At 42.5% G+C, this 144,179-nt stretch overlaps 1 protein-coding gene across 1 annotated transcript; it reads right to left on the bottom strand.

Annotated features, from left to right (window-relative positions):
• Nucleotides 1-63,790: 63,790 nt before the first annotated feature.
• LOC115170247 (macrophage mannose receptor 1-like) lies at nucleotides 63,791-134,351 on the bottom strand. Its single transcript, XM_029726643.1, has 29 exons — nucleotides 134,049-134,351; nucleotides 130,517-130,852; nucleotides 115,373-115,546; nucleotides 114,467-114,622; nucleotides 113,915-114,028; nucleotides 98,929-99,066; nucleotides 98,298-98,474; nucleotides 98,069-98,211; nucleotides 95,760-95,873; nucleotides 93,826-93,941; nucleotides 92,745-92,893; nucleotides 90,927-91,126; nucleotides 89,442-89,563; nucleotides 88,617-88,701; nucleotides 87,106-87,256; nucleotides 82,303-82,341; nucleotides 81,671-81,834; nucleotides 80,921-80,985; nucleotides 77,038-77,138; nucleotides 76,685-76,827; nucleotides 76,361-76,469; nucleotides 75,853-75,980; nucleotides 72,368-72,406; nucleotides 69,081-69,116; nucleotides 68,801-68,894; nucleotides 68,420-68,652; nucleotides 65,448-65,618; nucleotides 64,753-64,869; nucleotides 63,791-63,914 (listed from the first exon to the last, which is right to left on the bottom strand). Exons 1-28 carry the CDS (start codon nucleotides 134,113-134,115, stop codon nucleotides 64,855-64,857), a joined length of 3,579 nt encoding a protein of 1,192 aa, XP_029582503.1. The 5' UTR covers nucleotides 134,116-134,351; the 3' UTR covers nucleotides 63,791-63,914; nucleotides 64,753-64,854.
• Nucleotides 134,352-144,179: the final 9,828 nt, after the last annotated feature.

The raw sequence follows: 144,179 nt of genomic DNA, 5'->3' as shown, positions 1-144,179 counted from the left end.
CAAAGTGTGCTTTCCCCGTGAAGCTTTTTTGAAATCTGTCACAGCGGTTGCATTAACTTCTCTAGGGCCGGCGGGACGAAATCGTCCCACCTACGTAACAGCCAGTGGAATCCTGTGGCGCGTTATTCAAATACCTTAGAAATGCTATTACTTCAATTTCTCAAACATATGACTATTTTACACCATTTTAAAGACAAAACTCTCGTTAATCTAACCACACTGTCCAATTTCAAAAAGGCTTTACAACGAAAGCAAACATTAGATTATGTCAGCAGAGTACCCAGCCAGAAATAATCAGACACCCATTTTTCAAGCAAGCATATAATGTCACATAAACCCAAACCACAGCTAAATGCAGCACTAACCTTTGATGATCTTCATCAGATGACACACCTAGGACATTATGTTATACAATACATGCATGTTTTGTTCAATCAAGTTCATATTTATATCAAAAACCAGCTTTTTACATTAGCATGTGACGTTCAGAACTAGCATACCCCCCGCAAACTTCCGGTGAATTTACTAAATTACTCACGATAAACGTTCACAAAAAGCATAACAATTATTTTAAGAATTATAGATACAGAACTCCTCTATGCACTCGATATGTCCGATTTTAAAATAGCTTTTCGGTGAAAGCACATTTCGCAATATTCTAAGTAGATAGCCCGGCATCACAGGGCTAGCTATTTAGACACCCACCAAGTTTAGCACTCACCAAAGTCAGATTTACTATAAGAAAAATGTTATTACCTTTGTTCTTTGTCAGAATGCACTCCCAGGACTTCTACTTCAATAACAAATGTTGGTTTGGTCCCAAATAATCCATTGTTATATCCAAATAGTGGCGTTTTGTTCGTGCGTTCAAGACACTATCCGAAAGGGTAAAGAAGGGTGACGAGCATGGCGCTTTTTGTGACCAAAAAATTCTAAATATTCCCATTACCGTACTTCGAAGCATGCCAACCGCTGGTTAAAATCCATTTTTATGCCATTTTTCTCGTAAAAAAGCGAAAATATTCCGACCGGGAATCTGCATTTAGGTAAACAGACGAAAGAAAATAAAGCATGGGGTCGACTCGGGCACGCGCCTAAGCCCAATGTCCTCTGATCGGCCACTTGCCAAACGCCCTAATGTGTTTCAGCCTGGCGCTGCCTCGATATCATTCAGCTTTTTCCCGGGCTCTGAGAGCCTATGGGAGCCGTAGGAAGTGTCACGTTACAGCAAAGATCCTCAGTCTTCAATAAAAAGAGCCAAGATGAACAACAACTTGTCAGACAGGCCACTTCCTGTTCAGAATCCTCTCAGGTTTTTGCCTGCCATAGGAGTTATGTTATACTCACAGACACCATTCAAACAGTTTTAGAAACTTTAGGGTGTTTTCTATCCAAAGCCAATAATTATATGCATATTCTAGTTACTGGGCAGGAGTAGTAACCAGATTAAATCGGGTACGTTTTTTTCCGGCCGTGTCAATACTGCCCCCTACCTCCAACAGGTTAAGGAGATGTTTATCTATAATTCTTTGAATAACAGTTTAATATTTTATCAACGTTTATGATGAGTATTTCTATAAATTGATGTGCTCATTCACCGGACGTTTTCAGAGGAAAAGCATTTCTGAACATTACGGGCCAATGTAAAATGGGGTTTTTGGAAACAAATATGAACTTTATCGAGCAAAACATACATGTATTGTGTAACATGAAGTCCTATGAGTGCCATCTGATGAAGATCATCAAAGGATAGTGCTTAATTTTAGCTGTATTTCTGGTTTTTGTGACGTCTGTCCTTGCTTGGAAAATGGCTGTGTGGCTTTTATTTTTTAGGCACTGTCCTAACATAATCTAATGTTTTGCTTTCGCTGTAAAGCCTTTTTGAAATCGGACAATGTGGTTCGATTAAGGAGAAGTGTATCTTTAAAATGGTGTAAAATAGTAGTATGTTTGAGAAATTTTAATTATGAGATTTTTGCTGTTTTGAATTTGCCGCCCTGCTATTTCACTGGCTGTGTCCCACAGGTGGGACGGTAGCGTCCCACATAGCCCAGAGAGGCTACGTGAGGTTGTTTGAAGAACTTACACATGATGCATAGACTGGAGGTCCGTAGAGCTGTGTATGCTGAGTAGGTCTCCTCCAATCACCCTGCAGAAGTCCCGAGCCTCAAACCAGGTCTTCTCATCTGCGCGAGGCACTGTAAAGAACTGGACCAGACAGACAACCTATTCAGTACACTACTTTAGACCAGAGCCATATGGGGTAGTGCACTACTTTAGAACAGAGCCCTATGGGTAGTGCACTACTTTAGACCAGAGCCCTATGGGGTAGTGCACTACTTTAGACCAGAGCCCTATGGGTAGTGCACTACTTTAGACCAGAGCCCTATGGGTAGTGCACTACTTTAGACCAGAGCCCTATGGGGTAGTGCACTACTTTAGACCAGAGCCCCATGGGCACAACACAGGGAAAAGACTGTCATTTAGGACACATCCTGTCTCTGGATCCTGATCTGTTACTGTGAGGAAGAGATCCTTATACTACAGATGGCTCTGGATCCTGATCTGTTACAGTTAGGAAGAGATCCTTATACTACAGACCTGTCTCTGGATCCTGATCTGTTACAGTTAGGAAGTGATCCTTATACTACAGACTGTCTCTGATCATGATCTGTTACAGTGAGGAAGAGATCCTTATTCTACAGGACTGTCTCTGGATCCTGATCTGTTACAGTGAGGAAGAGATCCCTTATCTACAGACTGTCTCTGGATCCTGATCTGTTACAGTTAGGAAGAGATCCTTAAGTGACGACAAACCAGGTCCATTATCCTAATGACTTAGTACCTAGTCTGTAGATCAGTTGGTAGGACATGGTGCTTGCAAGATCAGGATAGTGGGTTTGATTCCCGAGACCAGCCCATACTGTAAAATGTACGCATGCATGACTGTGGTATAAAAGCGTCTCCTGAATGGCAGATATTATTATTATGTTGTTATATTGTAGAACCTGGCTGTATAGATGTCAAATGAGGAGAACAACATTAAAATGTCTTCGGGATCGGTGTACCTTCCACGGGACAGTTGAGCTAACGTAGGCTAATGCGATTAGCATGAGGTTTGAGTAACAAGAACATTTCCCAGGATATAGACATATCTGATATTGGCAGAAAGCTTAAACTTCTTGTTAATCTAACTGTACTGTCCAATTTACATTAGCTATTACAGTGAAAGAATACCATGCTATTGTTGAGGAGAGTGCACAATTTTGAACATGAAAAGTTATTAATAAACAAATTAGGCACATTGGGCAGTCTTGAATTTTGAACAGAAATGCTATGGTTCTTTGGATCAGTCTAAAACTTTACAATACACTGATGCCATCTAGTGTACAAAATCTAAATTGCACCTGGGCTGGAATAATAAATTATGGCCTTTCTCTTGCATTTCAAAGATGATGGTACAAAAAAAATACAAAAGAACTGGTTAGGTTTTTCTTTGTATTATCTTTTACCAGATTTAATGTGTTATCATTCTCCTTCATTAATTTCACATTTCCATAAACTTCAAAGTGTTTCCTTTGAAATGGTACCAATAATATGCATATCCTTGCTTCAGGGCCTGAGCTACAGGCTGTTAGCCTTGGGTATGTCATTGTAGGAGAAAATAAAATAAGGGTCTAATCTTTAAGAGGTTTAACTCCTCCAGAGTTTGTTACTACAGTCATAATACATATTAGGTTCATTCTAAGTTATGTCCTACTCTTAAAGCAGAAGCTCCCGAGACCCCCACAGGATACCAGCCCTCATGGCACCTGGGAGGGACAGGTGTGATTGGTTCTGGTGTTGGCCCCGCTCCTTCTGCCAGGTGTTTACAGATATACTTCTCCTGATTGGTGCAGCTCAGCACATCCCATAATCCAGCTAGAGTCCCTGTTGTCATGGCCCACACAACCCTGTCTACTGCCTGAGGGTCAAAGGTGATGCAAAGAGAGAACACAAATACAGAGCAACATTCAGGTTCACAGCTAAGAGCACCGATATAATATTATATAATATTCAGTATATAGAACAGTAGTATGAGACTCCTACTATAGAACTGTAGTGAGACTCCTACTATAGAACTGTAGTCAGACCTCCTACTATAGAACTGTAGTGAGACTCCTACTATAGAACTGTAGTGAGACTCCTACTATAGAACTGTAGTCAGACTCCTACTAGAAACTGTAGTGAGACTCCTACTATAGAACTGTAGTGCAGGCTCCTACTATAGAACTGTAGTCAGACTCCTACTATAGAACTGTAGTGAGACTTCCTACTATAGAACTGTAGTCAGGCTCCTACTATAGAACTGTAGTGAGACTCCTACTATAGAACAGTAGTAGGAGACTCCTACTATAGAACTGTAGTCCAGACTCCTACTATAGAACTGTAGTCAGACCTCCTACTATAGAACTGTAGTGAGACTCCTACTATAGAACTGTAGTCAGGCTCCTACTATAGCAACTGTAGTGAGACTCCTACTATAGAACAGTAGTATGAGACTCCTACTATAGAACTGTAGTGAGACTTCTACTATAGAACTGTAGTGAGACTCCTACTATAGAAACTGTAGTCAGACTCCTACTATAGAACTGTATATTGAGACTTCTACTATAGAACTGTAGTGAGACTCCTACTATAGAACAGTAGTATGAGACTTCTACTATAGAACTGTAGTGAGACTCCTACTATAGAACTGTAGTCAGGCTCCTACTAATAGAACAGTAGTATGAGACTCCTACTATAGAACTGTAGTCAGGCTCCTACTATAGAACTGTAGTCAGACTCCTACTATAGAACTGAAGTCAGACTCCTACTATAGAACTGTAGTGAGACTCCTACTATAGAACTGTAGTGAGACTCCTACTATAGAACTGTAGTGAGACTCCTACTATAGAACTGTAGATGCAGACTCCTACTATAGAACTGTAGTCAGGCTCCTACTATAGAACTGTAGTGAGACTCCTACTATAGAACTGTAGTCAGACTCCTACTATAGAACTGTAGTCAGACTCCTACTATAGAATGTAGTGAGACTTCCTACTATAGACTGTAGTGAGACTCCTACTATAGAACTGTAGTGAGACTCCTACTGTAGAACTGTAGTCAGACCTCCTACTATAGAACTGTAGTCAGACTCCTTACTATAGAACTGTAGTCAGGCTCCTACTATAGAACTGTAGTCAGACTCCTACTATAGAACAGTAGTATGGACTCCTACTATAGAACTGTAGTGACACTCCTACTATAGAACTGTAGTCAGACTCCTACTATAGAACGTAGTCAGGACTCCTACTATGAACGTAGTCAGGCTCCTACTATAGAACTGTAGTGAGACTCCTACTATAGAACTGTAGTCAGACTCCACTATAGAACTGTAGTCAGACCTCCTACTATAGAACGGGTAGTCAGACTCCTACTATAGAACTGTAGTGAGACTCCTACTATAGACCTGTAGTAGGACTCGACTATAGAACTGTAGTGAGACTCCTCTATAGAACTGGTAGTCAGACTCCTACTATAGAACTGTAGTCAGACTCCTACTATAGAACTGTAGTCAGACTCCAACTATAGAACTGTAGTCAGGCTCCTACTCCTTCATAGACAGTCTTGTGTCTAAACATCACCATTCACCTTCTCCCCAAAGAATTACAAAGGTTTGATATTATATAAATATGCTATATTATCGTTATAATATTGTAATGAAACAGACAGGGAGAGTGAGCTTATCCGCAGTGGTCGGTGAACCCTCAACTCTCTGGCCCTGCACTCCATCGACTCCCCCAAGAAAGCATGAGGAGTTGATGAACATGCTTCTAAACACATGGTCACTACAATATATAGTATTTTATATATCTCTATAGTTGTCCTTTACCTGGCATCTGTGTGTTCCAGTGGGTGAATCTGACCCTGTTGCTGTTCGTCCAGGTGAAGTCGTCGATGTGGTTCTGGTTGGAGAGTCCGATCCAGAAGTGTTGCTCTGGCCTGGACCCAACCAGGCTGATCAGGAAAGCATTATCCACCCTGGACACATTATTATTAAAACATTATCATTATAACATTATCCACCCTGGACACGTTATTATTAAAACATTATCATTATAACATTATCCACCCTGGACACAGTCACATTATCATGTAACATAGTGGATTATTATCATGGCACATTATCATGGATCATTATCCACCCTGGACACGTTATTATTAAAACATTATCATTATAACATTATCCACCCTGGACAAGTTATTATTAAAACATTATCATTTTAACATTATCCACCCTAGACACGTTATTATTAAAACATTATCATTATAACATTATCCACCTTGGGCACATTATTAAGAGACATTATCATTATAACATTATCCACCCTGGACACGTTATCGTGGAACATTATCATGTCACGTGATCATGGATCATTATCATGGATCATTATAATGGATCATTATCATGGATCATTATCGTGGATCATTATCATGGATCATTATCATGTCATGTGATCATTGATCATTATTATGGATCATTATCAGGGATCATTATCCACCCTGGACACATTATCATTATGACATTATGAAACATTATGGTTAAAGGTATATTTTACTCAAAAACTATGTTTTAGCAGTTTGTCCTTTAGTCCACTGTGCCCCAAAATGGTGTCAGCAGCCGAGGGTTCAAGATGGAGGACTTTCAGTATAGAGCAAAAACTGTGATTACATAACAGTGGACCCAATAAGAAAAAACTATGCATTTGTTTTTGGGTAGAAAATTATTTTAAACATTATAATGGATCTTTGTCCACCCGGAACTCATGATCATTAGACAATGTATTATCTAGACAAATTAATCTAGTCCACATTACTGATAGAGAAGTACATCTCTCTCTCTTACCTGCTAGAAACATCTGCCAGATATGACTGTGAGCTCTTGCATGTCTCTTTGGCCTCATCAAAGGTCTTGATTTCTGGGCCCACAAAGTAGCAGTAGGAGCCGTGCCTGGTCCAATGCTTCAGAGAGACAACAGGGTCAGAAACAGCTGTTAGACTGTTGAGCTGGTCTAGGTGTAAGGCTGGTTATGTATCACATCAACACCATTATCCCAGAAATCCTAGACCCACTCCAATTTGCATACCGACCCAACAGATCCACAGATGACGCAATCTCTATTGCACTCTACACTGCCCTTTCCCACCTGGACAAAAGGAACACCTATGTGAGAATGTTATTAATTGACTACAGCTCAGCGTTCAACACCATAGTGCCCTCAAAGCTCATCACTAAGCTAAGGACCCTGGGACTAAACACCTCCCTCTGCAACTGGATCCTGGACTTCCTGACGGGCCGCCCGCAGGTGGTAAGGGTAGGTAACAACACATCTGCCACGCTGATCCTCAACACGGGGGCCCCTCAGGGGTGCATGCTCAATCCCCTCCTGTCCTCCCTGTTCACTCATGACTGCAAGGGCAAGTACGACTCCAACATCCTCATTAAGTTTGCCGACGACACAACAGTGGTAGGCCTGATCACCGACAACGATGAAACAGCCTATAGGGAGGAGGTCAGATACCTGGCAGTGTGGTGCCAGGACAACAACCTCTCCTTCAATGTGATCAAGACAAAGGAGATGATCGTGGACTACAGGAAAAGGAGCGAGCACCACGCCCCCATTATCATCGACGGGGCTGTAGTGGAGCACGTTGAGAGCTTCAAGTTCCTTGGTGTCCATATTACCAACAAACTATCACGGTCCAAGCACACCAAGACAGTCGTGAAGAGGGAATGACAATGCCTATTCCCCCTCAGGAGACTGAGAAAATTTGGCATGGATCCTCAGATCCTCAAAAAGTCCTACAGATGCACCATCGAGAGCATTCTGACTGGTTGCGTCACCGCCTGGTACGGCATCTGCTCGGCCTCTGACCGCAAGGCACTACAGAGGGTAGTGTGTACGGCCCAGTACATCACTGGGGCCAAGCTTCCTGCCATCCATGACCTCTATACCAGGCGGTGTCAGAGGAAGGCCCTAAAAATTGCCAAAGACTCCATCCACCCTAGTCATAGACTGTTTTCTCTGATAACCCAAATGCTACCTAGACTATTTGCATTGACCCTACCCCCCACCGCCCCTGTGTTTTCCCCCATTTTTTACCTGCTGCCTTCTCTCTGTTTATTATCTATTGTATAGTCCCTTTACTCTACCTACTGTACATGTACATATTCCCTCAATTACCTCGACTAACTGTACCCCCACACATTTACTCTGTACCAGTACCCCCTGTTATAGTCTCATTACTGTATATAGTCGCAGTATTTTCACGGCCGGATAAAAAACGTATCCAATTTAAACTGGTTACTACTCTTGCCAGAAACGAGGATATGCATATTATTAGAGATTTGGATAGAAAAACACTCTAAAGTTTCTAAAACGGTTTGAATGGGTGTCTGTGGTATAACAGAACTCATATGGCAGGCAAAAACCCTGAGAAGATTCCATGCAGGAAGTGGCCTGTCTGACAATTTGTAGTCCTTCTGTTGCATCTCTATCGAAATTACAGCATCTGTGCTGTTACGTGACACTTTCTAAGGCTTCCATTGGCTCTCTAAAGCATTCAAAAAGCGGAATGACGCGTCTCCTGTCTCTGGGCAAAGTACAGCAGCAGAGTTTGTAAGTGGTCTGCCTGGGGACAGTGAGACTGGAGCATGCGCATTCACAAGACCTCACAATTTTTTTCTTCACTCTTTGAATGAATACAACATGTCCGGTTGGAATATTATCGCTATTTACGAGAAAAATAGCATAAAAATAGATTTTAAACAGCGTTTGACATGCTTCTAAGTATGGTAAAGGAATATTTATGAAATTGTTGGTAACGAAATGTGCTCGCGCGTTACCCTTCGGATAGTGACCCTGAACGCACGAACAAAACTGAGGTATTTGGACATAACTATGGATTATTTGGAACCAAAACAACATTTGTTGTTGAAAGTAGAAGTCCTGGGAGTGCATTCTGACCGAAGAACAGCAAAGGTAAAGCCAATTTTTCTAATAGTAATTCTGAGTTTAGGTTGCCCCAAACTTGGTGGGTGTCAAAGTAGCTAGCCGTGATGGCCGGGCTATCTACTCAGAATATTGCAAAATGTGCTTTCGCCGAAAGGCTTTTTTAAAATCTGACACAGCGTTTGCATAAAGGAATTCTGTATCTATAATTCTTAAAATAATTGTTATGTATTTTGTGAACGTTTATCATGAGTAATTTAGTAAATTCACCGGAAGTTTTCGGTGGGTATGCTAGTTCTGAAATCATATGCTAATGTAAAAAAACTAGTTTTTGATATAAATATGAACTTGATTGAACAAAGCATGCATGTATTGTATAACATAATGTCCTAGGAGTGTCATCTGATGAAGATCATCAAAGGTTAGTGCTGCATTTAGCTGTGGTTTGGGTTTTTGTGACATATATGCTTGCTTTGAAAATGGCTGTGTGATTATTTGTGTCTATGTACTCTCCCACCTAGCCCAGAGAGGTTAACTGGTGCCTCCGCACCTTGACTCTGTACCAGTACCCCCTGTATATAGCCTCATTAACTTTATTTTATTGTTGCTCATAAATTATTATTATTATTTTTCATTTTCGTTTAAAAAATGTATTTGTATTTATTTATTTATTTTTATATTGTTTACTTCAGTTTATTTAGTAAATACTTATTTTTTCTTAACAACTGCATTGTTGGTTAATCATTTCATTGTCTACACCTGTTGTATTCGGTGCACGTGACAAATAACATTTGATTTGATTAGATTTTGATGTAAATGTTGATTATCTATCTACCTGCCCAGGGGACTACAGTTGACAACTAGCTAGCTGACTAAATCTGGCACATTTACAGAATGTTTTTTTCTACTTTATTCAGACACTTGGAAACAGAGGTGGAGAAGTGGGAGTGACATCAGGAAGGCTTGAATCGAGGCTTGAACCTCAGTCTCCGGTGCGGGGAGCCATGTATGTGGCTATTCCGGAGAACATCAGCGCTATAGAGCATGACCTCTGCTCCCCCTGGCTGAACTCTGCTCCCCCTGGCTGAACTCTGCTCCCCCTGGCTGAACTCTGCTCCCCTGGCTGTCCACTCACCGGTTTTGCAGCCTGGGTAAGTGTCCACCTGGTCCCCCTGAGGGTTTTGGAGGTAGATTTCTTCATAACAGATGAAACCATGCTGGTTCTCACACACCTGGGTAGCCCACCTGCCCCTGCTGCAAGACAGACACATTCACACAGGACACCGTCAAGGAGGGAGAGGTTGGTGTGGTTGTGAAGGGGTGGTTTGGGTTAGGGTTAGGGGGTGTTAGGGCCAGGGTTAGGGAGTGTTAGGGCCAGGGTTAGGGGGGTGTTAGGGGTAGGGAGTGTTAGGGCCAGTGTTAGGGAGAGTTAGGGCCAGGGATAGGGGGTGTTAGGGTTAGGGGGGTGTTAGGGTTAGGGGGTGTTAGGGTTAGGGGGTGTTAGGGTTAGGGGGTGTTAGGGTTAGGGGGTGTTAGGGCCAGGGTTAGGGGGTGTTAGGGTTAGGGGTGTTAGGGCCAGGGGTAGGGAGTGTTAGGGCCAGGGTTAGGGGGTGTTAGGGTTTAGGGGGTGTTAGGGTAGGGAGTGTTAGGGCCAGGATTAGGGAGTGTTAGGGCCAGAGTTAGGGGGGTGTTAGGGTTAGGGGGTGTTATGGTTTAGGGGGTGTTAGGGCCAGGGTTAGGAGGGTTAGGGTTAGGGGGTGTTATGGTTAGGGGGGTGTTAGGGCCAGGTTAGGGGGTGTTAGGGACCAGGGGATGGCAGGGTTAGTGAGTAGTGTTAGGGTTAGGGAGTGTTAGGGTTAGGGAAGTGTTAGGGTTAGGGGTGTTCGGGTTAAGGGGTGTTAGGGTTAGGGGGGTAGGGGTGTAGGGTTAGGGTCAGGATTAGGGGGTGGCAGGTAGCTTTGTGGTTAGAGCGTTGGGCCAGTAGGTTAGGTTGCTACATTTGACATTTTAGTCATTTAGTCTGTCTGGGCTAGGGGGCAGTATTTTCACGGGCCGGATAAAAACGTACCTGATTTAAACTGGTTACTACTCTTGCCCAGAAACGAGAATATGCATATTATAGTAGAATGGGATAGAAAACACTCCAAGTTTCTAAAACTGTTTGAATGGTGTCTGTGAGTATAACAGAACTCATATGGCAGGCAAAACCTGAGAAAATTCCAAGTAGGAAAGTGGCCTGTCTGAGAATTGTAGTTCTTCTTTTGATTCTCTATCGAAACTACAGTATCTGTGGGGTTACGTAGCACTTTCCTAAGGCTTCCATTGGCTCTCTAAAAACTACAGAAAGCGGATTGAGGCGTCTCCTGTCTCTGGGCAGAGTATAGTAGCTCAGTTTCTCAGTGGTCTGCCTGGTGACAAAGAGATAGGATATGCGCATTCACCAGACCACGCTGTTTTTATTTTCCTCTTTGAATGAATACACTATTGTCCGGTTGGAATATTATCGCTATTTTACTGAGGAAAATACCATAAAAATTGATTTTAACAGAGTTGACATGCTTCTAAGTAAGGTAATGGAACATTTTGAATTTTTTTGTCTCGAAATGCGCTCGACCGCGCGTTACCCTTTGGATAGTGACCTGAACGCACGAACAAAACGGAGGGTATTTGGACATAACTATGGATTATTTGGAACAAAAACAACATTTCTTGTGGAAGTAGCAGTCCTGGGAGTGCATTCTGACAAAGATCAGGAAAGATAATACATTTTTTGAATACTAATTCTGAGTTTAGTGTGCCTCCGAACTTGGCGGGTGTCTGAATAGCTCACCATGATGGCTGAGCTATGTACTCAGAATATTGCAAAATGTGCTTTCGCCAAAAAGCTATTTTATAATCTGACATAGCGATTGCAATAAAGGAGTTCTGTATCTATAATTCTTAAAATAATCTTTATGTATTTTGTCAACGTTTATGATGAGTAATTTAGTAAATTCACCGGAAGTTTTCGGTGGGAAAACATTTTCTGAACATCACACGCCAATTTAAAAGCTGTTTTTTGATATAATATGAACTTGATGGAACAAAGCATGCATGTATTGTATAACATAATGTCCTAGGAGTGTCATCTGATGAAGATCATCAAAGGTTAGTGATGCATTTAGCTGTGTTTTGGGTTTTTGTGACATATATACTTGCTTAGGAAAATGGCTGTGATTATTTTTGGCTATGTACTCTCCTACATAATCTAAGTTTTGCTTCACTGTAAAGTATTTTGAATCGGACAATGTGGTTAGATTAACGAGAGTCTTATCTTTAAAATTGTGTAAAATAGTCGTATGTTTGAAAAATTTTAATTATTGCATTTTTGAGGTTTGTATTTCGCGCCACGCTGTTCCCACTGGCTGTCTATGGGCTAGGTGGGACGGACACGTCCCACCTAGCCCATAGAGGTTAGCAGACGCTCTTATCCAGAGCGACTTACAGCAGTGAATGCGTACATTTCATTTAAAAAAGTTTTTACGTACTGGCTCCCCGTGGGAATCTAACCCACAACCCTGGCGTTGCAAACACCGTGCTCTACCAACTGAGCCACACGGGACCTGCTAGGTTGAATCCCCGAGCTGACAAGGTAAAAATCTTTCGTTCTGCCCCTGGTAGGCCGTCATTGTAAATAAGAATTTGTTCTTAACTGACTTGCCTAGTTAAATAAAGGTTAAACAAAATAAAAATAGGTGTTGTTAGGGTTAGGGGCAAGGTTAGGGGGTGTAAGGGTTAGGGTTAGGGGCAAGGTTAGGGGGTGTAAGGGTTAGGGGCAAGGTTAGGGGGTGTCAGGGTTAGGGGCAAGGTTAGGGGTGTAAGGGTAGGGCAAGGTTTAGTGGGGTGTTAGGGTTAGGGGCCAAGGTTAGGGGGGTGTAAGGGTTAGGTTAGAAGCTAGCTAGCTAACGAAGAATAACAAAGAATATCTAGTTTAAACAGAAGAAAAGAAGAGAAAAATCAGGACAGAAGAAAAGGATATCAAAGTGAAACAGTTCTCTAAAGACACAAGAGACAATAATACAAGAAACAACACTTCAGTAGCTTGTCAACTATGTGTCTGTCTATCCTGTTCTCTCCCCTCTGCACAGGCCATACAAACGCTTCACACCGCGTGGCCGCTGCCACTCTAACCTGGGGTCCCAGCCGCGCACGACCCACGTGGAGTTCCAGGTCTCCGCAGCCTCTGGAACTGCCGGTCTGCGGCCAACAAGGCTGAGTTCATCTCAGCCTATGCTACCCTCCAGTCCCTAGACTTCCTGGCGCTGACGGAAACATGGATTACCACAGATAACACTGCTACTCCTACTGCTCTCTCCTCGTCTGCCCACGTATTCTCGCATACCCCTAGAGCATCGAGCCAGCGGGGTGGTGGCACTGGAATCCTCATCTCTCCCAAGTGGACATTCTCTCTTTCTCCCCTGACCCATCTGTCTATCTCCTCATTTGAATTCCATGCTGTCACAGTTACCAGCCCTTTCAAGCTTAACATTCCTTATCATTTATCGCCCTCCAGGTTCCCTTGGAGAGTTCATCAATGAGCTTGACGCCTTGACAAGTTCCTTTCCTGAGGATGGCTCACCTCTCACAGTTCTGGGTGACTTTAACCTCCCCACGTCTACCTATTGACTCATTCCTCTCTGCCTCCTTCTTTCCACTCCTCTCCTCTTTTGACCTCACCCTCTCACCTTCCCCCCTACTCACAAGGCAGGCAATACGCTTGACCTCATCTTTACTAGATGCTGTTCTTCCACTAATCTCATTGCAACTCCCCTCCAAATCTCCGACCACTACCTTGTATCCTTTTCCCCTCTCGCTCTCATCCAACACTTCTCACTCTGCCCCCTACTCGGATGGTATTTGCGCCGTCCCAACCTTCGCTCTCTCTCTCCCGCTACTCTCTCCTCTTCCATCCTATCATCTCTTCCCTCTGCTCAAACCTTCTCCAACCTATCTCATGATTCTGCCTCTCACCCTCCTCTCCTCCCTTTCTGCATCCTTTGATTTTTCTCTGTCCCCTATCCCTCCAGGCCGGCTCGGTCCTCCCCTCCTGCTCCGTGGCTCGACGATCTCACTGCGAGCTCACAGAACAGGGCTCGGGCAGCCGAGCGGAAATGGAGGAAACTCGCCTCCCTGCGGACCTGGCATCCTTTCACTCCCTCCTCTCTACATTCTCCTCTTCTGTCTCTGCTGCTAAAGCCACTTTCTACCACTCTAAATTCCAAGCATCTGCTCTAACCCTAGGAAGCTCTTTGCTACCTTCTCCTCCCTCCTGAATCCTCCCCTCCCCCCCTCTATCCCCTCTCTGCGATGACTCGTCAACCATTTTGAAAAGAAGTTGACGATATCCGATCCTCGTTTGCTAAGTCAAACGACACCGCTGGTCCTGCTCACACTGCCTACCCTGTGCTTTGACCTCTTTCTCCCCTCTCTCTCCAGATGAAATTTCGCGTCTTGTGACGGCCGGCCGCAAAACAACCTGCCCACCTGACCCTATCCCCTCCTCTCTCTCCAGACCATTTCCGGAGACCTTCTCCCCTACCTCCACCTCGCTCATCAACTCATCCTTGACCGCTGGCTACGTCCCTTCCGTCTTCAAGAGAGCGAAGAGTTGCACCACCCTTCTGAAAAACCTACACTCGATCCCTTCCCATGTCAACAACTACAGACCAGTATCCCTTCTTTCTTTTCTCTCCAAACTCTTGAACGTGCCGTCCTTGGCCAGCTCTCCTGCTATCTCTCTCAGAATGACCTTCTTGATCCTAATCAGTCAGGTTTCAAGACTGGGGCATTCAACTGAGACTGCTCTTCTCTGTGTCACGGAGGCTCTCCGCAACTGCTAAAGCTAACTCTCTCTCCTCTGCTCTCATCCTTCTAGACCTATCTGCTGCCTATGATAACTGTGAACCATCAGATCCTCCTCTCCACCCTCTCCGAGTTGGGCATTCTCCGGCGCGGCCCACGCTTGGATTGCGTCATACCTGACAGGTCGCTCCTACCAGGTGGCCGTGGCGAGAATCTGTCTCCGCACCACGCTATCACCACTGGGTTCCCCCAGGGCTCTGTTCTAGGCCCTCTCCTATTCTCGCTATACACCAAGTCACTGGCTCTGTCATATCCTCACATGGTCTCTCCTATCATTGCTATGCAGACGACACACAATTAATCTTCTCCTTTCCCCCTTCTGATAACCAGGCGGCGAATCGCATCTCTGCATGTCTGGCAGACATATCAGTGTGGATGACGGATCACCACCTCAAGCTGAACCTCGGCAAGACGGAGCTGCTCTTCCTCCCGGGGAAGGACTGCCCGTTCCATGATCTCGCCATCACGGTTGACAACTCCCTTGTGTCCTCCTCCCAGAGTGCTAAGAACCTTGGCGTGATCCTGGACAACACCCTGTCGTTCTCCACTAACATCAAGGCGGTGACCTGTAGGTTCATGCTCTACAACATTCGCAGAGTACGACCCTGCCTCACACAGGAAGCGACGCAGGTCCTAATCCAGGCACTTGTCATCTCCCGTCTGGATTACTGCAACTCGCTGTTGGCTGGGCTCCCTGCCTGTGCCATTAAACCCCTACAACTCATCCAGAACGCCGCAGCCCGTATGGTGTTCAACCTTCCCAAGTTCTCTCACGTCACCCCTCTCCTCCGCTCTCTCCACTGGCTTCCAGTTGAAGCTACGCATCCGCTACAAGACCATGGTGCTTGCCTACGGAGCTGTGAGGGGAACGGCACCTCCATACCTTCAGGCTCTGATCAGGCCCTACACCCAAACAAGGGCACTGCATTCATCCACCTCTGGCCTGCTGGCCCCCCTACCTCTGAGGAAGCACGGTTCCCGCTCAGCCCAGTCCAAACTGTTCGCTGCTCTGGCACCCCAATGGTAGAACAAGCTCCCTCACGACGCCAGGACAGCGGAATCAATCACCACCTTCCGGAGACACCTGAAACCCCACCTCTTTAAGGAATACCTGGGATAGGATAAAGTAATCCTTCTAACCCCCCCCCTTAAAAGATTTAGATGCACTATTGTAAAGTGGTTGTTCCACTGGATATCATAAGGTGAATGCACCAATTTGTAAGTCGCTCTGGATAAGAGTGTCTGCTAAATGACTTAAATGTAATGTAATGTAAATGGTTAGGGTTAGGGGCAAGGTTAGGGGTGTAAGGGTTAGGGGCAAGGTTAGGGGGTGTTAGGGTTAGGGGCAGTGTGGAGGGGGGATGATGGTACCATACCTCTCCCCTGACCAGGACACATTTGCCCCCCATTGGCATGGCTTCCTCCCACCTGGTGAAGGTGACAGCGGATTGGTCGCTCCAGTCAAACAGTAGTGACGTCTTGACATCGTTCATCCCGATCCACAGCTCGTCAGCGGCCGCTGGGACAGAGGAAGAGAGGTGGGAGAGATGGAGTTAGCCTTTTCACTGACTGTCTAACGTGTGAGCGTATCTGTGTTTCACTGACCATATCCCAGCTGTGACATCACAAAGCTGTGCTGCTCAATGTTGTGGATGCTGGCCAGGTCGCCTCCGTCCTTCCGACATTCCGTCTGAGCCTCTGTCCAGGTCTTCTTAGTACGCTGGAGGAGGAAGCACCTGGCAGCGTAGGGAATCCACGGACTGGAGCAGAAACCTGTCTCTTCTGTTGATCACCAACACAGGGAAACACATTGTAGAAATACAAGAAATACACCGCCCATAATAAACAAAATAATACAAAAATGAACTGGACTAAAAAAGGACTGAAAGTTATTAAAACAAACTGTACAAGATTGAAATGGACTAGACTGGATTAAAATGGACTAAATATTATTAAAACAAACTGTACAAGATTGAAATGGACTAGACTAGACTGGAATAAAATGGACTGAACATAATTAAAACAAACTGTACAAGATTGAAATGGACGAGACTGGATTAAAATGAGCAGAGTAGAACGAACCGTTGGATCTGGGTGAACAGGGGTTATAGGGACATCTTTCTGACAGACCTACCTGGGTGGACAGGGGTAATAGGGAGGTCTTTCTGACAGACCTACCTGGGTGAAGGGGGCTTTTAGGGAGATCTTTCTGACAGACCTACCTGGGTGAACGGGGCTTTTAGGGAGATCTTTCTGACAGACCTACCTGGGTGAACAGGGGGTGAAGGTGGGTCTTTCTGACAGATGTAGCCATGTTTCTTGGAGCACAAGGAGCTCTGCCAGTAGGACTGCTGAGCTGGGTCAACCAGTCCACACATCTGACCAGGATCAGAGAGAGGGTGACCTACAGACAAACAACAACAACAGCTATGTCACTACATCTGGAGACTAACAGCTATGTCACTACATCTGGAGACTAACAGCTATGTCACTACATCTGAAGACTAACAGCTATGTCACAACATCTGAAGACTAACAGTTATGTCATTACTTCTGAAGACTAACAGCTATGTCACTACATCTGAAGACTAACAGCTATGTCACTACATCTGAAGACTAACAGCTATGTCACTACATCTGAAGACTAACAGCTATGTCACTGCATCTGAAGACTAAAAGCTATGTCACTCCATCTGAAGACAAACAGCAACAGAAATAGTAACATTAACAAATGTTTAATGTTCTCACCAGAGTCCCATCTAAAATCCCAAAGGGTTCACCTGGTCCCCTATATAGAGTAACTGACCCTGGTCCTTTTCCCCTATATAGAGTAACTGACCCTGGTCCTTATCCCCTATATAGAGTAACTGACCCTGGTCCCCTATATAGAGTAACTGACCCTGGTCCTTATCCCCTATATAGAGTAACTGACCCTGGTCCCCTATATAGAGTAACTGACCCTGGTCCCCTATATAGAGTAACTGACCCTGGTCCCCTATATAGAGTAACTGACCCTGGTCCCCTATATAGTGTAACTGACCCTGGTCCCCTATATATTGTAACTGACCCTGGTCCTTTTCCCCTATATAGAGTAACTGACCCTGGTCCCCTATATAGAGTAACTGACCCTGGTCCTTTTCCCCTATATAGAGTAACTGACCCTGGTCCCCTATATAGAGTAACTGACCCTGGTCCCCTATATAGAGTAACTGACCCTGGTCCTTTTTCCCCTATATAGAGTAACTGACCCTGGTCCCCTATATAGAGTAACTGACCCTGGTCCTTTTCCCCTCTATAGTGTAACTGACCCTGGTACTTTTCCCCTTTATAGTGTAACTGACCCTGGTCCCCTATATAGAGTAACTGACCCTGGTCCCCTATATAGTGTAACTGACCCTGGTCCCCTATATAGAGTAACTGACCCTGGTCCCCTATATAGAGTACCTGACCCTGGTCCCCTATATAGAGTAACTGACCCTGGTCCCCTATATAGAGTAACTGACCCTGGTCCCCTATATAGTGTAACTGACCCTGGTCCCCTATATAGAGTAACTGACCCAGGTCCCCTATATAGTGTAACTGACCCTGGTCCTTTTCCCCTATACAGTGTAACTGACCCTGGTCCCCTATATAGAGTAACTGACCCTGGTCCCCTATATAGAGTAACTGACCCTGGTCCCCTATATAGAGTAACTGACCCTGGTCCCCTATATAGAGTAACTGACCCGGGTCCCCTATATAGTGTAACTGACCCCGGTCCACTATATAGAGTAACTGACCCCGGTCCCCTATATAGAGTAACTGACCCTGGTCCCCTATATAGTGTAACTGACCCTGGTCCCCTATATAGAGTAACTTACCCTGGTCCCCTATATAGAGTAACTGACCCGGGTCCCCTATATAGTGTAACTGACCCTGGTCCCCTATATAGAGTAACTGACCCTGGTCCCCTATATAGAGTAACTGACCCTGGTCCCCTATATAGAGTAACTGACCCTGGTCCCCTATATAGAGTAACTGACCCTGGTCCCCTATATAGAGTAACTGACCCTGGTCCCCTATATAGAGTAACTGACCCTGGTCCCCTATATAGAGTAACTGACCCTGGTCCCCTATATAGAGTAACTGACCCTGGTCCCCTATATAGGATCTGACCCTGGTCCCCTATATAGTGTAACTGACCCTGGTCCCCTATATAGAGTAACTGACCCTGGTCCCCTATATAGTAACTGACCCTGGTCCCCTATATAGAGTAACTGACCCTGGTCCCCATATAGTGTAACTGACCCTGGTCCCCTATATAGAGTAACTGAACCTGGTACTCTATATAGAGTAACTGACCCTGGTCCCCTATATAGTGTAACTGACCCTGGTCCCCTATATAGAGTAACTGACCCTGGTCCCCTATATAGTGTAACTGACCCTGGTCCTTTTCCCCTATATAGAGTAACTGACCCTGGTCCCCTATATAGTGTAACTGACCCTGGTCCCCTATATAGTGTAACTGACCCTGGTCCCCTATATAGAGTAACTGACCCTGGTCCCCTATATGAGTAACTGACCCTGGTCCCCTATATAGTGTAACTGACCCTGGTCCCCTATATAGTGTAACTGACCCTGGTCCCCTATATAGAGTAACTGACCCTGGTCCCCTATAGAGTAACTGACCCTGGTCCCCTATATAGAGTAACTGACCTTGGTCCCCTATTAGTGTAACTGACCCTGGTCCCCTATATAGAGTAACTGACCCTGGTCCTCTCTATAGAGTAACTTACCCTGTTCCCCTATATAGTGTAACTGACCCTGGTCCCCTATATAGAGTAACTGACCCTGGTCCCCTATATAGTGTAACTGACCCTGGTCCCCTATATAGAGTAACTGACCCTGGTCCCCTATATAGAGTAACTGACCCTGGTCCCCTATATAGTGTAACTGACCCTGGTCCCCTATATAGAGTAACTGACCCTGGTCCCCTATATAGAGTAACTGACCCTGGTCCCCTATATAGAGTAACTGACCCTGGTCCCCTATATAGTGTAACTGACCCTGGTCCCCTATATGTAACTGACCCTGGTCCCCTATATAGAGTAACTGACCCTGGTCCCCTATATAGTGTAACTGACCCTGGTCCCCTATAGAGTAACTGACCCTGGTCCCCTATATAGAGTAACTGACCCTGGTCCCCTATATAGAGTAACTGACCCTGGTCCCCTATATAGAGTAACTGACCCTGGTCCCCTATATAGAGTAACTGACCCTGGTCCCCTATATAGTGTAACTGACCCTGGTCCCCTATATAGTGTAACTGACCCTGGTCCCCTATATAGAGTAACTGACCCTGGTCCCCTATATATTGTAACTGACCCTGGTCCCCTATATAGAGTAACTGACCCTGGTCCCCTATATAGAGTAACTGACCCTGGTCCCCTATATAGAGTAACTGACCCTGGTCCCCTATATAGAGTAACTGACCCTGGTCCCCTATATAGAGTAACTGACCCTGGTCCCCTATATAGAGTAACTGACCCTGGTCCCCTATATAGAGTAACTGACCCTGGTCCCCTATATAGAGTAACTGACCCTGGTCCCCTATATAGTGTAACTGACCCTGGTCCCCTATATAGCGTAACTGACCCTGGTCCCCTATATAGTGTAATTGACCCAGGTCCTCTATATAGAGTAACTGGCCCTGGTCCCCTATATAGAGTAACTGACCCTGGTCCCCTATATAGAGTAACTGACCCTGGTCCCCTATACAGAGTAACTGACCCTGGTCCCCTATATAGAGTAACTGACCCTGCTCCCCTATATAGAGTAACTGACCCTGCTCCCCTATATAGAGTAACTGACCCTGGTCCCCTATATAGTGTAACTGACCCTGGTCCCCTATATAGTGTAACTGACCCTGGTCCCCTATATAGTGTAACTGACCCTGGTCCCCTATATAGAGTAACTGACCCCTGTCCCCTATATAGAGTAACTGACCCCTGTCCCCTATATAGAGTAACTGACCCTGGTCCCCTATATAGAGTAACTGACCCTGGTCCCCTATATAGAGTAACTGACCCTGGTCCCCTATATAGAGTAAACCCTGGTCCCCTATATAGAACTCCTGGCCCTCCCCTATTACTAGACTGTCTGTAACTGACCCTGGTCCCCTATATGAGTAACTGACCCTGGTCCCCTCTATAGTAACTGACCCTGGTCCCCTATATAGAGTAACTGACCCTGGTCCCCTATATAGTGTAACTGACCCTGGTCCCCTATATAGAGTAACTGACCCTGGTCCCCTATATAGAGTAACTGACCCTGGTCCCCTATATAGAGTAACTGACCCTGGTCCCCTATATAGAGTAACTGACCCTGGTCCCTATATAGTGTAACTGACCCTGGTCCCCTATATAGTGTAACTGACCCTGGTCCCCTATATAGAGTAACTGACCCTGGTCTATATAGTAACTGACCCTGGTCCCCTATATAGTAACTGACCCTGGTCCCCTATATAGAGTAACTGACCCTGGTCCCCTATATAGTGTAACTGACCCTGGTCCCCTATATAGTAACTGACCCTGGTCCCCTATATAGTGTAACTGACCCTGGTCCCCTATATAGAGTAACTGACCCTGGTCCCCTATATAGTGTAACTGACCCTGGTCCCCTATATAGAGTAACTGACCCTGGTCCCCTATATAGAGTAACTGACCCTGGTCCCCTATATAGTGTAACTGACCCTGGTCCCCTATATGAGTAACTGACCCTGGTCCCCTATATAGTAACTGACCCTGGTCCCCTATATAGTGTAACTGACCCTGGTCCCCTATATAGTGTAACTGACCCTGGTCCCCTATATAGAGTAACTGACCCTGGTCCCCTATATAGAGTAACTGACCCTGGTCCCCTATATAGTGTAACTGACCCTGGTCCCCTATATAGAGTAACTGACCCTGGTCCCCTATATAGAGTAACTGACCCTGGTCCCCTATATAGTGTAACTGACCCTGGTCCCCTATATAGAGTAACTGACCCTGGTCCCCTATATAGAGTAACTGACCCTGGTCCCCTATAGAGTAACTGACCCTGGTCCCCTATATAGAGTAACTGACCCTGGTCCCCTATATAGTGTAACTGACCCTGGTCCCCTATATAGTAACTGACCCTGGTCCCCTATATAGTGTAACTGACCCTGGTCCCTATATAGTAACTGACCCTGGTCCCCTATATAGAGTAACTGACCCTGGTCCCCTATATAAAGTAACTGACCCTGGTCCCCTATATAGAGTAACTGACCCTGGTCCCCTATATAGTTAACTGACCCTGGTCCCCTATATAGAGTAACTGACCCTGGTCCCCTATATAGTAACTGACCCTGGTCCCCTATATAGAGTAACTGACCCTGGTCCCCTATATAGAGTAACTGACCCTGGTCCCCTATATAGAGTAACTGACCCTGGTCCCCTATATAGAGTAACTGACCCTGGTCCCCTATATAGAGTAACTGACCCTGGTCCCCTATATAGTGTAACTGACCCTGGTCCCCTATATGAGTAACTGACCCTGGTCCCCTATATATAGTAACTGACCCTGGTCCCCTATATAGAGTAACTGACCCTGGTCCCTATATAGTAACTGACCCTGGTCCCCTATATAGTGTAACTGACCCTGGTCCCCTATATAGAGTAACTGACCCTGGTCCCCTATATAGTGTAACTGACCCTGGTCCCCATATAGAGTAACTGACCCTGGTCCCCTATATAGAGTAACTGACCCTGGTCCCCTATATAGAGTAACTGACCCTGGTCCCCTATATAGAGTAACTGACCCTGGTCCCCTATATAGAGTAACTGACCCTGGTCCCCTATATAGTGTAACTGACCCTGGTCCCCTATATAGTGTAACTGACCCTGGTCCCCTATATAGAGTAACTGACCCTGGTCCCCTATATAGAGTAACTGACCCTGGTCCCCTATATAGAGTAACTGACCCTGGTCCCCTATATAGAGTAACTGACCCTGGTCCCCTATATAGAGTAACTGACCCTGGTCCCCTATATAGAGTAACTGACCCTGGTCCCCTATATAGAGTAACTGACCCTGGTCCCCTATATAGAGTAACTGACCCTGGTCCCCTATATAGTGTAACTGACCCTGGTCCCCTATATAGAGTAACTGACACCTGGTCCCCTATATAGTGTAACTGACCCTGGTCCCTATATAGAGTAACTGACCCTGGTCCCCTATATAGAGTAACTGACCCTGGTCCCCTATATAGAGTAACTGACCCTGGTCCCCTATATAGAGTAACTGACCCTGGTCCCCTAATAGTAACTGACCCTGGTCCCCTATATAGAGTAACTGACCCTGTCCCCTATATAGAGTACTGACCCTGGTCCCCTATATAGAGTAACTGACCCTGGTCCCCTATATAGTGTAACTGACCCTGGTCCCCTATATAGTGTAACTGACCCTGGTCCCCTATATAGTGTAACTGACCCTGGTCCCCTATATAGAGTAACTGACCCTGGTCCCCTATATAGAGTAACTGACCCTATCCCCTATATAGAGTAACTGACCCTGTCCCCTATATAGTAACTGACCCTGGTCCCCTATATAGAGTAACTGACCCTGGTCCCCTATATGAGTAACTGACCCTGGTCCCCTATATAGAGTAACTGACCCTGGTCCCCATATAGAGTAACTGACCCTGGTCCCCTATATAGAGTAACTGACCCTGGTCCCCTATATAGAGTAACTGACCCTGGTCCCCTATATAGTGTAACTGACCCTGGTCCCCTATATAGTGTAACTGACCCTGGTCCCCTATATAGAGTAACTGACCCTGGTCCCCTATATAGAGTAACTGACCCTGGTCCCCTATATAGAGTAACTGACCCTGGTCCCCTATATAGTAACTGACCCTGGTCCCCTATATAGTGTAACTGACCCTGGTCCCCTATATAGGTAACTGACCTGGTCCTATATAGAGTAACTGACCCTGGTCCCCTATATAGTGTAACTGACCCTGGTCCCCTATATAGAGTAACTGACCCTGGTCCCCTATATAGTGTAACTGACCCTGGTCCAATATTTAGAGTAACTGACCCTGGTCCCCTATATAGTAACTGACCCTGGTCCCCTATATAGAGTAACTGACCCTGGTCCCCTATATATGTAACTGACCCTGGTCCCCTATATAGAGTAACTGACCCTGGTCCCCTATATAGAGTAACTGACCCTGGTCCCCTATATAGTGTAACTGACCCTGGTCCCCTATATAGAGTAACTGACCCTGGTCCCCTATATAGAGTAACTGACCCTGGTCCCCATATAGTGTAACTGACCCTGGTCCCCTATATAGTGTAACTGACCCTGGTCCCCTATATAGAGTAACTGACCCTGGTCCCCTATATAGAGTAACTGACCCTGGTCCCCTATATAGTGTAACTGACCCTGGTCCCCTATATAGAGTAACTGACCCTGGTCCCCTATATAGAGTAACTGACCCTGGTCCCCTATATAGTGTAACTGACCCTGGTCCCTATATAGAGTAACTGACCCTGGTCCCCTATATAGAGTATCTGACCCTGGTCCCCTATATAGTAGTAACTGACCCTGGTCCCCTATATAGTGTAACTGACCCTGGTCCCCTATATAGTGTAACTGACCCTGGTCCCCTATATAGTGTAACTGACCCTGGTCCTATATAGGTAACTGACCCTGGTCCCCTATATAGAGTAACTGACCCTGGTCCCCTATTTAAAGTAACTGACCCTGGTCCCCTATACAGAGTAACTGACCCTGGTCCCCTATATAGTAACTGACCCTGGTCCCCTATATAGTAACTGACCCTGGTCCCCTATATAGATAACTGACCCTGGTCCCCTATATAGAGTACTGACCCTGGTCCCCTATATAGAGTAACTGACCCTGGTCCCCATATAGTGTAACTGACCCTGGTCCCCTATATAGTGTAACTGACCCTGGTCCCCTATAGTGTAACTGACCCTGGTCCCTATATAGGTAACTGACCCTGGTCCCCTATATAGAGTAACTGACCCTGGTCCCCTATTAAGTAACTGACCCTGGTCCCCTATACAGAGTAACTGACCCTGGTCCCCTATATAGATAACTGACCCTGGTCCCCTATATAGAGTAACTGACCCTGGTCCCCTATATAGTAACTGACCCTGGTCCCTATATAGTGTAACTGACCCTGGTCCCCTATATAGTGTAACTGACCCTGGTCCCCTATATAGTGTAACTGACCCTGGTCCCCTATATAGAGTAACTGACCCTGGTCCCCTATATAGAGTAACTGACCCTGGTCCCCTATATAGAGTAACTGACCCTGGTCCCCTATATAGTGTAACTGACCCTGGTCCCCTATATAGAGTAACTGACCCTGGTCCCCTATATAGAGTAACTGACCCTGGTCCCCTATATAGTAACTGACCCTGGTCCCTATATAGTGTAACTGACCCTGGTCCCCTATACAGAGTAACTGACCCTGGTCCCCTATATAGTGTAACTGACCCTGGTCCCCTATATAGAGTAACTGACCCTGGTCCCCTATATAGTGTAACTGACCCTGGTCCCCTATATAGAGTAACTGACCCTGGTCCCCTATATAGTGTAACTGACCCTGGTCCCCTATATAGAGTAACTGACCCTGGTCCCCTATATAGTGTAACTGACCCTGGTCCCCTATATAGTGTAACTGACCCTGGTCCCCTATATAGTGTAACTGACCCTGGTCCTCTATATAGAGTAACTGACCCTGGTCCCCTATATAGAGTAACTGACCTGGTCCCTATATAGAGTAACTGACCCTGGTCCCCTATATAGTGTAACTGACCCTGGTCCCTATATAGAGTAACTGACCCTGGTCCCCTATATAGTGTAACTGACCCTGGTCCCCTATATAGAGTAACTGACCCTGGTCCCCTATATAGTAACTGACCCTGGTCCCCTATATAGAGTAACTGACCCTGGTCCCCTATATAGAGTAACTGACCCTGGTCCCCTATATAGTGTAACTGACCCTGGTCCCCTATATAGAGTAACTGACCCTGGTCCCCTATATAGAGTAACTGACCCTGGTCCCCTATATAGTGTAACTGACCCTGGTCCCCTATATAGTGTAACTGACCCTGGTCCCCTATATAGAGTAACTGACCCTGGTCCCCTATATAGAGTAACTGACCCTGGTCCCCTATATAGTGTAACTGACCCTGGTCCCCTATATAGAGGAACTGACCCTGGTCCCTATATAGAGTAACTGACCCTGGTCCCCTATATAGTGTAACTGACCCTGGTCCCCTATATAGAGTAACTGACCCTGGTCCCCTTATAGAGTAACTGACCCTGGTCCCCATATAGAGTAACTGACCCTGGTCCCCTATATAGAGTAACTGACCCTGGTCCCCTATATAGTAACTGACCCTGGTCCCCTATATAGTGTAACTGACCCTGGTCCCCTATATAGTAACTGACCCTGGTCCTATATAGAGTAACTGACCCTGGTCCCCTATATAGAGTAACTGACCCTGGTCCCCTATATAGAGTAACTGACCCTGATCCCCTATATAGAGTAACTGACCCTGGTCCCCTATTTAAAGTAACTGACCCTGGTCCCCTATACAGAGAAACTGACCCTGGTCCCCTATACAGATTAACTGACCCTGGTCCCCTATATAGAGTAACTGACCCTGGTCCCCTATATAGTGTAACTGACCCTGGTCCCCTATATAGAGTAACTGACCCTGGTCCCCTATATAGTGTAACTGACCCTGGTCCCCTATATAGTGTAAATGACCCTGGTCCCCTATATAGTGTAACTGACCCTGGTCCCCTATATAGTGTAACTGACCCTGGTCCCTATAGGGTAACTGACCCTGGTCCCCTATAGAGTAACTGACCCTGGTCCCCTATATAGGTAACTGACCCTGGTCCCCTATATAGAGTAACTGACCCTGATCCCCTATATAGAGTAACTGACCCTGGTCCCCTATTAGTAACTGACCCTGGTCCCCTATACAGAGTAACTGACCCTGGTCCCCTATACAGATAACTGACCCTGGTCCCCTATATAGAGTAACTGACCCTGGTCCCCTATATAGTGTAACTGACCCTGGTCCCTATATAGTGTAACTGACCCTGGTCCCCTATATAGTGTAACTGACCCTGGTCCCCTATATAGTGTAAATGACCCTGGTCCCCTATATAGTGTAACTGACCCTGGTCCCCTATATAGTGTAACTGACCCTGGTCCTCTATATAGGGTAACTGACCCTGGTCCCCTATATAGAGTAACTGACCCTGGTCCCCTATATAAAGTAACTGACCCTGGTCCCCTATACAGAGTAACTGACCCTGGTCCCCTATATAGATTAACTGACCCTGGTCCCCTATATAGAGTAACTGACCCTGGTCCCCTATATAGTGTAACTGACCCTGGTCCCCTATATAGAGTAACTGACCCTGATCCCCTATATAGAGTAACTGACCCTGGTCCCCTATATAGAGTAACTGACCCTGGTCCCCTATATAGAGTAACTGACCCTGGTCCCCTATATAGAGTAACTGACCCTGGTCCCCTATATAGTGTAACTGACCCTGGTCCCCTATATAGAGTAACTGACCCTGGTCCCCTATATAGTAACTGACCCTGGTCCCCTATATAGAGTAACTGACCCTGGTCCCCTATATAGTGTAACTGACCCTGGTCCCCTATATAGTGTAACTGACCCTGGTCCCCTATATAGAGTAACTGACCCTGGTCCCCTATATAGTGTAACTGACCCTGGTCCCCTATATAGAGTAACTGACCCTGGTCCCCTATATAGAGTAACTGACCCTGGTCCCCTATATAGAGTAACTGACCCTGGTCCCCTATATAGAGTAACTGACCCTGGTCCCCTATATAGAGTAACTGACCCTGGTCCCCTATATAGTGTAACTGACCCTGGTCCCCTATATAGTGTAACTGACCCTGGTCCCCTATATAGAGTAACTGACCCTGGTCCCCTATATAGTGTAACTGACCCTGGTCCCCTATATAGAGTAACTGACCCTGGTCCCCTATATAGTAACTGACCCTGGTCCCCTATATAGAGTAACTGACCCTGGTCCCCTATATAGAGTAACTGACCCTGGTCCCATATAGAGTAACTGACCCTGGTCCCCTATATAGAGTAACTGACCCTGGTCCCCTATATAGTGTAACTGACCCTGGTCCCCTATATAGCGTAACTGACCCTGGTCCCCTATATAGTGTAACTGACCCTGGGTCCCTATATAGAGTAACTGCCCTGGTCCCCTATATAGAGTAACTGACCCTGGTCCCCTATATAGAGTAACTGACCCTGGTCCCCTATATAGTAACTGACCCTGGTCCCCTATAGAGTAACTGACCCTGGTCCCCTATATAGTAACTGACCCTGCTCCCCTATATAGTAACTGACCTGCTCCCCTATATAGAGTAACTGACCCTGGTCCCCTATATAGTAACTGACCCTGGTCCCCTATATAGTAACTGACCCTGGTCCCCTATATAGTGTAACTGACCCTGGTCCCCTATATAGTGTAACTGACCCTGGTCCCCTATATAGAGTAACTGACCCTGTCCCCTATATAGAGTAACTGACCCCTGTCCCCTATATAGAGTAACTGACACTGGTCCCCTATATAGAGTAACTGACCCTGGTCCCCATATAGAGTAACTGACCCTGGTCCCCTATATAGAGTAACTGACCCTGGTCCCCTATATAGAGTAACTGACCCTGGTCCCCTATATAGAGTAACTGACCCTGGTCCCCTATATAGAGTAACTGACCTGGTCCCCTATATAGTGTAACTGACCCTGGTCCCCTATATAGTGTAACTGACCCTGGTCCCCTATATAGAGTAACTGACCCTGGTCCCTATATAGAGTAACTGACCCTGGTCCCCTATATAGTGTAACTGACCCTGGTCCCCTATATAGTGTAACTGACCCTGGTCCCCTATATAGTAACTGATCTGCCTGGTCTACTATATAGAGTAACTGACCCTGGTCCCCTATATAGTGTAACTGACCCTGGTCCCCTATATAGAGTAACTGACCCTGGTCCCCTATATAGTGTAACTGACCCTGGTCCCCTATATAGAGTAACTGACCCTGGTCCCCTATATGTAACTGACCCTGGTCCCCTATATAGAGTAACTGACCCTGGTCCCCATATAGTGTAACTGACCCTGGTCCCCTATATAGAGTAACTGACCCTGGTCCCCTATATAGAGTAACTGACCCTCGTCCCCTATATAGTGTAACTGACCCTGGTCCCCTATATAGAGTAACTGACCCTGGTCCCCTATATAGAGTAACTGACTGACCCTGGTCCCCTATATAGTGTAACTGACCCTGGTCCCCTATATAGTAACTGACCCTGGTCCCCTATATAGAGTAACTGACCCTGGTCCCTATATAGAGTAACTGACCCTGGTCCCCTATATAGTGTAACTGACCCTGGTCCCCTATATAGAGTAACTGACCCTGGTCCCCTATATAGAGTAACTGACCCTGGTCCCCTATATAGTGTAACTGACCCTGGTCCCCTATATAGAGTAACTGACCCTGGTCCCCTATATAGAGTAACTGACCCTGGTCCCCTATATAGTAACTGACCCTGGTCCCCTATATAGTAACTGACCCTGGTCCCCTATATAGTGTAACTGACCCTGGTCCCCTATATAGTGTAACTGACCCTGGTCCCCTATATAGTGTAACTGACCCTGGTCCCTATATAGGTAACTGACCCTGGTCCCCTATATAGAGTAACTGACCCTGGTCCCCTATTAAAGTAACTGACCCTGGTCCCCTATAGAGTAACTGACCCTGGTCCCCTATATAGATTAACTGACCCTGGTCCCCTATATAGAGTAACTGACCCTGGTCCCCTATATAGATAACTGACCCTGGTCCCCTATATAGAGTACTGACCCTGGTCCCTATATAGAGTAACTGACCCTGGTCCCCTATATAGTGTAACTGACCCTGGTCCCCTATATAGTGTAACTGACCCTGGTCCCCTTATAGGTAACTGACCCTGGTCCCTATAGGTAACTGACCCTGGTCCCCTATATAGAGTAACTGACCCTGGTCCCCTATTTAAAGTAACTGACCCTGGTCCCCTATACAGAGTAACTGACCCTGGTCCCCTATATAGAGTAACTGACCCTGGTCCCCTATATAGAGTAACTGACCCTGGTCCCCTATATAGTGTAACTGACCCTGGTCCCCTATATAGTGTAACTGACCCTGGTCCCCTATATAGTGTAACTGACCCTGGTCCCCTATATAGTGTAACTGACCCTGGTCCCCTATATAGAGTAACTGACCCTGGTCCCCTATATAGAGTAACTGACCCTGGTCCCCTATATAGAGTAACTGACCCTGGTCCCCTATATAGTGTAACTGACCCTGGTCCCCTATATAGAGGAACTGACCCTGGTCCCCTATATAGAGTAACTGACCCTGGTCCCCTATATAGACTGACCCTGGTCCCCTATATAGTGTAACTGACCCTGGTCCCCTATATAGAGTAACTGACCCTGGTCCCCTATATAGTGTAACTGACCCTGGTCCCCTATATAGAGTAACTGACCCTGGTCCCCTATATAGTGTAACTGACCCTGGTCCCCTATATAGAGTAACTGACCCTGGTCCCCTATATAGAGTAACTGACCCTGGTCCCATATAGAGTAACTGACCCTGGTCCCCTATATAGTGTAACTGACCCTGGTCCCCTATATAGTGTAACTGACCCTGGTCCCCTATATAGTGTAACTGACCCTGGTCCCCTATATAGAGTAACTGACCCTGGTCCCCTATATAGAGTAACTGACCCTGGTCCTCTATATAGAGTAACTGACCCTGGTCCCCTATATAGTGTAACTGACCCTGGTCCCCTATATAGAGTAACTGACCCTGGTCCCCTATATAGTGTAACTGACCCTGGTCCCCTATATAGAGTAACTGACCCTGGTCCCCTATATAGTAACTGACCCTGGTCCCCTATATAGAGTAACTGACCCTGGTCCCCTATATAGAGTAACTGACCCTGGTCCCCTATATAGTGTAACTGACCCTGGTCCCCTATATAGAGTAACTGACCCTGGTCCCCTATATAGAGTAACTGACCCTGGTCCCCTATATAGTGTAACTGACCCTGGTCCCCTATATAGTGTAACTGACCCTGGTCCCCTATATAGTAACTGACCCTGGTCCCCTATATAGAGTAACTGACCCTGGTCCCCTATATAGTGTAACTGACCCTGGTCCCCTATATAGAGAACTGACCCTGGTCCCTATATAGAGTAACTGACCCTGGTCCCCTATATAGAGTAACTGACCCTGGTCCCCTATATAGAGTAACTGACCCTGGTCCCCTTATAGAGTAACTGACCCTGGTCCCCTATATAGAGCTACTGACCCTGGTCCCCTATATAGAGTAACTGACCCTGGTCCCCTATATAGTGTAACTGACCCTGGTCCCCTATATAGTGTAACTGACCCTGGTCCCCTATATAGTGTAACTGACCCTGGTCCTCTATATAGAGTAACTGACCCTGGTCCCCTATATAGAGTAACTGACCCTGGTCCCCTATATAGAGTAACTGACCCTGGTCCCCTATATAGAGTAACTGACCCTGGTCCCCTATTTAAAGTAACTGACCCTGGTCCCCTATACAGAGTAACTGACCCTGGTCCCCTATACAGATTAACTGACCCTGGTCCCCTATATAGAGTAACTGACCCTGGTCCCCTATATAGTGTAACTGACCCTGGTCCCCTATATAGTGTAACTGACCCTGGTCCCCTATATAGTGTAACTGACCCTGGTCCCCTATATAGTGTAACTGACCCTGGTCCCCTATATAGAGTAACTGACCCTGGTCCCCTATATATAGTAACTGACCCTGGTCCCCTATATAGAGTAACTGACCCTGGTCCCCTATATAGTGTAACTGACCCTGGTCCCCTATATAGTGTAACTGACCCTGGTCCCCTATATAGAGTAACAGACCCTGGTCCCCTATATAGAGTAACTGACCCTGGTCCCCTATATAGTGTAACTGACCCTGGTCCCCTATATAGAGTAACTGACCCTGGTCCCCTATATAGAGTAACTGACCCTGGTCCCCTATATAGTGTAACTGACCCTGGTCCCCTATATAGTGTAACTGACCCTGGTCCCTATATAGAGTAACTGACCCTGGTCCCCTATATAGTAACTGACCCTGGTCCCCTATATAGTGTAACTGACCCTGGTCCCCTATATAGTGTAACTGACCCTGGTCCCCTATATAGAGTAACTGACCCTGGTCCCCTATTTAAGTAACTGACCCTGGTCCCCTATATAGAGTAACTGACCCTGGTCCCCTATACAGATTAACTGACCCTGGTCCCCTATATAGAGTAACTGACCCTGGTCCCCTATATAGTGTAACTGACCCTGGTCCCCTATATAGTGTAACTGACCCTGGTCCCCTATATAGTGTAACTGACCCTGGTCCCCTATATAGAGTAACTGACCCTGGTCCCCTATATAGAGTAACTGACCCTGGTCCCCTATATAGAGTAACTGACCCTGGTCCCCTATATAGAGTAACTGACCCTGGTCCCCTATATAGAGTAACTGACCCTGGTCCCCTATATAGAGTAACTGACCCTGGTCCCCTATATAGAGTAACTGACCCTGGTCCCCTATATAGAGTAACTGACCCTGGTCCCCTATATAGAGTAACTGACCCTGGTCCCCTATATAGAGTAACTGACCCTGGTCCCCTATATAGAGTAACTGACCCTGGTCCCCTATATAGAGTAACTGACCCTGGTCCCCTATATAGTGTAACTGACCCTGGTCCCCTATATAGAGTAACTGACCCTGGTCCCCTATATAGAGTAACTGACCCTGGTCCAACGTAGTGCAGCATGAAGGGAATAGTGTGGAGGTGAGGACTCACCAGAGTCCCAGCGGAAGTAGCGTAGAGGCTTCCCACTGATCCACTGCCACCCACTGTCCTCTTCCAGAGCATTCAGCCCCGTCCACATTGGAGCACCCTGTCTACCATACAGGCCTGTGTGTGTGTGTGTGTGTGTGTGTGTTGTGTGTGTGTTGTGTGTGTGTGTGTGTGTGTATAAGACAAGGAGATAAAGTTTGCATATGACATAAATAGTCCATGTACACAAATAGTACACAAATAAAACACTGGTACATGAACAGTACACTAATAAACACACTGGTACATGAACAGTACACAAATAAACACACTGGTACATGAACAGCAAACTAATAAACACACTAGTATATGAACAGTACACAAACACACTAGTACATGAACAGTACACAAATAAACTGATAAGAGAATTATCTAATAAAGGTAAATGAATCAATAAACCATGATGAATTATTAGTCATACAGCATGGTTAATGAATAATCAATGTAATGATCAATGTAGGGATCGATTAGTCCGATTAGTCCCAGAAAATCTAGTAGAGGCTGTAGAGGGAAAGAAATGTGTGTATGTAATTAGTGTAGAGAGCAGGAGCCAGATGGTAAAGGGAGTAAAACTTCAAGGGGTTTCTAACCTTGAGGGAGAGGAACAGGCTGAGCTAGGTAGTGATAAACAGTGTGGGAAGTCAAAGGGGAGATGCAGTTTCACCAACAGTTTGTGTGTAAATGCATGTGCGTAAGTAAGCAAGAACTATATAATGACTGTTTTGTTATCCTGACCTCAGAACGTTCTCTGAATAAAGGCTACAGAAACCTTTTGCAGAAAGCTGAGTCCTTGCCTAATTATTTAACCCATTGTCTTACAAACCTTGGGCATTAGTCAAGGCGTATTGATTATTGATTATTATCATCAAGATATAAAATTATTTTAACATAACACACTGGTACATGATTAGTACACAAATAACACACTAGTACATGAACAGTACACTAATAAACACACTGCTTGAGTTTGACACGCCTGATGGGTGTGAATGTGAGCGTGGCCACTGGGTGGCGCTACCTGCTACGAAGGTCTGCTCGTGGGGTTCGGTGATTGAGGCCAAGTCTGCTCCCTGCTGTTGGCAGCTGGTCCGAGCCTGGTGCCAGGTCAGGGCAGAGGTAGAATGTACCTGGTAGAATGTACCTGTGACCGGGTTCTTATGCCAATGCTCCATAGCTGCAGAGGGATGGGGGAGAGATGTTACAGATTCAGTGAGCATAGCCTTGTTATTGAGAAAGGTTGCTGTAGGCAGGACCTGGCTTTTCAAGAGAAGACAGGCTATGTGCACACTGCCCACAAAATGAGGTGGAAACTGAGCTGCACTTCCTAACCTCCTGCCAAATGTATGACCATATTAGAGACACATAATTGCCTCAGATTACACAGACTCACAAAGAATATCTACTGGGTGTAATAGATTTGTGACCTGTTGCCACAAGGAAAAGGGCAACCAGTGAAGAACAAACACCATTATAAATATTTTCCCTTTTCTACTTTAACTATTTGCACATCGTTACGACACTATATATAGACATAATATGACATTTGAATGTCTTATTATTTTGGAACTTGTGTGTGTGTAATATTTACTGTTCACTTTTATCCATTTCACTTCCCTTGGCAAGAGAGAGAGAGAGAGAGAGAGAGAGAGAGAGAGAGAGAGAGTGAGAGAGAGAGAGAGAGATTATAACAACTGTGTAGATTAACACAGAGTAAGTAGCAGATGTAATACTCACATTTAGATGGACAGACGCCCCACAATTCATTGTCTTGGTAGTTTGTTTCAATGGCACACCAAAGCCGTCTATCAGAGGAGTCTATCGAGGTGCAGTCTCCATACCATTGGTCTTTGTACCGGAAAGGAAACTGACAGGGACGGCCAAAAGCGTTTCCTTCGAGTGGTAAAGAGCTCTGAAAAGGGGATAGTGGTTACTGTGGGTACTGTATGTAGCTCAGTGTGACGTGGGTTTAATAAGACCCCAAGGATTTTACTATATTAGTGTGTCTGCCATCTTGCCTCCCTATGTGACCTTGTTGGGGAACACAGCCTTCTATATTAACACTCTTACGGGACTCTGGCTGTGAGTGTGTCCCTGTGTTACTGAACGTTGTGGATTCTGGGGAAAATATGTCGGTTTTTTCAATAAAATGTCATGTCTGATGTAGTTATATGTAACCTGTAAAATATACTGTCTGATGTAGTTATATGTAACCTGTAAAGTATAAAAATATACTGTCTGATGTAGTTATATGTAACCTGTAAAATATACTGTCTGATGTAGTTATATGTAACCTGTAAAGTATAAAATATACTGTCTGATATAGTTATATGTAACCTGTAAAATATACTGTCTGATGTAGTTAAATGTAACCTGTAAAATATACTGTCTGATGTAGTTATATGTAACCTGTAAAATATACTGTCTGATGTAGTTATATGTAACCTGTAAAATATACTGTCTGATGTAGTTATATGTAACCTGTAAAGTATAAAATATACTGTCTGATGTAGTTATATGTAACCTGTAAAGTATAAAATATACTGTCTGATGTAGTAATATGTAACCTGTAAAGTATAAAATATACTGTCTGATGTAGTTATATGTAACCTGTAAAGTATAAAATATACTGTCTGATGTAATTATATGTAACCTGTAAAATATAAATTATATTGTCTGATGTAGTTATATGTAACCTGTAAAATAAAAATATACTGTCTGATGTAATTAAATGTAACCTGTAAAGTATAAAATATACTGTCTGATGTAGTTATATGTAACCTGTAAAATATAAAATATACTGTCTGATGTAGTTATATGTAACCTGTAAAATATAAAATATACTGTCTGATGTAGTTATATGTAACCTGTAAAATATAAAATATACTGTCTGATGTAATTAAATGTGACCTGTAAAGTATAAAATATACTGTCTGATGTGTAGTTATATGTACCTGTAAAATATAAAATATACCGTCTGATGTAGTTATATGTAACCTGTAAAATATAAAATATACTGTCTGATGTAGTTATATGTAACCTGTAAAATATACTGTCTGATGTAGTTATATGTAACCTGTAAAGTAAAATATACTGTCTGATGTAGTTATATGTAACCTGTAAAGTATAAAATATACTGTCTGATGTAGTTATATGTAACCTGTAAGTATAAAATATACTGTCTGATGTAGTAATAGTAACCTGTAAAGTATAAAATATACTGTTGATGTAGTTATATGTAACCTGTAAAGTATAAAATATACTGTCTGATGTAGTATATGTAACCTGTAAAGTATAAAATATACTGTCTGATGTAGTAATATGTAACCTGTAAGTATAAATATACTGTCTGATGTAGTTATATGTAACCCTGTAAAGTATAAAATATACTGTCTGATGTAATTATATGTAACCTGTAAAATATAAATTATATTGTCTGATTGTAGTTATATGTAACATGTAAAATATAAAATATACTGTCTGATTGTAGTTCTATGTAACCTGTAAATATAAACTATTAATTGTCTGATGTAGTTATATGTAACCTGTAAAATATAAAAGATACTGTCTGATGTAGTTATATGTAACCTGTAAAATATAAAATATACTGTCTTATGTAATTAAATGTGACCTGTAAAGTATTAAAATATACTGTCTGATGTAGTTATATGTAACCTGTAAAATATAAAATATACCGTCTGATGTAGTTATATGTAACCTGTAAAATATAAAATATACTGTCTGATGTAGTTATATGTAACCTGTAAGTATAAAATATACTGTCTGATGTAGTTATATGTAACCTGTACAGTATAAAATATACTGTCTGATGTAATTATATGTAACCTGTAAAATATAAATTATATTGTCTGATGTAGTTATATGTAACCTGTAAAATATAAAATATACTGTCTGATGTAGTTATATGTAACCTGTAAAATATAAAATATACTGTCTGATGTAATTAAATGTAACCTGTAAAGTATAAATATACTGTCTGATTGTAGTTATATGTAACCTGTAAAATATAAATATACTGTCTGATTGTAGATTATATGTGAACCTGTAAAATATAAAATATACTGTCTGATGTAGTTATATGTAACCTGTAAAATATAAAATATACTGTCTGATGTAATTAAATGTGACCTGTAAAGTATAAAATATACTGTCTGATGTAGTTATATGTAACCTGTTAAAATATAAAATATACCGTCTGATGTAGTTATATGTAACCTGTAAAATATAAAATATACTGTCTGATGTAGTTATATGTAACCTGTAAAGTATAAAAATATACTGTATGATGTAGTTATATGTAACCTGTAAAGTATAAAATATACTGTCTGATGTAATATAATAAACCTGTAAAAAAATATTTATATTGTCTGATGTAGTTATATGTAACCTGTAAAATATAACATATACTGTCTGATGTAGTTATATGTAACCTGTAAAATATAAAATATACTGTCTGATGTAATTAAATGTAACTGTAAAGTATAAAATATACTGTCTGATGTAGTTATATGTAACCTGTAAAATATAAAATATACTGTCTGATGTAGTTATATGTAACCTGTAAAATATAAAATATACTGTCTGATGTAGTTATATGTAACCTGTTAAAATATAAAATATACTGTCTGATGTAATTAAATGTGACCTGTAAAGTATAAAATATACTGTCTGATGTAGTTATATGTAACCTGTAAAATATAAATATACCGTCTGATGTAGTTATAGTAACCTGTAAAATATAAAATATTCTGTCTGATGTAGTTAGTTATGTACCGTAAAGTATAAAATATACTGTTGATGTAGTTATATGTAACCTGTAAAATATAAAATATACTGTCTGATGTAGTTATATGTAACCTGTTACAAGTATAAAACATACTGTCTGATGTAGTTATATGTAACCTGTAAATATAAAATATACTTGTCTGATGTAGTTATATGTAACCTTGTAAAATATACTGTCTGATGTAGTTTTATGTAACCTGTAAAATATAAATATACTGTCTGATGTAGTTATATGTACCTGTAAAATATAAAATATACTGTCTGATGTAGTTATATGTAACCTGTAACATATACTGTTCTGATGTAGTTATATGTAACCTGTAAAATATAAAATATACTGTATGATGTAGTTAATATGTAACCTGTAAAGTATAAAATATACTGTCTGATGTAGTTATATGTAACCTGAAAAATATAAAATATACCGTCTGATGTAGTTATATGTAACCTGTAAAATATAAAATATACTGTCTGATGTAGTTATATGTAACCTGTAAAATATAAAATATACTGTCTGATGTAATTAAATGTAACCTGTAAAGTATAAAATATACTGTCTGATGTAGTTATATGTAACCTGTAAAATATAAAATATTACTGTCTGGATGTAGTTATATGTAACCGTGTAAAATATAAAATATACTGTCTGATGTAGTTTATATGTAACCTGTAAAATATAAAATATACTGTCTGATGTAATTAAATGTGACCTGTACAGTATAAAATATACTGTCTGATGTAGTATATGTAACCTGTAAACATATAAAATATACTGTCTGATGTAGTTATATGTAACCTGTAAAATATAAAATGTACTGTCTGATGTAGTTATATGTAACCTGTAAAATATGAATATCACTGTCTGATGTAGTTATATGTAACCTGTAAAATATACTGTCTGATGTAGTTTTATGTAACCTGTAAAATATACTGTCTGATGTAGTTATATGTAACCTGTAAAATATAAAATATACTGTCTGATGTAGTTATATGTAACCTGTAAAATATAAAATGTACTGTCTGATGTAGTATATGTAACCTGTAAAATATAAAATATACTGTATGATGTAGTTATATGTAACCTGTAAAGTATAAAATATACTGTCTGATTTGTAGTTATATGTAACCTGAAAAATATAAAATATACTGTCTGATGTAGTTATATGTAACCTGTTAAAATATAAAATATACTGTCTGAGTGTAGTTATATGTAACCTGGTAAAATATAAAATATACTGTCCTGATGTAGTTATATGTAACCTGTAAATATACTGTCTGATGTAGTTATATGTACCCTGTAAATATAAATATACTGTCTGATGTAGTATATGTAACCTGTAAAATATAAAATATACCGTCTGATGTAGTTATATGTAACCTGTAAAATATAAAATATACTGTCTGATGTAGTTATATGTAACCTGTAAAATATACTGTCTGATGTAGTTATATGTAACCTGTAAAATATAAAATATACTGTCTGATGTAATTAAATGTAACCTGTAAAGTATAAATATTACTGTCTGATGTAGTACGATGCTAACCTGTAAATATAAAATATACTGTCTGATGTAGTTATATGTAACCTGTAAAATATAAAATATACTGTCTGATGTAGTTATATGTAACCTGTAAAATATAAATATACTGTCTGATGTAATTAAATGTGACCTGTAAAGTATAAAATATACTGTCTGATGTAGTTAATGTAACCTGTAAAATATAAAATATCCGTCTGATGTAGTTATATGTAACCTGTAAATATAAATATTCTGTCTGATGTAGTTATATGTAACCTGTAAAGTATAAAATATACTGTCTGATGTAGTTATATGTAACCTGTAAAATATAAATATACTGTCTGATGTAGTTATATGTAACCTGTAAAGTAAAAACATACTGTCTGATGTAGTTATATGTAACCTGTAAAATATAAAATATACTGTCTGATGTAGTTAATGTAACCTGTAAAATATACTGTCTGATGTAGTTTTATGTAACCTGTAAAATATAAAATATACTGTCTGATGTAGTTATATGTAACCTGTAAAATATAAAATATACTGTCTGATGTAGTTATATGTAACCTGTAAAATATACTGTCTGATGTAGTTATATGTAACCTGTAAAATATAAAATATACTGTGATGTAGTTATATGTAACCTGTAAAGTAAAAATATACTGTCTGATGTAGTTATATGTAACCTGAAAATATAAATATACCGTCTGATGTAGTTATATGTAACCTGTAAAATATAAAATATACTGTCTGATGTAGTTATATGTAACCTGTAAAATAAAATATACTGTCTGATGTAATTAAATGTAACCTGAAAAGTATAAATATACTGTCTGATGTAGTTATATGTAACCTGTAAAATAAAATATACTGTCTGATGTAGTTATATGTAACCTGTAAAATATAAAATACTGTCTGATGTAGTTATATGTAACCTGTAAAATATAAAATATACTGTCTGATGTAATTAAATGTGACCTGTACAGTATAAAATATACTGTCTGATGTAGTTATATGTAACCTGTAAAATATAAAATATACTGTCTGATGTAGTTATATGTAACCTGTAAAGTATAAAATGTACTGTCTGATGTAGTTATATGTAACCTGTAAAATATGAAATATACTGTCTGATGTAGTTATATGTAACCTGTAAAATATACTGTCTGATGTAGTTTTATGTAACCTGTAAAATATACTGTCGGATGTAGTTATATGTAACCTGTAAATATAAAATATACTGTCTGATGTAGTTATATGTAACCCGTAAATATACTGTCTGATGTATGTATTATATGTAACCTGTAAAATATAAAATATACTGTATGATTGTAGTTATATGTAACCTGTAAAGTATAAAATATACTGTCTGATGTAGTTATATGTAACCTGAAAAATATAAAATATACTGTCTGATGTAGTTATATGTAACCTGTAAAATATAAAATATACTGTCTGATGTAGTTATATGTAACCTGTAAAATATAAAATATACTGTCTGATGTAGTTATATGTAACCTGTAAAATATACTGTCTGATGTAGTTATATGTACCCTGTAAAATATAAAATATACTGTCTGATGTAGTTATATGTACCTGTAAAATATAAAATATACCGTCTGATGTAGTTATATGTAACCTGTAAAATATAAATATACTGTCTGATGTAGTTATATGTAACCTGTAAAATATACTGTCTGATGTAGTTATATGTAACCTGTAAAATATAAAATATACTGTATGATGTAGTTATATGTAACCTGTAAAGTATAAAATATACTGTCTGATGTAGTTATATGTAACCTGAAAAATTTAAAATATACCGTCTGATGTAGTTATATGTAACCTGTAAAATATAAAATATACTGTCTGATGTAGTTATATGTAACCTGTAAAGTATAAAATATACTGTATGATGTAGTTATATGTAACCTGGTAAAGTATAAAATATACTGTCTGATGTAATTATATGTAACCTGTAAAATATAAATTATATTGTCTGATGTATTGTAGTTATTGTAACTCTGTAAAATATAAAATATACTGTCTGATTGTAGTTATATGTAACCTGTAAAATATAAAATATTACTGTCTGATGTAATTAAATGTGACCTGTAAAGTATAAAATATACTGTCTGATGTAGTATATGTAACCTGTAAATATAAATATACCGTCTGATGTAGTTATATGTAACCTGTAAAATATAAAATATACTGTCTGATGTAGTATATGTAAACCTGTAAAGTATAAAATATACTGTCTGATGTAGTTTATATGTAACCTGTAAAATATGTAACCTGTAAAGTATAAAACATACTGTCTGATGTAGTTATATGTAACCTGTAAAATATAAAATATACTGTCTGATGTAGTTATATGTAACCTGTAAAATATAAAATATACTGTCTGATGTAGTTATATGTAACCTGTAAAATATAAAATATACTGTCTGATGTAGTTATATGTAACCTGTAAAATATAAAATGTACTGTCTGATGTAGTTATATGTAACCTGTAAAATATGAAATATACTGTCTGATGTAGTATATGTAACCTGTAAAATATACTGTCTGATGTAGTTTTATGTAACCTGTAAAATATAAAATATACTGTCTGATGTAGTTATATGTAACCTGTTAAAATATAAAATATACTGTCTGATGTAGTTATATGTAACCTGTAAAATATACTGTCTGATGTAGTTATATGTAACCTGTAAAATATAAAATATACTGTATGATGTAGTTATATGTAACCTGTAAAGTATAAATATACTGTCTGATGTAGTTATATGTAACCTGAAAATATAAAATATACGTCTGATGTAGTTATATGTAACCTGTAAAATATAAAATATACTGTCTGATGTAGTTATATGTAACCTGTAAAGTATAAAATATACTGTATGATGTAGTTATATGTAACCTGTAAAGTATATAAAATATACTGTCTGATGTAATTATATGTAACCTGTAAAATATAAATTATATTGTCTGAGTGTAGTTATATGTAACCTGTAAATATAAAATATACTGTCTGATGTAGTTATATGTAACCTGTAAAATATAAAATATACTGTTCTGATGTAGTTATATGTAACCTGTAAAATATACTGTCTGATGTAGTTATATGTAACCTGTACAAATATAAATATACTGTCTGATGTAGTTATATGTAACCTGTAAAATATAAAATATACCGTCTGATTGTAGTTATATGTAACCTGTAAAATATAAATATACTGTCTGAGTAGTTATATGTAACCTGTAAAATATACTGTCTGATGTAGTTATCTGTAACCTGTAAAATATAAATATACTGTATGATGTAGTTATATGTACCTGTAAAGTATAAAATATACTGTCTGATGTAGTTATATGTAACCTGAAAAATATAAAATATACTGTCTGATGTAGTTATATGTAACCTGTAAAATATAAAATATACTGTCTGATGTAGTTATATGTAACCTGTAAAGTATAAAATATACTGTATGATGTAGTTATATGTAACCTGTAAAGTATAAAATATACTGTCTGATGTAATTATATGTAACCTGTAAAATATAAAATATACTGTCTGAATGTAATTAAATGTAACCTGTAAAGTATAAAATATACTGTCTGATGTAGTTATATGTAACCTGTAAAATATAAATATACTGTCTGATGTAGTTATATGTAACCTGTAAAATATAAAATATACTGTCTGATGTAGTTATATGTAACCTGTAAAATATAAAATATACTGTCTGATGTAATTAAATGTGACCTGTACAGTATAAAATATACTGTCTGATGTAATTAAATGTAACCTGTAAAGTATAAAATATACTGTCTGATGTAGTTATATGTAACCTGTAAAATATAAATATACTGTCTGATGTAGTTATATGTAACCTGTAAATATAAAATATACTGTCTGATGTAATTAAATGTGACCTGTAAAGTATAAAATATACTGTCTGATGTAGTTATATGTAACCTGTAAATATAAAATATACTGTCTGATGTAGTTATATGTAACCTGTAAAATATAAAATATACTGTCTGATGTAGTTATATGTAACCTGTAAAATATAAAATATACTGTCTGATGTAAATTAAATGACCTGTAAAGTAAAATATACTGTCTGATGTAGTTATAGTAACCTGTAAAATATAAATATACGTCTGATGTAGTATATGTAACCTGTAAAATATAAATATACTGTCTGATGTATTATATGTAACCTGTAAAGTATAAAATATACTGTCTGATGTAGTTATATGTAACCTGTAAAATATAAAATATACTGTCTGATGTAGTTATATGTAACCTGTAAAGTATAAAATATACTGTCTGATGTAGTAGTTATATGTAACCTGTAAAATATAAATATACTGTCTGATGTAGTTATATGTAACCTGTAAATATAAAATATACTGTCTGATGTAGTTATATGTAACCTGTAAATATAAAATATACTGTCTGATGTAGTTATATGTAACCTGAAATATAAATATACTGTCTGATGTATTATGTGACCTGTAAAGTATAAAATATACTGTCTGATGTAGTTATATGAACCTGTAAATATAAAATATACGTCTGATGTAGTTATATGTAACCTGTAAAATATAAAATACTGTCTGATGTAGTTATATGTAACCTGTAAAGTATAAAATATACTGTCTGATGTAGTTATATGTAACCTGTAAAATATAAAATACTGTCTGATGTAGTTATATGTAACCTGTAAAGTATAAAATATACTGTCTGATGTAGTTATGTAACCTGTAAAATATAAAATATACTGTCTGATGTAGTTATATGTAACCTGTAAAATATAAAATATACTGTCTGATGTAGTTATATGTAACCTGTAAAATAAAAATACTGTCTGATGTAGTTATATGTAACCTGTAAAATATAAAATGTACTGTCTGATGTAGTTATATGTAACCTGTAAATATAAAATATACTGTCTGATGTAGTTATATGTAACCTGTAAATATACTGTCTGATGTAGTTTTATGTAACCTGTAAAATATAAAATATACTGTCTGATGTAGTTATATGTAACCTGTAAAATATAAAATATACTGTCTGATGTATTAATGTACCTGTAAAGTATAAAATATACTGTCTGATGTAGTTATATGTAACCTGTAAAATATATAAAATACGTCTGATTAGTTATATGTAACCTGTAAAATAAAATATACTGTCTGATGTAGTTATATGTAACCGTAAATATAAAATATACTGTCTGATGTAGTTATATGTAACCTGTAAAATATAAATATACTGTCTGATGTAGTTATATGTAACCTGTAAAGTATAAAAATATACTGTCTGATGTAGTTATATGTAACCTGTAAAATATAAAATATACTGTCTGATGTAGTTATATGTAACCTGTAAAATATAAAATAATACTGTCTGATGTAGTTATATGTAACCTGTAAAATATAAAATATACTGTCTGATGTAGTTATATGTAACCTGTAAAATATAAAATATACTGTCTGATGTAGTTATATGTAACCTGTAAATATGAAAATATACTGTCCTGATGTAGTTATATGTAAACCTGTAATATACTGTCTGATGTAGTTATATGTACCTGTAAAATATACGTCCTGATGTAGTTTTTATGAACCTGTAAAATATACTGTCTGATGTAGTTATATGTAACCTGTAAAATATAAAATATACTGTCTGATGTAGTTATATGTAACCTGTAAAATATACTGTCTGATGTAGTTATATGTAACCTGTAAATATAAAATATACTGTCTGATGTAGTTATATGTAACCTGTAAAGTATAAATATACTGTCTGATGTAGTTATATGTAACCTGAAAATATAAATATACTGTCTGATGTTGTGAGGTATTATCTTAACCTGTAAAATATAAAATATACTGTCTGATGTAGTATATGTAACCTGTAAAATATAAAATATACTGTCTGATGTAGTTATATGTAACCTGTAAAATAACTGTCTGATGTAGTTATATGTAACCTGTACAAATATAAAATATACTGTCTGATGTAGTTATATGTAACCTGTAAATATAAAATATACCGTCTGATGTAGTTATATGTACCTGTAAAGTATAAAATATACTGTATGATGTAGTTATATGTAACCTGTAAAGTATAAAATATACTGTCTGATGTAGTAATATGTAACCTGTAAAGTATAAAATATACTGTCTGATGTAGTTATATGTAACTGTAAAGTATAAAATATACTGTCTGATGTAATTATATGTAACCTGTAAAATATAAATATTTGTCTGATGTCGTTATATGTAACCTGTAATAATATAAAATATACTGTCTGATGTAATTAAATGTAACCTGTAAAGTATAAAATATACTGTCTGATGTAGTTATATGTAACCTGTAAAATATAAAATATACCGTCTGATGTAGTTATATGTAACCTGTAAAATATAAAATATACTGTCTGATGTAGTTATATGTAACCTGGTAAAGTATAACAATATACTGTCTGATGTAGTTATATGTAACCTGTAAAATATAAAATATACTGTCGATGTAGTTATATGTAACCTGTAAAGTATAAAATATACTGTCTGATGTAGTTAATGGTAACCTGTAAATATAAAATATACCGTCTGATGTAGTTATATGTAACCTGTAAAATATAAAATATACTGTCTGATGTAGTTATATGTAACCTGTAAATATAAAATATACTGTCTGATGTAAGTTATATGTAACCTGTAAAATATAAAATGTACTGTCGATGTAGTTATATGTAACCTGTAAAATATGAAATATACTGTCTGATGTAGTTATATGTAACCTGTAAAATATACTGTCTGATGTAGTTTATGTAACCTGTAAAATATAAAATATACTGTTGATGTAGTTATATGTAACCTGTAAAATATAAAATATACTGTCTGATGTAGTTATATGTAACCTGTAAAGTATAAAATATACTGTCTGATGTAGTTTATGTAACCTGAAAATATAAATATACTGTCTGTAGTTATATGTAACCTGTAAAATATAAAATATACGTCTGATGTAGTTATATGTAACCTGTAAAATATAAAATATACTGATGTAGTTTATGTAACCTGTAAAATATACTGTCTGATGTAGTAGTTATATGAACCTGTAAATAAAATATACTGTCTGATGTAGTTATATGTAACCTGTAAAGTAAAAATATACGTCTGATGTAGTTATATGTAACCTGTAAATATAAAATATACTGTCTGATGTAGTTATATGTAACCGGTAACAATATACTGTCTGATGTAGTTATATGTAACCTGTTAAAGTATAAAATATACTGTCTGATGTAGTTATATGTAACCGGTAAAGTATAAAATATACTGTCTGATGTAGTAATATGTAACCTGTAAAGTATAAATATACGGTCTGATGTAGTTATATGTAACCTGTAAAGTATAAAAGATAACTGTCTGATGTAATTATATGTAACCTGTAAAATATAAATTATATGGATCTATGTAGTTATAGGTAACCTTGTAAATATCAAATATACTGTCTGATGTAATTAAATGTAACCGTAAAGTAATAAAATATACTGTCTGATGTAGTTATATGTAACCTGTAAAATATAAAATATACTGTCTGATGTAGTTATATGTAACCTGTAAATATAAAATATACTGTCTGATGTAGTTATATGTAACCTGTAAAATATAAAATTACTGTTGATGTAATTAAATGTGACCTGTAAAGTATAAAATATACTGTCTGATGTAGTTATATGTAACCTGTAAAATATAAAATATACCGTCTGATGTAGTTATATGTAACCTGTAAATATAAAATATACTGTCTGATGTAGTTTATATGTAACCTGTAAAGTATAAAAATATACTGTCTGATGTAGTTATATGTAACCTGTAAAGTATAAAATATACTGTCTGATGTAATTATATGTAACCTGTAAAATATAAATTATATGTCTGATGTAGTTATATGTAACCTGTAAAATATAAAATATACTGTCTGATGTAGTTATATGTAAACCTGTAAAATAGAAATAAACTGTCTGATGTAATTAAATGTAACCTGTAAAGTATAAAATATACTGTGTGATGTAATTAAATGTGGACCTGTAAAGTATAAAATATACTGTCTGATTGTAGTTATATGTAACCTGTAAAATATATAATATACCGTCTGATGTAGTTATATGTAACCTGTAAAATATAAAATATACCTGTCTGATGTGTTATAGTAACCTGTAAATTATAAAATATACTGTTGATGTACTATATGTAACCTGTAAAATATAAAATATACTGTCTGATTGTTAGTATTGTAGTTATATGTAACCTGTAAAGTATAAAATATACTGTCTGATGTAGTTATATGTAACCTGTAAAATATAAAATATACTGTCTTGATGTAGTTATATGTAACCTGTAAAATATAAAATATACTGTCTGATGTAGTTATAGTAACCTGTAAAATATAAAATATACTGTCTGCTGTAGTTATATGTAACCTGTAAAATATAAAATGTACTGTCTGATGTAGTATCTGTAACCTGTAAAATATAAAATATACTGTCTTGATTGTAGTTATATGTACCTGTAAAATATGCTGTCTGATGTAGTTGTATGTAACCTGTAAAATATAAAATATACTGTCTGATGTAGTTATATGTAACCTGTAAAATATAAAATATACTGTCTGATGTAGTTATATGTAACCTGTAAAATATACTGTCTGATGTAGTTATATTGTAACCTGTAAAATATTAAAATATACTGTTTCTGATTGTAGTTATATGTAACCTGTAAAGTATAAAATATTACTGTCTGATGTAGTTATATGTAACCTGTAAAATATAAAATATACTGTCTGATGTAGTTATATGTAACCTGTAAAATATAAATATACTGTCTGATGTAGTTATATGTAACCTGTAAAATATAAAATATACTGTCTGATGTAGTTATATGTAACCTGTAAAATATAAAATATACCGTCTGATGTAGTTATATGTAACCTGTAAAATATAAAATATACTGTCTGATGTAGTTATATGTAACCTGTAAAATATACTGTCTGATGTAGTTATATGTAACCTGTAAAGTATAAAATATACTGTCTGATGTAGTTATATGTAACCTGTAAAGTATAAAATATACTGTCTGATGTAGTAATATGTAACCTGTAAAGTATAAAATATACTGTCTGGATGTAGTTATATGTAACCTGTAAAGTATAAAATATACTGTCTGATGTAATTATATGTAACCTGTAAAATATAAATTATGTTGTCTGATGTAGTGTAGTATGTAACCTGTTAAAATATAAAATATACTGTCTGATGTAATTAAATGTACCCTGTAAAGTATAAATATACTGTCTGATGTAGTTATATGTAAACTGTAAAATATAAAATATACTGTCTGATGTAGTTATATGTAACCTGTAAAATATAAATATACTGTCTGATGTAGTTATATGTAACCTGTAAAATATAAAATATACTGTCTGATGTAATTAAATGTGACCTGTAAAGTATAAAATATACTGTCTGATGTAGTTATATGTAACCTGGTAAAATATAAAATATACCGTCTGATGTAGTTATATGTAACCTGTAAAATATAAAATATACTGTCTGATGTAGTTATATGTAACCTGTAACGTATAAAATATACTGTCTGATGTAATTATATGTAACCTGTAAAATATAAATTATATTGTCTGATGTAGTTATATGTAACCTGGTAAAATATAAAATATACTGTCTGATGTAATTAAATGTAACCTGTAAAGTATAAAAATACTGTCTGATGTAGTATATGTAACCTGTAAAATATAAAATATACTGTCTGATGTAGTTATATGTAACCTGTAAAATATAAAATATACTGTCTGATGTAGTTATATGTAACCTGTAAAATCTAAAATATACTGTCTGATGTGAACTAAATGGACCTGTAAAGTATAAAATATACTGTCTGATGTAGTTATATGTAACCTGTAAAATATAAACTATACCGTCTGATTGTAGTATATGTAACCTGTAAAATATAAAAATATACTGTCTGATGTAGTTATATGTAACCTGTAAAGTATAAAATATACTGTCTGATGTAGTTATATGTAACCTGTAAAGTATAAAATATACTGTCTGATGTAATTATATGTAACCTGTAAAATATAAATTATATTGTCTGATGTAGTTATATGTAACCTGTAAAATATAAAATATACTGTCTGATGTAGTTATATGTAAGCTGTAAAATATAAAATATACTGTCTGATGTAATTAAATGTAACTGTAAAGTATAAAATATACTGTCTGATGTAGTATATGTAACCTGTAAAATATAAAATATACTGTCTGATGTAGTTATATGTAACCTGTAAATATAAAATATTACTGTCGATGTAGTTATAGTATCCTGTAAATATAAAATATACTGTCTGATGTAATTAAAGTGACCTGTAAAGTATAAAATATACTGTCTGATGTAGTTATATGTAACCTGTAAATATAAAAATATACTGTCTGATGTAGTTATATGTAACCTGTAAAATACTGTCTGATGTAGTTTTATGTAACCTGTAAAATATAAAATATACTGTCTGATGTAGTTATATGTAACCTGTAAAATATAAAATTATACTGTCTGATGTAGTTATATGTAACCTTGTAAATATACTGTCTGATTGTAGTTATATGTAACCTGTAAAATATAAAATATACTGTCTGATGTAGTTATATGTAACCTGTAAAGTATAAAATATACTGTCTGATGTAGTTATATGTAACCTGTAAAATATAAAATTACTGTCTGATGTAGTTATATGTAACCTGTAAAATATAAATATACTGTCTGATGTAGTTATATGTAACCTGTAAAATATAAAAATATACTGTCTGATGTAGTTATATGTAACCTGAAAATATACTGTTCTGATGTAGTTATATGTAACCTGTAAAATATAAAATATACTGTCTGATGTAGTTATATGTAACCTGTAAAGTATAAAATATACTGTCTGATGTAGTTTAGTGAACCTGTAAATATAAAGTATACTGTCTGATGTAGTTATATGTAACCTGTAAAATATAAAATGTACTGTCTGATGTAGTTATATGTAACCTGTAACAATATAAAATATTACTGTCTGATGTAGTTATATGTAACCTGTAAAATATAAAATGTACTGTCTGATGTAGTTATATGTAACCTGTAAAATATAAAATATACTGTCTGATGTAGTTATATGTAACCTGTAAAATATACTGTCTGATGTAGTTATATGTACCCGGTTAAAACTAAAATATACTGTCTGATGTAGTTATATGTAACCTGTAAATATAAATATACTGTCTGATGTAGTTATATGTAACCTGTAAAATATACTGTCTGATGTAGTTATATGTAACCTGTAAAATATAAAATATACTGTCTGATGTAGTTATATGTAACCTGTAAAGAATAAAATATACTGTCTGATGTAGTTATATGTAACCTGTAAAATATAAAATATACTGTCTGATGTAGTTATATGTAACCTGTAAAATATAAAATATACTGTCTGATGTAGTTATATGTAACCTGTAAAATATACTGTCTGATGTAGTTATATGTAATCTGTAAAATGTAAAATATACTGTCTGATGTAGTTATATGTAACCTGTAAAATATACTGTCTGATGTAGTTATATGTAACCTGTAAAATATAAATATACTGTCTGATGTAGATATATGTAACCTGTGAAGTATAAAATATACTGTCTGATGTAGTTATATGTAACCTGTAAAATATAAAATATACTGTCTGATGTAGTTATATGTAACCTGTAAAATATAAAATATACTGTCTGATGTAGTTATATGTAACCTGTAAAGTATAAAATATACTGTCTGATGTAGTTATATGTAATCTGTAAAATATAAAATATACTGTCTGATGTAGTTATATGTAACCTGCTTCTTTTGAAGTGTGTTGAGACTTGGTCCATTTTGTCCAAAATCCATTTTACAATCCTAAACAATGAGAACGTTGTGATTGTAATCCCGTACCTCTTTGGGTCCTTGAGCAGGGGCCGTCCGTTGTACCAGAGATGATCCAGCGACTCCGAGGCCCCGTGTCTCTGGACAGCACCAGATCATTGTTGTCGTTGACGTGGAGGTACAGAGTCTGTCCTTTCAGGGTGAGCAGTGTGTTGTTACTACACTCCCACTGCTGAAGGTGGCTCTTCTCATCACAGTCAGAATTCACCAGGGTACTACCCTCTGTCTTCCCAGAAACCCCAGCACACTTCCTAATGTTGGTGTAGTAGAGACGTCCCTCTGACACCCAGCGTGCCAGCTCCTGTCTAATGCCACTTGCTGCATTGAAGAGATTGAAGGGACCGTCTACAAAGAAACATTACAACAATCACTAAACAGCATTGAAGAGATTGAAGGGACCGTCTACGAAGAAAAATTACAACAATCACTAACCAGCATTGAAGAGATTGAAGGGACCGTCTACAAACAAAAATTACAACAATCACTAACCAGCATTGACATAATAGGCAAACATTTGAAAACTTTAATTTAACCCTCTTTCATGAGGACTTTTTAACAGTCGTAGGGCTACATAACACTGGCATAGGGCTACATAACACTGTTATAGAGCTATATAACACTGTTATAGAGCTATATAAAACTGTCATAGAGCTATATAACACTGTCATAGAGCTCCATAAAACTGTCATAGGGCTCCAAAAAACTGTCATAGGGCTCCATAACACTGTCATAGAGCTATATAACACTGTCAGAGCTATATGACACTGTCATAGAGCTATATAAAACACTGTCATAGGGCTACATAACACTGTCATAGAGCTACATAACACTGTCATAGAGCTATATAACACTGTTATAGAGCTATATAAAACACTGTCATAGGGCTACATGACACTGTTATAGAGCTATATAACACTGTCATAGAGCTATATAAAACGGTCATAGGGCTACATAACACTGTCATAGGGCTACATAACACTGTCATAGGGCTACATAACACTGTCATAGAGCTACATAAATCCTATTAAGGCCAGGCACCACACCCTCATAGGATATTATTTTTCCTTAATCAATATCACAATCAACTTTTAGCAGTTGAATGTTAACACAAATCTACTACTTTTTAGTATTAAGAAAATCTGCAGTATGCTATTAACATATGCAAATTAGGCATTCTCAATAAATATGTGCATATTTGCATATGGTGTAAATCCATTTTTCTGGACACTGGATGAAGTCAGACTAAATATTTTGTTTTTTGTTAAGACACTCCAGAACCGGACTATTTCAGAGCAGATACTGAAAGCCAACTTAAAAGATACCAAAAACAATTTAGTCCAATCAATGTTGGTAAAAATCATGTGGCAATTCCTTGGGACTGATTTCTCTGTGTGTGTGTGTGTGTGTGTGTGTGTGTGTGTGTGTGTGTGTGTGTGTGTGTTGCACAACAATGAACAAGCTAAGTTAGCTAGCTAGTTAACATCAGCTTACGAGGTTACATCCAGGCTACGTATTGAACTTCCTCTCAGGCCAGTGGAACAACATAGTAACGTATGGTTAGATCAGACTCGCTGTTTCTCTCGTTCAGGTGTTGACACAGAGAGGCGCTATTTCCCATGCTAGGATGTTTTCCCTGGGAGATACATTCAGCCACTTGTGAATTGAGTGAAAATTATGAAAACACAGAGAGACTAAAGATAAAAATGATAAAATAATGTATTTTGTATTGGTAAATTATTTGGGGAAGCGTGGCTTCCCTTGGCATCCATGAATACACGTCACTGCCCACATATACAATACAATTGTCTATAAGGTCCCTCAGTCTAGTAGTACATTTAAAGCACTGATTCAACCACAAAGACCAGGGAGGTTTTCCAATGCCTCGCAAAGAAGGGCACCTATTGGTAGATGGGTAAAAAAAAGCAGACATTGAATATCCCTTTGAGCATGGTGAAGTTATTAATTACACTTTGGATGATGTATCAATACACCCAGTCACTACAAAGATACAGGAGTCCTTCCTAACTCAGTTGCCGGAAAGGAAGGAAACCGCTCAGGGATTTCACCGTGAGCCGAATGGTGACTTGAAAACAGTTACAGAGTTTAATGGCTGTTATAGGAGAAAACTGAGGATGGATCAACAACATTGTAGTTACTCCACAATACTAACCTAAATGACAGAGTGAAAATAAGGAAGCCCGCAGAGAATAAAATATTTCAAAACATGCATCCTATTTGCAGGCACTAAAGTAATACTGCAAAATATGTGGCAAAGAAATAAATGTTTTCTCCTGAATACAAAGCGTTATGTTTGGGGTGAATTCAACACAACACATCACTGAGTACCACTCTTCATATTTTGAACCATGGGGGTGGCTGCATCATGTTATGGGTATTTTAATTTAATTTTTTTATTTAACAAGGCAAGTCATTTAAGAACAGATTCTTATTTACAATGACGGCATACCATGGCCAAACCAGTGCACCGCCCTATGGGACTCCCAATTACGGCCTGGATTTGAACCAGGGACTGTAGTGATGCCTCTTGCACTAAGATCTAGTGACTTAGACCACTGCGCCACTAGGGAGCCCACTCGGTATGCTTGTAATCGTTAAGGACTTGGCAAAACTCAGAAACTTTTTGTCCAAAAATGATGCAGAAAAATGTATCCATGCTTTTGACACTTCTAGATTACTGGAATGCTCTACTTTCCGGCTATCGGGATAAAGTACTAAATAAACTTCAGTTAGTGCTAAACACGGCTGCTAGAATCTTGACTAGACCCCCAAATTTGATCATATTACTCCAGTGCTAGCCTCTCTACACTGGCTTCCTGTTAAGGCAGATTTAAAGGTTTAACTGTTAACTTACAAAGCATTACATGGGCTTGCTCCTACCTATCTCTCCGATTTGGTCCTGCCGTATATACCTACACGTACACTACGGACACAAGACACAGGCCTCCTTACTGTACCTAGAATTTCTAAGCAAACATCTGGAGGCAGAGTTTTCTCCATGTGAGACACAGACTCTGTCTCGACCTGTAAGTCTTAACTTTTTTTTGAAGACTCATCTCTTCAGTAGGTCCTATGACTGAGTGTAGTCTGGCCCAGGGATACGAAGGTGAATGGAAAGGCACTGGAGCGATGAACCGCCCTTGTCTCTGCCTGGCTGGTTCCCCTCTCTCCACTGGAATTATTTGCCTCTGACCCTATTACGGGGGCTGACTCACTGGCTTACTAGTGTTCTTCCATGCTGTCCCTAGGAGGGGTGCATCACTTGAGTGGGTTGAGTCACTGACTCCTTGCTGTCCCCTCCTGTTTTTGACTCACTCTCTCTACCACACCTGCTGTATCTAACTCTGAATCCTGAGGTGCTGACCTGTTGCACCCTCGACAACCACTGTGATTATTTTTATTTCACCCTGCTGGTCATCTATGAACGTTTGAACATCTTGGCCATGTTCTGTTATAATCTCAACCTGGCACAGCCAGAAGAGGACTGGCCACCCCTCAGAGCCTGGTTCCTCTCTAGGTTTCTTCCTAGGTTCCTGCCTTTCTAGGGAGTGTTTTCCTAGCCACCGTGCTTCTACATCGCTTGCTGTTTGGGGTTTTAGGCTGGATTTCTGTATAGCACTTTGTGACATTGGCTGATTAAAAAGGGCTTTATAAATACATTTGATTGATGAACAACATTCCTGTTTCAGGTGTAAACTAATAACCAATGAGATAAACAACCTACCTGTTTCAGGTGTAACCTAACAACCAACGAGATAAACAACATACCTGTTTCAGGAGCCCCCAGGGTGGTTTGAATGAAGAGCATCAGTACAGTTATCATGATGGTTGTCATGGTCCCAGTAGGGTTGTGCCTGACATACAGACCTCCTACAGCAGAGTGGAGTGTTCTGTACGACTGGGTCTGCTATTTATGAACCATGAAGTTCTCTGTCACATGACATCTTTTTTTCTTCTCTATCAATGGATGTTGTTGTGACATTTCAACACTTTTCTGGTGAATGGGAGGTGCACTGACACCCTCGATCAGCCAACATTTACTCACTATGTCAGGGTTTACGATTCGCTGAAAACACTGTGGTGTTAAAAAAATATAAGTTCTGTGTATTTTAAGCGGACCACAAGTCATGAGACAATAGTCAATTTCTGGGCCCCGAATGGCATCCTATTCCGATATAGAACCCTGTGGGCCCTGGTTAAAAGTAGTGCACTACAAAGGGCCCTGGTGAAAAGTAGTGCACTACAAAGGGCCCTGGTGAAAAGTAGTGCACTACAAAGGGCCCTGGTTAAAAGTAGTGCACTACAAAGGGCCCTGGTTAAAAGTAGTGCACTACAAAGGGCCCTGGTGAAAAGTAGTGCACTACAAAGGGCCCTGGTTAAAAGTAGTGCACTACAAAGGGCCCTGGTGAAAAGTAGTGCACTACAAAGGGCCCTGGTGAAAAGTAGTGCACTACAAAGGGCCCTGGTTAAAAGTAGTGCACTACAAAGGGCCCTGGTGAAAAGTAGTGCACTACAAAGGGCCCTGGTTAAAAGTAGTGCACTACAAAGGGCCCTGGTTAAAAGTAGTGCACTACAAAGGGAATAGGGTGCCATTTAGGATTTAAATCACAAACCATTGTCTGTTCATCCCAACAGGTTAAATGGTTATTACAACAATGTAAAGTAAGCCTACGTGTCATCTCATTAGCTACAATAACCAGCACAATAGGAGCATCCCAAATGGCACTCTATATAGTGAATAATAAGGTGCCATTTGGGACGCTTTGGGACGCTTCCTATACCTGGCTAACGGCTAGCTGTCAGACTACCTGGCTAATGGCTAGCTGTCAGACTACCTGGCTAATGACTAGCTGTCAGACTATACCTGGCTAACGGCTAGCTGTCAGACTACCTAGCTAATGGCTGGCTGTCAGACTATACCTGGCTAACGGCTAGCTGTCAGACTATACCTGGCTAACGGCTAGCCGTGAGACTATACCTGGCTAACGGCTAGCTGTCAGACTATAACTGGCTAACGGCTAGCTGTCAGACTATACCTGGCTAACGGCTAGCTGTCAGACTATAACTGGCTAACGGCTAGCTGTCAGACTATACCTGGGTAACGACTAGCTGTCAGACTATACCTGGCTAACGGCTAGCTGTGAGACTGTACCTGGCTAACGGCTAGCTGTCAGACTATACCTGGCTAACAGCTAGCTGTCAGACTATACCTGGCTAACGGCTAGCTGTCAGACTACCTGGCTAACGGCTAGCTGTCAGACTATACCTGGATAACGGCTAGCTGTCAGACTATACCTGGCTAACGGCTAGCTGTCTGTTTAATAATTACCACTCTTTAAGGAACACACACTTGACCCTGACCCCAGGGAGTGAAACTAGTCTGTTATTAAAACATTTCTTGCGGACAGCTCTGATTCATCCTTGAGCACACAGAAAGAGAAGGGTGTGTGTGTTTGAGAAAGAAGAAGTGGTACCATGGGGCCCCAGGGAGCTATGGCCTCCACCACCCTGCACCCTCGAATACGGGAAGAACAGAGGGGACGTGATTCACCAGAACACAGGAATCAACTGGCTGAGTGCTAAGGAGGACAAAGACCAGCTAGGTCTACTATCCTACTGAAACCTATAGACCTACAGCTAGGTCTACTATCCTACTGGAACCTATAGACCTACAGCTAGGTCTACTATCATACTGGAACCTATCGACCTACAGCTAGGTCTACTATCCTACTGGAACCTATAGACCTACAGCTAGGTCTACTATCCTACTGGAACCTATAGACCAGCTAGGTCTACTATCCTACTGCAACCTATAGACCTACAGCTAGGTCTACTATCCTACTGGAACCTATAGACCAGCTAGGTCTACTATCCTACTGGAACCTATAGACCAGCTAGGTCTACTATCCTACTGGAACCTATAGACCTACAGCTAGGTCTACTATCCTACTGGAACCTATAGACCTACAGCTAGGTCTACTATCCTACTGGAACCTATAGACCTACAGCTAGGTCTACTATCCTACTGGAACCTATAGACCTACAGCTAGGTCTACTATCCTACTGGAACCTATAGACCTACAGCTAGGTCTACTATCCTACTGGAACCTATAGACCTACAGCTAGGTCTACTATCCTACTGGAACCTATAGACCTACAGCTAGGTCTACTATCCTACTGGAACCTATAGACCAGCTAGGTCTACTATCCTACTGGAACCTATAGACCTACAGCTAGGTCTACTATCCTACTGGAACCAATAGACCTACAGCTAGGTCTACTATCCTCATGAATCCTATAGACCAGCTAGGTCTACTATCCTACTGGAACCTGTAGACCAGCTAGGTCTACTATCCTACTGGAACCTATAGACCAGCTAGGTCTACTATCCTACTGGAACCTATAGACCAGCTAGGTCTACTATCCTACTGGAACCTATAGACCAGCTAGGTCTACTATCCTACTGGAACCTATCGACCAGCTAGGTCTACTATCCTACTGGAACCTATAGACCTACAGCTAGGTCTACTATCCTACTGGAACCTATAGACCTACAGCTAGGTCTACTATCCTACTGGAACCTATAGACCTACAGCTAGGTCTACTATCCTACTGGAACCTATAGACCAGCTAGGTCTACTATCCTACTGGAACCTATAGACCTACAGCTAGTGAAATGTGAAATGTAGGACAACAGCAATGGAAACTTCAGGACTATCAACCATCTTCTCATTTGTTTGTTATGAGTCTATATGGCTAAAGCAAAGCCAATAACACAGGATGATTAACACCAGAGCATTTGCTTCAACGGATAGAGTGATAGATAGGTACTGATTCATTGATAGAGTGATGGATTGGTACTGATTCATTGATAGAGTGATAGATTGGTAGTGATTCATTGATTGAGTGATGGATTGGTACTGATTCATTGATAGATCGGTACTGATTCATTGATAGATCGGTACTGATTCATTGATAGAGTGATGGATTGGTACTGATTCATTGATAGAGTGATAGATTGGTACTGATTCATTGATAGAGTGATAGATTGGTACTGATTCATTGATAGAGTGATAGATTGGTACTGATTCATTGATAGAGTGATGGATTGGTACTGATTCGTTGATAGAGTTGTAGATTGGTACTGATTCATTGCTTCAACACTTACGATGCACAAAGACAGAGCTACATTATCATCAAAACCACAGTTGGGCAATATTCAGGCAAACGCAATTCTAAGAACAACCAATAATACAGGGACCCCACCCACACAGCAGAGAAGTTCAGAGGAAATGCATGACGCTCTCTCATCTATCAGAATAACTTTCCTTTATGTGTCGTCTGATTTCCCACTGCATTATAGGTTGTTCTTAGAATTGTCTGCCTGAATATTGCCTAACTGTGAAATGGACGATGATGCAGCTCTGCCTTTGTGAGTCTAAAGCGTTGCAGTGGACACATAACATCAGTACTGGAGACAACATCCTGATATGAGATAGACAGTTGTTGGCTTATCATACCATTGACTAAAAAGCTTTTTTAAAAGCTAACCTGACTGATACCTTTAAGTCAGTAGGTAAAGTAGAGGACAGCAAGCCTGACTGATACCTCTAAGCCAGTAGGTAAAGTAGAGGACAGCAAGCCTGACTGATACCTCTAAGCCAGTAGTTAAAGTAGAGGACAGCTAGCCTGACTGATAGCGCTAAGTTAGCTTTGGGAAACAACATTGAGAGACTGTGTATTGGTTGGACTCCCTGAGTTGTGTATCGTTCTGGCAACGGAAAATAACCCAACCACAATATAGCCGCTACCCCAATAAAATGTTTCCTGTCAACAAAGGCATATGTATAATCTCTAAGAGCTCTTCTTCCCAGATGTAAAGTGAAATATGTCTATTGCTATCAAATCAAACAGATCAAGAGATATAATTTGCCCGTTATAGTGCCACCGTTTGGTCGATCTGAATCTGCTTGCATATGTTAATTCTTGACAGTGCTTGGAACATGTGTACCAAGTTTTGTTACAATACCAATATCCATGTCTGATTTATATGCATTTATGTGCCAGGTCACGCCTATCTGAATGTTGATTGGTCAATATTGTTTTAGGTCTGGAAAATGTTGAGGGACATTGGTCCATAGATGCTATATATCAAGTGTAGGTATTTTGGGGGTATTTTATTAGGATCCCCATTTGCTGTTGCAAAAGCAGCAGCTACTCTTCCTGGGGTTCCACACAAAACACAAAACATAATACAGAAACATCAAGACAAGAACAGCTCAAGGACAGAACTACATACATTTTTAAAAAGGCACATATCAATGCATACACAAAAACTGTCTAGGTCAACTAGGGGAGAGGCGTGTTGCTTTATCCATTTCTTGAAACCAGGTTTGCTGTGTATTTGAGATGGAAGGAAGTTCCATGCAATAAGGGCTCTATATTCTTTTTATTTAACCTTAATTTAACCAGACAAGTCAGTTAAGAACAAATTCTTATTTTCAATGACAGCCTAGGAACAATGGGTTAACTGCCTTGATCAGTGGCAGAACCATTTTTTTTCCTTGGCAGCTCAGGGATTAGATCTAGCAACCTTTTGGTTACTGGCCCAAAGCTCTAACCACTAGGCTACCTGCCACCCCAGTATATAGTACTGTACGCTTTATTTAATTTGTTCTGAATTTGGGGACTGTGAAAAGACCCTTGGTGGCATGTCTGGTGTGTTAAGTGTGTGTGTCAGAGCTGTGTGTAAATTGACTATGCAAACAATTTGGGATTTTCAACACATTAAAGGTTTCTTATAAAAAGAAGAAGTGATGCAGTCAGTCTCTCTTCAACTCTTAGCCAAGAGAGACTGACATGCATAGTATTTATATCAGCCTTCTGATTACAATGATGAGCAAAACGTGCCGCTCAGTTCTGGAACAGCTGCTGGTTAACTAGGTCTTTCCTTGCAGCACTGTACTACACAACTGGACAATAATCAAGATTAGACAAAGTTAGAGCCTGTAGACCTTGCTTTCTGGTGTTTGGTGTCAAAAAATTGTCCCTAGAATTTCTAAGCAAACGGCTGGAGGCAGGGCTTTCTCCTATAGAGCTCCATGTGAGAGATGCAGACTCAGTCTCAACCTTTAAGTCTTTACTGAAGACTTATCTCTTCAGTAGGTCCTATGATTAAGTATAGTCTGGCCCACGAAAGCTTCCGCACGTAAATATGACTTGTCCTAACCTGGGTTGGATCTTTAACCTTACTCCCCCCTTGACTCCCCCCAATCACAAAGGGATCATTGGCTGAGCCTCCATATGGTTGACCAGCTGGCTAGTGTCCACTATGCTGGGGTCGACCTCGGTGACGGGCTCCGTGTAGAGGGGGTTGTCAAAGGTACTCTGGCCTGATCTGAAGCCCAGGGGGTTGGTGAAGGAGGGCAGGGGACGGCCGGTCTTCTTGTAGAGCATTAAGGCTGTGAGGCCCATCAGACACATGGTAGCCAATACCACCACCACTGCCAGGCCTGAATACACACGCCTGTGACCTCCCTTCAGAGACACTGCAGGATCACAGGAATAAATATTACAGTATGGCTATCATTGTTTGACTGATATGACTGATTGGTTAATCGACAGAGTGGTTAATCGACAGAGTGGTTAATTGACCGAATGGTTAATCCAACAGAGTGGTTAATTGACCGAGTGGTCAATCGACAATGTGGTCAATCGACAGAGTGGTCCGATTTGGTCCTGCCGTACATACCTACACGTACGCTACGGTCACAAGACGCAGGCCTCCTAATTGTCCCTAGAATTTCTAAGCAAACAGCTGGAGGCAGGGCTTTCTCCTATAGAGCTCCATTTTTATGGAATGGTCTGCCTACCCATGAGAGAGACGCAGACTCAGTCTCAACCTTTAAGTCTTTACTGAAGACTTATCTCTTCAGTAGGTCCTATGATTAAGTATAGTCTGGCCCAGGAGTGTGAAGGTGAACGGAAAGGCTGGAGCAACGAACCGCCCTTGCTGTCTCTGCCTTGCCGGTTCCCCTCTTTCCACTGGGATTCTCTGCCTCTAACCCTATTACAGGGGCTGAGTCACTGACTTACTGGTGTTCTTCCATGCAGTTCATGGGAGGGGTGCGTCACTTGAGTGGGTTGAGTCACTGACGTGGTCTTCCTGTCTGGGTTGGCGCCCCCCCCTTGGGTTGTGCCATGGCGGAGATCTTTGTGGGCTATACTCAGCCTTGTCTTCGGACGGTAAGTTGGTGGTTGTAGACATCCCTCTAGTGGTGTGGGGGCTGTGCTTTGGCAAAGTGGGTGGGGTTATATCCTGCCTGTTTGGCCCTGTCCGGGGGTATCATCGGATGGGGCCACAGTGTCTTCTGATCCCTCCTGTCTCAGCCTCCAGTATTTATGCTGCAGTAATTTGTGTCGGGGGGCTAGGGTCAGTCTGTTACATCTGGAGTATTCTCTTGTCTTATCCGGTGTCCTGTGTGAATTTAAATATGCTCTCTCTAATTCTCTTTCTCTCTTTCTTTCTTTCTTTCTCTCGGAGGACCTGAGCCCTAGGACCATGCCTCAGGACTACCTGGCATGATGACTCCTTGCTGTCCCCAGTCCACCTGGCCATGCTGCTGCTCCAGTTCCCACTGTTCTGCCTGCGGCTACGGAACCCTGACCTGTTCACCGGACGTGCTTGTTGCACCCTCGACAACTACTATGATTATTATTATTTGACCATGCTGGTCATTTATGAACATTTTAACATCTTGACCATGTTCTGTTATAATATCCACCCGGCACAGCCAGAAGAGGACTGGCCACCCCTCATAGCCTGGTTCCTCTCTAGGTTTCTTCCTAGGTTTTTGGCCTTTCTAGGGAGTTTTTCCTAGGGAGTTTTTCCTAGCCACCGTGCTTCTTTCACATGCATTGCTTGCTGTTTGGGGTTTTAGGCTGGGTTTCTGTACAGCACTTTGAGATTTCAGCTGATATACGAAGGGCTATATAAATAAATTTGATTTGATTTGATTTGGTCAATCCACAGAGTGGTCAATCGACAGAGTGGTCAATCGACAGAGTGGTTCATTGACAGAGTGGTTCATTGACAGAGTGGTTCATTGACAGAGTGGTTCATTGACAGAGTGGCTAATTGACAGAGTGGTAATGGACTGATCATTCATTGACTGATTGATTGATTGATTGAAGGATGGATGATGGATTGACGGATGGATGGGTGGGTTGGTTGGTCGGCTCATTCATTCATGACTCACCATGTGTTGGTGGTGTTTCTGGTAGAACTGGAGGTGGAACAGAAAGGATTATTAACAAGGTATTATTAAGAGGTCTAACGCTGTCTATTTATTTGTTTATTTCACCTTTATTTAACCAGGTAAACTATCTATCTATCTACTGTCTATTATCCTAATTGCTCAAATAATTCTTCATCACAGCCTTCATTTGCTATAGTTCTATTGACATTCATTTATGCACTACACTATGGAGTGAGAAAGAAAGTTGTGTGGATATTGTAATAGATACATGGTGCTCCCCTCTCACCCTTGTCTTTCCTACAGATGTATGGTCAGTCTCACCCTCGTCTTTCCTACAGATGTATGGTCAGTCTCACCCTCGTCTTTCCTACAGATGTATGGTCAGTCTCAACCTCGTCTTTCCTACAGATGTATGTTCAGTCTCACCCTCGTCTTTCTCACAGATGTATGGTCTGTCTCACCCTCGTCTTTCTCACAGATGTATGGTCTGTCTCACCCTCGTCTTTCTCACAGATGTATGGTCAGTCTCACCTTTGGGCTTCTTGCAGATGTATGGTCAGTCTCACCCTCGTCTTTCTTACAGACGTATGGTCAGTCTCACCCTCATCTTTCTCACAGATGTATGGTCAGTCTCACCTTTGGGCTTCTTGCAGATGTTTGGTCAGTCTCACCCTCGTCTTTCCTACAGATGTATGGTCAGTCTCACCCTCGTCTTTCTTACAGATGTAAGGTCAGTCTCACCTTTGGGCTTCTTGCAGATGTATGGTCAGTCTCACCCTCGTCTTTCCTACAGATGTATGGTCAGTCTCACCCTCGTCTTTCTCACAGATGTATGGTCTGTCTCACCCTCGTCTTTCTCACAGATGTATGGTCTGTCTCACCCTCGTCTTTCTCACAGATGTATGGTCAGTCTCACCTTTGGGCTTCTTGCAGATGTATGGTCAGTCTCACCCTCGTCTTTCTTACAGATGTATGGTCAGTCTCACCCTCGTCTTTCTCACAGATGTATGGTCAGTCTCACCTCGTCTTTCTCACAGATGTATGGTCAGTCTCACCCTCGTCTTTCCTACAGATGTATGGTCAGTCTCACCCTCGTCTTTCCTACAGATGTAAGGTCAGTCTCACCTTTGGGCTTCTTGCAGATGTATGGTTTATTACCCCAACGGGCAGTGCTCCAGGTCCCATCGGAGGATAGCATATATCCATAGTCATAGGAAGAGTCCTGAGGCTGTCCCTCTGCCCAGTTAATGTAGTCCAGCACTGTTTGGTCCAGCCACTTCCACTGACCTGCAACATGGTCTGTTGTTAGTTTTGTAGTTACCTACACTCTTACAGAAAAAGGTTCTATCTAGAACCTAAAAGAGCTATTCGGCTGTTACCAGGGTCCTCCCATGGTGACGGCCGAAGAACCATTTTGGAACCCTTTTATTATAAAAGTGTAGGTGTGTTTTGTACAGGGCTATGTAGAAGAATTGGTAGTTACCTAGGTGTGTTTTGAACAGGCCTATCCAGAAGGATTGGTAGTTACCTAGGTGTGTTTTGAACAGGCCTATCTATCTAGAAGGATTGGTAGTTACCTAGGTGTGTTTTGAACAGGCGTACCTAGAAGGATAGTTAGTTACCTAGGTGTGTTTTGTAAAGGCCTATCTGGAAGGATTGGTAGTTACCTAGGTGTGTTTTGTACAGGCCTATCTAGAAGGATTGGTAGGTACCTAGGTGTGTTTTGAACAGGCCTATCTAGAAGGATTGGTAGTTACCTAGGTGTGTTTTGTACAGGCCTTTCTATCTAGAAGGATTGGTAGTTACCTAGGTGTGTTTTGAACAGGTCTATCTGGAAGGATTGGTAGTTACCTAGGTGTGTTTTGAACAGGCCTATCTAGAAGGATTGGTAGGTACCTAGGTGTGTTTTGAACAGGCCTATCTAGAAGGATTGGTAGTTACCTAGGTGTGTTTTGTACAGGCCTTTCTATCTAGAAGGATTGGTAGTTACCTAGGTGTGTTTTGAACAGGTCTATCTGGAAGGATTGGTAGTTACCTAGGTGTGTTTTGAACAGGCCTATCTAGAAGGATTGGTAGGTACCTAGGTGTGTTTTGAACAGGCCTATCTAGAAGGATTGGTAGTTACCTAGGTGTGTTTTGAACAGGCCTATCCAGAAGGAAGAGTAGCTGTCTTTCAGAAACTCCAGGTTGCTCTTTATGAAGCGGAGTTCGGCAGGATCCTCGATGCTCACCAGAGACGCCCCTTCACACACAATATTCGTATTAATGCTTCTCCATTTACTTTCTTTACGGTTTGTTCTGTCCAAAGAAGTGCAGAGTTCATGGAATACTGGATCCCAATTCCAGTTGTCTCCTTTTCTCCCTGAAGCGTTCACCATCTCACTCCACGCCAGGATGTAAAAGCATTAGATAGGTGTAACAGTCTGTGTACTACATCATTAGATAGGTGGGACACACACTGAAACACCTTTCTTCCACCAATCCAGTCAACCAGTACACACTTGGAGGAGAAGGGTTAGAGAATGGGATATGGGCCCCGTCCAAAATTGCTCCATTTTATAACGGTACCCCGCATAGGGCCTTGATCAAAAGTAGTGCACTATGTAGGGAATAGTGAAGGTGCACTAAGTACTATGCCCTTGGATCTAAGATGAAACTTGCTATCAAATCTGGCATTTTGAACCCTGAAGAGTTCTGAATGAAATGTGTTACATGGCCTCAAGTCTCGTCTCTCTCCTGCCAAGTCATCTTATCAGAAATCACGGGTATTCAATAGGGCGGCATTTTTTGACACACCCTTGGTTTTGAGGCTCCTCCTACCTTTGCGTATACAGCTGGTGGAGGCGTCGGACCACTCAATGTCGTTAATGATGAAGCTGTAGCAGTGCCCTCGGAAAGGCAACCAGGACCATGGGCTGTTCCTACCGCTGATGTCCTCCTCCTCCTGGACACATACCCCGGGGTACTGGGGCGGGGCCGTGGGCGGGACGGCTATGGGGGGAACCAACCAATAGGATTACAGCACTGCACAGGGATCCACCAATAGGATCTCCTCTCTGGAAGAAACTAGCGTATGGGATTACGGCGCTGAATAGGGACCTACAAATAGGTCTGCTGGGGTAGGAGACTGTCACACCTGGTGACTACTAACACACTGGGGTAGGTACCTGTCTCACCTGGTGACTACTAACACACTGGGGTATGTACCTGTCTCACCTGGTGACTACTAACACACTGAGGTAGGTACCTGTCTCACCTGGTGACTACTAACACACTGGGGTAGGTACCTGTCTCACCTAGTGACTACTAACACACTGGGGTAGGTACCTGTCTCACCTGGTGACTACTAACACACTGGGGTAGGTACCTGTCTCACCTGGTGACTACTAACACACTGGGGTAGGTACCTGTCTCACCTGGTGACTACTAACACACTGGGGTATGTACCTGTCTCACCTGGTGACTACTAACACACCAGGGTAGGTACCTGTCTCACCTGGTGACTACTAACACACTGGGGTAGGTACCTGTTTCACCTGAGGACTACTAACACATTGGGGTAGGTACCTGTCTCACCTGGGGACTTCTAACACACTGGGGAAGGAGCCTGTCTCACCTGGTGACTACTAACACACTGGGGTAGGTACCTGTCTCACCTGGGGACTACTAACACACTGGGGTAGGTAACTGTCTCACCTGGGGACTACTAACACACTGGGGTAGGTACCTGTCTCACCTGGGGACTACTAACACACTGGGGTAGGTAACTGTCTCACCAGGGGACTACTAACACACTGGGGTAGGTGCCTGTCTCACCTGGGGACTACTAACACACTGGGGTAGGTGACTGTCTCACCTGGTGACTACTAACACACTGGGGTAGGTACCTGTCTCACCTGGTGACTACTAACACACTGGGGTAGGTACCTGTCTCACCTGGTGACTACTAACACACTGGGGTAGGTACCTGTCTCACCTGGTGACTACTAACACACTGGGGTAGGTGACTGTCCCACCTGGTGACTACTAACACACTGGGGTAGGTGACTGTCTCACCTGGTGACTACTAACACACTGGGGTAGGTACCTGTCTCACCTGGGGACTACTAACACACTGGGGTAGGTACCTGTCTCACCTGGTGACGACTAACACACTGGGGTAGGTACCTGTCTCACCTGGTGACTACTAACACACTGGGGTAGGTACCTGTCTCAACTGGTGACTACTAACACACTGGGGTAGGTGACTGTCTCACCTGGTGACTACTAACACACTGGGGTAGGAACCTGTCTCACCTGGTGACTACTAACACACTGGGGTAGGTACCTGTCTCACCTGGGGACTACTAACACACTGGGGTAGGAGACTGTCTCACCTGGGGACTACTAACACACTGGGGTAGGTACCTGTCTCACCTGGTGACTACTAACACACTGGGGTAGGTGACTGTCCCACCTGGTGACTTCTAACACACTGGGGTAGGTACCTGTCTCACCTGGTGACTACTAACACACTGGGGTAGGTGCCTGTCTCACCTGGTGACTACTAACACACTGGGGTAGGTGCCTGTCTCACCTGGTGACTACTAACACGCTCGGGTAGGTGACTGTCTCACCTGGTGACTACTAACACACTGGGGTAGGTACCTGTCTCACCTGGTGACTACTAACACACTGGGGTAGGTACCTGTCTCACCTGGTGACTACTAACACACTGGGGTAGGTACCTGTCTTACCTGGTGACTACTAACACACTGGGGTAGGTACCTGTCTCACCAAGAGACTACTAACACACTGAGGTAGGTACCTGTCTCACCTGGTGACTACTAACACACTGGGGTGGGTGACTGTCTCACCTGGTGACTACTAACACACTGGGGTAGGAGACTGTCTCACCTGGTGACTACTAACACAGTGGGGTAGGTACCTGTCTCACCTGGTGACTACTATCACACTGTGGTAGCTACCTGTCTCACCTGGTGACTACTAACACACTGGGGTAGGTACCTGTTTCACCTGGTGACTACTAACACACTGGGGTAGGTACCTGTCTCACCTGGTGACTACTAACACACTGGGGTAGGTACCTGTCTCACCTGATGACTACTAACACACTGGGGTCAGTGACTGTCTCACCTGGTGACTACTAACATAACGGGTTCAGTGACTGTCTCACCACTACAGCTGTAAGTCAGTTTGTAGAGCATGGCGCTTCCAACTTCACTATCATGGGTTTGATTCCTGCTGGTACCTCCCATACCAAAATGTTTTCACGCATGACTGTAAGTCGCGTTGGCATAAAAACATGTTATATTACAGTACACTAGCCTTCCTGACAATCTGAACACCTAGGCTGTATCTCAGAGGAACACCGTTTTGTGGTGCTGTAGACGACCCTGTGGTTGAAACCCACCCGTATCCCCCTACAGCAGTCCCCTGACTTCTTCCCATCCACCCAGCACATTCCAAAGCCATCTGGCTCCTACAGATAACCATTAACTTCTATCAATTTAATTTATGAAGCCCTTCTTACATCAGCTGATGTCACAAAGTGCTGTATAGAAACCCAGCCTAAAACCCCAAACAGCAAGCAATGCAGATGTAGAAGCACCTTGTTACTTCTGATGTAACAACCATTCTCTATCACCCCTCAGATACTATAGTATTACTTCTGATCCATCATGTCTCTAGTATAGCAGTGTTCAAAGTTTCACCCAGAATCCAACAGTACCAATAACCTGCCTATTCTGATGAGGAGTCTGTGGCACCTGAAGATACAGCTTGTACTGTACCTCATTCCTATTGAGTCCAATCCACAGTGGTGTCTGCAGCTTCAGAGCCTGCAGCTCCAGGTAGGCTGCTGACAGTTCATCCAGGGTGCTAGCCAGCTGGCCCTCCTCAGCCTCACACTGCATCCGGGCTTCGGGCCATGTACAGTTCTGGGGCAGCACCTTGTAAGAGTCGTTGGCCAGCTTCACCCAGCCTCTAGGTAACACTGTCGGGGCCGGGACTGGGATGCCTGAGTCTAGGAGGGCAGAGCAACACTTAGTCACATTACAAATCAGAGGGCTGAGGATGGAGACGAGAAGAAGGATGAAGAAGAGGATGAGGAGGAGGAGAGAGAAAGAAGAGGAGAAAGAAAGAAGAGGAAATAGAAGAATGTCTTTGCTCACCAACTTTGCGCTGACAGATGAAGCCACATGTGTCGTTGCAGGACCTGGTTTCCCATTTTCCCAAGATGGAGGAGGAACTGGCCATCACAGCACACTGAGACAAAGATTATCAATAATGGACAACATTCACAGTCACAGACTTAATTATGTCATATAGTAGAGCTTTGAGCAAAATGTAAGGCTAACACTTTAAATAATACATTTTTAATATATTATTATATCCGATTTATTGTGTGTATTTCTCATTTGAATTGTGATAGTTTGTTTAAATGGATCTTACCTGACTAGCCCGAGAGGAAAGCATATCCATGTACCTCTACAATTTGAAAACCAAATGGTGTTTATTAAGACATTGTTCTAGAGATAGAATGAGCAAAGTAAACGACAGGGATTTAGTCAATGTGTTTCAGTATAATATGTAAACGATGGGGATTTAGTCAATGTGTTTCAATATAATATGTCAACGATGGGGATTTAGTCAATGTGTTTCAGTATAATACGTAACCGATGGGGATTTAGTCAATGTGTTTCAGTATAATATGTAAACGATGGGGATTTAGTCAAAGTGTTTCAGTATAATATGTAAACGATGGGGATTTAGTCAATGTGTTTCAGTATAATATGTAAACGATGGGGATTTAGTCAATGTGTTTCAGTATAATATGTATCTAAACATATGTACAGTAGGCGTGTCGGTGGGTGTGTGTGGATATCTGTGTTTGTGTATAAATGTGTGTATACAATATATTAAATAGTAAATGAGGATGTCTTGACAGCGTACGTCTTCACCCCCCCAGAGTTACTACTTGGTGGAAGCCCCTTAGGCAGCCATTACAGCTGTGGACCATTTCCAATAAGATTCTACCAACTTACCACAACTCTTAGCGCGACATATATCCATTGTTTTTGTCAAAACTCTTCAAGCACAGTAAATTTTGTTGGAAATCTTTGATAGACAGCAATATTCAAACTTTGTTCCTGTTTTTTTAAGCAGATTAAAGTCAGAACTGAGAGACTGTAACATTCAGGAGCATTCAACACCTACTGGAAAGCCATTCTAGTGTGTCTTTGGCATTCAAATGTGTGCAATTAGGCTTTCTTGTCCCTGGGATAGTCCCAGGCTTTCTTGTCCCTGGGTTAGTCCCAAGGTTTCATGTCCCTGGGATAGTCCCACGGTTTCTAGTCCCTTGGAGAGTCCCAGGGTTAGGGTTTCTTGTCCCTGGATAGTCCCAGGTTTTCTTGTCCCTGGGTTAGTCCCAAGGTTTCTTGTCCCTGGGATAGTCCCTGGGTTTCTTGTCCCTGGAACAGTCCCAGGCTTTCTTGTCCCTGGGATAGTCCCAGGGTTAGGGTTTCTTGTCGCTGGGATAGTCCCAGGGTTTCCTGTCATAGTCCAAGGATTTCTTGTCCCTGGGATAGTCTCAGGCTTTCTTGTTCCTGGGATAGTCCCAGGGTTTTCATATCCCTGGGATAGTCCCAGGGTTTCCTGTCATAGTCCCAGGATTTCTTGTCCCTGGGATAGTCTCAGGCTTTCTTGTTCCTGGGATAGTCCCAGGGTTTCTTGTCCCTGAGATAGTCCCAGGGTTTCTTGTCCCTGGGATAGTCCCAGGGTTTCTTGTCCCTGGGATAGTCCCAGGGTTTCTTGTGCCTGGGATAGTCCCAGGATTTCTTATCCCTGGGATATTCCCAGGGTTTCTTGTGCCTGGGATAGTCTCAGGATTTCTTGTCCCTGGGATAGTCCCAGGGTTTCTTGTCCTTGGGATAGTCCCAGGGTTTCTTGTCCCTGGGATAGTCCCAGGGTTTCTTGTACCTGGATTGTACCAGGCTTTCTTGTCCCTGGGTTAGTCCCTAGTTTCTTGTCCCTGGGTAGTCCCAGGGTTTCTTGTCCCTGGGATAGTGCAAGGTTTTCCAGTCCCTGGAATGGTCCCAGGGTTAGGGTTTCTTGTCCCTGGGATAGTCCCTGGGTTTCTTGTCCCTGGGATAATCCAAGGGTTTCTTGTCCCTGGGATAGTCCCAGGGTTTCTTATCCCTGGGATAGTCCCAGTGTTTCATCTCCCTGGGATAGTCCCAGGGTTAGGGTTTCTTGTCCCTGGGATAGTCCCAGGGTTTTTTATCCCTGGGATAATGCCAGGGTTTCTTGTCCCTGGGATAGTCCCAGTGTTTCTTGTCCCTGGGATAGTCCCAGGTTTTCTTGTCCCTGGGATCATCCCAGGCTTTATTGTCCCTGGGATAGTCCCAGGCTTTCTTGTCCCTGGGGTAGTCCCAGGGTTTCTTGTCCCTGGGGTAGTCCCAGGGTTTCTTTTCCCTGGAATAGTCCCAGGGTTTCTTGTCCCTGGGATAGTCCCAGGGTTTCTTGTCCCTGGGATAGTCCCAGGGTTTCTTGTCCCTGGGATAGTCCCAGGGTTTCTTGTCCCTGGGATAGTCCCAGGGTTTCTTGTCCCTGGGATAGTCCCAGGGTTTCTTGTCCTGGGATAGTTCCAGTGTTAGGGTTTCTTGTCAATGAATTTTACCAGGCTTTCTTGTCCCTAGAATTTACCAGGCTTTCTTGTCCTTGGGATAGTCCCAGAGTTTCTTGTCCCTGGGATACTTCCAGGGTTAGGGTTTCTTGTCCATGGATAGTCCCAGGGTTTCTTGTCCCTGGGATAGTCCCAGGGTTTCTTGTCCCTGGGATAGACCCAGGGTTTCTTGTCCCTGGGATAGTCCCAGGGTTTCTTGTCCCTGGTATAGTCCCAGGCTTTCTTGTCCCTGGATTGTACCAGGCTATCTTGTCCCTGGGATAGTCCTAGGCTTTCTTGTCCATGGGATAGTCACAGGCTTTCTTGTCCCTGGGATAGTCCCAGGCTTTCTTGTCCCTGGAATTTACCAGGCTTTCTTGTCCCTGGGATAGTCCCAGAGTTTCTTGTCCCTGGGATACTTCCAGGGTTAGGGTTTCTTGTCCATGGATAGTCCCAGGGTTTCTTGTCCCTGGGATAGTCGCAGGGTTTCTTGTCCCTGGGATAGTACCAGGGTTTTCAGAAGACTGGGGTAAGCTTTCCTTTTCTTTTTTACCTGGGCTCTGCTCATGTCATGTCTTTTGATCCAGACACCCTCCCCAAAGAGGCTTCCACCAAGTATGAACTCTGGGGTGTTTCCACCAAGTATGAACTCTGGGGTGTTTCCACCAAGTATGAACTCTGGGGTGTTTCCACCAAGTATGAACTCTGGGGTGTTCCCACCAAGTATGAACTCTGGGGTGTTCCCACCAAGTATGATCTCTGGGGTGTTGCCACCAAGTATGATCTCTGGGGTGTTGCCACCAAGAATGACCTCTGGGATGTGAAGACATACACAATCAAGACATTCTTTGTTTATAATTTTTTTTATGAATTTAAAACATTTTCTCCAACTTTCTTTCACTTTGAATATGTGGAATAGGTTTATATAGATCTGTCAGAAAAAAACATAATTTAAGTCATTTTTTTACTTAATTCTAAGGCAGCAAAATGTGAAGACTGTGCAAAGCGGGTGTAGACTTTCACTAGGTCCTGTGTGTGTACGTCTGTGTTTACTTAAAGTTTAAAGGGACTTTACCTGACTATGGTGATGCCATGGGAACATCTGCGACAGTCTCTACAATTAAGAAACAAAATATGATATATTAGGGTTATTTATTAAGAAACATTACTGGTTTAGGGATAAAATGAGCAAATTAAACTCAAAGTAAACTACTACATCATGTCCAGTGTGCCAACCAGTGTTCCAGGCTGTAATGTATCTGTATATTATGTCAAATGTTTACTCAATTTTCACCACTAAGCAAATTTAAGGGCTGCTTTGCACAAATTTGAAAGTTGTGAAAATGATGTGCAACTTCCAGCGCACGTTTACTGTGAACACTGAGGCTGTACCCACTATAAGTTACAGTTTTACTGTGAACACTGAGGCTGTACCCACTATAAGTTACAGTTTTACTGTGAACACTGAGGCTGTACCTGCTTTAAGTTACAGTTGTAACAGTGGACAAGGAGGCAACTCTGGCTCTTTGATCATAATGTAGGCCTACCAGAGAGGCCATCCATCAAAAACAATGGAGAAAATGCATCCCATAACATTTTAACATGGAAATAGCTGTTCAATCATTCAGTCTACAGTAGCAGCCAATGTGTGGTGTTCAATATAGGCCTACATTCCATGAGACATGCAGGACTTGACATTAACCTGTTGATCCACTTGTCCTTCAGACAAGGTGGTGACTGAATGTGTTGTTTGATGCCAGAAACATGTTACGTTATTATTCCCATACAATTATTACATAGAATCATACAAATTATTCTACCCTCTGCCTATTGGCTACTTAGCTTATTCAAGACCGTCTCAAAATACAACACCGCCCCTTTAAGATATAAAAAAAGCTCTTTACCTGACTGGCTTTTCAAAAATGGCCAGAAATGCACACATTTTGTACTTTTGTAGGAAGAAACCACTGCCCCATTGTTATTATTTTATTTCACCTTTATTTAACCAGGTCGGCCAGTTGAGAACAAGTTCTCATTTACAACTGCGACCTGACCAAGATAAAGCAAAGCAGTGCGACCAAAAACAACACAGTTACACATAAAAAAATATACAGTCAATAACACAATAGAAAAGTCTATATACAGTGTGTGCAAATGAAGTAACGAGGTAAGGCAATAAATAGGCCAATAATGGCGAAAGTAATTACAATTTAGCAGATTTACAAAGGAGTGATATATGCAGATGAGGATGAGGATGTGCAAGTAGTGACACTGGTGTGCAAAAGAGCAGGAAAACAAAACAAATATGGGGATGAGGTAGGTAGGTAGTTGGTTGGATGGGCTATTTACAGATGGACTATATACAGCTGCAGCGATCGGTAACCTGCTCTGACTGCTGATGCTTAAAGTTAGTGAGGGAGATATAAGCCTCCAACTTCAGTGATGTTTGCAGTTCGTTCCAATCATTGGCAGCAGAGAACTGGAAGGAAAGGCGGCCAAAGAGGTGTTGGCTTTGGGGATGACCAGTGAAATATACCTGCTGGAGCGCGTGCTACGGGTGGGTGCTGCTATGGTGACCAGTGAGCTGAGATAAGCAGAACTTTACCTAGCAAAGACTTATAGATGACCTGGAGCCAGTGGGTTTGGCGACGAATATGTAGCGAGGAGAAGCCAACGAGAGCATACAGGTCACAGTTGTGGGTAGTATATGGGGCTTTGGTGACAAAATGGATGGCACTGTGATAGACTGCATTCAATTTGCTGAGTAGAGTGTTGGAGGCTATTTTGTAAATGACATCGCTGAAGTCAAGAAATGGTAGGATAGTCAGTTTTACGAGGGTATGTTTGACAGCATGAGTGAAGGAGGCTTTGTTGCAAAATAGGAAGCCGATTCTAGATTTAATTTTGGATTGGAGATGCTTAATGTGAGTCTGGAAGGAGAGTTTACAGTCTAACCAGACACTGCGGTATTTATAGTTGTCCACATATTCTAGGTCAGAACCGTCCAGAGTAGTGATGCTAGTCGGGCGGGAGGGTGCGGCCAGCGGTCAGTTGAAGAGCATGCATTTAGTTTTACTTGCGTTTAAGAGCAGTTGGAGGCCACGGAAGGAGTGTTGTATGGCATTGAAGCCCGTTTGGAGGTTTGTTAACACAGTGTCCAAAGAAGGGCATCAGATGTATACAGAATGGTGTCGTCTGCGTAGAGTTGGATCAGAGAATCACCAGCAGCAAGAGCGACATCATTGATGTATACAGAGAAGAGAGTCGACCTGAGAATTGCACCCTGTGGCAGGCCCTCTGATTTGACATAATGAACTCTGTCTGAGAAGTAGTTGGTGAACCAGGCGAGGCAGTCATTAGAGAAACCAAGGCTGTTGAGTCTGCCAATAAGAATACGGTGATTGGCAGAGTCGAAAGCCTTGACCAGTTCGATGAAGATGGCTGCACTCTACTGTCTGTTATTGATACCGGTTATGATATCGTTTTGGACCTTGAGCGTGGCTGAGGTGCACCCATGACCAGCTCAGAAACCAGATTTCATAGCGGAGAAGGTACGGTGGGATTCGAAATGGTCGGTGATATGTTTGTTTATTTGGCTTTCGAAGACTTTAGAAAGGTAGGGCAAGATAGATATAGGTCTGTAACAGTTTAGATCTAGAGTGTCACCCCCTTTGAAGAGGGGGATGACCGCGGCCGCTTTCCAATCTCCAGGAATCTCAGACGATACGAAAGAGATGTTGAACAGACTTGTAATAGGGGTTGCAAAAATGGCGGCGGATAATTTTAGGAAGAGAGGGTCCAGATTGTCTAGCCCAGCTGATTTGCAGGGATCCAGATTTTGCAGCTCTTTCAGAACATCAGCAGTCTGGATTTGGGTGAAGGAGAAGCGGGGGGGGGGGGGTGCTGAGCTGTTGGCCGGGGTTGGGGTAGCCAGGTGGAAAGCATGGCCAGACGTAGAGAAATGCTTATTGAAATTTTTGACTGGAAATGAGCTAGAACTGGGCTAATAACTAGTTAACTAGCAAAACATACACCGGTGGCTACATGTAGCTCTCTCTTTGATCTCAGAACAAGAGCATCTACAACCGACCGCTCGTACTGTAGCCTAAACACAGTGAACGGCACAGATCCATATATGGCTATGCAGCTCTGATTGGTAATGTGGCACCGGTCTGTGTAGAGTACAGGCTGAGTCCTGCCTGTCAATAGAATCCTACTCCAATGAGCTCTGCCTACAAGAAAATCTCTTGCATAGTTCGTTTTGTGTCGGTATTTTACATTAAAATTGGCTAACATTGTGCTGATTCGATTACAATTCCCACAGTAGAGCGAAACACTGTCAACTGAAGAGGAAAACTAGAGAAAGGTGAGTGAAGTTCAATCTCGTGCTTCTCTGCATTTTAGGCGGGAACATTGATTATGTCTTATGTGAATGTTTTGTTTATGTTTAAATGTGTAAATGTCTGCTTGGTCGTCATGCCTACGACCAGCTGTGGTATATTGGCCGTGGAACACAACCCTCGGCCCTCATTGCTTAGGTAAATGTGTGTACATGCGTACCTTCATGAGATCGAAGTTTAAGTATTTGACTGCCTGGCCATCGGTCCAAACAAACGCGTCCCGGTTTAAGTTACTCAGTCCAATCCACAGGTCAGTAGCACCAGAAGTCATCTGGGTCGTCAGAAACACTGCAACCATAGAGATAGATAGAGGACTCATCCTTATATCTGTTTCATTATAGCATATGTGACAGCATGAGCAGCACCATAGAGATAGATAGAGGACTCATCTTTAGATCTGTGTCATTATAGAGTCTGTGACAGCATGAGCAGCTCCATAGAGATAGATAGAGGACTCATCCGTATATCCGTTCCATTATAGCATCTGTGACAGCATGAGCAGCTCCATAGAGGTAGATAGAGGACTCATCTTTATATCTGTGTCATTATAGAGTCTGTGACAGCATGAGCAGCTCCATAGAGGTAGATAGATGACTCATCTTTATATCTGTTCCATTATAGCATCTGTGACAGCATGAGCAGCTCCATAGAGGTTAAAATAATCTCACCTTGCTCCTGCCTATTGGTGACGGACGCCAGGTTAGCTCCCATGGATTGGCAGAACGATCTGGCCTCGAGCCAGGTGCTAGGTACCCGGTATCCAGTCAGTTTGTAGCACTATAAACAAATCAATAAGCAATTAATCAAGTTGATTGATTATAGGCAAACACTTTGAGTTAGACTTCCATTCTCAAAGCCTGTTGTAAAACTGTATCGTCTGTTTTCATGTGAAAGACATTTAACATATTATTATTACATAATCATGATTATATCACTCCTCCTGTGTAACCTTTGATCTCTGACCTTAGGATCCATTCTCTCCTCTTACTGACCTTAGACTGGTAGAGGATCCATTCCGGGGGGCAGCCTCCTGTGGGGGGGGCAGTAGGGGGCACGGTGCTGTTCACTGGGGGGGAACCACTCCTCTCACAGATGGACTTCATTTCAGTGCCACAGTTATAATCATGCCAGAAACCTGAACACACAGAAAACACAGTTATAGTCATGCCAGAAACATGAACACACAGTTATAGTCATGCTAGAAACCTGAACAGACAGTTATAGTAGACCTAGTCATGCCATTGAGTTATGTGGTAACCAGCCCCAAGATTCTGAATGAAAATAACTCAATGGAAGTTCTTATAAGAGAGGATTTTTTTTTGGCCTCATCTCATCTTTAGCTCACCAATGTAGCTAGCCATGGCAACACAGTTCTCATCATTGTTCCTGAAGTCCGGCTGGTTGTTGTCCCATCTCTGGAATACTACTGGGGAACCGTCCATCCACCTGGACAGAACACAGGACACAATAACTCAGAACACAAGAATTCAAGAACACAGTACACAATAACTCAGAACACAAAACATAAGATATTGAATATCCCTTTGAGCATGGTGAAGTTATTAATTACACTTTGGATGGTGTACACCCAGTCACTACAAAGATACATGCGTCCGTAACTAAGATGCTGGAGAGGAAGGAAACCGCTCAGGGAGTTCACCATGAGGCCAATGGTGATATTAAACCAGTGTAATGGCTGTGATAGGAGAAAACTTAGGATGGATCAACAATCACAATACTAACCTAAATGATATAGTGAAAAGAAGGAAGCCTGTACTGAATAAAAAATAAGGCAACAAGGCACTAAAGTAATTTGGCAAAAATTGGGCAAAGAATGTAACTTTTTGTCATGAATACAAAGTGTTTTGTTTGGGGAAAATTCAATACAACACATCACTGAGTACCACTGTCACGCTGCCGCCGTAAGGAAGGCCCACCCGGACCCTCCCCTTTAGAGTCCGCACCTTTAGGGGGGGGTACTGTCATGCCCTGGCCATAGAAAGGGTTTTGTTCTCTATTTTGGTTAGTCCAGGGTGTGACTGGGGTGGGCTTTCTATGTTCTTTTTCTATGTTTTTGTATTTCTTTGTTTTGGGCCGAGTATGGGTCCTAATCAAAGGCAGCTGTCTATCGTTGTCTCTGATTAGGAATCATACTTAGGCAACCTTTTCCCCTCCTGTGCTTTGTGGGATCTTGTGTTTGTGTAGCTGCCTGTGAGCAGCCCAGAACGTCACGCTTCGTTTTCGTCTGTATTGTTTTGGTGAGTTTCATATTTATTAAACATGTGGAACTCTAACCATGCTGCGCCTTGGTCTACTCGTTTAGACGATCGTGACAACCACTCTTCATATTTCAAGCATAGTGGTGGCTGCATCATGTTATGGGTATGCTTGTCATCGTTAACCTCTCTAGGGTCGGCGGGACGAAATCGTCCCACCTACGTAACAGCCAGTGAAATCCCGTGGCGCGTTATTCAAATACCTTAGAAATGCTATTACTTAAATTTCTCAAACATATGACTATTTTACACCATTTTAAAAGACAAGACTCTCGTTAATCTAACCACACTGTCCGTTTTCAAAAAGGCTTTACAACGAAAGCAAAACATTAAATTATGTCAGCAGAGTACCCAGCCAGAAATAATCAGACACCCATTTTTCAAGCTAGCATATAATGTCACAAAAACCCAAACCACAGCTAAATGCAGCACTAATCTTTGATGATCTTCATCAGATGACACACCTAGGACATTATGTTATACAATGCATGCATGTTTTGTTCAATCAAGTTCATATTTATATCAAAAACCAGCTTTTTACATTAGCATGTGACGTTCAGAACTAGCACACCCCCCGCAAACTTCCTGTGAATTTACTCAAAATTTACTAAATTACTCACGATAAACGTTCACAAAAAGCATAACAATTATTTTAAGAATTATAGATACAGAACTCCTCTATGCACTCGATATGTCCGATTTTAAAATAGCTTTTCGGTGAAAGCACATTTTGCAATATTCTGAGTAGATAACCCGGCATCACAGGGCTAGCTATTTAGACACCCAGCAAGTTTAGCACTCACCAAAGTCAGATTTACTATAAGAAAAATGTTATTAACTTTGGTGTTCTTCGTCAGAATGCACTCCCAGGACTTCTACTTCAATAACAAATGTTGGTTTGGTCCCAAATAATCCATAGTTATATCCAAATATCCTCTGTTTTGTTCGTGCGTTCAAGACACTATCCGAATGTTAAAGAAGGGTGACGAGCACAACGCATTTCGTGACAAAAAAATTGTAAATATTCCATTACCGTACTTCGAAGCATGTCAACCGCTGTTTAAAATCAATTTTTATGCCATTTTTCTCGTAAAAAAGCGATAATATTCTGACCGGGAAATCGTTTTTTAATACAAAGAGAGCGAAAGTAAAAGCATGGGATCCCCTCATGCACGAGCCTCAGTCTGATGGCCCTCTGATAGAGCACTTGCCAAATGCGCTAATGTGTTTCAGCCTGGGGCTGGAATTACATCATTCAGCTTTTTCCCGCCTTCTGAGAGCCTATGGGAGCCGTAGGAAGTGTCACGTAACAGCAGAGATCCCCTGTTTTGGATAGAGATGATCAAGGAGGGCAAGAAATGGTCAGACAGGCCACTTCCTGTAAGGAATCTTCTCAGGTTTTTGCCTGCCATATGAGTTCTGTTATACTCACAGACACCATTCAAACAGTTTTAGAAACTTTAGGGTGTTTTGTATCCAAAGCCAATAATGCATATTCTAGTTACTGGGCAGGAGTAGTAACCAGATTAAATCGGGTACATTTTTTATCCGGCCGTGCAAATACTGCCCCCTATCCCCAACAGGTTAAGGACTGGGGAGGTTTTCAGGATAAAAGGAAATGGAATGGAGCGTAGCACAAGCAAAATCCTGGAGGAAAACCTGGTTCAGTCTGTTTTCCACCTGACACTGGGAGATGAATTCACCTTTCAGCAGAACAATAACCTAAAACACAAGGCCAAATCTACACTGGAGTTGCTTACCAAGAAGACAGCGAATGTTCCTGAGTGGCCGATATTAAAGTTTTGACTTAAATCTACTTGAAAATCTAGGGCAAGACCTGAAAATGGTTGTCTAGCAATGATCAACAACCAATTTGACAGAGCTTGAATAATGTTTCAAAGAATAATGGGCAAATGTTGCAGAATCTAGGTGTGGAAAGCTCTTAGAGACTTACCCAGAAAGACTAACAGCTGTAATCGCTGCCAAGTGTGATTCTAACATGTATTCACTCAGAGGTGTGAATATTTATGTAAATGAGATGTCTGTATTTCATTTTCAATAAATGTGTAAACATTTATAAAAACAAGTTTGTACTTTGTCATTACAGGGTATTGTGTGTAGATTTGTGAGAGAAAAAATACTATTTAATCCATTTTGAATTCAGGCTGTAACAACAGAATGAAGAATAAATCAAGGGATATGAATCCTTTCTGAAGGAACTGTATGTGTAAGGTGGTGGGGTATCCCTGAAACCCACTGCATTTTTCAACATTTCTGATAAGTCAGGAAGCAATACAAACAACAAATCAAAATAATTTATTTCAATTTTTATATTTTAAGCCAGCCTTATTGGGTGGGCCAGTATTCAATCTGGCAGGGCCTCTGCCCAGCCTGGCCCTGCCGTGGCTTCTCCTCTGCACGAAACATGGAACACAGAACTCAAAACACAAGAACTCAGAACACACAAGACATAGAACACAGACAATACTCAGAAAATATCCTGCGTTCATGACATGCCGGAATGTTCGGAAATACAACTTCTAAACACGGAGCAATGAGTTGTGTGCATTCACATGCTTTGACCTGGCTGAGAACGCCAACTGGCTAATGTCTAAGTAGCTACGTCAACCATGAACAAAAAGCGCAGCCATCACGCTCTCATCCAAATTATAGTGTTAAAAAAAGGTCCAAATAAATTGATTTGGATAAATAATGTTTTGTCAAGTTATGTTCTTGGTAGGTGACGTCAGAGTTCAGCATGTCTGAAAAGTCTCCAATTGGAGGGCCTTTTAAATTGATTTCTCCCAGAAAGGAAGCTTGTATTTTAGAGTTTCTAAAATGTCATGAACGCAGCAATAGAACAGCAGTTTGACACCACCAGTTTAGAAGTGATATAAAAAACATTGTATTTTTATTTGTTTGATAATCTTCTTTTACTCGTTTTATACTCACCCGAAAGAGCGATCAAGATCAACTGTTAGCCCGATGTAATGGATTCCCAAATGCTCTTTATTGATCTGAAAAAAGAGCAATTAACATTAGGGACTAGCTGTCTTGGAGTCAACATGGGGTACCGTCTGTTTCGACACCTTGTAGAGTCCAAGCCCCGACGAATTGAGGGCAAAAGGGGGTTCAACTCAATGTTAGAAAGGTGTTCTTAATGTTTTGTGGATTCAGTGTATATCAGTGGTGGAAATAGTACCCAATTATTATAATTGAGTAAAAGTAAAGATTCCTTAATATAAAATGAAAGTCACCCAGTAAAATACTTCTTGAGTAAAAGTCTAAAAGTATGTTTTTAAATATACTTAAGTATCAAAACTAAATGTCAAATTCCTTATATTGAGCAAATATTTCTTATTTACGGCTAGCCAGGTGCACACTCCAACACTGAGACATCATATACAAACGAAGCCTTTGTGTTCCGTGAGGCCGTGAGTCCGTCAGATCAGAGGCAGTAAGGATTACCAGGGATTGATTAGTGCGTGAATTGGACCATTTTCCTGTCCTGCTAAATATTCAAAATGTTACTTTTGGGTGTCAGGGAAAGTGTATGGAGTAAAAAGCATATCACTTTCTTTAGGAATGTAGTGAAGTAGAAGTACTTTAAAGTATTTTTACTTAAGTACTATACACCACTGGTGTATATAGCTCTGCCAATGTGTTTGAAAGCAGGACTATAGCGACACTATAGGTGTTTACCTTTTTCCACAGAAATGTATTTTCTGTTAGTCCGTTGATAACAACAAGGTCCCCATGCCTCTGCTGACAGTAGTGTCTGGCGTCCTCCATGGCCAGCAGTTCAGAATTAAAGTAATATTGAGAGCCTCCAAACTCCAGCCAGCCATCCTCTGTCACATTATACTCTAGACAGGATTAGAAAATACTCAAATAAGTTATCTGCTTGGTCTAGACTAGAGACAAAGCACATAATTCCCCTCTAGAGACCAAGCAGATAAGTCCCCTCTAGAGACCAAGCACATAAGTTCCCTCTAGAGACCAAGCACATAAGTCCCCTCTAGAGACTTATCTGCTTGGTGTAGTCTCCACAGAAGGGACTTATCTGCTTGGTGTAGTCTCTAGAAGGGGGCTTGTCCGCTCGGTCTCGAGGGGACTTGTCCGCTCGGTCTCTCGAGGGGACTTGTCAAAGGCCGTTTGGACTGCATTCCAAAGTTCAAACTAGCATACCACAATGCGTCCTCAAAATATTTATACTTTTAAATGTGGTGAGCTCATTCATTTATTCATTGAGTGATAGACAACTCATCAACACTTGCCATTATTTTCCAGGGAGTCCTGGGAGCTATGGGATGCGTACTGTCAAGGAAACTTACCAGGGACGGTGTTGTTGGGAGGAGGTAGTGGGGTCACTCCTGTAATGCCACAGAGAAAAGAGGAGGAGAATGGAGAAGAGGAGAGAGAAGTCTGTGTTAGCTCACCAAGCTAAAGCCTTCTGGTCCCAGTAAGATTACTAATCATGCACGTGAGGTCGACTAAAATACTTCCGTCCCACAGACAGAGGCGCTACATCCTGAATGTCTTCCTTTTATAGTGATGCACTTTTGACCAGAACCTCATGGCGCACCTAGTGGCCGGAGACTTTAATGCAGAGAAACTTAAATCAGTTCTACCTCATTTCTACCAGCATGTTACATGTGCAACCAGAGAAAAAAAAGTATACCACATCAGTCAATGTGTCACGTAGAGTAGGCCAGAAGGCTAAACTGGAAAACCTAACCTCCACAAAAAGAAAAAGATGGCGGAGCCGCAAAAGTTCTTCTGTGCAAAGGTGTTTATTTACATAGTGATTCCGGAACAAAAACAACAGTACTGCCATCAAACGTATACCTCATGGGACAGCTTAAAAACGAAGCTGCCCCACCCACAGCTCAATCCAAAATGCCTCCCTATGAACTGAAAGAGAGGCTCCTTTTGTAGGGGTAGCCCCTCCCCTCAGAACAATTAACACTAATTAATTAAGCAATTACCTATTCAACCTACAGATTCCATTTATCTAAACATACCAAAATATATACATTGCAACACGTTTATGAAACATCACAATATAACATTTACAAAATGACATCACCACTGACAGTGTCTTCCAATATGCCCATTTACATTAATGAGCCATTCCGGACAGGCACTACAAAGTAAGCCCAATTCCCTTAGCTCGGGTCCTTATCCAGCATACCCCGAAGCTACAGCGATGGAGAGAGGGAGGAACAGAACAAACAATGCGCTCATCCAAAACATCTAAGTATAATAAATATTGCTTATATTAAATATGAACACTTGTCTGTTTATTTCTTTATACCCTAACCGGTTACTGACGTAAGTGTGAAATGTATGTACTAAGATAGAGAAAAGTGTGTCGACCCACATTGTTAACTTATCTGATAATGGAGCAGGGAGGAGTGATGAATGTGTGAGTGCTTTAAAGTACCAAATGCTGCCCGCGGCCAGTGACGGACTTCTACGTCACAGTGGCTTCATCAATAAGTGCATCGACAACGTCGTTCCCACAGTGACCATATGTACATACCTCAACCAGAAGGATACATACCTCAACCATGGATTACAGGCAACATCCGCACTGAGCTAAAGGGTAGAGCTGCTGCTTTCAAGGAGCAGGACTCTGTAATGACGTTGCCCTCTTTGAGTACAGGGAGGACAGTTGACCCCCTCCCCCTTGCACCATCCCCCAACCTACCTCCCCCCACCCAGGCCCTGTGTGAAGGGGTCGTAAAGTTCTAATGGAGAATGTCCTGCCGCATGGGCCAGTTGAGACACAGAGAGGTTTCATAGAGAGACAAAGGAAATTTTTACAACTTACAAAATTGGGGAACCGAACGACATTTATGTTCTGGAGAAGGTATAAAGATCGGTGAAGAATCCAGCTACGAACTGGTCCGCTTGGTACAATTTTGTGATACTCAGAAGAGACAATATAGCCATATTACCATAATACCGTTTATATAATAGCCTCAGCTATGGGACTTGCATCTAAATGGTTGTATAAAATGTATTAATAAGAATAAAGCTATTTGGAATACGTTGAGATGCTATGTGCTGATGTTAATGTGATAGAATGTATTTCTGTTCAAAGCTTAAATCAGTCATCGGCACTCCCCCCAGGGACACAGACAGGACCAGGCGTCATGTGACAAGCCTGTTCTATGTTCACGTATAAAATCCCCACCCTGATTTTCCTTCATCAGACCAGGCCTCCACTCCATTACGAGTTGGCCAATAGGTTTGACCATCCAATTCCTCTACTGAAAGTTAACTACACCACGTGGTTAACTTTTAGACTATCGATACCGACAGAATAAGAACAAGTCTTTGATATTAATTATTAGTCTGCAGCTAAGTACTCGATATCATCGAACGCGAAGACCGACGAAACATCCATTCTATAACGACATTAATAAATGTCGCTTTGAAAGTCCATTCTAACCAAGAGAGAGAGAACGCGGACAAAAACTCTCCAACAGGACAAAAACTCTCCAACAAGGATCCCGACGACACACTGAGCGTAAATATATATTGATTGCAATTGTTCCCGAATGAATGAGCGTTCATGTGCAAAGGATTAGCATATCAATTGTTAATATTTATGAACTCTGTAGTGTCTTCTCAGCTGCCCTTTATGACCCTTTGTTTTTAACAAGACACCAGCCATGCCAGTTTAGCCCACTAGGGCACATTACTCTACCAATTCTTTGTGACGATAATTACTGTTTGTATGCTTTCTGTGAATTACTTAGTTTAGTAAATAAATGATTTGAAGACAATTGATGTATGGATGACTTTTAGTAAAGGCTGGGTTCGTGCAGATACAACAATTTACGACGTTGGGAATGAGACTGGACGCGAGGTAAAATACACCATTTAAATCAGAAGATAATCGGCCTATCCTATAATAGAATATAATGTTATGATATAGGAAAGTTATATTAGGAAAATTATAACTTTAATCTGAATATTTTCCTTGGTGCCCCGATCTCCTAGTTAATTACAGTTAAACGATTAATCAGTTTAATCGAATGATAATAATTACAGGGAGTTATTTTGATAAACATGTCTTCAGTTAATGGTGCCCAAAGACACGACAACTCTAACCCGGAAACTTATAAGAAATCCCACTATGCCCTTCAATGAATCATCAAACAGGCAAAGCGTCAATACAGGACAAAGATTGAATCCCACTACACCGGCCCCGATGCTCGTCGGATGTGGCAGGGCTTGCAAACTATTACAGACTACAAAGGGAAGCACAGCTGCAAGCTGCCCATTGACGCAAGCCTACCAGATGAGCTAAATTGCTTCTATGCGTGCTTCGAGGCAAGCAACACTAAAGCATACATGAGAGCACCAGCTGTTCTGGATGACTGTGTGATCACACTCTCCGTAGCCGATGTGAGTAAGACCTTTAAACAGGTCAACATTCACAAGGCCGCAGAGACAGACAGATTACCAGGATGTGTACTCCGAGCATGCGCTGACCAACTGGCAAGTGTCTTCACTGACATTTTCAATCTGTCCCTAACCGGGTCTGTAACATGAAACATGTTTCAAGCAGATTGCCATAGTGCCTGTGCCCAAGAACACCAAGGTAACCTGCCTAAATGACGACCGACCCGCAGCACTCACGTCTATAAACATGAAGTGCTTTGAAAGGCTGGTCATGGCTCACATCAACACCATTATCCCAGAAACCTTAGACCCACTCCAATCTGCATACCGACCCAACAGATGACGCAAGCTCTATTTCACTCCACACTGCCCTTTCTCACCTGGACAAAAGGACCACCTACGTGAAAATGCTATTCATTGACTACAGCTCAGGATTCAACACCATAGTGCCCTCAAAGCTCATCACTAAGCTAAGGACCCTGGGACTAAACACCTCCCTCTGCAACTGGATCATGGACACCCTGACGAGCCACCCCCAGGTGGTGAGGGTAGGCAGCAACACATTTGCCACGCTGATCCTCAACACAGGGGCCTCTCAGGGGTGCGGGCTCAGTCTCCTCCTGTACTCCCTGTTCACCCAATACTGCATGACCAAGCATGACTCCAACACCATCATTAAGTTTGCTGACGACACAACAGTGGTAGGCCTGATCACCGACAATGATGAGACAGCCTATAGGGAGGAGGTCAGAGAGCTCGCAGTGTGGTGCCAGGATAACAACCTCTCCCTCAACGTGATCAAGACAAAGGAGATGATCGTGGACTACAGGAAAAGGAGGGCCCAGCACGCCCCCATTCTCATCGACGGGGCTGTAGTGGAGCAGGTTGAGAGCTTCAAGTTCCTTGGTGTGCACATCACCAACAAACTATCATGGTCCAAACACACCAAGACAGTCGTGAAGAGGGCACGACCACTGCTATTCCCCTCAGGAGGCTGAAAAGGTGTGTCATGGATCCTCAGATCCTCAGAAAATTCTAATGCTGCACCACCAAGAGCATCCTGACTGGTTGCATCAACGCCTGGTATGGCAACTGAGATGCAGTGCCTTAGACCGCTGCGCCACTCGGGAGCCCCATATGGCCTCGCTACTGTTATTTTATTGATGTGCATTAATTAGTTATTTTTAGATTTTATTTTTTTCTTATTTTTTAATTAAATGTTTATTTAGTAAATACTTTCTTAAAACACTTATTTTTCTTTAAACTGCATTGTTGGTTAATTAAGGGCTTGCAAGTAAGCATTTCCCTTCAGGGATCTCACACAGCCAGTCATTGAGCCATACATTACCTTTAGGGATCTCACACAGTCAGTCATTGTAGCCATACATTACAGTAACTTTAGGGATCTTACACAGCCAGTCATTGTAGGCATACATTACCTTAACTTCAGGGATCTCACACAGCCAGTAATTGAGCCATACATTACCTTTAAGGATCTCACACAGCCAGCCATTGAGCCATACATTACAGTACTTTTAGGGATCTCACACAGCCAGTCATTGAGCCATACATTACAGTACCTTTAGGGATCTCACACAGTCAGTCATTGAGCCATACATTACAGTACTTTTAGGGATCTCACACAGCCAGTCATTGATCCATACATTACAGTACCTTTAGGGATCTCACACAGCCAGTCATTGTAGACCTCACAGTACCTTTAGGGATCTCACACAGCCAGTCGTTGTACCCCTCACAGTCTACATCGTTCCAGGATCCCTTTTCATCCCAGTTAGAGTAAATCTCAGCACAGGACTCCACGCTGTTGTAGTTGTCTGGTTGCCCCTTCATCCAGTGTTGGAAGGACAGCTGAGGACAAACACATTTGTAATAGAAAGACCTTTCCCATGAGGTAGACTTCTGATGAACAATACTTCAAATCTATCACAGACAATCATGAACATTCCTCGAGGAAAAACATCAGCCAACATGGGAGGCAGTTCAGTTGGAAGTGTTCAGGAACAATACCAGCAACACCTTATTATAATTAGCAGTAGTAGTAGTACTACTAGTAGTAGTAGTATTACTATTAGTAGTAGTAGAAGAACTACTAGTAGTAGTAGTAGTAGTAGTAGTAGTAGTACTAGTAGTAGTAGTATTACTATTAGTAGTAGTAGTATTACTATTAGTAGTAGTAGTATTACTATTAGTAGTAGTAGAAGAACTACTAGTAGTACTGGTAGTAGTAGTAGTAGTACTAGTAGTAGTAGTATTACTATTAGTAGTAGTAGTATTACTATTAGTAGTAGTAGAAGAACTACTAGTAGTACTAGTAGTAGTAGTAGTAGTACTAGTAGTAGTAGTATTACTATTAGTAGTAGTAGTATTACTATTAGTAGTAGTAGTATTACTATTAGTAGTAGTAGAAGAACTACTAGTAGTACTAGTAGTAGTAGTAGTAGTACTAGTAGTAGTAGTATTACTATTAGTAGTAGTAGTATTACTATTAGTAGTAGTAGTGTTACTATAAGTATTACTAGCAGTAGTAGTAGCAGTAGAAGTACTACTGGTATTACTAGTAGGAGTACTAGTAGTAGTACTAGTAGTAGTATTACTAGTAGTAGTAGTATTACTATTAGTAGTAGTAGTACTAGTACTAGTAGTAGTACTATTATTATTATTAGTAGTAGTAGTTGTAGTATTACTATTATTATTATAAGTAGTAGTAGTAGTAGTAGTATTATATTAGTAGTAGTAGTAGTAGTAGTATATTAGTAGTAGTAGTAGTAGTAGTAATAGTAGTATTACTATTATAATTATAATTAGTAGTAGTAGTAGTAGTATTATTACTATTTTTGTTGTAGTAGTAGTAGTAGTAGGAGTAGTAGTGTTATATTAGTAGTAGTAGAAGTAGTAGTAGTACTAGTAGCAGTAGTAGTATTTCTATGACTAGTAGTAGTCATAGAAAAGGTAGTACTACTATTAGTACTATTAGTAGTATTACTATTAGTAGTATTACTAGTAGTAGTAGCAGTAGTAATATTACTATTAGTAGTAGTAGTAGTAGTAGTAGTAGCAGTATTACTATTAGTAGCAATAGTAGTATTACTATTGGTAGCAGTATTGGTATTACTATTAGTAGTAGTAGTAGTAGTAGTGTTACTATTATTATTATAATTAGTAGTAGTACTAGTATTATAATTAGTATTATTATGTGAACATAACTCACTGGTGACCCATCAGTCCAGGCGTAGCCAGCGTTTGGATCCTGAGCACTCAGGCCGATCCAGGAAGTCCCACCATGGCTACGGTATCTAAAACATTATATCACATTATTTCCATGGCTACGGTGTCCAAAACAATATCATATTATCACCATGGCTACAGTATCCAAAACAATATCATATTATCACCATGGCTACGGTGTCCAAAACAATACTATATAATCACCATGGCTACGGTGTCCAAAACAATACTATATTATCACCATGGTTATTGTATCCAGAACAATACTATCTTATCACCATACCTACGGTATCCAAAACAATACTATATTATCACCATGGCTACGGTATCCAAAACAATACTATATTATCACCATGGCAGGGAATACAACTTCTATCAGTGTGAGTTAGCAGTATTACATTATTGGTATGTCTGGGGCCCCACCTAGTGGACCTTGTTTGAGAAAACTGGAAGAAGGTGGAAATAGAACTGTCATATACTGTAACAAACATGTTACTAAACCTTTATAGGTAACAAACATGTTACTAAACCTTTATAGGTAACAAACATGTTACTAAACCTTTATAGGTAACAAACATGTTACTAAACCTTTATAGGTAACAAACATGTTACTAAACCTTTGTAGGTAACAAACATGTAACTAAACCTTTATAGATAACAAACATGTTACTAAACCTTTATAGGTTGACTCTATGGATCCTAGAATAAGTCCTGTCGAAAATTTTTGGGGGTCTGGAATCGTTGCTCATCGATAAAGGTGTGTGTTGGAATATCTGAGTGTTTAAGTGAGGTTATTTGTAGAACTTACACATGATGAATAGACTGGAGGTCCGTAGAGCTGTGTATGCTGAGTAGGTCTCCTCCAATCACCCTGCAGATGTCTCGAGCCTCAAACCAGGTCTTCTCATCTGCGCGAGGCACTGTAAAGAACTGGACCAGACAGACAACCTATTCAGTACACTACTTTAGACCAGGGCCCTATGGGTAGTGCACTACTTTAGACCAGAGCCCTATGGGGTAGTGCACTACTTTAGACCAGAGCCCCATTGGCACAACACAGGGAAAAGACTGTCATTTAGGACACATCCTGTCTCTGGATCCTGATCTGTTACAGTTAGGAAGAGATCCTTATACTACAGACTGTCTCTGGATCCTGATCTGTTACAGTGAGGAAGAGATCCTTATTCTACAGACTGTCTCTGGATCCTGATCTGTTACAGTGAGGAAGAGATCCTTATACTACAGACTGTCTCTGGATCATGATCTGTTACAGTGAGGAAGAGATCCTTATTCTACAGACTGTCTCTGGATCCTGATCTGTTACAGTTAGGAAGAGATCCTTAAGTGACGACAAACCAGGTCATTATCCTAAATGACTTAGAACCTCTGTAGATCAGTTGGTAGGACATGGTGCTTGCAAGATCAGGATAGTGGGATTGATTCCCGAGACCAGCCATACTGTAAAATGTACGCATGCATGACTGTGGATAAAAGCGTCTCCTGAATGGCAGCTATTATTATTATGTTGTTATATTGTAGAACCTGGCTGTATAGATGTCAAATGAGGAGAACAACATTAAAATGTCTTCGGGATCGGTGTACCTTCCACGGGACGGTTGAGCTAACGTAGGCTAATGCGATTAGCATGAGTTTTTGAGTAACAAGAACATTTCCCAGGATATAGACATATCTGATATTGGCAGAAAGCTTAAATTCTTGTTAATCTAACTGTACTGTCCAATTTACATTAGCTATTACAGTGAAAGAATACCATGCTATTGTTTGAGGAGAGTGCACAATTTTGAACATGAAAAGTTATTAATAAACAAATTAGGCACATTTGGGCAGTCTTGAATTTTGAACAGAAATGCTATGGTTCTTTAGATCAGTCTAAAACTTTACAATACACTGATGCCATCTAGTGTACAAAATCTAAGTTGCACCTGGGCTGGAATAATAAATTATGGCATTTCTCTTGCATTTCAAAGACGATGGTACAAAAAAATACAAAAGAACGGTTAGGTTTTTCTTTGTATTATCTTTTACCAGATCTAATGTGTTATATTCTCCTTCATTAATTTCACATTTCCATAAACTTCAAAGTGTTTCCTTTCAAATGGTACCAATAATATGCATATCCTTGCTTCAGGGCCTGAGCTACAGGCTGTTAGCCTTGGGTATGTCATTGTAGGAGAAAATAAAATAAGGGTCTAATCTTTAAGAGGTTTTAACTCCTCCAGAGTTTGTTACTACAGTCATAATACATATTAGTTTCATTCTAAGTTATGTCTACCTTAAAGCAGAAGTCCCGAGACCCCACAGGATACCAGCCCTCATGGCACCTGGGAGGGACAGTTGTGATTGGTTCTGTTGTTGGCCCCGCTCCTTCTGCCAGATGTTTACAGATATACTTCTCCTGATTGGTGCAGCTCAGCACATCCCATAATCCAGCTAGAGTCCCTGTTGTCATGGCCACACAACCCTGTCTACTGCCTGAGGTCAAAGTTGATGCAAAGAGAGAACACAAATACAGAGCAACATTCAGGTTCACAGCTAAGAGCACCTATAAGCATGTTCAATGATATTCAGTTATATAGAACAGTAGTATGAGACTCCTACTATAGAACTGTAGTGAGACTCCTACTATAGAACTGTAGTGAGACTCCTACTATAGAACTGTAGTCAGACTCCTACTATAGAACTGTAGTCAGACTCCTACTATAGAACTGTAGTGAGACTCCTACTATAGAACTGTAGTCAGACTCCTACTATAGAACTGTAGTCAGACTCCTACTATAGAAATGTAGTCAGACTCCTACTATAGAACTGTAGTCAGACTCCTACTATAGAACTGTAGTCAGACTCCTACTATATAACTGTAGTCAGACTCCTACTATAGAACTGTAGTCAGACTCCTACTATAGAACTGTAGTCAGACTCCTACTATAGAACTGTAGTGAGACTCCTACTATAGAACTGTAGTCAGGCTCCTACTATAGAACTGTAGTGACTCCTACTATAGAACTGTAGTCAGACTCCTACTATAGAACTGTAGTCAGACTCCTACTATAGAACTGTAGTGAGACTCCTACTATAGAACTGTAGTCAGACTCCTACTATAGAACTGTAGTGAGACTCCTACTATTGAACTGTAGTCAGACTCCTACTATAGAACTGTAGTCAGACTCCTACTATAGAACTGTAGTCAGACTCCTACTATAGAACTTTAGTGAGACTCCTACTATAGAACTGTAGTGAGACTAATACTATAGAACTGTAGTCAGACTCCTACTATAGAACTGTAGTGAGACTCCTACTATAGAACTGTAGTCAGACTCCTACTATAGACCTTTTGTGAGACTCCTACTATAGAACTGTAGTCAGACTCCTACTATAGAACTGTAGTCAGACTCCTACTATAGAACTGTAGTCAGACTCCTACTATAGAACTGTAGTGAGACTCCTACTATAGAACTGTAGTCAGACTCCTACTATAGAACTGTAGTGAGACTCCTACTATAGAACTGTAGTCAGACTCCTACTATAGAACTGTAGTCAGACTCCTACTATAGAACTGTAGTGAGACTCCTACTATAGAACTGTAGTCAGACTCCTACCATATACCTGTAGTGAGACTCCTACTATAGAACTGTAGTCAGACTCCTACTATAGAACTGTAGTGAGACTCCTACTATAGAACTGTAGTGAGACTCCTACTATAGAACTGTAGTCAGACTCCGACTATAGAACTGTAGTCAGACTCCTACTATAGAACTGTAGTCAGACTCCTACTATAGAGCTATAGTCAGGCTACTACTCCTTCATAGACAGTCTTGTATCTAAACATCACCATTCACCTTCTCCCCAAAGAATTACAACAGGTTTGATATTATATAAATATGCTACATTATCGTTATATAATATTGTAATGAAACAGATAGGGAGAGTAAGCTTATCCTCAGTGGTCGGTGAACCCTCAACGCTCTGGCCCTGCACTCCATCGACTCCCCCAAGAAAGCATGCTCCCTTGTGGGAGTAGATGAACATGCTTCTAAACACATGGTCACTACAATATATAGTATTATTATATATCTCTATAGTTGTCCCTTACCTGGCATCTGTGTGTTCCAGTGGGTGAATCTGACCCTGTTGCTGTTCATCCAGGTGAAGTCGTCGATGTGGTTCTGGTTGGAGAGTCCGATCCAGAAGTGTTGCTCTGGCCTGGACCCAACCAGGCTGATCAGGAAAGCATTATCCACCCTGGACACATTATTATTAAAACATTATCATTATAACATAATCCACCCTGGACACATTATTAATAAAACATTATCATTATAACATTATCCACCCTGGACACAGTCACATTATCATGTAACATAGTGGATTATTATCATGGCACATTATCATGGATCATTATCCACCCTGGACACGTTATTATTAAAACATTATCATTATAACATTATCCACCCTGGACACGTTATTATTAAAACATTATCATTATAACATTATCCACCCTGGACACGTTATTATTAAAACATTATCATTTTGACATTATCCACCCTAGACACGTTATTATTAAGAGACATTATCATTATAACATTATCCACCCTGGACACGTTATCGTGGAACATTATCATGTCACGTGATCATGGATCATTATCATGGATCATTATAATGGATCATTATCATGGATCATTATCCACCCTGGACACATTATCATGGCTCATTATCATGTCACGTGGTCATGGATCATTATCATGGATCATTATCGTGGATCATTATCATGTCATGTGATCATGGATCATTATTATGGATCATTATCATGGATCATTATCCACCCTGGACACATTATCATTATGACATTATTGAAACATTATGGTTAAAGGTATATTTTACTCAAAAACTATATTTTAGCAGTTTGTCCTTTAGTCCACAGTGCCCCAAAATGGTGTCAGCACCCGAGGGTTCAAGATGGAGCACTTTCAGTATAGAGCAAAAACTGTGATTACATAACAGTGGACCCAATAAGAAAAAACTATGCATTTGTTTTTGAGTAGAACATTATTTTAAACATTATAATGGAACTTTGTCCACCCGGAACTCATGATCATTAGACAATGTATTATCTAGACAAATTAATCTAGTCCACATTACTGATATAGAGAAGTACATCCCGGTTTCTCTCTTACCTGCTAGAAACATCTGCCAGATATGACTGTGAGCTCTTGCATGTCTCTTTGGCCTCATCAAAGGTCTTGATCTCTGGGCCCACAAAGTAGCAGTAGGAGCCGTGCCTGGTCCAATGCTTCAGAGAGACAAACAGGGTCAGAAACAGCTGTTAGACTGTTGAGCTGGTCTAGGTGTAAGGCTGGTTATGTATCACATCAACACCATTATCCCAGAAATCCTAAACCCACTCCAATTTGCATACCAGACCCAACAGATCCACAGATGACGCAATCTCTATTGCACTCCACACTGCCCTTTCCCACCTGGACAAAAGGAACACCTATGTGAGAATGTTATTAATTGACTACAGCTCAGCGTTCAACACCATAGTGCCCTATTCCGGTTGGAATATTATCGCTATTTTACGAGAAAAATAGCATAAAAATAGATTTTAAACGGCGTTTGACATGCTTCTAAGTATGGTAAAGGAATGTTTTGAAATTTTTGGTCACGAAATGCGCTCGCGCGTTACCCTTCGGATAGTGACCTGAACACACGAACAAAACGGAGGTATTTGGACATAACTATGGATTATTTTTAACCAAAACAACATTTGTTGTTGAAGTAGAAGTCCTGGGAGCGCATTCTGACGAAGAACAGCAAAGGTAATCCAATTTTTCTAATAGAAATTCTGAGTTTAGGTTGCCCCAAACTTGGTGGGTGTCAAATTAGCTAGCCGTGATGGCCGAGCTATGTACTCAGAATATTGCAAAATGTGCTTTCGCCGAAAAGCTATTTTAAAATCTGACATAGCGTTTGCATAAAGGAGTTCTGTATCTATAATTCTTAAAATAATTATTATGTATTTTGTCAACATTTATCATGAGTAATTTAGTAAATTCACCGGAAGTTTTCGGTGGGTATGCTAGTTCTGAACATCACATGCTAATGTAAAAAGCTCGTTTTTGATATAAATATGAACTTGATTGAACAAAGCATGCATGTATTGTATAACATAATGTCCTAGGAGTGTCATCTGATGAATATCATCAAAGGTTAGTGCTGCATTTAGCTGTGGTTTGGGTTTTTGTGACATATATGCTTGCTTTGAAAATGGCTGTGTGATTATTTGCGTCTATGTACTCTCCCACCGAGCCCAGAGAGGTTAACTGGTGCCTCCGCACCTTGACTCTGTACCAGTACCCCCTGTATATAGCCTCATAAACATTATTTTATTGTTGCTCATAAATTATTATTATTATTTTATCATTTTCGTTTAAAAAAATGTATTTGTATTTATTTGTTTATTTATTGTTTACTTCAGTTTATTTAGTAAATACTTAACACTTATTTTTTCTTAAAACTGCATTGTTGGTTAATCATTTCATTGTCTACACCTGTTGTATTCGGTGCACGTGACAAATAACATTTGATTTGATTAGATTTTTTATGTAAATGTTGATTATCTATCTACCTGCCCAGGGACTACAGTTGACAACTAGCTAGCTGACTAAATCTGGCACATTTACAGAATGTTTTTTTCTACTTTATTCAGACACTTGGAAACAGAGGTGGAGAAGTGGGAGTGACATCAGGAAGGCTTGAATCGAGGCTTGAACCTCAGTCTCCGGTGCGGGGAGCCATATATGTGGCTGTTCCTGAGAACATCAGCGCTATAGAGCATGACCTCTGCTCCCCCTGGCTGAACTCTGCTCCCCCTGGCTGAACTCTGCTCCCCCTGGCTGACCTCTCCTCTCCCTGGCTGAACTCTCCTCTCCCTGGCTGAACTCTGCTCCCCCTGGCTGACCTTTCCTCTCCCTGGCTGAACTCTGCTCCCCCTGGCTGAACTCTGCTCCCCCTGGCTGAACTCTGCTCCCCCTGGCTGAACTCTGCTACCCCTGGCTGAACTCTGCTCCCCCTGGCTGAACTCTGCTCCCCCTGGCTGTCCACTCACCGGTTTGCAGCCTGGGTAAGTATCCACCTGGTCCCCTGATTGTTTGGAGGTAGATTTCTTCATACAGATGAAACCATGCTGGTTCTCACACACCTGGGTAGCCCACATGCCCTGCTGCAAGACAGACACAGTCACACAGGACACCGTCAAGGAGGGAGAGGTTGGTGTGGTTGTGAATGGGTGGTTTGGGTTAGGGAGTGTTAGGGCCAGGGTTAGGGAGTGTTAGGGCCAGGGTTAGGGAGTGTTAGGGCCAGGGTTAGGGAGTGTTAGGGTTAGGGAGTGTTAGGGCCAGGGTTAGGGAGTGTTAGGGCCAGGGTTAGGGGGTGTTAGGGTTAGGGGGTGTTAGGGGTAGGGGGTGTTATGGTTAAAGGGTGTTAGGGCCAGGGTTAGGGAGTGTTAGGGGGTGTTATGGTTAGGGGGTGTTAGGGCCAGGGTTAGGGGGTGTTAGGGCCAGGGAATGCCAGGGTTAGGGAGTGTTAGGGTTAGGGAGTGTTAGGGTTAGGGAGTGTTATGGTTAGAGAGTGTTAGGGTTAGGGGGTGTTAGGGTTAGGGTCAGGATTAGGGGGTGGCAGGTAGCTTTGTGGTTAGAGCGTTGGGCCAGTAGGTTAGGTTGCTACATTTTACATTTTAGTCATTTAGTCTGTCTGGGCTAGGGGGCAGTATTTTCACGGCCGGATAAAAAACGTACCCGATTTAAACTGGTTACTACTCTTGCCCAGAAACGAGAATATGCATATTATTAGTAGAATGGGATAGAAAACACTCTGAAGTTTCTAAAACTGTTTGAATTGTGTCTGTGAGTATAACAGAACTCGTATGGTTACGTAGCACTTTCTAAGGCTTCCATTGGCTCTCTAAAAACTACAGAAAGCGGATTGAGGCGTCTCCTGTCTCTGGGCAGAGTATAGTAGCTCAGTTTCTCAGTGGTCTGCCTGGTTTCAAAGAGATTGGATATGCGCATTCACGAGACCACGCTGTTTTTTCTTTTCCTCTTTGAATGAATACACTATTGTCCGGTTGGAATACTATCGCTATTTTACGTTGCGTTTGACATGCTTCTAAGTACAGTAATGGAACATTTAGAATTTTTTTGTCTCGAAATGCGCTCGCTCGTTACCCTTTGGATAGTGACCTGAACGCACGAACAAAACGGAGATATTTGGACATAACTATGGATTATTTGGAACAAAAACAACATTTCTTGTGGAAGTAGCAGTCCTGGGAGTGCATTCTGACGAAGATCAGGAAAGATAATACAATTTTTCTAATACTAATTCTGAGTTTAGTGTGCCCCGAACTTGGCGGGTGTCTGAATAGCTCACCATGATGGCTGAGCTATGTACTCAGAATATTGCAAAATGTGCTTTCGCCAAAAAGCTATTTTAAAATCTGACATAGCGATTGCATAAAGGAGTTCTGTATCTATAATTCTTAAAATAATTGTTATGTATTTTGTCAACGTTTATGATGCGTAATTTAGTGAATTCACCGGAAGTTTTCGGTGAGAATACATTTTCTGAACATCACACGCCAATTTAAAAAGCTGTCTTTTGATATAAATATGAACTTGATGGAACAAAACATGCATGTATTGTATAACATAATGTCCTAGGAGTGTCATCTGATGAAGATCATCAAAGGTTAGTGCTTCATTTAGCTGTGTTTTTGGTTTTTGTGACATATATACTTGCTTGGAAAATGGCTGTGATTATTTTTGGCTATGTACTCTCCTAACATAATCTAATGTTTTGCTTTCACTGTAAAGTCTTTTTGAAATCGGACAATGTGGTTAGAGTAACGAGAGTCTTATCTTTAAATTGTGTAAAATAGTCGTATGTTTGAAAAATTTCAATTATTGCATTTTTGAGGTTTTTGTATTTCGCGCCACGCTGTTCCACTGGCTGTCTATGGGCTAGGTGGGACGGACACGTCCCACCTAGCCCATAGAGGTTAGCAGACGCTCTTATCCAGAGCGACTTACAGCAGTGAATGCGTACATTTCATTAAAAAAATGTTTTTACGTACTGGTCCCCCGTGGGAATCTAACCCACAACCCTGGCGTTGCAAACACCATGCTCTACCAACTGAGCCACACGGGACCTGCTAGGTTGAATCCCCGAGCTGACAAGGTAAAAATCTTTCGTTCTGCCCCTGGTAGGCCGTCATTGTAAATAAGAATTTGTTCTTAACTGACTTACCTAGTTAAATAAAGGTTAAACAAAATAAAAATAGGAGTTGTTAGGGTTAGGGGCAAGGTTAGGGGGTGTGAGGGTTAGGGGCAGTGTGGAGGGGGGATGATGGTACCATACCTCTCCCCTGACCAGGACACAGTTTCCCCCCATTGGCATGGCTTCCTCCCACCTGGTGAAGGTGACAGGGGATTGGTCGCTCCAGTCAAACAGTAGTGACGTCTTGACATCGTTCATCCCGATCCACAGCTCGTCAGCGGCCGCTGGGACAGAGGAAGAGAGGTGGGAGAGTTGGAGTTAGCCTTTTCACTGACTGTCTAACGTGTGAGCGTATCTGTGTTTCACTGACCATATCCCAGCTGTGACATCACAAAGCTGTGCTGCTCAATGTTGTGGATGCTGGCCAGGTCGCCTCCGTCCTTCCGACATTCCGTCTGAGCCTCTGTCCAGGTCTTCTTAGTACGCTGGAGGAGGAAGCACCTGGCAGCGTAGGGAATCCACGGACTGGAGCAGAAACCTGTCTCTTCTGTTGATCACCAACACAGGGAAACACATTGTAGGAATACAAGAAATACACCGCCCATAATAAACAAAATAATACAAAAATGAACTGGACTAAACTGGACTGAACGTAATTAAAACAAACTGTACAAGATTGAAATGGACTAGACTGGATTAAAATTGACTGAACATAATTAAAACAAACTGTACAAGATTGAAATGGACTAGACTGGATTAAAATGGACTGAATATAATTAAAACAAACTGTACAAGATTGAAATGGACTAGACTGGACTAAAATGGACTGGACTGGATTAAATTGAGCAGAGTAGAACGGACCGTTGGATCTGGGTGAACAGGGGTTATAGGGAGGTCTTTCTGACAGACCTACCTGGGTGGACAGGGCTTTTAGGGAGGTCTTCCTGAAAGACCTACCTGGGTGAATGGGGCTTTTAGGGATATCTTTCTGACAGACCTACCTGGGTGAACAGGGGGTGAAGGTGGGTCTTTCTGACAGATGTAGCCATGTTTCTTGGAGCACAAGGAGCTCTGCCAGTAGGACTGCTGAGCTGGGTCAACCAGTCCACACATCTGACCAGGATCAGAGAGAGGGTGACCTACAGACAAACAACAACAACAGCTATGTCACTACATCTGAAGACTAACAGCTATGTCACTACATCTGAAGACTAACAGCTATGTCACTAAATCTGAAGACTAACAGCTATGTCACTACATCTGAAGACTAACAGCTATATCACTACATCTGAAGACTAACAGCTATGTCACTACATCTGAAGACTAACAGCTATGTCACTACATCTGAAGACTAACAGCTATGTCACTACATCTGAAGACTAACAGCTATGTCACTACATCTGGAGACTAACAGCTATGTCACTACATCTGAAGACTAACAGCTATGTCACTACATCTGAAGACTAACAGCTATGTCACTCCATCTCAAGACTAACAGCTATGTCACTCCATCTGAAGACTAACAGCAACAGAAATAGTAACATTAACAAATGTTTAATGTTCTCACCAGAGTCCCATCTAAAATCACAAAGGGTTCACCTGGTCCCCTATATAGAGTAACTGACCCTGGTCCTTTTCCCTTATATAGAGTAACTGACCCTGGTCCCCTATGTAGAGTAACTGACCATGGTCCCCTATATAGAGTAACTGACCCTGGTCCTTTTCCCTTATATAGTGTAACTGACCCTGGTCCCCTATATAGTGTAACTGACCCTGGTCCCCTATATAGAGTAACTGACCCTCGTCCCCTATATAGAGTAACTGGCCCTGGTCCCCTATATAGTGTAACTGACCCTGGTCCCCTATATAGTGTAACTGACCCTGGTCCCCTATATAGAGTAACTGACCCTGGTCCCCTATATAGTGTAACTGACCCTCGTCCCATATATAGTGTAACTGACCCTGGTCCCCTATATAGTGTAACTGACCCTGGTCCCCTATATAGAGTAACTGACCCTGGTCCCCTATATAGAGTAACTGACCCTGGTCCTTTTCCCCTATATAGAGTAACTGACCCTCATCCCTTATATAGTGTAACTGACCCTGGTACCCTATATAGAGTAACTGACCCTCGTCCCCTATATAGTGTAACTGACCCTGGTCCTTTTCCCCTATATAGAGCAACTGACCCTGGTCCCCTATATAGTGTAACTGACAATCGTCCCCTATATAGTGTAACTGACCCTGGTCCCCTATATAGAGTAACTGACCCTGGTCCCCTATATAGTGTAACTGACCCTGGTCCGTTTCCCCTATATAGAGTAACTGACCCTGGTCCCCTATATAGTGTAACTCACCCTCGTCCCCTATATAGAGTAACTGACCCTGGTCCCCTATATAGAGTAACTGACCCTTGTCCCCTATATAGAGTAACTGACCCTGGTCCCCTATATAGAGTAACTGACCCTGGTCCCCTATATAGAGTAACTGACCCTGGTCCCCTATATAGAGTAACTGACCCTGGTCCCCTATATAGTGTAACTGACCCTGGTCCCCTATATAGAGTAACTGACCCTGGTCCCCTATATAGAGTAACTGACCCTGGTCCCCTATATAGAGTAACTGACCCTGGTCCCCTATATAGAGTAACTGACCCTGGTCCCCTATATAGAGTAACTGACCCTGGTCCCCTATATAGAGTAACTGACCCTGGTCCTTTTCCCCTATATAGTGTAACTGACCCTGGTCCTTTTCTCCTATATAGAGTAACTTACCCTGGTCCCCTATATAGAGTAACTGACCCTCGTCCCCTATATAGAGTAACTGACCCTGGTCCCCTATACAGAGTAACTGACCCTGGTCCCCTATATAGAGTAACTGACCCTGGTCCTTTTCCCCTATATAGAGTAACTGACCCTGGTGAACCTATATAGAGTAACTGACCCTGGTCCCCTATATAGAGTAACTGACCCTGGTCCTTTTCCAATATATAGTGTAACTGACCCTGGTCCCCTATATAGAGTAACTGACCCTGGTCCTTTTCCCCAATATAGAGTAACTGACCCTGGTCCACTAAATAGAGTAACTGACCCTGGTCCTTTTCCAATATATAGTGTAACTGACCCTGGTCCCCTATATAGTGTAACTGACCCTGGTCCCCTATATAGTGTAACTGACCCTGGTCCCCTATATAGTGTAACTGACCCTGGTCCGTTTCCCCTATATAGAGTAACTGACCCTGGTCCCCTATATAGAGTAACTGACCCTGGTCCCCTATATAGAGTAACTGACCCTGGTCCCCTATATAGAGTAACTGACCCTGGTCCCCTATATGGAGTAACTGACCCTGGTCCCCTATGTAGAGTAATTGACCCTGGTCCCCTATTTAGAGTAACTGACCCTGGTCCCCTATATATTGTAACTGACCCTGGTCCCCTATATAGTGTAACTGACCCTGGTCCTTTTCCCCTATATAGAGTAACTGACCCTGGTCCCCTATATAGAGTAACTGACCTTGGTCCCTTATATAGACTATCTGACCCTGGTCCTTTTCTCCTATATAGTGTAACTGACCCTGGTCCCCTATATAGAGTAACTGACCCTGGTCCTTTTCCCTTATATAGAGTAACTGACCCTGGTCCCCTATGTAGAGTAACTGACCATGGTCCCCTATATAGAGTAACTGACCCTGGTCCTTTTCCCTTATATAGTGTAACTGACCCTGGTCCCCTATATAGTGTAACTGACCCTGGTCCCCTATATAGAGTAACTGACCCTCGTCCCCTATATAGAGTAACTGGCCCTGGTCCCCTATATAGTGTAACTGACCCTGGTCCCCTATATAGTGTAACTGACCCTGGTCCCCTATATAGAGTAACTGACCCTGGTCCCCTATATAGTGTAACTGACCCTCGTCCCATATATAGTGTAACTGACCCTGGTCCCCTATATAGTGTAACTGACCCTGGTCCCCTATATAGAGTAACTGACCCTGGTCCCCTATATAGAGTAACTGACCCTGGTCCTTTTCCCCTATATAGAGTAACTGACCCTCATCCCTTATATAGTGTAACTGACCCTGGTACCCTATATAGAGTAACTGACCCTCGTCCCCTATATAGTGTAACTGACCCTGGTCCTTTTCCCCTATATAGAGCAACTGACCCTGGTCCCCTATATAGTGTAACTGACAATCGTCCCCTATATAGTGTAACTGACCCTGGTCCCCTATATAGAGTAACTGACCCTGGTCCCCTATATAGTGTAACTGACCCTGGTCCGTTTCCCCTATATAGAGTAACTGACCCTGGTCCCCTATATAGTGTAACTCACCCTCGTCCCCTATAGAGTAACTGACCCTGGTCCCCTATATAGAGTAACTGACCCTTGTCCCCTATATAGAGTAACTGACCCTGGTCCCCTATATAGAGTAACTGACCCTGGTCCCCTATATAGAGTAACTGACCCTGGTCCCCTATATAGAGTAACTGACCCTGGTCCCCTATATAGTGTAACTGACCCTGGTCCCCTATATAGAGTAACTGACCCTGGTCCCCTATATAGAGTAACTGACCCTGGTCCCCTATATAGAGTAACTGACACTGGTCCCCTATATAGAGTAACTGACCCTGGTCCCCTATATAGAGTAACTGACCCTGGTCCCCTATATAGAGTAACTGACCCTGGTCCTTTTCCCCTATATAGTGTAACTGACCCTGGTCCTTTTCTCCTATATAGAGTAACTGACCCTGGTCCCCTATATAGAGTAACTGACCCTCGTCCCCTATATAGAGTAACTGACCCTGGTCCCCTATACAGAGTAACTGACCCTGGTCCCCTATATAGAGTAACTGACCCTGGTCCTTTTCCCCTATATAGAGTAACTGACCCTGGTGAACCTATATAGAGTAACTGACCCTGGTCCCCTATATAGAGTAACTGACCCTGGTCCTTTTCCAATATATAGTGTAACTGACCCTGGTCCCCTATATAGAGTAACTGACCCTGGTCCTTTTCCCCAATATAGAGTAACTGACCCTGGTCCACTAAATAGAGTAACTGACCCTGGTCCTTTTCCAATATATAGTGTAACTGACCCTGGTCCCCTATATAGTGTAACTGACCCTGGTCCCCTATATAGTGTAACTGACCCTGGTCCCCTATATAGTGTAACTGACCCTGGTCCGTTTCCCCTATATAGAGTAACTGACCCTGGTCCCCTATATAGAGTAACTGACCCTGGTCCCCTATATAGAGTAACTGACCCTGGTCCCCTATATAGAGTAACTGACCCTGGTCCCCTATATGGAGTAACTGACCCTGGTCCCCTATGTAGAGTAATTGACCCTGGTCCCCTATTTAGAGTAACTGACCCTGGTCCCCTATATATTGTAACTGACCCTGGTCCCCTATATAGTGTAACTGACCCTGGTCCTTTTCCCCTATATAGAGTAACTGACCCTGGTCCCCTATATAGAGTAACTGACCTTGGTCCCTTATATAGACTATCTGACCCTGGTCCTTTTCTCCTATATAGTGTAACTGACCCTGGTCCCCTATATAGAGTAACTGACCCTGGTCCCCTATATAGAGTAACTGACCCTGGTCCCCGATATAGTGTAAATGACCCTGGTCCCCTATATAGAGTAACTGACCCTGGTCCCCTATATAGAGTAACTGACCCTGGTCCCCTATATAGTGTAAATGACCCTGGTCCCCTATATAGAGTAACTGACCCTGGTCCCCTATATAGAGTAACTGACCCTGGTCCCCTATATAGAGTAACTGACCCTGGTCCTTTTCCCCAATATAGAGTAACTGACCCTGGTCCCCTATATAGAGTAACTGACCCTGGTCCTTTTCCCCTATATAGTGTAACTGATCCTGGTCCCCTATATAGTGTAACTGACCCTGGTCCCCTATATAGAGTAACTGACCCTCGTCCCCTATATAGTGTAACTGACCCTGGTCCCCTATATAGAGTAACTGACCCTGGTCCTTTTCCTTTATATAGAGTAACTGACCCTGGTCCCCTATATAGTGTAACTGACCCTCGTCCCCTATATAGTGTAACTCACCCTGGTCCCTTATATAGGGTAACTGACCCTGGTCCCCTATATAGAGTAACTGACCCTGGTCCCCAATATAGAGTAACTGACCCTCGTCCCCTTTATAGTGTAACTGACCCTGGTCCTTTTCCCCTATATAGAGTAACTGACCCTGCTCCTCTATATAGTGTAACTGACCCTCGCCCCCATATAGTGTAACTGACCCTGGTCCCCTATATTGAGTAACTGACCCTGGTCCCCTATATAGTGTAACTGACCCTGGTCCGTTTCCCCTATGCAGATTAACTGACCCTGGTCCCCTCTATAATGTAACTGACCCTCGTCCCCTATATAGTGTAACTGACCCTGGTCCCCTATATAGAGTAACTGACCCCGGTCCCCTATATAGAGTAACTGACCCTGGTCCCCTATATAGAGTAACTGACCCTGGTCCCCTATATAGAGTAACTGACCCTGGTCCCCTATATAGAGTAACTGACCCTGGTCCCCTATATAGAGTAACTGACCCTGGTCCCCTATATAGAGTAACTGACCCTGGTCCCCTATATAGAGTAACTGACCCTGGTCCCCTATATTGTGTAACTGACCCTGGTCCCCTTTATAGTGTAACTGACCCTGGTCCTTTTCCCCTATATAGAGTAACTGACCCTGGTCCCCTATATAGAGTAACTGACCCTGGTCCCCTATATAGAGTAACTGACCCTGGTCCTTTTCCCCAATATAGAGTAACTGACCCTGGTCCCCTATATAGAGTAACTGACCCTGGTCCCCTATATAGAGTAACTGACCCTGGTCCTTTTCTCCTATATAGTGTAACTGACCCTGGTCCCCTATATAGTGTAACTGACCCTGGTCCCCTATATAGAGAAACTGACCCTGGTCCCCTATATAGAGTAACTGACCCTGGTCCCCTATATAGAGTATCTGACCCTGGTCCTTTTCTCCTATATAGTGTAACTGACCCTGGTACCCTTTATAGTGTAACTGACCCTGGTCCCCTATATAGAGTAACTGACCCTGGTCCCCTATATAGAGTAACTGACCCTGGTCCCCTATATAGAGTAACTGACCCTGGTCCTTTTCCCCTATTTAGAGTAACTGACCCTGGTCCCCTATATAGAGTAACTGACCCTGGTCCCCTATATAGTGTAACTGACCCTGGTCCCCTATATAGAGTAACTGACCCTGGTCCTTTTCCCCTATATAGAGTAACTGACCCTGGTCCTTATCCCTTATATAGAGTAACTGACCCTGGTCCCCTATATAGAGTAACTGACCCTGGTCCTTTTCCCCTATATAGTGTAACTGACCCTGGTCCCCTATATAGAGTAACTGACCCTGGTCCCCTATATAGAGTAACTGACCCTCGTCCCCTATATAGTGTAACTGACCCTGGTCCCCTATATAGAGTAACTGACCCTGGTCCCCTATATAGAGTAACAAACCCTGGTCCCCTATATAGAGTAACTGACCCTGGTCCCCTATATAGAGTAACTGACCCTGGTCCCCTATATAGAGTAACTGACACTGGTCCCCTATATAGAGTAACTGACCCTGGTCCCCTATATAGTGTAACTGACCCTGGTCCCCTATATAGAGTAACTGACCCTGGTCCCCTATATAGAGTAACTGACCCTGGTCCCCTATATAGAGTAACTGACCCTGGTCCTCTATATAGAGTAACTGGCCCTGGTCCTTTTCCCCTATATAGAGTAACTGACCCTGGTCCCCTATATAGAGTAACTGACCCTGGTCCTTTTCCCCTATATAGAGTAACTGACCCTGGTCCTTTTCCCCTATATAGAGTAACTGACCCTGGTCCTTTTCCCCTATATAGTGTAACTGATCCTGGTCCCCTATATAGTGTAACTGACCCTGGTCCCCTATATAGAGTAACTGACCCTCGTCCCCTATATAGTGTAACTGACCCTGGTCCCCTATATAGAGTAACTGACCCTGGTCCTTTTCCTTTATATAGAGTAACTGACCCTGGTCCCCTATATAGTGTAACTGACCCTCGTCCCCTATATAGTGTAACTCACCCTGGTCCCTTATATAGGGTAACTGACCCTGGTCCCCTATATAGAGTAACTGACCCTGGTCCCCAATATAGAGTAACTGACCCTCGTCCCCTATATAGTGTAACTGACCCTGGTCCTTTTCCCCTATATAGAGTAACTGACCCTGCTCCTCTATATAGTGTAACTGACCCTCGTCCCCTATATAGTGTAACTGACCCTGGTCCCCTATATTGAGTAACTGACCCTGGTCCCCTATATAGTGTAACTGACCCTGGTCCGTTTCCCCTATGCAGATTAACTGACCCTGGTCCCCTCTATAGTGTAACTGACTCTCGTCCCCTATATAGTGTAACTGACCCTGGTCCCCTATATAGAGTAACTGACCCCGGTCCCCTATATAGAGTAACTGACCCTGGTCCCCTATATAGAGTAACTGACCCTGGTCCCCTATATAGAGTAACTGACCCTGGTCCCCTATATAGAGTAACTGACCCTGGTCCTCTATATAGAGTAACTGGCCCTGGTCCTTTTCCCCTATATAGAGTAACTGACCCTGGTCCCCTATATAGAGTAACTGACCCTGGTCCTTTTCCCCTATATAGAGTAACTGACCATGGTCCTTTTCCCCTATATAGAGTAACTGACACTGGTCCCCTATATAGAGTAACTGACCCTGGTCCTTTTCCCCTATATAGTGTAACTGACCCTGGTCCCCTATATAGAGTAACTGACCCTGGTCCTCTATATAGAGAAACTGACCCTCGTCCCCTATATAGAGTAAATGACCCTGGTCCCCTATATAGAGTAACTGACCCTGGACACCTATATAGAGTAACTGACCCTTTTCCCCTATATAGAGTAACTGACCCTGGTCCTTTTCCCCTATATAGTGTAACTGACCCTGGTCCCCTATATAGAGTAACTGACCCTGGTCCCCTATATAGAGTAACTCACCCTGGTCCTTTTCCCCTATATAGTGTAACTGACCCTGGTCCCCTATATAGAGTAACTGACCCTGGTCCCCTATATAGAGTAACTGACCCTGGTCCCCTATATAGAGTAACTGACCCTGGTCCCCTATACAGAGTAACTGGGCCTGGTTCTTTTCCCCTATATAGAGTAACTGACCCTGGTCCCCTATATAGAGTAACTGACCCTGGTCCTTTTCCCCTATATAGAGTAACTGACCCTGGTCCCCTATATAGAGTAACTGACCCTGGTCCTTTTCCCCTATATAGTGTAACTGACCCTGGTCCCCTATATAGAGTAACTGACCCTGGTCCCCTATATAGAGTAACTGACCCTCGTCCCCTATATAGAGTAACTGACCCTGGTCCCCTATATAGAGTAACTAACCCTGGTCCCCTATGTAGAGTAACTGACCCTGGTCCCCTATATAGAGCAACTGACCCTGGTCCTTTTCCCCTATATAGTGTAACTGACCCTGTTCCCCTATATAGAGTAACTGACCCTGGTCCCCTATATAGAGTAACTCACCCTGGTCCTTTTCCCCTATATAGTGTAACTGACCCTGGTCCCCTATATAGAGTAACTGACCCTGGTCCCTTATATAGAGTAACTGACCCTGGTCCCCTATATAGAGTAACTTACCCTGGTCCCCTATATAGAGTACCTGACCCTGGTCCTCTATATAGAGTAACTGACCCTGGTCCCCTATATAGAGTAACTGACCCTGGTCCCCTATATAGAGTAACTTACCCTGGTCCCCTATATAGAGTACCTGACCCTGGTCCCCTATATAGAGTAACTGACCCTGGTCCCCTATATAGAGTAACTGACCCTGGTCCCCTATATAGTGTAACTGACCCTGGTCCGTTTCCCCTATATAGAGTAACTGACCCTGGTCCCCTATATAGTGTAACTGACCCTCGTCCCCTATATAGAGTAACTGACCCTGGTCCCCTATATAGAGTAACTGACCCTGGTCCTTTTCCCCTATATAGTGTAACTGATCCTGGTCTCCTATATAGTGTAACTGACCCTGGTCCCCTATATAGAGTAACTGACCCTCGTCCCCTATATAGTGTAACTGACCCTGGTCCCCTATATAGAGTAACTGACCCTGGTCCCCTATATAGTGTAACTGACCCTGGTCCGTTTCCCCTATGCAGATTAACTGACCCTGGTCCCCTCTATAGTGTAACTGACCCTCGTCCCCTATATAGTGTAACTGACCCTGGTCCCCTATATAGAGTAACTGACCCCGGTCCCCTATATAGAGTAACTGACCCTGGTCCCCTATATAGAGTAACTGACCCTGGTCCCCTATATAGAGTAACTGACCCTGGTCCCCTATATAGAGTAACTGACCCTGGTCCCCTATATAGAGTAACTGACCCTGGTCCCCTATATAGAGTAACTGACCCTGGTCCCCTATATAGAGTAACTGACCCTGGTCCCCTATATAGAGTAACTGACCCTGGTCCCCTATATTGTGTAACTGACCCTGGTCCCCTTTATAGTGTAACTGACCCTGGTCCTTTTCCCCTATATAGAGTAACTGACCCTGGTCCCCTATATAGAGTAACTGACCCTGGTCCCCTATATAGAGTAACTGACCCTGGTCCTTTTCCCCAATATAGAGTAACTGACCCTGGTCCCCTATATAGAGTAACTGACCCTGGTCCCCTATATAGAGTAACTGACCCTGGTCCCCTATATAGAGTAACTGACCCTGGTCCCCTATATAGTGTAACTGACCCTGGTCCCCTATATAGAGTAACTGACCCTGGTCCCCTATATAGAGTAACTGACCCTGGTCCCCTATATAGAGTAACTGACCCTGGTCCCCTATATAGAGTAACTGACCCTGGTCCCCTATATAGAGTAACTGACCCTGGTCCCCTATATAGAGTAACTGACCCTGGTCCCCTATATAGAGTAACTGACCCTGGTCCTTTTCCCCTATATAGTGTAACTGACCCTGGTCCTTTTCTCCTATATAGAGTAACTGACCCTGGTCCCCTATATAGAGTAACTGACCCTCGTCCCCTATATAGAGTAACTGACCCTGGTCCCCTATACAGAGTAACTGACCCTGGTCCCCTATATAGAGTAACTGACCCTGGTCCTTTTCCCCTATATAGAGTAACTGACCCTGGTGAACCAATATAGTGTAACTGACCCTGGTCCTTTTCCCCAATATACAGTAACTGACCCTGGTCCCCTATATAGAGTAACTGACCCTGGTCCCCTATATAGAGTAACTGACCCTGGTCCTTTTCCAATATATAGTGTAACTGACCCTGGTCCCCTATATAGAGTAACTGACCCTGGTCCTTTTCCCCAATATAGAGTAACTGACCCTGGTCCACTATATAGAGTAACTGACCCTGGTCCTTTTCCAATATATAGTGTAACTGACCCTGGTCCCCTATATAGTGTAACTGACCCTGGTCCCCTATATAGTGTAACTGACCCTGGTCCCCTATATAGTGTAACTGACACTTGTCCGTTTCCCCTATATAGTGTAACTGACCCTGGTCCCCTATATAGTGTAACTGACCCTGGTCCGTTTCCCCTATATAGAGTAACTGACCCTGGTCCGTTTCCCCTATATAGAGTAACTGACCCTGGTCCCCTATATAGAGTAACTGACCCTGGTCCCCTATATAGAGTAACTGACCCTGGTCCCCTATATAGAGTAACTGACCCTGGTCCCCTATATGGAGTAACTGACCCTGGTCCCCTATATAGAGTAATTGACCCTGGTCCCCTATATAGAGTAACTGACCCTGGTCCCCTATATATTGTAACTGACCCTGGTCCCCTATATAGTGTAACTGACCCTGGTCCTTTTCCCCTATATAGAGTAACTGACCCTGGTCCCCTATATAGAGTAACTGACCTTGGTCCCTTATATAGAGTATCTGACCCTGGTCCTTTTCTCCTATATAGTGTAACTGACCCTGGTCCCCTATATAGAGTAACTGACCCTGGTCCCCTATATAGAGTAACTGACCCTGGTCCCCGATATAGTGTAAATGACCCTGGTCCCCTATATAGAGTAACTGACCCTGGTCCCCTATATAGAGTAACTGACCCTGGTCCCCTATATAGTGTAAATGACCCTGGTCCCCTATATAGAGTAACTGACCCTGGTCCCCTATATAGAGTAACTGACCCTGGTCCCCTATATAGAGTAACTGACCCTGGTCCTTTTCCCCTATTTAGAGTAACTGACCCTGGTCCCCTATATAGAGTAACTGACCCTGGTCCCCTATATAGAGTAACTGACCCTGGTCCCCTATATAGAGTAACTGACCCTGGTCCCCTATATAGAGTAACTGACCCTGGTCCCCTATATAGTTTAACTGACCCTGGTCCTTTTCCCCAATATAGAGTAACTGACCCTGGTCCCCTATATAGAGTAACTGACCCTGGTCCTTTTCCCCTATATAGTGTAACTGATCCTGGTCTCCTATATAGTGTAACTGACCCTGGTCCCCTATATAGAGTAACTGACCCTCGTCCCCTATATAGTGTAACTGACCCTGGTCCCCTATATAGAGTAACTGACCCTGGTCCCCTATATAGGTTAACTGACCCTGGTCCGTTTCCCCTATGCAGATTAACTGACCCTGGTCCCCTCTATAGTGTAACTGACCCTCGTCCCCTATATAGTGTAACTGACCCTGGTCCCCTATATAGAGTAACTGACCCCGGTCCCCTATATAGAGTAACTGACCCTGGTCCCCTATATAGAGTAACTGACCCTGGTCCCCTATATAGAGTAACTGACCCTGGTCCCCTATATAGAGTAACTGACCCTGGTCCCCTATATAGAGTAACTGACCCTGGTCCCCTATATTGTGTAACTGACCCTGGTCCCCTTTATAGTGTAACTGACCCTGGTCCTTTTCCCCTATATAGAGTAACTGACCCTGGTCCCCTATATAGAGTAACTGACCCTGGTCCCCTATATAGAGTAACTGACCCTGGTCCTTTTCCCCTATATAGAGTAACTGACCCTGGTCCCCTATATAGAGTAACTGACCCTGGTCCCCTATATAGAGTAACTGACCCTGGTCCTTTTCCCCAATATAGAGTAACTGACCCTGGTCCCCTATATAGAGTAACTGACCCTGGTCCTTTTCTCCTATATAGTGTAACTGACCCTGGTCCCCTATATAGTGTAACTGACCCTGGTCCCCTATATAGAGAAACTGACCCTGGTCCCCTATATAGAGTAACTGACCCTGGTCCCCTATATAGAGTAACTGACCCTGGTCCTTTTCTCCTATATAGTGTAACTGACCCTGGTCCCCTATATAGTGTAACTGACCCTGGTCCCCTATATAGAGTAATTGACCCTGGTCCCCTATATAGAGTAACTGACCCTGGTCCCCTATATAGAGTAACTGACCCTGGTCCTTTTCCCCTATTTAGAGTAACTGACCCTGGTCCCCTATATAGAGTAACTGACCCTGGTCCCCTATATAGTGTAACTGACCCTGGTCCCCTATATAGAGTAACTGACCCTGGTCCTTTTCCCCTATATAGAGTAACTGACCCTGGTCCTTATCCCTTATATAGAGTAACTGACCCTGGTCCCCTATATAGAGTAACTGACCCTGGTCCTTTTCCCCTATATAGTGTAACTGACCCTGGTCCCCTATATAGAGTAACTGACCCTGGTCCCCTATATAGAGTAACTGACCCTCGTCCCCTATATAGAGTAACTGACCCTGGTCCCCTATATAGAGTAACTGACCCTGGTCCCCTATATAGAGTAACAAACCCTGGTCCCCTATATAGAGTAACTGACCCTGGTCCCCTATATAGAGTAACTGACCCTGGTCCCCTATATAGAGTAACTGACACTGGTCCCCTATATAGAGTAACTGACCCTGGTCCCCTATATAGTGTAACTGACCCTGGTCCCCTATATAGAGTAACAACCCTGGTCCCCTATATAGAGTAACTGACCCTGGTCCCCTATATAGAGTAACTGACCCTGGTCCTCTATATAGAGTAACTGGCCCTGGTCCTTTTCCCCTATATAGAGTAACTGACCCTGGTCCCCTATATAGAGTAACTGACCCTGGTCCTTTTCCCCTATATAGAGTAACTGACCCTGGTCCCCTATATAGTGTAACTGACCCTGGTCCCCTATATAGAGTAACTGACCCTGGTCCCCTATATAGAGTAACTGACCCTGGTCCCCTATATAGAGTAACTGACCCTGGTCCCCTATATAGAGTAACTGACCCTGGTCCTTTTCCCCAATATAGTGTAACTGACCCTGGTCCCCTATATAGAGTAACTGACCCTGGTCCCCTATATAGAGTAACTGACCCTCGTCCCCTATATAGAGTAACTGACCCTGGTCCCCTATATAGAGTAACTGACCCTGGACACCTATATAGAGTAACTGACCCTTTTCCCCTATATAGAGTAACTGACCCTGGTCCTTTTCCCCTATATAGTGTAACTGACCCTGGTCCCCTATATAGAGTAACTGACCCTGGTCCCCTATATAGAGTAACTCACCCTGGTCCTTTTCCCCTATATAGTGTAACTGACCCTGGTCCCCTATATAGAGTAACTGACCCTGGTCCCCTATATAGAGTAACTGACCCTGGTCCCCTATATAGAGTAACTGACCCTGGTCCCCTATATAGAGTAACTGGGCCTGGTTCTTTTCCCCTATATAGAGTAACTGACCCTGGTCCCCTATATAGAGTAACTGACCCTGGTCCTTTTCCCCTATATAGAGTAACTGACCCTGGTCCCCTATATAGAGTAACTGACCCTGGTCCTTTTCCCCTATATAGTGTAACTGACCCTGGTCCCCTATATAGAGTAACTGACCCTGGTCCCCTATATAGAGTAACTGACCCTCGTCCCCTATATAGAGTAACTGACCCTGGTCCCCTATATAGAGTAACTAACCCTGGTCCCCTATGTAGAGTAACTGACCCTGGTCCCCTATATAGAGCAACTGACCCTGGTCCTTTTCCCCTATATAGTGTAACTGACCCTGTTCCCCTATATAGAGTAACTGACCCTGGTCCCCTATATAGAATAACTCACCCTGGTCCTTTTCCCCTATATAGTGTAACTGACCCTGGTCCCCTATATAGAGTAACTGACCCTGGTCCCTTATATAGAGTAACTGACCCTGGTCCCCTATATAGAGTAACTGACCCTGGTCCCCTATATAGAGTAACTGACACTGGTCCCCTATATAGAGTAACTGACCCTGGTCCCCTATATAGTGTAACTGACCCTGGTCCCCTATATAGAGTAACTGACCCTGGTCCCCTATATAGAGTTACTGACCCTGGTCCCCTATATAGAGTAACTGACCCTGGTCCCCTATATAGAGTAACTGACCCTGGTCCCCTATATAGTGTAACTGACCCTGGTCCCCTATATAGTGTAACTGACCCTGGTCCCCTATATAGAGTAACTTACCCTGGTCCCCTATATAGAGTACCTGACCCTGGTCCTCTATATAGAGTAACTGACCCTGGTCCCCTATATAGAGTAACTGACCCTGGTCCCCTATATAGAGTAACTTACCCTGGTCCCCTATATAGAGTACCTGACCCTGGTCCCCTATATAGAGTACCTGACCCTGGTCCCCTATATAGAGTAACTGACCCTGGTCCCCTATATAGAGTAACTGACCCTGGTGCCCTATATAGAGTAACTGACCCTGGTCCCCTATATAGAGTAACTGACCCTGGTCCCCTATATAGTGTAACTGACCCTGGTCCCCTATATAGAGTAACTGACCCTGGTCCCCTATATAGTGTAACTGACCCTTGTCCCCTATATAGAGTAACTGACCCTCGTCCCCTATATAGAGTACCTGACCCTGGTCCAAAGTAGTGCAGCATGAAGGGAATAGTGTGAAGGTGAGGACTCACCAGAGTCCCAGCGGAAGTAGCGTAGAGGCTTCCCACTGATCCACTGCCACCCACTGTCCTCTTCCAGAGCATTCAGCCCCGTCCACAGTGGAGCACCCTGTCTACCATACAGGCCTGTGTGTGTGTGTGTGTGTGTGTGTGTGTGTGTGTGTGTGTGTGTGTGTGTGTGTGTGTGTGTGATGTGTGGTGTGTGGTGTGTGTGTATAAGACAAGGAGATAAAGTTGCATATGACATAAAAAGTCTATGTACATCAATAGTACACAAATAAACACACTGGTACATGAACAGTACACAAACAAACACACTGGTACATGAACGGTACACAAATAAACACACTGGTACATGAACAGTACACAAATAAACACACTAGTACATGAACAGTACACTAATAAACACACTGGTACATGAACAGTACACAAACACACTGGTACATGAACAGTGATTATTGATTATTATCATCAAGATATAAAATTATTTTAACATAAACACACTGCTTGAGTTTGACACGCCTGATGCGTGTGAATGTGAGCGTGGCCACCGGGTGGCGCTACCTGCTACGAAGGTCTGCTCATGGGGTTCGGTGATTGAGGCCAAGTCTGCTCCCTGCTGTTGGCAGCTGGTCCGAGCCTGGTGCCAGGTCAGGGCAGAGCGGAGGTTCACCTGGTAGAATGTACCTGTGACCGGGTTCTTATGCCAATGCTCCATAGCTGCAGAGGGATGGGGGGAGAGATGTACAGATTCAGTGAGCATAGCCTTGTTATTGAGAAAGGTTGCTGTAGGCAGACCTGGCTTTCAAGAGAAGACAGGCTATGTACACACTGCCCACAAAATGAGGTGGAAACTGAGCTGCACTTCCTAACCTCCTGCCAAATGTATGACCATATTAGAGACACATAATTGCCTCAGATTACACAGACTCACAAAGAATATCTATTGGGTGAAATAGATTTGTGACCTGTTGCCACAAGAAAAGGGCAACCAGTGAAGAACAAACACCATTGTAAATATTTTCCCTTTTCTACTTTAACTATTTGCACATCGTTATGACACTATATATAGACATAATATGACATTTGAAATGTCATTATTATTTTGGAACTTGTGTGTGTGTAATATTTACTGTTCACTTTTTATCCATTTCACTTCCCTTGGCAACGTTAACATATGTTTATCAAGCCAATAAAGCCATTGAATTGAATTGAATAGGAGAGAGAGAGAGAGAGAGAGAGAGAGAGAGAGAGAGAGAGAGAGAGAGAGAGAGAGAGAGAGAGAGAGAGAGAGAGAGAGAGAGAGAGAGAGAGAGAGAGAGAGAGAGAGAGAGAGAGAGAGAGAGAGAGAGAGAGAGAGAGAGAGAGAGAGAGAGAGAGAGAGAGAGACAGAGACAGAGACAGAGACAGAGAAAAGCATCTAACAGCTGTGTAGATTGACACACAGTAAGTAACAGATGTAATACTCACATTTGGATGGACAGACGCCCCACAATTCATTGTCTTGGTAGTTTGTTTCAATGGCACACCAAAGCTGTCTAACAGAGGAGTCTATCGAGGTGCAGTCTCCATACCATTGGTCTTTGTACCGGAAAGGAAACTGACAGGGACGGCCAAACGCGTTTCCTTCGATGGTAAAGAGCTCTGAAAAGGGGATAGTGGTTACTGTGGGTACTGTATGTAGCTCAGTGTGACGTGGGTTTAAGACCCCAAGGATTTTACTATATTAGTGTGTCTGCCATCTTGCCTCCCTATGTGACCTTGTTGGGGAACACAGCCTTCTATATTAACACTCTTACGGGACTCTGGCTGTGAGTGTGTCCCTGTGTTACTGTACGTTGTGGATTCACAGAGAAAAATGACGTTTTTTTTCAATAAAATGTACTGTCTGATGTAGTTATATGTAACCTGTAAAGTATAAAATATACTGTCTGATGTAGTTATATGTAACCTGTAAAGTATAAAATATACTGTCTGATGTAGTTATATGTAACCTGTAAAATATACTGTCTGATGTAGTTATATGTAACCTGTAAAGTATAAAATATACTGTCTAATGTTGTTATATGTAACCTGTAAAATATACTGTCTGATGTAGTTATATGTAACCTGTAAAATATACTGTCTGATGTAGTTATATGTAACCTGTAAAATATAAAATATACTGTCTGATGTAGTTATGTAACCTGTAAAGTATAACATATACTGTCTGATGTAGTTATATGTAACCTGTAAAATATACTGTCTGATGTAGTTATATGTAACCTGTAAAGTATAACATATACTGTCTGATGTAGTTATATGTAACCTGTAAAATATACTGTCTAGTTATATGTAACCTGTAAAATATACTGTCTGATGTAGTTATATGTAACCTGTAAAGTATAAAATATACTGTCTTCTACCGACTAGCAGCAATGTAGAAACTATTACATTACAACGGAACGACTTGACTAGTGTAGTGTTAGTGAGCCAGCTACATAGTTGTCTTTGCATCTAAGATAATTGTGTAGTTTAGAGTAATTATTAGTAACTAGCCAGCCGCGACGCCAGACGTAGTTAACACACCTAGTCATCATTAACCCACTGCTAGCTAGCTAGCCAACAGCTAGCCAACCGTTACCGACTAGCAGCGCTGTAGTTACCAATACTTTACAACGGAACGATTTGACTAGTGCAGTGTTGGCTAGCTAGCTACATAGTTGTCTTTGTCATAGCTTGATAATTGTGTAGTTTAGTAATTACCGAGGTTAGCTAGCCAGCTATTGCCGTCCCCCGCGACGCCATTCTTCCAAACCCAGCCAACTATTACCGACGAGTAACACTGTAGAAACTAAATACATTACAAAGGAACGTCTTGATTAGTGTTATGTTAGCTAGCTACAAAGTTGCTTTTGTATCATGACAAGGTGTAGTACTGAAACTATCGAGGTCACCTAGCCAGCTACACCTAGCCAGCTACACGTTCAAACAAAGTCAACAACACAGCCACTGCTAGCTAGCCTACTCCACCAGCCAGCAGTACTGTATCATTTTCGTCATTTTAGTCAATAAGATTTTTTATTTTTTATTTTTTTGCAACGTAAGCTTAACTTTCTGAACATTCGAGACGTGCAGTCCACTTGTCATTCCAATCTCCTTTGCATTAGCGTAGCCTCTTCTGTAGCTTGTCAACTATGTGTCTGTCTATCCCTGTTCTCTCCCCTCTGCACAGGCCATACAAACGCTTCACACCGCGTGGCCGCTGCCACTCTAACCTGGTGGTCCCAGCGCGCACGACCCACGTGGAGTTCCAGGTCTCCGGCAGCCTCTGGAACTGCCGGTCTGCGGCCAACAAGGCTGACTTCATCTCAGCCTATGCTACCCTCCAGTCCCTAGACTTCCTGGCGCTGACGGAAACATGGATCACCACAGATAACACTGCTACTCCTACTGCTCTCTCCTCGTCTGCCCACGTGTTCTCGCATACCCCTAGAGCATCGAGCCAGCGGGGTGGTGGCACTGGAATCCTCATCTCTCCCAAGTGGACATTCTCTCTTTCTCCCCTGACCCATCTGTCTATCTCCTCATTTGAATTCCATGCTGTCACAGTTACCAGCCCTTTCAAGCTTAACATCCTCATCATTTATCGCCCTCCAGGTTCCCTTGGAGAGTTCATCAATGAGCTTGACGCCTTGATAAGTTCCTTCCCTGAGGATGGCTCACTTCTCACAGTTCTGGGTGACTTTAACCTCCCCACGTCTACCTTCGACTCATTCCTCTCTGCCTCCTTCTTTCCACTCCTCTCCTCTTTTGACCTCACCCTCTCACCTTCCCCCCCTACTCACAAGGCAGGCAATACGCTTGACCTCATCTTTACTAGATGCTGTTCTTCCACTAATCTCATTGCAACTCCTCTCCAAGTCTCCGACCACTACCTTGTATCCTTTTCCCTCTCGCTCTCATCAAAAACTTCTCACTCTGCCCCTACTCGGATGGTATTGCGCCATCCCAACCTTCGCTCTCTCTCTCCCGCTACTCTCTCCTCTTCCAACCTATCATCTCTTCCCTCTGCTCAAACCTTCTCCAACCTATCTCCTGATTCTGCCTCCTCAACCCTCCTCTCCTCCCTCTCTGCATCCTTTGATTTTCTCTGTCCCCTATCCTCCAGGCCGGCTCGGTCGTCCCCTCCTGCTCCGTGGCTCGACGACTCACTGCGAGCTCACAGAACAGGGCTCCGGGCAGCCGAGCGGAAATGGAGGAAAACTCGCCTCCCTGCGGACCTGGTATCCTTTCACTCCCTCCTCTCTACATTTTCCTCTTCTGTCTCTGCTGCTAAAGCCACTTTCTACCACTCTAAATTCCAAGCATCTGCCTCTAACCCTAGGAAGCTTTTTGCTACCTTCTCCTCCCTCCTGAATCCTCCTCCCCCTCCCCCCCCTCCTCCCTCACTGCGGATCACTTCGTCAACCATTTTGAAAAGAAGGTTGACGACATCCGATCCTCGTTCGCTAAGTCAAGCGACACCGCTGGTCCTGCTCACACTGCCCTACCCTGTGCTTTGACCTCTTTCTCCCCTCTCTCTTCAGATGAAATCTCGCGTCTTGTGACGGCCGGCCACCCAACAACCTGCCCACTTGACCCTATCCCCTCCTCTCTTCTCCAGACCATTTCCGGAGACCTTCTCCCCTACCTCACCTCGCTCATCAACTCATCCTTGACCGCTGGCTACGTCCCTTCCGTCTTCAAGAGAGCGAGAGTTGCACCCCTTCTGAAAAAACCTACACTCGATCCCTCCGATGTCAACAACTACAGACCAGTATCCCTTCTTTCTTTTCTCTCCAAAACTCTTGAACGTGCCGTCCTTGGCCAGCTCTCCTGCTATCTCTCTCAGAACGACCTTCTTGATCCTAATCAGTCAGGTTTCAAGACTGGGCATTCAACTGAGACTGCTCTTCTCTGTGTCACGGAGGCTCTCCGCACTGCTAAAGCTAACTCTCTCTCCTCTGCTCTCATCCTTCTAGACCTATCTGCTGCCTTTGATACTGTGAACCATCAGATCCTCCTCTCCACCCTCTCCGAGCTGGGCATCTCCGGCGCGGCCCACGCTTGGATTGCGTCCTACCTGACAGGTCGCTCCTACCAGGTGGCGTGGCGAGAATCTGTCTCCGCACCACGTGCTCTCACCACTGGTGTCCCCCAGGGCTCTGTTCTAGGCCCTCTCCTATTCTCGCTATACACCAAGTCACTTGGCTCTGTCATATCCTCACACGGTCTCTCCTATCATTGCTATGCAGACGACACACAATTAATCTTCTCCTTTCCCCCTTCTGACAACCAGGTGGCGAATCGCATCTCTGCATGTCTGGCAGACATATCAGTGTGGATGACGGATCACCACCTCAAGCTGAACCTCGGCAAGACGGAGCTGCTCTTCCTCCCGGGGAAGGACTGCCCGTTCCATGATCTCGCCATCACGGTTGACAACTCCCTTGTGTCCTCCTCCCAGAGTGCTAAGAACCTTGGCGTGATCCTGGACAACACCCTGTCGTTCTCCACTAACATCAAGGCGGTGACCCGATCCTGTAGGTTCATGCTCTACAACATTCGCAGAGTACGACCCTGCCTCACACAGGAAGCGGCGCAGCTCCTAATCCAGGCACTTGTCATCTCCCGTCTGGATTACAGCAACTCGCTATTGGCTGGGCTCCCTGCCTGTGCCATCAAACCCCTACAACTCATCCAGAACGCCGCAGCCCGTCTGGTGTTCAACCTTCCCAAGTTCTCTCACGTCACCCCGCTCCTCCGCTCTCTCCACTGGCTTCCAGTTGAAGCTCGCATCCGCTACAAGACCATGGTGCTTGCCTACGGAGCTGTGAGGGGAACGGCACCTCCGTACCTTCAGGCTCTGATCAGGCCGTACACCCAAACAAGGGCACTGCGTTCATCCACCGCTGGCCTGCTCGCCTCCCTACCTCTGAGGAAGCACAGCTCCCGCTCAGCCCAATCAAAACTGTTCGCTGCTCTGGCACCCCAATGGTGGAACAAGCTCCCTCACGATGCCAGGACAGCGGAGTCAACCACCACCTTCCGGAGACACCTGAAACCCCACCTCTTTAAGGAATACCTGGGATAGGATAAAGTAATCCTTCTAACCCCCCCCCCCCTTTAAAAGATTAGATGCACTATTGTAAAGTGGTTGTTCTACTGGATATTATAGGTGAATGCACCAATTTGTAAGTCGCTCTGGATAAGAGCGTCTGCTAAATGACTTAAATGTAAATGTAATGTAGTTATATGTAACCTGTAAAGTATAAAATATACTGTCTGATGTAGTTATATGTAACCTGTAAAATATCAAATATACTGTCTTATGTAGTTATATGTAACTTGTAAAATATACTGTCTGATGTAGTTATATGTAACCTGTAAAATATAAAATGTACTGTCTGATGTAGTTATATGTAACCTGTAAAATATACTGTCTGTTGTAGTTATATGTAACCTATAAAATATAAAATATACTGTCTGATGTAGTTATATGTAACCTGTAAAATATACTGTCTGATGTAGTTATATGTAACCTGTAAAGTATAAAATATACTGTCTGATGTAGTTATATGTAACCTGTAAAATATAAAATATACTGTCTGATGTAGTTATATGTAACCTGTAAAATATAAAATATACTGTCTGATGTAGTTATATGTAACCTGTAAAATATAAAGTATACTGTCTGATGTAGTTATATGTAACCTGTAAAATATAAAATGTACTGTCTGATGTAGTTATATGTAACCTGTAAAATATAAAATATACTGTCTGATGTAGTTATATGTAACCTGTAAAGTATAAAATATACTGTCTGATGTAGTTATATGTAACCTGTAAAATATACTGTCTGATGTAGTTATATGTAACCTGTAAAGTATAAAATATACTGTCTAATGTTGTTATATGTAACCTGTAAAATATACTGTCTGATGTAGTTATATGTAACCTGTAAAATATACTGTCTGATGTAGTTATATGTAACCTGTAAAGTATAAAATATACTGTCTGATGTAGTTATGTAACCTGTAAAGTATAACATATACTGTCTGATGTAGTTATATGTAACCTGTAAAATATACTGTCTGATGTAGTTATATGTAACCTGTAAAGTATAACATATACTGTCTGATGTAGTTATATGTAACCTGTAAAATATACTGTCTAGTTATATGTAACCTGTAAAATATACTGTCTGATGTAGTTATATGTAACCTGTAAAGTATAAAATATACTGTCTTCTACCGACTAGCAGCAATGTAGAAACTATTACATTACAACGGAACGACTTGACTAGTGTAGTGTTAGTGAGCCAGCTACATAGTTGTCTTTGCATCTAAGATAATTGTGTAGTTTAGAGTAATTATTAGTAACTAGCCAGCCGCGACGCCAGACGTAGTTAACACACCTAGTCATCATTAACCCACTGCTAGCTAGCTAGCCAACAGCTAGCCAACCGTTACCGACTAGCAGCGCTGTAGTTACCAATACTTTACAACGGAACGATTTGACTAGTGCAGTGTTGGCTAGCTAGCTACATAGTTGTCTTTGTCATAGCTTGATAATTGTGTAGTTTAGTAATTACCGAGGTTAGCTAGCCAGCTATTGCCGTCCCCCGCGACGCCATTCTTCCAAACCCAGCCAACTATTACCGACGAGTAACACTGTAGAAACTAAATACATTACAAAGGAACGTCTTGATTAGTGTTATGTTAGCTAGCTACAAAGTTGCTTTTGTATCATGACAAGGTGTAGTACTGAAACTATCGAGGTCACCTAGCCAGCTACACCTAGCCAGCTACACGTTCAAACAAAGTCAACAACACAGCCACTGCTAGCTAGCCTACTCCACCAGCCAGCAGTACTGTATCATTTTCGTCATTTTAGTCAATAAGATTTTTTATTTTTTATTTTTTTGCAACGTAAGCTTAACTTTCTGAACATTCGAGACGTGCAGTCCACTTGTCATTCCAATCTCCTTTGCATTAGCGTAGCCTCTTCTGTAGCTTGTCAACTATGTGTCTGTCTATCCCTGTTCTCTCCCCTCTGCACAGGCCATACAAACGCTTCACACCGCGTGGCCGCTGCCACTCTAACCTGGTGGTCCCAGCGCGCACGACCCACGTGGAGTTCCAGGTCTCCGGCAGCCTCTGGAACTGCCGGTCTGCGGCCAACAAGGCTGACTTCATCTCAGCCTATGCTACCCTCCAGTCCCTAGACTTCCTGGCGCTGACGGAAACATGGATCACCACAGATAACACTGCTACTCCTACTGCTCTCTCCTCGTCTGCCCACGTGTTCTCGCATACCCCTAGAGCATCGAGCCAGCGGGGTGGTGGCACTGGAATCCTCATCTCTCCCAAGTGGACATTCTCTCTTTCTCCCCTGACCCATCTGTCTATCTCCTCATTTGAATTCCATGCTGTCACAGTTACCAGCCCTTTCAAGCTTAACATCCTCATCATTTATCGCCCTCCAGGTTCCCTTGGAGAGTTCATCAATGAGCTTGACGCCTTGATAAGTTCCTTCCCTGAGGATGGCTCACTTCTCACAGTTCTGGGTGACTTTAACCTCCCCACGTCTACCTTCGACTCATTCCTCTCTGCCTCCTTCTTTCCACTCCTCTCCTCTTTTGACCTCACCCTCTCACCTTCCCCCCCTACTCACAAGGCAGGCAATACGCTTGACCTCATCTTTACTAGATGCTGTTCTTCCACTAATCTCATTGCAACTCCTCTCCAAGTCTCCGACCACTACCTTGTATCCTTTTCCCTCTCGCTCTCATCAAAAACTTCTCACTCTGCCCCTACTCGGATGGTATTGCGCCATCCCAACCTTCGCTCTCTCTCTCCCGCTACTCTCTCCTCTTCCAACCTATCATCTCTTCCCTCTGCTCAAACCTTCTCCAACCTATCTCCTGATTCTGCCTCCTCAACCCTCCTCTCCTCCCTCTCTGCATCCTTTGATTTTCTCTGTCCCCTATCCTCCAGGCCGGCTCGGTCGTCCCCTCCTGCTCCGTGGCTCGACGACTCACTGCGAGCTCACAGAACAGGGCTCCGGGCAGCCGAGCGGAAATGGAGGAAAACTCGCCTCCCTGCGGACCTGGTATCCTTTCACTCCCTCCTCTCTACATTTTCCTCTTCTGTCTCTGCTGCTAAAGCCACTTTCTACCACTCTAAATTCCAAGCATCTGCCTCTAACCCTAGGAAGCTTTTTGCTACCTTCTCCTCCCTCCTGAATCCTCCTCCCCCTCCCCCCCCTCCTCCCTCACTGCGGATCACTTCGTCAACCATTTTGAAAAGAAGGTTGACGACATCCGATCCTCGTTCGCTAAGTCAAGCGACACCGCTGGTCCTGCTCACACTGCCCTACCCTGTGCTTTGACCTCTTTCTCCCCTCTCTCTTCAGATGAAATCTCGCGTCTTGTGACGGCCGGCCACCCAACAACCTGCCCACTTGACCCTATCCCCTCCTCTCTTCTCCAGACCATTTCCGGAGACCTTCTCCCCTACCTCACCTCGCTCATCAACTCATCCTTGACCGCTGGCTACGTCCCTTCCGTCTTCAAGAGAGCGAGAGTTGCACCCCTTCTGAAAAAACCTACACTCGATCCCTCCGATGTCAACAACTACAGACCAGTATCCCTTCTTTCTTTTCTCTCCAAAACTCTTGAACGTGCCGTCCTTGGCCAGCTCTCCTGCTATCTCTCTCAGAACGACCTTCTTGATCCTAATCAGTCAGGTTTCAAGACTGGGCATTCAACTGAGACTGCTCTTCTCTGTGTCACGGAGGCTCTCCGCACTGCTAAAGCTAACTCTCTCTCCTCTGCTCTCATCCTTCTAGACCTATCTGCTGCCTTTGATACTGTGAACCATCAGATCCTCCTCTCCACCCTCTCCGAGCTGGGCATCTCCGGCGCGGCCCACGCTTGGATTGCGTCCTACCTGACAGGTCGCTCCTACCAGGTGGCGTGGCGAGAATCTGTCTCCGCACCACGTGCTCTCACCACTGGTGTCCCCCAGGGCTCTGTTCTAGGCCCTCTCCTATTCTCGCTATACACCAAGTCACTTGGCTCTGTCATATCCTCACACGGTCTCTCCTATCATTGCTATGCAGACGACACACAATTAATCTTCTCCTTTCCCCCTTCTGACAACCAGGTGGCGAATCGCATCTCTGCATGTCTGGCAGACATATCAGTGTGGATGACGGATCACCACCTCAAGCTGAACCTCGGCAAGACGGAGCTGCTCTTCCTCCCGGGGAAGGACTGCCCGTTCCATGATCTCGCCATCACGGTTGACAACTCCCTTGTGTCCTCCTCCCAGAGTGCTAAGAACCTTGGCGTGATCCTGGACAACACCCTGTCGTTCTCCACTAACATCAAGGCGGTGACCCGATCCTGTAGGTTCATGCTCTACAACATTCGCAGAGTACGACCCTGCCTCACACAGGAAGCGGCGCAGCTCCTAATCCAGGCACTTGTCATCTCCCGTCTGGATTACAGCAACTCGCTATTGGCTGGGCTCCCTGCCTGTGCCATCAAACCCCTACAACTCATCCAGAACGCCGCAGCCCGTCTGGTGTTCAACCTTCCCAAGTTCTCTCACGTCACCCCGCTCCTCCGCTCTCTCCACTGGCTTCCAGTTGAAGCTCGCATCCGCTACAAGACCATGGTGCTTGCCTACGGAGCTGTGAGGGGAACGGCACCTCCGTACCTTCAGGCTCTGATCAGGCCGTACACCCAAACAAGGGCACTGCGTTCATCCACCGCTGGCCTGCTCGCCTCCCTACCTCTGAGGAAGCACAGCTCCCGCTCAGCCCAATCAAAACTGTTCGCTGCTCTGGCACCCCAATGGTGGAACAAGCTCCCTCACGATGCCAGGACAGCGGAGTCAACCACCACCTTCCGGAGACACCTGAAACCCCACCTCTTTAAGGAATACCTGGGATAGGATAAAGTAATCCTTCTAACCCCCCCCCCCCCTTTAAAAGATTAGATGCACTATTGTAAAGTGGTTGTTCTACTGGATATTATAGGTGAATGCACCAATTTGTAAGTCGCTCTGGATAAGAGCGTCTGCTAAATGACTTAAATGTAAATGTAATGTAGTTATATGTAACCTGTAAAGTATAAAATATACTGTCTGATGTAGTTATATGTAACCTGTAAAATATCAAATATACTGTCTTATGTAGTTATATGTAACTTGTAAAATATACTGTCTGATGTAGTTATATGTAACCTGTAAAATATAAAATGTACTGTCTGATGTAGTTATATGTAACCTGTAAAATATACTGTCTGTTGTAGTTATATGTAACCTATAAAATATAAAATATACTGTCTGATGTAGTTATATGTAACCTGTAAAATATACTGTCTGATGTAGTTATATGTAACCTGTAAAGTATAAAATATACTGTCTGATGTAGTTATATGTAACCTGTAAAATATAAAATATACTGTCTGATGTAGTTATATGTAACCTGTAAAATATAAAATATACTGTCTGATGTAGTTATATGTAACCTGTAAAATATAAAGTATACTGTCTGATGTAGTTATATGTAACCTGTAAAATATAAAATGTACTGTCTGATGTAGTTATATGTAACCTGTAAAATATAAAATATACTGTCTGATGTAGTTATATGTAACCTGTAAAGTATAAAATATACTGTCTGATGTAGTTATATGTAACCTGTAAAATATACTGTCTGATGTAGTTATATGTAACCTGTAAAGTATAAAATATACTGTCTAATGTTGTTATATGTAACCTGTAAAATATACTGTCTGATGTAGTTATATGTAACCTGTAAAATATACTGTCTGATGTAGTTATATGTAACCTGTAAAATATAAAATATACTGTCTGATGTAGTTATGTAACCTGTAAAGTATAACATATACTGTCTGATGTAGTTATATGTAACCTGTAAAATATACTGTCTGATGTAGTTATATGTAACCTGTAAAGTATAACATATACTGTCTGATGTAGTTATATGTAACCTGTAAAATATACTGTCTAGTTATATGTAACCTGTAAAATATACTGTCTGATGTAGTTATATGTAACCTGTAAAGTATAAAATATACTGTCTTCTACCGACTAGCAGCAATGTAGAAACTATTACATTACAACGGAACGACTTGACTAGTGTAGTGTTAGTGAGCCAGCTACATAGTTGTCTTTGCATCTAAGATAATTGTGTAGTTTAGAGTAATTATTAGTAACTAGCCAGCCGCGACGCCAGACGTAGTTAACACACCTAGTCATCATTAACCCACTGCTAGCTAGCTAGCCAACAGCTAGCCAACCGTTACCGACTAGCAGCGCTGTAGTTACCAATACTTTACAACGGAACGATTTGACTAGTGCAGTGTTGGCTAGCTAGCTACATAGTTGTCTTTGTCATAGCTTGATAATTGTGTAGTTTAGTAATTACCGAGGTTAGCTAGCCAGCTATTGCCGTCCCCCGCGACGCCATTCTTCCAAACCCAGCCAACTATTACCGACGAGTAACACTGTAGAAACTAAATACATTACAAAGGAACGTCTTGATTAGTGTTATGTTAGCTAGCTACAAAGTTGCTTTTGTATCATGACAAGGTGTAGTACTGAAACTATCGAGGTCACCTAGCCAGCTACACCTAGCCAGCTACACGTTCAAACAAAGTCAACAACACAGCCACTGCTAGCTAGCCTACTCCACCAGCCAGCAGTACTGTATCATTTTCGTCATTTTAGTCAATAAGATTTTTTATTTTTTATTTTTTTGCAACGTAAGCTTAACTTTCTGAACATTCGAGACGTGCAGTCCACTTGTCATTCCAATCTCCTTTGCATTAGCGTAGCCTCTTCTGTAGCTTGTCAACTATGTGTCTGTCTATCCCTGTTCTCTCCCCTCTGCACAGGCCATACAAACGCTTCACACCGCGTGGCCGCTGCCACTCTAACCTGGTGGTCCCAGCGCGCACGACCCACGTGGAGTTCCAGGTCTCCGGCAGCCTCTGGAACTGCCGGTCTGCGGCCAACAAGGCTGACTTCATCTCAGCCTATGCTACCCTCCAGTCCCTAGACTTCCTGGCGCTGACGGAAACATGGATCACCACAGATAACACTGCTACTCCTACTGCTCTCTCCTCGTCTGCCCACGTGTTCTCGCATACCCCTAGAGCATCGAGCCAGCGGGGTGGTGGCACTGGAATCCTCATCTCTCCCAAGTGGACATTCTCTCTTTCTCCCCTGACCCATCTGTCTATCTCCTCATTTGAATTCCATGCTGTCACAGTTACCAGCCCTTTCAAGCTTAACATCCTCATCATTTATCGCCCTCCAGGTTCCCTTGGAGAGTTCATCAATGAGCTTGACGCCTTGATAAGTTCCTTCCCTGAGGATGGCTCACTTCTCACAGTTCTGGGTGACTTTAACCTCCCCACGTCTACCTTCGACTCATTCCTCTCTGCCTCCTTCTTTCCACTCCTCTCCTCTTTTGACCTCACCCTCTCACCTTCCCCCCCTACTCACAAGGCAGGCAATACGCTTGACCTCATCTTTACTAGATGCTGTTCTTCCACTAATCTCATTGCAACTCCTCTCCAAGTCTCCGACCACTACCTTGTATCCTTTTCCCTCTCGCTCTCATCAAAAACTTCTCACTCTGCCCCTACTCGGATGGTATTGCGCCATCCCAACCTTCGCTCTCTCTCTCCCGCTACTCTCTCCTCTTCCAACCTATCATCTCTTCCCTCTGCTCAAACCTTCTCCAACCTATCTCCTGATTCTGCCTCCTCAACCCTCCTCTCCTCCCTCTCTGCATCCTTTGATTTTCTCTGTCCCCTATCCTCCAGGCCGGCTCGGTCGTCCCCTCCTGCTCCGTGGCTCGACGACTCACTGCGAGCTCACAGAACAGGGCTCCGGGCAGCCGAGCGGAAATGGAGGAAAACTCGCCTCCCTGCGGACCTGGTATCCTTTCACTCCCTCCTCTCTACATTTTCCTCTTCTGTCTCTGCTGCTAAAGCCACTTTCTACCACTCTAAATTCCAAGCATCTGCCTCTAACCCTAGGAAGCTTTTTGCTACCTTCTCCTCCCTCCTGAATCCTCCTCCCCCTCCCCCCCCTCCTCCCTCACTGCGGATCACTTCGTCAACCATTTTGAAAAGAAGGTTGACGACATCCGATCCTCGTTCGCTAAGTCAAGCGACACCGCTGGTCCTGCTCACACTGCCCTACCCTGTGCTTTGACCTCTTTCTCCCCTCTCTCTTCAGATGAAATCTCGCGTCTTGTGACGGCCGGCCACCCAACAACCTGCCCACTTGACCCTATCCCCTCCTCTCTTCTCCAGACCATTTCCGGAGACCTTCTCCCCTACCTCACCTCGCTCATCAACTCATCCTTGACCGCTGGCTACGTCCCTTCCGTCTTCAAGAGAGCGAGAGTTGCACCCCTTCTGAAAAAACCTACACTCGATCCCTCCGATGTCAACAACTACAGACCAGTATCCCTTCTTTCTTTTCTCTCCAAAACTCTTGAACGTGCCGTCCTTGGCCAGCTCTCCTGCTATCTCTCTCAGAACGACCTTCTTGATCCTAATCAGTCAGGTTTCAAGACTGGGCATTCAACTGAGACTGCTCTTCTCTGTGTCACGGAGGCTCTCCGCACTGCTAAAGCTAACTCTCTCTCCTCTGCTCTCATCCTTCTAGACCTATCTGCTGCCTTTGATACTGTGAACCATCAGATCCTCCTCTCCACCCTCTCCGAGCTGGGCATCTCCGGCGCGGCCCACGCTTGGATTGCGTCCTACCTGACAGGTCGCTCCTACCAGGTGGCGTGGCGAGAATCTGTCTCCGCACCACGTGCTCTCACCACTGGTGTCCCCCAGGGCTCTGTTCTAGGCCCTCTCCTATTCTCGCTATACACCAAGTCACTTGGCTCTGTCATATCCTCACACGGTCTCTCCTATCATTGCTATGCAGACGACACACAATTAATCTTCTCCTTTCCCCCTTCTGACAACCAGGTGGCGAATCGCATCTCTGCATGTCTGGCAGACATATCAGTGTGGATGACGGATCACCACCTCAAGCTGAACCTCGGCAAGACGGAGCTGCTCTTCCTCCCGGGGAAGGACTGCCCGTTCCATGATCTCGCCATCACGGTTGACAACTCCCTTGTGTCCTCCTCCCAGAGTGCTAAGAACCTTGGCGTGATCCTGGACAACACCCTGTCGTTCTCCACTAACATCAAGGCGGTGACCCGATCCTGTAGGTTCATGCTCTACAACATTCGCAGAGTACGACCCTGCCTCACACAGGAAGCGGCGCAGCTCCTAATCCAGGCACTTGTCATCTCCCGTCTGGATTACAGCAACTCGCTATTGGCTGGGCTCCCTGCCTGTGCCATCAAACCCCTACAACTCATCCAGAACGCCGCAGCCCGTCTGGTGTTCAACCTTCCCAAGTTCTCTCACGTCACCCCGCTCCTCCGCTCTCTCCACTGGCTTCCAGTTGAAGCTCGCATCCGCTACAAGACCATGGTGCTTGCCTACGGAGCTGTGAGGGGAACGGCACCTCCGTACCTTCAGGCTCTGATCAGGCCGTACACCCAAACAAGGGCACTGCGTTCATCCACCGCTGGCCTGCTCGCCTCCCTACCTCTGAGGAAGCACAGCTCCCGCTCAGCCCAATCAAAACTGTTCGCTGCTCTGGCACCCCAATGGTGGAACAAGCTCCCTCACGATGCCAGGACAGCGGAGTCAACCACCACCTTCCGGAGACACCTGAAACCCCACCTCTTTAAGGAATACCTGGGATAGGATAAAGTAATCCTTCTAACCCCCCCCCCCTTTAAAAGATTAGATGCACTATTGTAAAGTGGTTGTTCTACTGGATATTATAGGTGAATGCACCAATTTGTAAGTCGCTCTGGATAAGAGCGTCTGCTAAATGACTTAAATGTAAATGTAATGTAGCTATATGTAACCTGTAAAGTATAAAATATACTGTCTGATGTAGTTATATGTAACCTGTAAAATATCAAATATACTGTCTTATGTAGTTATATGTAACTTGTAAAATATACTGTCTGATGTAGTTATATGTAACCTGTAAAATATAAAATGTACTGTCTGATGTAGTTATATGTAACCTGTAAAATATACTGTCTGTTGTAGTTATATGTAACCTATAAAATATAAAATATACTGTCTGATGTAGTTATATGTAACCTGTAAAATATACTGTCTGATGTAGTTATATGTAACCTGTAAAGTATAAAATATACTGTCTGATGTAGTTATATGTAACCTGTAAAATATAAAATATACTGTCTGATGTAGTTATATGTAACCTGTAAAATATAAAATATACTGTCTGATGTAGCTATATGTAACCTGTAAAGTATAAAATATACTGTCTGATGTAGTTATATGTAAGCTGTAAAGTATAAAATATACTGTCTGATGTAGTTATATGTAACCTGCTTCTTTTGAAGTGTGTTGAGACTTGGTCCATTTTGTCCAAAATCCATTTTACAATCCTAAACAATGAGAACCTTGTGATTGTAATCCCGTACCTCTGTGGGTCCTTGAGCAGGGGCCGTCTGTTGTACCAGAGATGATCCAGCGACTCCGAGGCCCCGTGTCTCTGGACAGCACCAGATCATTGTTGTCGTTGACGTGGAGGTACAGAGTCTGTCCTTTCAGGGTGAGCAGTGTGTTGTTACTACACTCCCACTGCTGAAGGTGGCTCTTCTCATCACAGTCAGAATTCACCAGGGTACTACCCTCTGTCTTCCCAGAAACCCCAGCACACTTCCTAATGTTGGTGTAGTAGAGACGTCCCTCTGACACCCAGCGTGCCAGCTCCTGTCTATTGCCACTTGCTGCATTGAAGAGATTGAAGGGACCGTCTACAAAGAAAAATTACAACAATCACTAACCAGCATTGAAGAGATTGAAGGGACCGTCTACAAAGAAAAATTACAACAATCACTAACCAGCATTGAAGAGATTGAAGGGACCGTCTACAAAGAAAAATTACAACAATCACGAACCAGCATTGACATATTAGGCAAACATTTGAACACTTTAATTGAACCCTCTTTCATGAGGACTTTTTAACAGTCGTATGGCTACATAACACTGTCATAGAGCTATATAACACTGTCATAGAGCTATATAACACTGTTATAGAGCTATATAAAACACTGTCATAGGGCTACATGACACTGTTATAGAGCTATATAACACTGTCATAGGGCTACATAACACAATCATAGGGCTACATAACACTGTCATAGGGCTACATAACACTGTCATAGAGCTACATAAATCCTATTAAGGCCAGGCACCACACTCTCATAGGATATTATTTTTCCTTAATCAATATCACAATCAACTTTTACCAGTTGAATGTAAACACAAATCTACTACTTTTTAGTATAAAGAAAATCTGCAGCATGCTATTAACATATGCAAATTAGGCATTCTCAATAAATATGTGCATATTTGCATATGGCGGAAATCCATTTTTCTGGACACTGGATGAAGTCAGACTGAATATTTTGTTTTTTGTTAAGACACTCCAGATTTAGACTTGTTCAGAGCAGATACTGAAAGCCAACTTAAAAGATACCAAAAACAATTTAGTCCAATCAATGTTGGTAAAAATCATGTGGCAATTCCTTGGGACTGATTTCTCTCTGTGTGTGTGTGTGTGTGTGTGTGTGTGTGTGTCTGTGTGTGTGTGTGTGTGTGTGTGTGTGTGTACTTGCGCAACAATGAACAAGCTAAGTTAGCTAGCTAGTTAACATCAGCTTACGAGGTTACATCCAGGCTACGTATTGAACTTCCTCTCAGGCCAGTGGAACAACATAGTAACGTATGGTTAGATCAGACTCGCTGTTTCTCTCGTTCAGGTGTTGACACAGAGAGGCGCTATTTCCCATGCTAGGATGTTTTCCCTGGGAGATACATTCAGCCACTTGTGAATTGAGTGAAAATTATGAAAACACAGAGAGACTAAAGATAAAAATGATAAAATAATGTATTTTTTATTGGTAAATTATTTGGGGAAGCGTGGCTTCCCTTGGCATCCATGAATACACGTCACTGCCCACATATACAATACAATTGTCTATAAGGTCCCTCAGTCTAGTAGTACATTTAAAGCACAGATTTAACCACAAAGACCAGGGAGGTTTTCCAATGCCTCGCAAATAAGGGCACCTATTGGTAGATGGGTAAAAAAAAAAGCAGACATTGAATATCCCTTTGAGCATGGTGAAGTTATTAATTACACTTTGGATGGTGTATCAATACACCCAGTCACTACAAACATACAGGAGTCCTTCCTAACTCAGTTGCCGGAGAGGAAGGAAACCGCTCAGGGATTTCACCGTGAGCCGAATGGTGACTTGAAAACAGTTACAGAGTTTAATGGCTGTTATAGGAGAAAACTGAGGATGGATCAACAACATTGTAGTTACTCCACAATACTAACCTAAATGACAGAGTGAAAATAAGGAAGCCCGCAGAGAATAAAATATTTCAAAACATGCATCCTATTTGCAGAAACTAAAGTAATATTGCAAAATATGTGGCAAAGAAATAAATGTTTTCTCCTGAATACAAAGTATTATGTTTGGGGCGAATCCAACACAACACATCACTGAGTACCACTCTTCATATTTCAATCATAGTGGTGGCTGCATCATGTTATGGGTATTTTAATGTAATTTTTTTTATTTAACAAGGCAAGTCATTTAAGAACAGATTCTTATTTACAATGACGGCCTACCATGGCCAAACCAGTGCACCGCCCTATGGGACTCCCAATTACGGCCTGGATTTGAACCAGGGACTGTAGTGATGCCTCTTGCACTAAGATCTAGTGACTTAGACCGCTGCGCCACTCGGGAGCCCACTCGCTATGCTTGTAATTGTTAAGGACTTGGCAAAACTCAGAAACTTTTTGTCCAAAAATGATGCAGAAAAATGTATCCATGCTTTTGACACTTCTAGATTACTGGAATGCTCTACTTTCCGGCTACCGAGATAAAGTACTAAATAAACTTCAGTTAGTGCTAAACATGGCTGCTAGAATCTTGACTAGAACCCCCAAATTTGATCATATTACTCCAGTGCTAGCCTCTCTACACTGGCTTCCTGTTAAGGCAGATTTAAAGGTTTAACTGTTAACTTACAAAGCATTAATGGGCTTGCTCCTACCTATCTCTCCGATTTGGTCATCTCTTCAGTAGGTCCTACGACTGAGTGTAGTCTGGCCCAGGGATACGAAGCTGAACGGAAAGGCACTGGAGCGACGAACCGCCCTCGTCTCTGCCTGGCTGGTTCCCCTCTCTCCACTGGGATTATTTGCCTCTGACCCTATTACGGGGGCTGACTCACTGGCTTACTAGTGTTCTTCCATGCTGTCCCTAGGAGGGGTGCATCACTTGAGTGGGTTGAGTCACTGACTCCTTGCTGTCCCCAGTCCACCTGGTGCTGCTGCTGCTCCAATTTCAACTGTTCTGCCTGCAGCTATGGAACCTTGACCTGTTCACCGGATGTGCTACCTGTCCCAGACCTGTTGTTTTTGACTCCCTCTCTCTACCGCACCTGCTGTATCTAACTCTGAATCCTGAGGTGCTGACCTGTTGCACCCTCGACAACCACTGTGATTATTATTATTTCACCCTGCTGGTCATCTATGAACGTTTGAACATCTTGACCATGTTCTGTTATAATCTCAACCTGGCACAGCCAGAAGAGGACTGGCCACCCCTCAGAGCCTGGTTCCTCTAGGTTTCTTCCTAGGTTCCTGCCTTTCTAGGGAGTTTTTCCTAGCCACCGTGCTTCTACATCTGCACTGCTTGCAGTTTGGGGTTTTAGGCTGGATTTCTGTATAGTACTTTGTGACATTGGCTGATTAAAAAGGGCTTTATAAATACATTTGATTGATGAACAACATTCCTGTTTCAGGTGTAACCTAATAACCAACGAGATAAACAACATACCTGTTTCAGGTGTAAACTAATAACCAACGAGATAAACAACATACCTGTTTCAGGTGTAAACTAATAACCAATGAGATAAACAACATACCTGTTTCAGGAGCCCCCAGGGTGGTTTGAATGAAGAGCATCAGTACAGTTATCATGATGGTTGTCATGGTCCCAGTAGGGTTGTGCCTGACATACAGACCTCCTACAGCAGAGTGGAGTGTTCTGTACGACTGGGTCTGCTATTTATGAACCATGAAGTTCTCTGTCACATGACATCTTTTTTTCTTCTCTATCAATGGATGTTGTTGTGACATTTCAACACTTTTCTGGTGAATGGGAGGTGCACTGACACCCTCGATCAGCCAACATTTACTCACTATGTCAGGGTTTACGATTCGCTGAAAACACTGTGGTGTAAAAAAAATATAAGTTCTGTGTATTTTAAGCGGACCACAAGTCATGAGACAATAGTCAATTTCTGGGCCCCGAATGGCATCCTATTCCGATATAGAACCCTGTGGGCCCTGGTGAAAAGTAGTGCACTACAAAGGGCCCTGGTTAAAAGTAGTGCACTACAAAGGGCCCTGGTTAAAAGTAGTGCACTACAAAGGGCCCTGGTTAAAAGTAGTGCACTACAAAGGGAATAGGGTGCCATTTAGGATGTAAATCACAAACCATTGTCTGTTCATCCCAACAGGTTAGATGGTTATTACATCTGTGAGACTGTACCTGGCTAACAGCTAGCTGTCAGACTATACCTGGCTAACAGCTAGCTGTCAGACTATACCTGGCTAACGGCTAGCTGTCAGACTATATCTGGCTAACGGCTAGCTGTCAGACTACCTGGCTAACGGCTGGCTGTGAGACTATATCTGGCTAACGGCTGGCTGTCAGACTACCTGGCTAACGGCTAGCTGTCAGACTATACCTGGCTAACGGCTAGATGTCAGACTATACCTGGCTAACGGCTAGCTGTCAGACTATACCTGGCTAACGGCTGGCTGTCAGACTATACCTGGCTAACGGCTAACTGTCAGACTATACCTGGCTAACGGCTAGCTGTCAGACTATGCCTGGCTAACGGCTGGCTGTCAGACTATACCTGGCTAATGGCTAGCTGTCAGACTATACCTGGCTAACGGCTAGCTGTCAGACTATACCTGGCTAACGGCTAGCTGTCAGACTATACCTGGTTAACGGCTAGCTGCCAGACTATACCTGGCTAACGGCTAGCTGTCAGACTATACCTGGCTAACGGCTAGCTGTCAGACTATACCTGGCTAACGGCTAACTGTCAGACTATACCTGGCTAACGGCTAGCTGTCAGACTATACCTGGCTAACGGCTAGCTGTCAGACTATACCTGGCTAACGGCTGGCTGTCAGACTATACCTGGCTAACGGCTAACTGTCAGACTATACCTGGCTAACGGCTAGCTGTCAGACTATATCTGGCTAACGGCTAGCTGTCAGACTATACCTGGCTAACGGCTAGCTGTCAGACTATACCTGGCTAACGGCTGGCTGTCAGACTATACCTGGCTAACGGCTAGCTGTCAGACTATACCTGGCTAACGGCTGGCTGTCAGACTACCTGGCTAACGGCTAGCTGTCAGACTATACCTGGATAACGGCTAGCTGTCAGACTATACCTGGCTAATGGCTAGCTGTCAGACTATACCTGGCTAACGGCTAGCTGTCAGACTATACCTGGCTAACGGCTGGCTGTCAGACTATATCTGGCTAACGGCTAGCTGTCAGACTATACCTGGCTAACGGCTAGCTGTCAGACTATACCTGGCTAACGGCTGGCTGTCAGACTACCTGGCTAACGGCTAGCTGTCAGACTATACCTGGCTAACAGCTAGCTGTCAGACTATGCCTGGCTTACGGCTAGCTGTCTGTTTAATAATTACCACTCTTTAAGGAACACACACTTGACCCTGACCCCAGGGAGTGAAACTAGTCTGTTACTAAAACATTTCTTGCGGACAGCTCTGATTCATCCTTGAGCACACAGAAAGAGAAGGGTGTGTGTGTTTGAGAAAGAAGAAGTGGTACCATGGGGCCCCAGGGAGCTATGGCCTCCACCACCCTGCACCCTCGAAGACGGGAAGAACAGAGGGGACGTGATTCACCAGAAAACAAGAAGCAACTGGCTGAGTGCTAAGGAGGACAAAGATCAGCTAGGTCTACTATCCTACTGAAACCTATAGACCAGCTAGGTCTACTATCCTACTGGAACCTATAGACCTACAGCTAGGTCTACTATCCTACTGGAACCTATAGACCTACAGCTAGGTCTACTATCCTACTGGAACTTATAGACCTACAGCTAGGTCTACTATCCTACTGAAACCTATAGACCTACAGCTAGGTCTACTATCCTACTGAAACCTATAGAACTACAGCTAGGTCTACTATCCTATTGGAACCTATAGACCTACAGCTAGGTCTACTATTCTACTGGAACCTATAGACCTACAGCTAGGTCTACTATCCTACTGGAACCTATAGACCAGCTAGGTCTACTATCCTACTGGAACCTGTAGAGCAGCTAGGTCTATTATCCTACTGGAACCTATAGACCTACAGCTAGGTCTACTATCCTACTGGAACCTATAGACCAGCTAGGTCTACTATCCTACTGGAACCTATAGACCTACAGCTAGGTCTACTATCCTACTGGAACCTATAGACCTACAGCTAGGTCTACTATCCTACTGGAACCTTCCCAGTAACATAAATAACATATCTACAAAAACAACAGGGTCCAGTACAAACCCTTTAGGAACACAGAATTTGACTTTGGAGATTTTTACTTTAATACTATGTAAGAACTTGTCCTTAAAGGCCAACCAAGTTTTCAGGCATGTTAAGCCATTTTTTATGAACAATAGTATTCTAGTGAATGGTGGGGTAGAGAACTGAACCTGGGACGCTGGTGTGAAAGGTAACCACCATTTGCAACGCTCCAATTGGGTTAACCCACATGGTAGGAATTGTAACGTGGCTCATATAGCAAGGATCGCTACAGTATCTAAAACAGCAGTGAAATGTAGGACAACAGCAATGGAAACTTAAGGACTATCAACCATCTTCTCATTTGTTTGTTATGAGTCTATATGGCTAAAGCAAAGCCAATAACACAGGATGATTAACACCAGAGCATTTGCTTCAACGGATAGAGTGATAGATAGGTACTGATTCATTGATAGAGTGATGGATTGGTACTGATTCATTGATAGAGTGATAGATTGGTAGTGATTCATTGATAGAGTGATGGATTGGTAGTGATTCATTGATAGAGTGATAGATTGGTACTGATTCATTGATAGATTGGTAGTGATTCATTGATAGAGTGACAGATTGGTAGTGAATCATTGATAGAGTGATAGATTGGTACTGATTCATTGATAGAGTGATAGATTGGTACTGATTCATTGATAGAGTGATGGATTGGTAATGATTCATTGATAGAGTGATAGATTGGTACTGATTCATTGATAGAGTGATAGATTGGTACTGATTCATTGATAGAGTGATAGATTGGTACTGATTTATTGATAGAGTGATAGATTGGTACTGATTCATTGTAAGATTGGTACTGATTCATTGATAGAGTGATCGATTGGTACTGATTCATTGATAGAGTGATAGATAGGTAGTGATTCATTGATAGAGTGATAGATTGGTAGTGATTCATTGATAGAGTGATAGATTGGTACTGATTCATTGATAGAGTGATAGATTGGTACTGATTTATTGTAAGATTGGTAGTGATTCATTGATAGATTTGTACTGATTCATTGATAGAGTGAAAGACTGGTTCTGATTCATTGGTAGATTGGTAGTGATTCATTGATAGAGTGGTAGATTGGTAGTGATTCATTGATAGATTGGTAGTGATTCATTGATAGAGTGGTAGATTGGTAGTGATTCTTTGCTTCAACACTTACGATGCACAAAGACAGAGCTGCATTATCATCAAAACCACAGTTGGGCAATATTCAGGCAAACGCAATTCTAAGAACAACCAATAATACAGGGACCCCACCCACACAGCAGAGAAGTTCAGAGGAAATGCGTGACGCTCTCTCATCTATCAGTATCACTTTCCTTTATGTGTCGTCTGATTTCCCACTGCATTATAGGTTGTTCTTAGAATTGTCTGCCTGAATATTGCCTAACTGTGATATGGACGATGATGCAGCTCTGTCTTTGTGAGTCTAAAGCGTTGAGGTGGACACATAACATCAGTACTGGAGACACAACATCCTGACATGAGATTGACAGTTGTTGGCCTTTCATAACATTGACTAAAAAGCTTTTTTTTTTAAAGCTAACCTGACTGATACCTCTAAGCCAGTAGGTAAAGTAGTGGACAGCTAACCTGACTGATACCTCTAAGCCAGTAGGTAAAGTAGAGGACAGCTAACCTGCCTGATACCTCTAAGCCAGTAGGTAAAGTAGAGGAAAGCTAACCTGCCTGATACCTCTAAGCCAGTAGGTAAAGTAGAGGACAGCTAACCTGCCTGATACCTCTAAGCCAGTAGGTAGAGTAGAGGACAGCTAACCTGACTGATACCTCTAAGCCAGTAGGTAAAGTAGAGGACAGCAAGCCTGACTGATACCTCTAAGCCAGTAGGTAAAGTAGAGGACAGCTAGCCTGACTGATAGCGCTAAGTTAGCTTTGGGAAACAACATTGAGAGACTGTGTATTGGTTGGACTCCCTGAGTTGTGTATCGTTCTGGCAACGGAAAATAACCCAACCACAATATAGCCGCTACCCCAATAAAATGTTTCCTGTCAACAAAGGCATATGTATAATCTCATCTTCTTACCAGATGTAAAGTGAAATGTGTCTATTGCTATCAAATCAAACAGATCAAGAGATATAATTTGCCCGTTATAGTGCCACCGTTTGGTCGATCTGAATCTGCTTGCATATGTTAATTCTTGACAGTGCTTGGAACATGTGTACCATGTTTTGTTACAATACCAATATCCATGTCTGATTTATATGCATTTATGTGCCAGGTCACGCCTATCTAAATGTTTATTGGTCAATATTGTTTTAGGTCTGGAAAATGTTGAGGGACATTGGTCCATAGATGCTATATATCAAGTATAGGTATTTTGGGGGTATTTTATTAGGATCCCCATTAGCTGTTGCAAAAGCAGCAGCTACTCTTCCTGGGGTTCCACACAAAACACAAAACATTATACAGAAACATCAAGACAAGAACAGCTCAAGGACAGAACTACATACATTTTTAAAAAAGCACATATCAATGCATACACAAAAACTGTCTAGGTCAATTAGGGGAGAGGCGTGTTGCTTTATCCATTTCTTGAAACCAGGTTTGCTGTGTATTTGAGATGGAAGGAAGTTCCATGCAATAAGGGCTCTATATTCTTTTTATTTAACCTTAATTTAACCAGACAAGTCAGTTAAGAACAAATTCTTATTTTCAATGACAGCCTAGGAACAATGGGTTAACTGCCTTGATCAGGGGCAGAACCATTTTTTTTCCCTTGGCAGCTCAGGGATTAGATCTAGCAACCTTTCGGTTACTAGTCCAAAGCTCTAACCACTAGGCTACCTGCCACCCCAGTATATAGTACTGTACACTTTATTTAATTTGTTCTGGATTTGGGGACTGTGAAAAGACCCTTGGTGGCATGTCTGGTGTGTTAAGTGTGTGTGTCAGATCTGTGTGTAAATTGACTATGCAAACAATTTGGGATTTTCAACACATTAAAGGTTTCTTATAAAAAGAAGAAGTGATCCAGTCAGTCTCTCTTCAACTCTTAGCCAAGAGAGACTGGCATGCATAGTATTTATATCAGCCCTCTAATTACAATGAAGAACAGAATGTTCCGCTCAGTTCTGGAACAGCTGCAGGTTAACTAGGTCTTTCCTTGCAGCACTGTACTACACAACTGGACAATAATCAAGATTAGACAAAGTTAGAGCCTGTAGACCTTGCTTTCTGGTGTTTGGTGTCAAAAAATTGTCCCTAGAATTTCTAAGCAAACGGCTGGAGGCAGGGCTTTCTCCTATAGAGCTCCATGTGAGAGATGCAGACTCAGTCTCAACCTTTAAGTCTTTACTGAAGACTTATCTCTTCAGTAGGTCCTATGATTAAGTATAGTCTGGCCCAGAAGTGTGAAGGTGAACGGAAAGGCTGGAGCAACGAACCGCCTTTGCTGTCTCTGCCTTGCCGGTTCCCCTCTTTCCACTGGGATTCTCTGCCTCTAACCCTATTACAGGGGCTGAGTCACTGACTTACTGGTGTTCTTCCATGCCGTCCATGGGAGGGGTGCGTCACTTGAGTGGGTTGAGTCACTGACGTGGTCTTCCTGTCTGGGTTGGCGCCCCCCTTGGGTTGAGCCATGGCGGAGATTTTTGTGGGCTATACTCGGCCTTGTCTTCGGACGGTAAGTTGGTGGTTGTAGACATCCTTCTAGTGGTGTGGGGGCTGTGCTTTGGCAAAGTGGGTGGGGTTATATCCTGCCTGTTTGGCCCTGTCCGGGGGTATCATCGGATGGGGCCACAGTGTCTTCTGATCCCTCCTGTCTCAGCCTCCAGTATTTATGCTGCAGTAGTTTATGTGCCGGGGGGCTAGGGTCAGTCTGTTACATCTGGAGTATTCTCTTGTCTTATCCGGTGTCCTGTGTGAATTTAAATATGCTCTCTCTAATTCTCTCTTTCTCTCTTTCTTTCTTTCTCTCGGAGGACATGAGCCCTAGGACCATGCCTCGGGACTACCTGGCGTGATGACTCCTTGCTGTCCCCAGTCCACCTGGCCATGCTGCTGCTCCAGTTTCAACTATTCTGCCTGCGGCTACGGAACCCTGACCTGTTCACCGGACGTGCTTGTTGCACCCTCGACAACTACAATGATTATTATTATTTGACCATGCTGGTCATTTATGAACATTTTAACATCTTGACCATGTTCTGTTATAATATCCACCCGGCACAGCCAGAAGAGGACTGGCCACCCCTCATAGCCTGGTTCCTCTCTAGGTTTCTTCCTAGGTTTTTTGGCCTTTCTAGGGAGTTTTTCCTAGGGAGTTTTTCCTAGCCACCGTGCTTCTTTCACATGCATTGCTTGCTGTTTGGGGTTTTAGGCTGGGTTTCTGTACAGCACTTTGAGATTTCAGCTGATATACGAAGGGCTATATAAATAAATTTGATTTGATTTGATTTGAAAAAAGCAGAGCATCTCTTTATTACCTCTAGACCTTTACAACCATTGAATCTAAATGTCCTCTCACTGTCAACTGCGTTTATTTTCAGCAAACTTAACATTTGTAAATATTATGTTCCTCTCAAGGTCTTGGCTCTTTCCAGAACAGCTACCTTGTCCTTGAACCTCAGGAACTATTGGCCTGGGCCTGTAGTGATGATTTCCCTCACTTTGTCCTCAGACGCCGTCCAGGTCTCATGTGGAGATTCTGCAAAACTGAAGACATGTTTATCAAATAACTCTCTGTAATTATTATTACGCGATTAAACTGATTAATCGTGTAACTGTAATTAACTAGGAGGTCGGGGCACCAAGGAAAATATTCAGATTACAAAGTTATAATTTCCTAATATAACTTTCAAATATTATAATATCTGATCCATTAGTCTTCTGATTAATGATGTATTCGTTTACCTTGTCAGTCTCATTCCAAACGTCGTAAATTGTTGGTTATCTGCACAAACCCAGTCTTCACTATGAGTCATCCATACATACATTTTCTTAAAATAATTTATTTACTAACTAAGTAATTCACAAAAATGCATAACAAACAGATATCGTTACAAAGAAATTATAAAGGAATGAGCCCTAGTGGGCTAAACCGGCATGGCGGCTTGTTAGACAAAAGGTTGATAAGAGTTGATAATTATAATGAACGCTCACTCATTCGGGAACAATTGAAATCAATATACACTGCTCAAAAAAATAAAATGAACACTTAAACAACACAATGTAACTCCAAGTCAATCACACTTCTGTGAAACCAAACTGTCCACTTAGGAAGCAACACTGATTGACAATAAAATTCACATGCTGTTGTGCAAATGGAATAGACAACAGGTGGAAATTATAGGCAATTAGCAAGACACCCCCAATAAAGAGTGGTTCTGCAGGTGGGGACCACAGACCACTTCTCAGTTCCTATGCTTCCTGGCTGATGTTTTGGTCACTTTTGAATGCTGGCGGTGCTTTCACTCTAGTGGTAGCATGAGACGGAGTCTACAACCCACACAAGTGGCTCAGGTAGTGCAGCTCATCCAGGATGGCACATCAATGCGAGCTGTGGCAAGAAGGTTTGCTGTGTCTATCAGCGTAGTGTCCAGAGCATGGAGGCTCTACCAGAAAACAGGCCAGTACATCAGGAGACGTGGAGGAGGCCGTAGGAGGGCAACAACCCAGCAGCAGGACCGCTACCTCCGCCTTTGTGCAAGGAGGAGCAGGAGAAGCACTGCCAGAGCCCTGCAAAATGAACTCCAGCAGACCACAAATGTGCATGTGTCTGCTCAAACGGTCAGAAACAGACTCCATGAGGGTGGTATGAGGGCCCGACGTCCACAGGTGGGGGTTGTGCTTGCAGCCCAACACCGTGCAGGACGTTTGGCATTTGCCAGAGAACACCAAGATTGGCAAATTCGCCACTGGCGCCCTGTGCTCTTCACAGATGGAAACAGGTTCACACTGAGCATGTGACAGATGTGACAGAGTCTGGAGACGCCGTGGAGAACGTTCTGCTGCCTGCAACATCCTCCAGCATGACCGGTTTGGCGGTGGGTCAGTCATGGTGTGGGGTGGCATTTCTTTGGGGGGCCGCACAGCCCTCCATGTGCTCGCCAGAGGTAGCCTGACTGCCATTAGGTGCCGAGATTACATCCTCAGACCCCTTGTGAGACCATATGCTGGTGCGGTTGGCCCTGGGTTCCTGCTAATGCAAGACAATGCTGGACCTCATGTGGCTGGAGTGTGTCAGCAGTTCCTGCAAGAGGAAGGCATTGATGCTATGGACTGGCCCGCCTGTTCCCCAGACCTGAATCCAATTGAGCACATCTGGGACATCATGTCTCGCTCCATCCACCAACGCCACGTTGCACCACAGACTGTCCAGGAGTTGGCGGATGCTTTAGTCCAGGTCTGGGAGGAGATCCCTCAGGAGACCATCCGCCACCTCATCAGGAGCATGCCCAGGTGTTGTAGGGAGGTCATACAGGTATGTGGAGGACACACACACTACTGAGCCTCATTTTGAGTTGTTTTAAGGACATTACATCAAAGTTGGATCAGCCTGTAGTGTGGTTTTCCACTTTAATTTTGAGTGTGACTCCAAATCCAGGGTTGATAAATTGGATTTCCATTGATTATTTTTGTGTGATTTTGTTGTCAGCACATTCAACTATGTAATGAAATAAGTATTTAATAAGATTATTTATTTCATTCAGATCTAGGATGTGTTGTTTAAGTGTTCCCTTTATTTTTTTGAGCAGCATATATATTTACGCTCAGTGTGTTGTCGGGATCTTTGTTGAAAAGTTTGTTCTGTTGGAGAGGTTGTCCTCGTGTTCTCTCTCTCTCTCGGTTAGAATGGATATTTCAAAGTGACATTCATTAATGTCGTTATAGGACAGATGTATCGTCGGTCTTCGCGTTCAATGATACCGAATTCCTAGCTGCAGACTAGTAATTAATATCAAAGACTTGTTATTATTCTGTCGGTATCAATAGTCTAAGACTTTAACTTGTTGGGGCTAAGGGGCAGTATTTACACGGCCGGATAAAAAACGTACCCGATTTAATCTGGTTACTAATCCGACCCAGTAACTAGAATATGCATATACTTATTATATATGGATAGAAAACACCCTAAAGTATCTAAAACTGTTTGAATGGTGTCTGTGAGTATAACAGAACTCCTATGGCAGGCAAAAACCTGAGAAGGTTTCATGCAGGAAGTACCCTGTCTGACAAGGTGTTGTTGTTCTTGCTTCTGTTTATTGAAGAGTCAGGATCTTAGCTGTAATGTGACAGTTCCTACGGCTCCAATAGGCTCTCAGAGCCCGGAAAAAACATGAACGATGACGAGGCAGCCTCAGGCTGAAACACATTATCGCCTTTTCCAAGTGGTCAATTAGAGGACAATGGAATTAGGCGCGTGCCTGATTCGACCCCGTGCAGTATTTTCCTTCGGCTGTTAAGCTAAT

This window comes from Salmo trutta, chromosome 31, assembly GCF_901001165.1.
Source record: "Salmo trutta chromosome 31, fSalTru1.1, whole genome shotgun sequence".
Classification (NCBI taxonomy): Eukaryota; Metazoa; Chordata; class Actinopteri; order Salmoniformes; family Salmonidae; genus Salmo; species Salmo trutta.
This window is presented reverse-complemented; position numbering and strand designations above follow the sequence as displayed.

What these genes read in the sequence shown, in the direction of transcription:
- LOC115170247 (XM_029726643.1), bottom strand. Translation starts at nt 134,115, where the DNA reads ATGACAACCATCATGATAACTGTACTGATGCTCTTCATTCAAACCACC. An exon ending in CTACTTCCGCTGGGACTCTG is followed by an intron (nt 99,067 to 113,914) that starts GTGAGTCCTCAC and finishes GTTTGTCTGTAG; the next exon opens with GTCACCCTCTCTCTGATCCT. An exon ending in GTGTCCTGGTCAGGGGAGAG is followed by an intron (nt 95,874 to 98,068) that starts GTATGGTACCAT and finishes TCTGTCTTGCAG; the next exon opens with CAGGGCATGTGGGCTACCCA.